Raw genomic sequence first — 130,494 nt, 5'->3', positions numbered from 1 at the left:
CATTTATTTGTTTGGCGGCTTTACCAAATATTTGAAAACCAACATAGGCAGCGGTTAGCAACTCTGTCGGAAAAAAAGCCATTATTCAATGTTAGATATCAAATTTTTGCTGAAGAAGTTCACATGATGGATTCGGGTGAAGGAACATCATCTAGATCTGCTCTAATTCTCGAGAACATATAAAGGGGTAGGAGTGGCGAAAAAAGTTCTAAAGATAGCGTGGCAGGTTTAAGTCAAGAAATGGAAAAGACAAAGCATCTTTAAAAAGAATTTGAAGTGATGGAGTTGTGGTGAAACTGGTCACTTGATAAAGAACTGTAAATCAACAACGAATAATGCAAATGATGTTACCGAGGAGATGCATGATGCTCTATTACTATCCATGGAAAGCCCTGTTGATTATTGGGTTATGGACTTAGGAGCTTCGTTTAATATCACGGGTAATCGTGATATATTCGATAATTACTTTGCTGGATATTACGAAAAAATTTTCCTGGCTGATGGAAAACATTTGAAAATAGTTGGTATGGGTGATGTCCGGATAAAGAAGGTCAAAATGTGAACTTGGTGATGGTTCTTGGAAAGTAAATAAATGAGTCATGATTGCTGTTCGTAGAAAGAAAACTGAAACATTGTTTATGATTTCCAGTTGCAAAGATACTCTAGCAGATGTGGATGTTGGAGCTAATTCAAGTCTATGACATCATATACATAGCGCATGCAGTAAGAGTTCTGAGCATATTTATGAGCAATCCAGGTAAACAACATTGTGAAGCAGTTAATCTAACATGAATTTAGTAATGTGCATATTTAATATTTAATAAATTATAATCAAAATTATGTATATTTACAATAAAAATTACTATTTTTCATGAGTAATCCAAATTAAATATTTGTATCACAAAATTGATCAATGAGATCGTCTCACATGAGTTTTATGATATAAATATATATCATGCAAAGGTATTGATCCATGCGCCGACCTAAGTCTACGATAACGGGTTATTTTCCTAAGATAGCCAGAAGTTGATGACATTTTTTTGAAGTTTTTATCTTAAATCTATAAATATAACTTAAATACATTTATATATTTCCTAAAGTATCCAAAACTGCTCAAGTAAAATGACATAAACATCTTTAAAAAAAAAATTCAGATAATGAGAGAGTCATACATCTACTTGGATACAAAGAACTCCCTATATCATGCAAAGGTATCAACACATACATATGCATTGCAGATTTGGGCTTCAAAGAAACTTTTGTTTACAAAGTTATGCAAACAAATTAAACTTCATTCTTCAAAAAAGCAACTTATTTAAAGTTCGATTCAGGCTCGAGCCTGTTTATAGTACGCTAATATTCCTTGTATAGTTACGAGTTACGAAATTTATTTCGAAGTAAAATATATAAATATGCAACAAAATTTTTTTCCAAAAAAGAAATACTTGTTTAATCAGCATACTACATACCTAGTTGGGGAATGTAGACATTCCTCATTGATTACATTACACCAAAAAAATTGTAAGGATATGGATGGAACCTAGTACATTTAATGCAATAACTAAAATTGTGAGTTTTTTTTTCTTTTTTACATATTTAATATATTTTTGGGATTCTATAAACATAAGTCATCCTTCACCGCTTGGTTAAACCAAGGAAACTCAGTTCTTTTCTATAATTTTCTTGAAAGACTTAATTCTATTTTGTGCTTTAATCCAAGCTGAAAAATGAGTAAAGGCCATGCTCTTCATCTGGCATTTGGGGTTTTTGGTATGTTTAATAATTAGTTTTAAATTTGTAATATTCAAAATTTTAGATTGCATGCCTTTATTATTTTTTCTCTTGATCAAATCCATCTACTTGTAATCATGGTTAGCCGGAACGGCCATCGAGGTGGCGTGATCCACTGGAGTGATCATTTCGGCCGTTCCGTGACTGTTCCTGCGTATCATGAGTTTATATCACTTCCTTTCGAAGCTTGTAATCTTTGTTTGTAAAAATATAAAAAAATTTCTTTGATTTTCTTGAAACATTTCTTCTTTTGTTGACTTGAAAATTGAAGTTTTTTCAACTTTATTTTTTTTTTTATAAAAAATAAATAGTGGTCAATATATTTTATGTTTCCCTTTCTAGTGTGCATGCATGCATTGCCATATATTGAATCCATTTCTTGATCACTTAAGTTATATTTATATATTTTTTTGGCATTTTAATTTATTTGATTTGATTAATTTTTATCTTGCGTCGAAACTAATTAATTTGCAGGAAATGCTGCTGGTTTGTTTTTGTTCCTGTCGCCAGCGTAAGAATTACATATAAAATATAAATGATTTTTTTATATTTAATTAAGAATATATTATAGAAATAATAATTTCTTGAAAATTTGAACTTGTGCATGCATGCAACTTATTTGAAGGATCACATTCAAGAGGATCATTGCAAGAAGATCGACTGAACAATTCTCAGGCATACCATATGTCATGGCCTTGCTTAACTGCTTGCTCGCAGCTTGGTAAATTTTCTTCTAACCAAAATAATAATACTTACTTTTTTTTTTTTATCATTGACGTATTCAAAAATTTAATCGATGAAATAGCGATAAAACGTGAATATTTTTTGGGAGATTTGTCCATTTGGCTCCAATCCCCTTTTTCCGCTCTTGATTACACGACAATATCGCATGCAGGACGACGGACAGACCGAGGAGTAATTAATCGCCCCTGACCTAAAAAATATTGTTTTTTTTAAAAAAATAATTTTCCTAAATATGAGATTTCACATTATATAAATTTCCGAGTTTTAGCTTCATCGTTATATATCTATTTCCTGATTCTACTACTAAATTTTGACAAATTGGTAGGTCGCCTTCTCTACTTGATTGATTAACTTACTCAAACGTGCTTGTCACGACTAAAATATATGATATGTCAATTATCACCAACTATAGTTTCATGATGATAAAACAACAACATTTAATTCTTTTTATATACTAAAACGAGCTTGTCACGACACTTGCGCAATCAAATACACGGGTCTGTCAATGTATAAGACACTTTATCAGAAGATGTAACTGATATTGAGGATATCGAGAAAACAATAATTACTTATACCGAGAGAATGACAAAAACAATAACCGTCTCTACATAGAAAGTATCAAAACTTGGTGTGTGGGTTGTTACATTATTTAAAATATATGATGTCAATTACCAGTACCGACTGTAGTTTCTGGTAAAACAAAAAAAAATAGTTAATCATTTTTATATTATAAAACAAGATTGTCACGACACTTTCAAGATCAAATATACCGGTCTATCGATGTATAAGGCATGTGTGAACATCAAATATCCGTATATGAAGATGTAATTGATAATTAGGATATTTATGATAAAACAACAAACATTCCATCCTTGAACAACATAACATATCTATACGTATGGCGAAACTACGCGCACATACTACTAAGATGTGTTGCCACACATGCATGCAGGTATGGTCTCCCTATGATATCAAAAGACAACCTTTTGGTGACCATAATAAATGGAACTGGTGCCATAATTGAGACAATTTATGTGCTGATTTTCCTCATATTTGCTCCCAAGAAGGAGAGGGCCAAGATTTGTGGGCTCTTCGCATGTGTTCTTGTTGTGTTCTCCGTCGTCGCCTCGACCTCGGTTCTTGCCTTCCCACATGACTGGAGGGTTAGGAAGCTGCTATGTGGCTTTGCTGCCTCGGTGTTCTCCATTGTCATGTATGCCTCTCCTTTGTCCGTCATGGTAAGATCGATCGATCGTCGAAATCGACATTAGTTAATGATTAGAAGGATTTGTCGAGTTCAAAATTACTTTTTATTTCTTTAATCTGCTCTATATATGTGCAAAAATATTTCTAAATTTATGAATTGGTAATATAAAATTTTTGGAATCATTAATTTGTGCAGAGGATGGTGGTACATACCAAGAGTGTGGAGTATATGCCTTTCTTCTTATCACTCTTTGTCTTCCTATGCGGTTCTTCTTGGTTTGTTTATGGCCTCATTGGAAAGGACCCTTTTCTTTTTGTGAGTTTAATTTATTTATTTATCATATGATCAAATATTATTATTATTTTTATACTCATTAAATCTAATGATTGTACATTTATATATGCAGGTGCCTAATGGATTTGGTTGTGCATTAGGTACAATGCAACTCATGTTATATGCCATTTTCCGTAAAAACGGACGTCGCCGGCGCGTCACAGAACCTAGCACTGATGGATCCTTGGACATACCTAGCATGGATGGATCCGTCGAAATGGAAATGGACGACAAACCTTATCAATCTGTGTGATCGACGACTGTAATTTCGTTGGGTGTTTGTGTGTCTGAAAACCTGGTTCTGTTTTTATTTTCTTTGTCTGGTTTTCTGTTTTCTATGTCATCCTTAATATCTTTAGTTTCATAGATCATGCGCGATAAAAAAAAAAAAAAAAAATANCTTCTTCTGATTTAATTAATAGTATTCTTCGAGAACATTTGTATTTATTTATAAAAGATTTAATTTTTAATCGTATTCAATATTATTTTTTTTAATTTTTGTTAAAAATAATAAAATAAAGACTAAAATGATTAATCAGGATAATCGCTATCCAACCAGGTCCAAACCCATTTTCGTCGGGTTTTTTTTGCCTCAAAGCTTCTCACATAATATGGTAAAAGGTTAATGAAAATTTAAAATTTTGGTCATATATATATATATATATATATGTATGTAATTTTGGCGTTATCAAATTTATATATTAGTCTTATATCTTTCAATTTTTGACATTTTTATTTTTATTTTTTCATTGGAAACACCGATATAGTGATAACACTACACACATCAACGTCACATATGTGATATATCAACATCATGTCATAAAAAAATGATTAAAATTACCAAATAAAAATAAAAAAAATAGCAGATTAAAACTAAAATTTGACAATTTTAAAAGTCAAAATTGTAAATAAACAAACCTACAAGACCTAAAATGTAATTTTTTCCACCTTAAATTTGGACATGGGAATTTCTCGATCAAGAATCCATGCAATCTAATCAATCGATATTAATAAAGAGTGAGTATCATGTGAGACCGTCTCATGGATCTTAATTTGTGGAACGGGTCAACCCTACAGATTTTCACAATAAAAAGTAATACTCTTAGCATAAAAAGTAATACTTTTTCATGAATGACCCAAATAAGAGACCCGTCTCACAAATACGACATGTGAGACCGTCTCACAAGAGACCTATTCTTGATTTATCTATTTCAAATTATTTTCGAATAAAAAAAAGGTGTGAGAAATAACTCATAGGTCAGTTTCTTCTTAATAATGTGGCCAAAAATTAACCTTGATATTTTTTTTGTTACTCGACACATGCGTTAATGCGTGTGCTTGGTCCGCTAGTATGTATCATAGGCAGATATTATTTTTATACCCATAAAAAACCAAGAAATCGAACGGTCGTCGATATAGGGTGCACCATATTGATATAGGCCGCATTACACATGATCCTAACTCAAAACAATATAATTATTTATAATATAGTGGAGATAATTAAATATCTTCTTTAGAACCACACAATGTAAGTGGCTGAGGGCCCTGCCTCTGTAGATACCTTTTAACGGCCGTTATCCATTTTGTCCCTTTTGTGTGTCATAATAACGGTCCTCCGTCAGTGGCAGTAAAGTATCGTACCTTCCATTCTATCTTAAATAAAATATTATAGTTTCTTTACAAAAATTGAGTTAAAGATTTAACGGAAAGATATTTTGTGAGATAATTTATTTTTTATGGATGATTGCGTTCTAAATATAAGAGAAGTCTCATAAAATTGATTCATAAGACCGTCTTACGAGAATTTTAATGAAAATTTAAATATCATCACTTAAATATAAAATTATATATCGCGTATGCATCTAAAAAAAGAAATTAAATATTCAAATTTGAAGTACTACAACGGATTCCAAGTTTTTTTTTATTATTGATATACGAGTATTAGTAAAATAAGAATGAATTTCAAATCTCGAATCTAAATTTTCTATATGATGCACTTTGAGAAATTGATTTGAAATAAATGAATTTTGATTATAGTTTTATTGTTTAAAATAAAATAATAGATAAAATTTTAAATTCACACATTACTTATTTACATATTAGTAATACAAAGTAGAATGAATTTCAAATTACATAATTATTGAGTAAACTTGAAATTAATCATGATTAATATAAAATACTATTTAAACATGTAATATGTGAATTTGAAGTTTGTAATTTTACTTATCTAAATAACAAAAAATACAAGTGAAATATATTTATTTGAAATACATCAATCTAAACACAATTTCAGATGGTTATCAATTGTACAAAATATGAATAAGAAGAGATGTAATGGTCAAGGGTATGTACATATGCATGCATGACTGACTTCGAAAGCACATAATATTATTATCATATATACATGTGATAAATATTGTTTGAGGCATCTTGTAGTAGAACCACTCGTTGTGTGCGTCTTTTATCATACGGTTTCAGAAATTTTTATTTATGATATCGGTCAACTCTGCTCATATTTATAACAATAAGTAATACTTTTGTCATAAAAATAATATTTTTTCATGGATGACTCAAACAAGAGATTCGTCTCAAAAAATTGACTAGTGAGACCGTCCCACAAAAGTTTTTTTGTGTAAAAAAATAAATAATACGAAAGTTCAATTATAGCTTTTATTTCTTTTTTTAAAAAAATGATACCTCATGGATGGGCTCACTAGGGTTAAGCTTTTATTCCTATAAATACTATGTTTTGGTATCTAATTTATTCGTTCACTATATTATTTTTCAGCAGCACCCTAAACTGCTCTCCACTATATACTCAGTCTCTGACTTGAGCGTCAGAGGGGCTACGCTGAGACACCCTCCTAGCCCCTTTGCTAGAATCGGACCTTAAATTTTCAGTGGATATCAAAAAAAGTTAAATATATTCATTAAACTGGATCAGATGAAATTACATCATAAATAAAAAGAAGGCGACGATATCATGATTTCCAAACCACGCATAAAACCAAATTTCATAACCTAAGTATGAGCAGTTTGATTCTTTGATCGACAAACAAAAGAATTGTTGGTCCCACTTACGGTAATTTGAGATAATAAAACCCGAAAATAAAGAATAAACTGGACACCGAGATTTACGTGGAAAACCCCTAAAAATTATTAGGGTCAAAACCACGGGCAAGATGAAAAGAATTTTCACTATAATATTTTGTGGTGTACAACTCACTCACTGTGTTTCCAAAGAGATCACACACTCTCTTAATACAGGAGAACAAACACCTCACAAATATTATAGAATGCTATAAGATGAGAGAAAACTCGAAGAAGGGATGATTTCAGAATGAAGGGGTGAGCTTTATTTATAGAGCCTCCTGTCAGTGTGAATACGCATTTTTTGACAGTGAATACGCGAACGTGCCGCAGGAAATTTCGTGGAAATATGAATACGCGTTTTTTGACAGTGAATACGCGTTAAAAAACGCGTATTCATATTTCCACGAAATTTCCTGCGGCACGTTTTTTTTCTTTCTCAAAGTATGCAATTCATATTTGCCAACTTTGGCCCCACATATTAACTTCTTTTGTCGACATTTCTCCCACTTGTAGATTTGATTGAGAATCAAACACATCTTCACACATCCTTTCAATCTTGTCATTACCTGCTGCTTACGTTTTCTCTAGGCCACTTGAGGATCTACACCACTCAAACTTATCAGTGTTCAATGGCTTGGTCAGAAAATCAGCTATGTTATCTTTTGTATGAATCTTCTGCATATCCACGCTTCCTTCTTCTACTACTTCCCGCACAAAGTGAAATTGTACTCCAATGTGTTTCGTCCTGGAATGAAAGGCTGGATTCCTTGCGATGTACAAGGCACTCTGACTGTCACAAAACAAAGGAACATTCTCTTGTTTGTGTTCGATCTCCTCCAATAACCTTTTAATCCATATTGCCTCCTTGCAACCTTGAGTAGCTGCCATGTATTCTGCCTCTGTTGTAGATAACGCCACAACTGTCTGCAGTTTTGAAACCCAGCTTACTGCTCCTCCTGCAAGTGTAAACACATAACCAGTAGTAGATTTCCTCTTATCAGGATCACCAGCATAATCTGAATCGACATAGCCCCTGAGTGTAAAATCCGATCCTCCATAACATAATGCAGCATTCGAGGTACCCTTAATGTATCTAAGGATCCTCTTAACAGTGCTCCAATGCTCTCGTCCAGGATTCGCCATATACCGACTAACTGCTCCCACTGCTTGAGCAATGTCCTGTCTTGTACAGATCATGGCGAACATCAAACTTCCCACTGCTGATGCATATGGTACTCGAGACATCTCAATCCTCTCTGCTTCACTGCTAGGACACATCTCGGAGGATAACTTGAAGTTAACAGGAAGAGGGGTCGAAATTGGCTTACTATCTTGCATGTTGAAGCGTTGCAAGACTTTCTTCAAATAATTTTTCTGGGAAAGCCAAATCTTTCTGTTACTTCTGTCTCGGTGAACTTGCATCCCTAGAATCTTGTTTGCTGGTCCCAAGTCCTTCATATCAAATTCCCTAGCCAACTGTGCCTTCAATCCTTGGACCTGATCTTTGTTGGGGCCTGCTACCAACATGTCGTCCACATACAACAGCAAAATGATATAATCATCACCAGACCTCTTGAAATACGTACAAGGGTCTGCACTCAGTCTGTTGTATCCAAGGCTCATGATATAGGAATCAAATCTCTTGTACCAACACCTCGGCGCCTGTTTGAGACCGTACAGAGATTTGTTCAACCTGCAAACCAAGTTCTCTTTGCCTTTTTCCGCAAAACCTTCTGGCTGGAGCATATAAATTTCTTCTTCAAGATCTCCATGAAGAAATGCTGTTTTCACATCTAGCTGTTCTAGATGTAGGTCAAACACCGCACACAATGCTAGAACTACTCTGACTGTTGTAAGTCGAACCACAGGAGAAAATATCTCATTGAAGTCAATGCCTTCTTTCTGAGCATACCCTTTTACCACCAATCTAGCACGATACCGCTCCACTTGGTTATTGTCATCACGCTTGATCTTATAGACCCATTTGTTTCCAATGTCTTTCCTCCCTCGTGGTAGTGTAACAAGATCCCAAGTTTGATTCCTGTCTAATGCTTCCAATTCTTCTTGCATTGCTATCATCCACAAGGATACATCCGAGATTTGAGTAGCCTCGTGGAAACTCGATGGCTCACCATCCTCTGATAATAGACAATATGCAATGTTACTTTCAGTGACATAATCTGAAAGCCAACCTGGTGGTCTTCTGTCTCGAGTTGACTGCCTCACATTGGAAACTTCAGACTCAACATGTTCTTGTTCTTCGTGCTCTGGTACTGCTATACAAGAAACTTGACCTTTGTCTGTCTTATTTTCCACCTGAAATACAATAGTTTCTGAATTCGGTGTGCCTTTGTCTCCCTTTACTTTATCTTCCTCGAAGATAACATCCCTGCTGATGACAAGCTTGTGAACAGTAGGATCCCACAAGCGAAACCCCTTTACTCCATCAGCATAACCCAAAAAGATACATTTTCTTGATTTTGAATCCAGCTTCGATCTTTCTTGCTCATTGTACAGAACGTACACAGGACTTCCAAATGTATGCAAATGAGAATAATCTGTCGGCTTCCCAGTCCACATCTCCATCGGAGTCTTCAGATCAATCGCCACTGAAGGAGAACGATTGATAATATAACAAGCGGTTCTGACTGCTTACGCCCAAAATGACTTGTCCAGACCCGCAGTCCTTAACATAGCTCTTTTTCTGTCCAACAAGGTTCTGTTCATCTGCTCTACCACTCCATTCTGTTGAGGTGTGTAAGCCGTCGTGAATTGTCTTTTGATGCCCTCATGTTGACAAAATGCATCAAACTCGTCACTGGTATATTCTCCTCCATTGTCAGTCCTCAAACACTTGATTTTCTTTTCTGAATCAAGTTCAACCCACATTTTGAAATCTTTGAAGATCTAGAAAGCATCTGATTTCTTCTTGATTGGATACACCCAACATCTCCTAGAGAAATCATCAATGAACGAGACAAAGTATCTCGCTCCTCCTAGGGATACAACCGGTGCTTGCCAAACATCCGAATGAATCAGCTCGAATATGCTTTTGCTCTTGGCAGTAGAAGTGCCAAACTTTAATCTGTGTTGTTTACTGATAACACAATGCTCACAAAAAGGTAATCGCACTTTTGTAAGTCCCGGCAGCAGCTTCCGTTCTGAGAGAATTTTCAACCCCAGTTCTGACATATACCCGAGCTTTCTATGCCATAACACTGTTAATTCTTCTCCTGAACCATTTGATGTAACATCTAGTTCTGCCTCTTTGTGTGTTTCTCCCAAAAGTACATACAGATTTGCAGCAACCTTTTCCGCCTTCATAACCACAAGCGCGCCTTTCACAATTTTCATGATCCCGTTCTCGATACGAGTTTTGCACCCGATGTTATCCAATTGCCTCAAGGACAAAAGATTTTTCGTCAGTCCCTTCACATATCGTACCTCCTGTATGGTGTGAATGGTGCCATCAAACATTTTAATTTTGATAGTACCGACCCCAGCAATTTCCAAGGCATGATCATTTCCCATGAATACAGATCCTCCTGAGACTGGTTCATAATGATCAAACAATGCTCTCCGAAACGTCATGTGCCACGTCGCTCCTGAATCCATAATCCATGTGTCATAAAATTTGTGTCTGTCTTCTGCAACAGTTGCTGCTTCGCTGAATAATATTTCACCACTGCCTGAAGTACTTGCCACATTTCCTTGAGAACTTTTGTCGATACTCGTACACTCTTTCTTGAAGTGCCCTTTACCGTCACATTTAAAGCAGTAAATATTTTTCTTCTTACTTCTCGACTTTGATCTACCTCGTCTTTGGCTCCCACTGGAGTCACGTTCCATAAATCTTCCTCTTATCATCGGTAAAGATTTTGCCTGCTTCGAGCTTACCAACCTATCTTCCTTGTTCTTGCGTCGGCTTTCTTCTCCGAGAACCGCAGATAAGACATCGTCGAATCTTAGAAAACCCATAAGAATATTGTTGGTTATGTTGATGATAAGTTGATCATATGAATCTGGTAAACTTTGAAGTAGAAGCTTCGCACGTTCATTTTCCCCTATTTTATGCCCCATGGAAGTGAGTTGGGCAAATAGAGTATTTAGTGTGTTGATATGGTCGGTCATCGATGGGAAATCCGCCATCCGAAAAGTATAAAGCCTTTTCTTTAGGAAAATCATGTTGTGTAGCGACTTGACCTCGTACATATTTTTTAGAGTATCCCAGATAACTTTTGCTATTTTTATCTCAAAGATACTTGACAGTACTTCGTCTGCTATAGCCAAGTGCAGATTGGAAACAGCGTTGTCATTCATCTCATTTCACTTTCCATCATCTGTAATCTCCACCGGTCTATCTCCAATAGCCGCCAAGCAATTCTCCTTTCTTAAAACTGCTTGTATCTTTATTTTTCACAGCATAAAATTGCTACCGTTGAACTTTGCTATCTCGTACCTTCCCGTCATTATGTCAACAACAATTTTAGTAGACTGAACAAAATAATCCCGAATTAAATAAAAATCTCAAAAAATCTTTTCTGATGTGGAAGATCAGTCTAGGCTGCAATCACAGAGCATACTCAGAATTTTAAGAAATTTTAAACCAAAGCTCTGATACCACTTGTTGGTCCCACTTGCGGTAATTTGAGATAATAAAACCCGAAAATAAAGAATAAACTGGACACCGAGATTTACGTGGAAAACCCCTAAAAATTATTAGGGTAAAAACCACGGGCAAGATGAAAAGAATTTTCACTATAATATTTTGTGGTGTACAACTCACTCACTGTGTTTCCAAAAAGAACACACACTCTCTTAATACAGGAGAACAAACACTTCACAAATATTATAGAACTAAGCACTCAAATTCTTATAAGATGAGAGAAAACTCGAAGAAGAGATGATTTCAGAATGAAGGAATGAAGCTCTATTTATAGAACTTCCTGTCAGTGTGAAAACGCGTTAAAAACGCGTTCCGTCTGAACGCATCCTACCGCGTATAAAACGCGTTCCTTTCTATCTGAGTCAAAAATGAAAACCTTTGTTGACTCGTCCATTTAATGCTCATATTGCCGACATTTCTCCCATTAAAAAAACGTGCTGCAAGAAATTTCATGGAAATATGAATACGCGTTTTTAACGCATATTCACACTGACAGGAGGCTCTATAAATAGAGCTCCCCCCTTCATTCTGAAATAATCCCTTCTTCGACTTTTCTCTCATCTTATAGCATTCTATAATATTTGTGAGGTGTTTGTTCTCCTGTATTAAGAGAGTGTGTGATCTCTTTGGAAACACAGTGAGCGAGTTGTACACCACAAAATATTAAAGTGGAAATTCTTTTCATCTTGCCCATGGTTTTTACCCTAATAATTTTTAGGGGTTTTTCACGTAAATCTCGGTGTCCAGTTTATTCTTTATTTTCGAATTTTATTATCTCAAATTCTACAAGTGGGACCAACAAGAATAAGAGTGAATTCAACCAAGAAATTAAATGGATTTGCAATATCTCAATCCAGAATACCCTCGAATAATTTGACAACGATTTATCTGCTTAAATTCTATAATTTTTTTTTTAGTTTTCAATTGGTGTGACTATCGAGCAAAAGTTATTGAAACTCCTTCCCAATATGTTGTATATATAGAATATACAATTTTTATGAGACCGAGGGTCTGGCCCAATGGTCTCACCGAAATTCTCCATGTATTGACTCAAGTTCGAGTCTTCCCCACCTCCTAGATTAGGATTAGGATAAAAAAAAATAATATACAATTTTTATAGGTTTTTACTAAAAATAAAAATTTTCATCAAGAAATTGTATAGCTAAAATTTATCTCATAATAATTTTATAATATTTTTAAAAATGAATGAATATTTTTATCTATACACCGAAAATAATATTATCTACATAACATATACACTACGATTTATCTCATAATAATTTTCCAATTTATATTTTTTAAAAAAATGAATGAATATTTTTATCCACACACTCAAAAATATCAAAATAATTTGTGGCCAAAGAGAGAATGAGTTCTTATTAATAATACATACATGCATCACACCATTCAAATAATCAATCCGTGGAGCAATATAATTGGCTGATAAAATAAAAATTATACATATTAATTTAAAATTCTAATTTTAATTTGGCAAAAACTTGTGTGAGACGGTCTCATGGATCGTATTTTGTAAGACGGATCACTTATTTGGGTCATCCATGGAAAAGTATTACTTTTTATGCTAAGAGTATTGCTTTTTATTGTGAATATTAGTAGGGTTGACCCGTCTCACAGATAAAGATTCGTAAGACTGTCTCACAAGAGACCTACTCTTTTAATAAAATTTGTTTAAATAAAAAACATAAAAAGTTTTATCATTTAAATTATATAAAATTTCATGTCAACCCAAGACTACCAAAGATTTTCTTTCAACGTTGGTCGAAAATTAAAATTTAAGCACATATATATCAGAACTAAAGTCGTTGAGTATAGACATAAATATTTCCTGAGTTCATAATATAGCCAACTTATTTAATTTTCCTTCTAACATCATATATGGCATAGATGATCCGAGATAAACTCGACTCGACCTTAATTTGGAGAAACTTCATTATTTTAGACATGTTTGATTAATTTTGATCGATCGGAATCTAATGAATAAAATATTAAATCTGACTAAATTAAATATTAATTTTTTTCGAGACCTCATCAAAAATTGGGGCTAAGAAAAACACTCATATCACCTCGTTTTAGATCTGACCCTATGCCAAGCATTGAGAGCAAAATTTACAAGTTAGATCTAAGGGTGTTTGGAATATTTCTATCATCTTTAAGTTTTGGTCATTGTCAAAATAAACATCATCTAACTGTTTTATGATCTAACCACTATTTTTTCTATATAACAGGTTCTTCAGACCGCTGGATCAAATAAGGCATTTCAAACTGTTCATGATTTCAATTCGTTATATCAAGAAGTCCCTCGAATGACGAAAAAAAACTATCTAATTCGGACATGATTTTTTGGGGTAATGGAAAACAAAGGTATTGAAGTTGAAAAAGCACAAGGAACATTAATGAGCATTTAATGACATGAAAATAACATGTTTATTCTATAGGAAAACAATACATATGATTGTTGCAAAGCGAATCCGACTGTTGAAGCTTTTCACCTATATATATGTAGATCATTCAAAGTGAAGATTACCGAAATTCTGAACAATCAAAATATTCACATGTAGTTGCATGTTTTCGCATCACTTAGACTAATACTATTTTAATGAGCAGGTCTGTGTTGTGAACTGAACACCTCAGCCCATGGAAGATGATGATGATAGCAACGAGTACTGACGCTCGTCGCCACAAGTATGAATTGTTCCACTTTTAAACATTTTTCTTACATTGAGAACAATGCATGTTTTAAGCTTGGGGTGTATTATTTTAATTCATGATACTTGAATTCCTGTAATCGATAAGTCTAGTTTGTGCAAAAAAAAAATTATTCAGTGTCTAGCATGTCAAGTGTTTGGAAGAAGAATCAGTGGGCCAATGATGATTTTTTTTTTTACCAAAGTGATTGAGTCATGGTGCATGTGTACAATTCTTAACAGTTCACAATCATTTATGCAATTTTGTCATGATCATCGATACATCTGATAAGGAGAGAACATCTATTGCATGCTAGGTATTACTGAATAGAGGACACAAATTTGAGACTTTTTGTGATTGCTATCTGATATTGAAATAAATGTTACAAGCACAAAAATGATCTAGGCATTCATTGAGTTTCTTTAGGCGTCTTTACATTCTTAAAAAATATAATTTGAAGTCCTTTGAGCCTAACAAAAAAGATATGTGTATTCTGTAATTTGTTTTAAAATAGACATATCATTATATCTTTTGAACCAAATATTTAACCAAAAGCCCTTGTGATCTGTGTACGTAGAGACTTGTTTCCATGGGTGATAATGTGAAACTTGAGTTAAAAATTCTATCTTTCAATGAGGTGAAATAGCAGCATGAATCTATCACTATGTTGGGTTGGGTTTGGTTGGGTAGACGAGTCTAACGATTCATACCACACACATAAATTGTTAAGTAACGGGTACACACATCAAACTTGAAAACCTCATACACGTAATATTTGAGACCATGATGATTACTTTATTCAACTGCTTGAGTTGTTTGATTCCCTAGGATAATATTAAATGTAATTTTTAAATTTTGCTCGGGACTAGCAAACTTTAAGTTTGTGGAGATTTGATAAGTGTAAGTTTTGCACTTAAATTATCCAAGGAAGTGGCATGGAAGTTTGCTAATATCGAGCAGATTTACGTGTTTTGGTAGTTGTTTGTGTCGTTTGAAAGAATCAAGCATGAGCACATAACGTGCCGAGGAAGTACGGGACAGAAGTGGGCGCACACCAATGCGCAGCCTGCGTGGGTTGATCATTCCTGGGAAGAACCTCGTGCGTGGCCACGCGCAAGCAAAAGAAAAAAAGAAATAGCGCTAGGCGTGAGGCCTTAAGCAAGCCCGTGCACCGGCGCACTTGCCCAGTAGATTAATAAACCAGAAGCATGCGCGCAGCTGCACACCCGCACACGCAAGAAGGGCCCAAAACAGAAGCGGGCGAGCGCAAGGCGGTGCAACCGCGCGCCCAATAGACACACAAAAAAACAAAGAAGTGTGTGCGTCGTCGCGAGGAAGTTCGCGCACCCGCGCGTGACGCAAACCTTTACGGCCTTTTTCATGGGCTCTCAGAACTTGGACAAATATATAAATATTGAAACCTTGGCGGAAAAAGAGAGGAGAGCCGTAGACACAAGCAAAAAAAGACAGAGAGCGAGAAATGAGAAGAACAGAGGGCGAATACGAAGAACGCATCTACCAGAGACAGAGTCGCAAACTTTGATTCAATCTTATCTTTCTCCTATTATTTCTTAAGCGATTAGTGATGTTGAAAAACATAATTTTTTTTTATTGTTTTTCTTTCATGAACTAATTTATTTAATCTAGAGGACGACGTAGTTTAGTCGAATATATATTTATGAATTGTTGATTTATATATGTGAATTTCATCTTGGTTTATTTATATTTATGGATTTTATTAATTTCAATTACTTAATCACTAATTGGAGTGTCATATTCGAGATCTACACTCGGGATAGGAGATTTGAATAGAACCATAGGAAAACATATAGCTGATGTTTGTAGAGTTCGGAAGGGCTATAATTCCATCGAACCCTTTAAAAGAATTATTGTAATATTGAAATTATTTAATGTTTGCATTTTAATAGGGATATTGAAATTGATATTAGATAATTAATTATTATGTGTCACTTGGGAAATGGAGGATGAATATTTGAGAATTCTTGGGTAGTAAACGGATTGAATTTATGAATAAAAATGTCAATGATAATTTAATATAGTGAATACCAAGTAATCGCACCTTTAGATTCTTATTCTAAATGATTTTAAATCGTTTGTGTGCTTGAATTAGTTATGTTTATAATTAATCATAACATTCAATTAAAGTTTTTAAATAAAGTCTGACTATTATAAATGTGGTAATTAATACATTATTAAATTGCACTCCCTGTGGGAACGATATTTGTCCTTAACCGAGCACTAAAACTTGACACCGTACACTTACAGTTAGCAAAATAGTGCAACATTTATCCTAATTAGACACATTCTTTTCATCAACCCCTTGATCAATAATATCATAATTCAAGTCTGATTGCACCCATCGGATCACAGTAAGAGCGTCTAATAGTATCGCCACATGATCCCCTAGGTATCACTGATAGTGCCCGCAACAACCTTAAGTTATGGTTAACGTACAATACAATCCCTTCAACTCATATATCCCGATCGAATCAACGACCATTGATATATCGAGAGTTGCATATGAATCCGATAACGATGTGACATATCTTTGAGTAATAATTGTGATATGATATGTGCAATTGAGGAAACATGTTTTCAAAATGCACATGTCTTACTCTGGCCAGAAATTCATTGCATTATTAAATCACAGATCACATATGATATCTTCACTCATAGGCAAACTGTGGGGCCTTTAGCTCCTAAACGTTATTACAATGCAATTTGATTATGGTTAATTAATTACAGCGGAAAACGAGTTTAAAATTTCTTTACAATGAGCCCAAAATATGCTATTTGAATACTAAAAATAGTATTTCATCTCACATAATAAAACATGCCCACACATAATCGAAACAACTCATACAACAACAAATCATATCCTCGGGACATACCCCTGTATATAGATACACAACATATATACTGGGAAAGACCACGAAACCTCAACTCAAACTGTGACTCCCTCCAGAAGTACCATCTCCGGTCTCCTGATATCCTGGAGTACCTGTCATTGTCCACATACAAAGACAACAACAGCCCCATTTGGGGTGAGCAAAGCTCAGTCTGAAGCAACCACAATATATACCACAGATATCTAAACAATGATATATGATATGCAATGCATGTATGTCGTGGAGGTATCAGGTCAAATGCCCATCCACTGAGCACATGTCAGAATCAATCGAATCGCTATCAAATCAATGCTCGAGCTGGCACACCGGCCTCAATCAGGGATAATCATATGATAACGTCGACAAAGCGCCATCAAATCCCAAATCTCAATCAAATCATCGGGGCCACTAATGTCTATGCTTTAAGGGTCATGTAATACCAAACATAGCATCGTGTTCACAAACCCCAGAATCAAATCAAATCATATCAGGGTATCCAAGGATCATAGCTCAACGTGCATGTCATGTATGCCACATAAACTCAACAAATAAGGCATATAGACATGTATTCTCAATCCAATCAATCAAACATATATCATATAATACAGATACATGTCGTATGTTACCCGGTCGCAACATACCTCAATTCTTCGTTCCAGTCGATGTAGCTTGAAGATATCAGTATAATAATCTATCTCAAATCGAAGACCTCGTGTCAACGATCCCAGAACTGAAGTCGGTTCGTCGATTGGATAAACCGATAAGTCGCACGATCGAAAAAAAAATCGAAACCCTTATCTCCTCTCCTCTCTCACATTTTTCTCTCTGTGAATTCCTCTGAAACTCAGTTTCAAATTTATCACTTCTTTTTTTTTATTTTAAATATTATATTATATTATATTAATAAAATAATATAATATATACTATTTAATATTTTAACGTCGGTACATCTCTTTGGACCAGTCAAACAATCCAATTTTTCAAAACTCAAAACATGAAACTTCTCTATCTTTGAATTTTCTACGTTATATCCAAATTTCAAATCATTTGGACTTCATATGAAAAAGATATGACATTAATTATCATTTTGCCCTTAAAATGAATTCATTATTTTTCAACTTATTTACGAAAATGTCATCAAAATAAATTGAATATTTTTCAACTTATTTACCAAAATGTCATCAAAGCTATTTTATTCTCGGGGTCTCACACAAACGGTGAGTCACCGACTACAATGCAATTGTTTCTGCGTATTTCGAAATTACAATCAACCTCACCACTTGATGACCCTCAATGGAGTCAGTAAACGAGTCAAAGTTCATGCTAGTACATAGAGCCTCTAAATTGTCCCGGGTCAAAGGACTAATGATGTACAACTGCATACTATTCCACTCGATAAATGATAACCACTTGGACATTCCGAGGGAGGGTTGATCAGTGAATCATCAAATGATAACTCATCTGTATGAATGTACATCTCCATGTACTTAACAATGAAACATGTCGTTTACATCACATATGTTAGTCTCAAGCTCAAACAACATATATTATAATTTTAGACGGCTGATTCGACTAAAAATCTATTTAAAATATATGGTATATTTTTTAATCAGTTTCATGATCTTATGTTGAGAAACATATCTCATGATACTTATTATATATCTAAGAATTTTATCTATAGGTCTTATATGTGTACGTGAATAAAATAAATCTCATAATCAGATAAAATCGTGAAATATTATCAAAGGGTGACAACTCAACCCAAGTTAAAGATCGATTTTTTTGAAGAGGGATTCTAACCTGTGGTCTTGTCAAATCAAGAGGTCATTAATTTGCCCACTAGACCAATACAACAAGCAAACCCACCACCAAAACCAAAGAACTCAACACAAAATGAGAGAAATAGATGAGCTCAACTCAAATAGAATCGAAAATTAGAGAACTGAAAGCATAACTCTCATGGAAGAGAAGAACCAGAGAGAAGGAAAAAGTAAAGGTACCAGTCTCATGGAAGAGAAGAACCAGAGAGACAACGAAACACTTCCGATCGCCTACGTATTTTATTAAGGACGTGCAGTCGTAGTTCCGATCTCCTGTGTCAAAAGTTTACTTCCTTTTGACTTTGAATTTTTCTATTGTCCAGTTGATCAAAACGAACCCTCCCATTTTCAGACGAGGTTCACACCTTTTTGTCTGAGAATTTTTGTGTCAGGGTCTAACTGGGTTCTTCTCAATTTTGTGTTGTCGGGGTGATTTATAGTGATCGATTGGGAGTGTTTTGATTTTTCAAATAATGGTGCCACAAGGGTCTCCGTCTCCGCTTGGTGGGGCGCAGCAAGTTCAGCCGAATTCTGGGTTTTTGGGTGGAATGCCTTCACAGAACGCATCTCCATCTTTGGTGTCATCCCGCAATCAGTTCAATGGCATGAACATGCTAGGGAATGTTTCAGCTTTGCTCCACCAGTCATTTGGAAACGGGATTCCAACTTCAGGGCTTCAGCGGGGGATTATGGAAAGTAGGGCGGAATCAGATCCTCTCTCTAGTGTTGGAAATGGGATGGGTTTTAATCCGCCTTCCTCATCTTCGTCTATCACAACATCCGGTCAAGTTCAAGGGCCACAGCAATTTCCCAACTCTTCTGGCAGTCAGATGTTGACAGACCAGCTACAACTTGAATCGCAGAATTTCCAACAGAATCAACACCAGTTCTCTGCCCCCGGAAACCCTCAACAGCAATTTCAAGCAATTGGAGCTCCTGGTATTGGACCTGTTAAGCTAGAACCACAGGTGACTAACGACCAAGCACCGCAGCAGCTTCAACCTCTGCAGAATCTTGCTATGGTAAAATTGGAGCCACAACAACTGCAAATTACAAGAAGCTTGGCTCCAGTCAAAATGGAACCCCAGCAGCTAGATCCATCTTTGTTTTTACAGCAGCAGCAGCTCCTTCTGTCAAGGCAGTCCTCTCAGGCTGCAGCAGCGGCTCAGATGTTGCAACAACAGAGGCTTATGCAACTTCAACATCAGCAACTCTTGAAGGCTATGCCTCAACAAAGATCCCCACTTCAAGCACAGTTTCAACCTCAGAATTTACCTCTCAGGTCTCCTATTAAATCCGTTTATGAGCCAGGAATGTGTGCCCGAAGACTGACACATTATATGTATCAGCAACAACATAGACCTGAAGTAAGATGCCATTGTCCAATCAGTTGCTTAGTTTTCATTTACAAGATTGGTGGAAGCCATTTGTTCATAGATACCTCAGGGTGGTAATAATTGGATGTTGTATAATTATTCTTATTATCATTATTATTATTTTGTAGGACAACAATATAGAATTTTGGAGGAAATTTGTCACTGAATATTTTGCACCAAATGCCAAGAAAAAATGGTGTGTTTCGATGTATGGAAGTGGCCGTCAGACCACTGGAGTTTTCCCTCAGGTCTGTTGGATTACGAGAAATTATGCATCGACTTCTCTCACTTCATCTTTGGTCTAGTTTTTTCCGTTATTGTACTTTGAAGATTACTCTTCGGTCCTATTTAACCATTTTTTTTAAAGTCAGAAGCTTTACTTTGCGCATGAACACAATAGTAAATCTATGTTGGGCTTATTTTGTACCTTTTGGAGTTGATACCAGTTTTCATACTCGATAATTAATTATTTGATGTCGCCATGTTAATATGTGCAGGATGTTTGGCACTGTGAAATTTGCAATCGCAAGCCTGGGCGAGGATTTGGTACGTGTTAACTATGTTTTCACTCTTTGTCGGTAACTTTTCTGGTGTTAAGTTCTTTATAGGGTTATCATGAGTTGATAGGCGCTTGCTTTGATGTACTTTTTAGAACATCCACATCACAATGTCAAACACCAACTGCAACATGTGTATTTATATGTAAAGTAAAAAGAATTAAGGAAGAGAGGAAACTAACTATGTATGTAACAAGCTACTTAGCATCTAAGGGTAGTTTTATGCATGTTACCCCAGAAGTGTTCGTGGAAGGAAGAGTTGAATAAATAGAAGGTTAGGTGAGGAATGTCTTTGTCTCCGTCTGACCATAGTTTTTATGCATGTCAGAGGCAACTGCTGAAGTTTTGCCTAGGCTGTTCAAAATAAAATATGAAAGTGGTACTTTAGAAGAACTACTCTATGTTGACATGCCTCGAGAATATCAGAATTCATCTGGGCAAATTGTTCTGGACTATGCAAAAGCAATACAAGAGAGTGTCTTTGAGCAACTCCGTGTTGTTCGTGATGGCCAGCTTCGAATAGTGTTCACCTCTGACCTCAAGGTTACCCTATTGACTAGCAGTTTTCTTTTTTTTCATGTCTTGACTTATGAAGTTGTTTAATGTTGTGTTCTTTTACCTGTTCAGATATGCTCTTGGGAATTCTGTGCTCGGCGCCATGAAGAGCTAATTCCTAGAAGATTGATGATTCCTCAGGTTAAGAGCTCAATCAAGCCTCAGATTTACCTTTGTAATTCTTTTGGTTGAGTGAAGTGGTGTATCATGAGCTGGCATAAATATTTGGATCTTTTTACATATCTCGCTTCAATGATCCACCCTGCAGGTTAGCCAAATTGGTGCTGCTGCCCAAAAATACCAGGCTGCTGCCCAGAATACATCATCCTGTGGCTCTGTTTCTGAGCTGCAAAATAACTGCAACATGTGAGTCTAAGTTACTAGTTATGTGCATGATTCTTGTTCTATACATCATTCAATGGCTCTGTCTGAGCTACAAAATAACTGTAACATGTGAGTCTAAGTTACTATTGATGTGCATTATTCCTGCTCTATACCAATCGACTGTTGGCTAGGTGGTTTGTAATTTGCATAACCTTTTGTGGTGTTTATCTTCGAGATCTCAATCTCCACACTCCACACTTGTTAAAAATTTTGGATGGCAAATTTCTTCTTGTATTGCTGACTGTCAGGAATTGTTCGTTTTTACCTCATTGTTGTGATGTTTCTCATTCGGGTCATGAATTTTATGTTAACTTCGTGAAGATTTGTGCTTGCCAGAGGCCCAAAACATTATCTGAATTTTTTTTTTCGCTGTGATTGGATACAGAACTTGGATAAAGGTGGTTAAGGAGGATATCATTGATCTTGGAAAACCAATATCCATTTAGCCGACCCCGCAACTAGCGGAAATGCACTTTGACGATGATTATGATGTGATTGGATACAAAATTTTCACTGCCAAATGCCAATATACATTAAAATCAAAATTTATCATCATTTTTGTTGAGGGAATGTGGCAAAGAAGGAAATATGTGCTTGGGTGTAGTTTTTGCAGTAGATGGAAAAGTTAGCAATAGCAGTATGAAGTAATGTCTTTAGCAAATAACAGAAAATGAACTCAAATATTTCAACAAAAAGGAATCCCTCTGTTTATTTGTGTTTCAGTTTAGTTATGGCTATGAAATTCTGCACAAGATGCCTCTCAATCTTAAAGTAGATATGCATCATGTTAATCTGTATCGTTATTTGATAATCTTCCATTTTTCTCTACAAAGAGATTGACAAAACGAGACTATCTGAAAAATTATTTAATGACAAGTTAGCATTCAACTCCATGTATTAATTTTTGATGCACTGAGCCAATTTATTTTTACTAGTACTTTCCATGTCTCATATAGAGAGTTTTTTTTATATAAATTCCGTTAAATTTATCTCTTGGAGCTGCACTAGCCTTTCTCTGTGCATGTAAAGAAAATGTGGATGCCAGTGAAAATTGATGTTTAAGTGCATTTTTCCTATTCTGGACTTAATGCCACGGGGAGGATTTACTGCCTTTTTTCTAGGGGCATGCTACTTAACGTTCTTGTGATCGCTAACCTGCAGTTTTTCATTCTTCAGGCTTGTTGCTTCAGCTCGTCAGATGGCAAAGGCCTTGGAAGTTCCACTGGTAAATGATTTGGGATATACAAAAAGATACGTGCGATGCTTACAGGTAATGATCTTGGAATTTCGAGAGATGGAACAATCACTGAATCTGTAGTCTTTCTACTTCAGTACTTAGCGTTTAGGAATTTTATTTTGTGTCGACATAGATTTTGACTCAATTTGATGGAATAGGCTACTGGCGGAGTGGAAGATGTGGAGTTAAGACAAAAAGTCCTTTTGGTCTGTTTAAATTTTGAGCAAAAAATATGCTTTTGAATACTGGATTTGCATGAATAAGTTGCTGGAAGTAAAATTGGGATGGATGTTTACTCATGTCGCAACCAGAAATTAATTATCCGAGGCATTGTGGATTCTTGATTTATTATCATGTTTTGTACCAATGATCACGAGTAACTAAGACTACAAGTTTAATGTTTGAATTAGTGGAGGATTTTGATTAATATTTCTCTGTTAGCATCCCAAATGCCATTAGTTGCTTTAGTTAGTGGACGCTAATTTGCCTTGTATTTTTATTGTTACCATGGCAGATATCAGAAGTAGTGAATAGCATGAAAGATCTGATTGACTATAGTCGGGAAACTGGCACTGGTCCTATGGGTAAGCCTGAAGTCTCTCTTGATTCTTTCGCATTTGTTGTTCCATACGGAAGGCAATGGGAAGAGGACTCTAAAGCTCTATGGATTGCATGAACAAATGCTTTTCATAACTTTGCATCATCTTGTCGACAAGAGAATAATTTTAGTATCGAAAACAAGTTTGTCATTTGTTTCATTTTATCTCTTCTTGTGTACCTGTATAGAAGTGATGAGATTCATTTTTAGCTGTGCTATTTAGCAAGTCTGATTGTATATATGGTTGCTGATCTACTGTTTTTTTCTACCTTTTATCCTCTTTTGGCTCATATCATGTTTAAGGATGTCATTGCTATTGCATTAACAGCGTTTTTGCTGTTTATTTTTTTCATCTAGTTGGTATTTTATGACGATAATGGAATTCCGTGTGGTCATCCACGTATCTCTCCCAATTCTTAAAACAATCAGCAATTTATTTTGTCTTACCATTTGTGCCTTTCATTAATTTATTAACTATTTCCTTTTTGCAGAGATTTTGAGCAAGTTTCCTCGGAGGACAAATCCTTCGCCTGGGTTTCAAGGTCAGCCTCCACAACAAGAGGGTCACCCACAGCAGCAGCAGCAGACAGCAACCGCTGCTAGCAATTGCATACCAAGTGTTAGTAACCCTCTGAATTCTGAGCCAGTAACTTCCTCTGCTAGTACCATTGTTGGGCTTCTTCATCAAAACTCAATGAACTCTAGACAACAAAACCCCATACCTAGTGCGAACAGCCTCTATGGAAGTAACAGTATCCAGATGCCATCTCCGGGTTCTACAAGCAACATTCCACTTCCGCAACTCACTACTTTCCAATCCTCCACACCATACTCGTCAAACAATCCTCAGCAAACTTCACAAGCTAGTCTATCAGGCGCCCATGTGAACTCGATTAATTCATCAAATAATCCGATGCAACAACCTGCTGTTTCTGGTAATGCGGGTGCTAATGAATCACAATGCTCAGTCCAGAAAATTATAAATGACATGAGGATGTCCTCTCAGTTTGGTGGGGGTAGTATGATGGGCATGGGGACGATGGGTAGTGACGTGAAAAATGTTAATGGAATGTTAAATACCAACAATACTGGTCTGAATGGCAGCAACGTTTTGGTAGGAAATGGAGTGGCCAACTGTAACCCAAATGTAGGTGGTTTAGGATTTGGAAACATCAGCAACGGACTTGGCCAATCTGCCATGGCCAACGGGATTCGAGCAGTGCTGGGAAACAACTCTTTGTCCATGAACGGGAGAGTGGGCATGGGGATGACACGTCAACAGAGCATGAGTCAGCATCATCAACAAGATTTGGGGAACCAACTGCTTGGTGGTCTTGGGACTGCTAATGGTTTTAATAACCTTCAATTTGATTAGAAGGGATCTCCCTGAGAAGTCTTGTGCTATTCTTGTCGCCCCTCGAAGGATAAGCTGTCTGGCACCATAAATTCTCATTCCCTTTCATCGGGTTGATGAATCTGGAGTGCATAACCGAAAAGGATAAACAGTTTACTGGCTTTCATCCCCTTCCTGCAGTACTGATTCCAGAGAAACAAAAACACAAAGTCTCTTACTTATGTTATCCTAATGTCCCTGAATTTGTTCTAACTTGAATTTGACTGATTGGTGGCAGCTCTTCTCCCTCTCTGCACTCATTGTTAAAGTGGGATACAACCAAAGAGATGGCTAATGGTAATTCGCTTTGTACGCTCTTTGTTTCATTATGAATTTGTAACATGTTTTGTGTGCCAACCTCTCCCACTGGCTCCCCCCCTTCCCCGCTTCAATTTTCTAGAATATGTGAGTATGTATAGTTTGGATTGCCTTGAAAGCTGAGTTTATTGAAGTTGTTTCCAGAATTCAGCAGAAATGAGTTTACTGTCATTTGATTTCTTTAATTCATCTCTTGTTAGTGAACTGAATACCTTTCCACATGGTTCTTAAAATTTTTTGATTACCTTGTGAACTGTATGTGTTGTTTTTGTTGCTGCTGTCTGAGGAAGAAATAATTGATATTTTAGTGGTAACTAAATGGAATTGGAACCGTATGAATCCTGGTCGAGCTGTTTAATTCCCTTTATCGATTTTCTTGATTTTTTTTTCCTCAAATTTCTTATGTAAATTTGCATACAAAAATATCGAATTAATCAAGTTTTGACACTGTTTTCCCCATAATTTTCTTGATGAATAAATTATTAATGATCAAATATAATAGATAAATTTACTTCAATTTCTTAATCTAACTATATGAATTCATTTGTTAGTTATATAGCTAGATATTTGATTGTATATCTAATTATACAAATAAATTTATTTTTCTGATGAGTTGAAAATAAATGCTATGTTACAGTTATATTGCCACTGGTTAGATATTAGTATAAATTATAACCAAGTGTTAGATTATTCAATTATCAAAAGAAGGTAAATTATTCATGGAAAATTTTATTTAATTTTATTCGAATTTTAAATATTTCATGTTGTCTTTGAATTGATAGATTTGAAATGATGATTTTTAAATTCTTTGACTTATTTAGATAGACAATATAAAGATATGTTAAATCTATTTTATATCAAGTTAATAATTTTTGGTAAAAATTTGTGTGAGACGGTCTCACGAGTCGTATTTTGTGAGACAGATATCTTATTTGGGTCATCTATGAAAAAATATGATTTTTTATGTTAAGAATATTATTTTTTATTGTGAATATCGGTAGGGTTGATCCGTTTCACAAACAAAGATTCGTGAGATCGTCTCACAAGAGATCTACTCATAATTTTTTTGCTAAAAAAATTTAAGTAGTTTTGAAAGTAATTTTGGTGGATTTCAAATACATATGATATATGTATTTTTTCGAATTTTTTTCACATCAAATCGCTTATTTCAAAGTAAATTCATCAATCCAAGTCGAACCTTAATCAAACTTATTCATTAATTTCAATATAAGTATATAATATATGCTAATCTAAAATCAATTTTATTACGATTTGTAATTTATCTATAAATTGTTGTTTTTGTAAATCAAGGATATTTTGGGCAAAAAATAATAAAGGTTTATCGTTTTGGTTTTTCTTGCATGAAAATTGTAGAAGAATACAATAACTTGTGCAACTTTTTGGGAAGTCTAACAATGATAACTGGATAAGGAGGCTTGCAAAATTCATCCTTTTATATCATATTCCCCTGCTATAACCTTAAAACTTGGAAGAGCGAGAAATCAAATCATGGGCAGAGGAAATTCAAGAGCTAGATCTAGGTAATTTATGTTTGGAGTTCTTGAAATTTAGCCACGATTGTCGGAGGACGGACTTAGAGTTTCTGCTCTAGGTTGCTTATAAAATACAGACAAAATATTAAGATAATCAAAATTGGATCAATGTCATAGATAGGAAGAAAAAAAGAAAGTGGGGATAGGAGAGGTTTCGAAATTTTGTGTCATATGGGATAAAAAGAAAGTTGTGGAAGAAGTGATTAAACCACATAAAGACTTGTCCACCATTGAGATACATGTTTTTCTCAACTATTTTTGGGGATCATTTAGTTATATATTCAGTTTCTTAGAAATTAGTATATACTTGAAAAAATTTACATTTTAATTTTTTCGGACTCTGGTTGTCACATGTCTAATTGTACTAAGGAGGTATCGGTATAATCCCTCCTTCGATCAAAACAATTTTTATATGGTTGTTAAAAAAAAAAGGTTTTTTTTATTAATAATTTTAAAAATAATGTGTTTGTTGGCGTTTTGTTCAAAGACTTTTAATGACTTTTTTTAAATAATAGACTTTTGTGGAGTTGATGGATTTTTATTGACTTTTATGGAATTTCATAGAATTGTAAAACAAATTTCATAGACTCTTATAAACTTTTCAAGATTTTTGTAGACTTTTTCATAGAATTATGTGAATTTTGAAGTTTATAATTGTGATTTATTTTTTATTAATTTTTTTAAAATAATTATTGGACATAGATAACCTCTTCAATTTTAAATTATTATTTTTATTTATGAATGTAAATGAATTTTACTTACTTAAAAGTTAAATCAATTTAATTTGTGAAAAACGACAAATGAACTATCCAATTTATTGAAATCAAAATTTCAATTCTTTATGTCAATTCAACATATTAATGAACAATATTTTTATAAGTTCATAATAAAATTTTATTAAAAAAACACTCAAAATAATGAGTAGCCTTTTATAAAAAAAATCTAATCATTACTGACAATTTGATCAACATTGTTCTACATTCCATTGGCTATGGTATCCCTCCATGCATTAGCATTTGCTCGTTGTTGTTTTTGAGTATTAAATAACTGATCAAAATCGTCACCTTCATAAACTTGTGCTGATGAAGAAAATTGAGCTTCATTATATAGTTCAATTTGAAATTCATTAAATTGACACTTTTTTCAAAGAAAATTGTGTAATATAGCACATGCCAATACAAGCCCTGNGAAAATAATTAAAAATAAAATGTCATATAATAATTAATAAAAAAATGAAATTTTAATTATGTTTTTAAAAAGTAGAAAAAAAAAAGAAAAATAAATAGATGAGAAAAGAATGAAAGTTCGTATTGAGTATGTGAATTTAGAAGATTTCTCAATTAAATGTACATACAAATCTTTAGGTTGAATCAAAGACTTTTNTACTAAGTCTTGAAAAGCGTGAAATCATTTTTTGAATAAATTAAATAAAAATAAAATAGAAGTCCAATAAGTTTTCTTAATATAATTGAGACCAATGGTAGCATTTTTTTAAAATAAATTTTACTAATATACTCTTATTAAATAAGTCTTAGAAAATGATAAACTANGTTGAATACCACTAAACTTTTATGGAGTATATAAAAGTCTAGTTTGAATACCTCTAGACTTTTAAACTCTATAAAAGTCATTAAAAATCTATAACCAATACACCCCCTTAATATGTATGAAAAAACAAATAAACAAACAAGACTAAGACTATAATTTTAATAATTTATGTTTCTAGCATTTATCTACACACACATATATCAATTCAAAAACAATTTGATACTTTATATCAAATAAAATCTTACATCGCACACACAATAAGAAGTGTCACATGAAAGAGGAGAATAATTCAGAACATACATTATCATCATGATTCGTGAATATATAATATCATATATTATAAAAAGGGTAAACATACAAAATAAAAATAAACTGTCAAAAAGATTGAATCCCTCCACTCCTCAAAACGAGTAATCCTTTAAATCAGCTTTTGAATCACCAAGTTCCAAATCAGCCATGCATTCTTCAGCAGTCAAGGGGGGGAGTTGCCTGGTTTTTCGTCTTAGGTTGTGTTTGTGCCAGTCGCTTTTGAAGTGTTCCCTGTACTCGTCGGCACTACCCACGAGCGTGTTGCACGTGCTGCATCTTTGTTGTTTTTCCTCTCCCTCGGACTTCCCATCTTTCGCAGAGAGAGTTTGCTTCTGCAGCTTCTCACTCAGCTGAACAACAGGCCCAGCAGAATCCTTCTGCGTGCTTGATGATTCGTCTTCAAGATCATCGAACCGATCAACCGAGGTATCAGTATCTACGTGAACATTGACGGCAAGAATGTCCAGTCTTCCTTGTAGATTCCTCATTAAGTTATCGCAGTCACGAAAAAGACTTGGCTCCAATTCACAAATCTATCTCACAATTTGAATCCAATGGAAAACATTTAGAAAGTGTCTAAACTATATCTCATGAATCGAAATAGTAACCACCAATTTTCAATTGTAAGGCTAAAAAGCAATGATGAAAATTTTATAGCCAAAAAAGACAACATTAGTGCCATAGAATGTAATCAATTAACAGTCGTGGCCTTGAAAGCCGAGTCTTTTTTATAGGTTGATGTATCTGGAAGTAAATACCACTTCATTTTGTAAAAAGAGAACAAGTTTATTAAGTGTGAAATTTGAGGGTACATTACAGGCTTAAAGCTATCATAGAAACTGAGAGTAACTAAAGATCTCAGACTTACAACAGAGAGCTGACTTCCAGATTCATCTCTTGAAACAACCGTGGAATTCCAACCATTGATCTTTTCCAAGAGACTGGATACATTCTGATCAGGCACAGTTAATCGGAGTCTCATTGGAGATCGTTTTATGGGAAAGTGTTTCTGAAGGTCTCGAATGACTTCTAAAGCCTGTCAATTGTTCAAACCTTTGTCAGTGAGAGTTAAACCATGGCAATTGTACATTTCTTAAATTGTACAAAACCATTAAGACATAAATAGAGGCAAACTAAGGTAAGTAAGAAAGAATGATAACTGAATATAAAAGTAAGCAAAAAGGGTATGCAAATGGTTCTCAAATATCATTATACGAGAGAAGCTGGAGGTAACTGAGAAATTGGCAGGCCAGTAAACAATATGCTCAATTCAAGTATCCCAAGAGATGCTAAACAATATGCTCAATTCAAGAATACAAATGGTTCTCACATATCATCATAAGAGAGCGGGTGGAGGTAATTGAGAAATTGGCAAGCCAATAAACAATATGCTCAATTCAAGTATCTCAAGAAATTTGTGAGCCAGGAGATGCTAATTTAGCAAAAAATTACACAATATATGACCAATAGTAGGAGAAATAATTCAAATGTAACAAACCTGTTTCTTTGAGCTACTGTTTGGATCAACAGCAAAATGTATTTCATGCATGAGCCGCTCAATCATGCTTATAGTATAAGGTCGTCGAGTTTCAGGATTAAAAGTCTTCTGCATTACTAAAGTCGCAATATCCCTAAATTGACTTGATAATTTTGAATCCCTCTCCTTTCCTGCGACTTGCAACTCTCCTTTCTCCAAAATCTGCAGTAGTAAAATATACGCACTTTCAATGAATCCAATAGAAAATCCCAATCATGTTATGAGGAGAAATAGTTCATGCAGCATCCAAATTCAAGTGCATTTGCATAGGAAACTGACAGAGATTAATGTAAAGCAGAAATAATACCATGCAATCTTTAAGCCGTTGCAGAAGTAGCCAAAACCCAAAGACCATCCCACACCCAACCAACCCGAGGTCAGAGCAAAAGATAATTGACACGTAAACTGATCGGCTTAGAACATCCATTAGTAGTACCACTAAAACACATTACTGAGCTTAGAACACCGTGCAGATGCAGTAAGACATGACAAGATAAGAGAAGAAAGAGTCCACGTGAAAACAAAAATTTATAATTGACTCACCTCCAAACATATTTTGGTCTGATCATCTGTACCAAATGCAGCAGTTAGATCTTTTGTCTTAGCAAGAACACCCTTTGAAACATTGGAATAGACTGTATGGGATTGCAACACTTCATCAACATCTTTCTCTCTGCGAAATACATTACCAATATCAAGACCACACTTCAAAATCTCAACGAAACCTAATGAAACAAAGTCTATCAAAAATATCAATAAACAAGCATCGGTTACTACATAAACTCAGTGCAAAAAAGAAATTATAGTCCACAATAGTAGCAGCTCGAACAATCACGTATCCTGTTGGGATGGAAACATCTGAAAATGTAAAATTTAACCCCAAATGTACACTAAATCGATCCATTTCACCATCCAGCCCAATTCTCAAGGATACACCAGGTTAAAAATGTTTTTAAGAAAAAAACGACAATTCCAGCACAAATACATGAACAATCCCAAACTCATAACCAAAAGATCATAATTTCTTCAATTAGCAGTAAAATTCATGATGAAAACGTTCGCGGAACATAATTATACGAACACACATATGGACACATACACGCCAGAACGCCAAGACAGGGCTTTATTCTTATAGCAAGCAATCTCAAAACGATTGCCGTGTTTCCTGAGGCGGACGACCGCTACGTTCGTGAGCCTCTTCTGGCCTATCGGCTGCACCAGGCTCCTCGACATCTTCACCCGTCTGCTGCAGCGGTGGCGTACGGCGGCGAAGTTTTCTGTTTTATGGGACAAACCCCGCTATGGCGTCATTCATGGACTTTTATCGGACTCGGATTGGGCCAACAATGAATGGGCTTTTTCAGATTTGATGGCTGAAAAGGAAAAAAATAAAATAAAATAAATTATGTATTTACACATTATAAAAAAAAACAAAAAAATTGGTTTTAAAATTTTTTTTAATAAAAAACAAAAGGTTTAAAAATAGAATTAATCAGATTATTACAGTGCTGGACATTTACAATAATTTAGTGACACTTGTAAGCAGGAATGTTCAAATTTCGGATAAAACCGAAATAATCGAAAATTCAAATCGAAAAAATCGAACATTGAATCGAACCAAAATAATTAATCATGATGGAGTATATCTGCTGTAAAATGATGTGTGTGTATATATATATAAATGATTAGAAATTATAATATTTTATAGAATTTAAAGCCAAACTCTCAATCAAATAATTCAATTAATGTCTCGTCATATACATCAAACGATAGAGTAGGTCTCTTGTGAGACGGTCTCACGAATCTTTATCTGTGAAACGGGTCCTCTACCGATATTCACAATAAAAAGTAATACTCTTAGCATAAAAAGTAATACTCTTAGCATAAAAAGTAATATTTTTTCATAGATGATCAAATAAGAGTTCTGTCTCATAAAATACGACCCGTGAGACCGTCTCACACAAGTTTTTATCCAAACGATAACATAAAATGGTTGTCAAATTATATATCTTTTTAAAAAAAATTGGTGGTAAAAATAAAATAAAATAGGTTTTATAATTTTGGAAAAGCAAATCTATTTTTTGGCTTTATTTTTGCTTATACAATTTACCTCTGCGCCGAGAAATCGTAAATTCTCTGAACCTCGGCGGCATGAGTTCCACAAACGACGAGCCCGAAACTAACGAAGAAGAAAACGCCAATACCAGTACTGATGCAAAGGCCTTCTTCGATGTCTATGGCCCAGAGGTAATTTCCTGTTTCTTTGAAATTGTTATACTGGTTTTTCGCCCCAATAGATGTGGTGGACTTATTGCTATTGTTATTTATTTTCCTCTGATTTTGCATCAAACATCGATGTATTTGTTCAAAGATATTGCCACATTCCCCCCTTTTTGTGGGCCTTTGGCTTCTGTTGTTGTAGTTTATTTGTGGCGTAAGAAGTGAAAGTGGTGTGAAAAATGTGCTGAAAATGGAGTTAAAGAGGAGATTTTGTCGCATGGTTCAGTGTCTCTATGGCTAGATGGAAACTATAAGGATCTTTTAACGCAATGAATTTGGTAGATAGCTTATGTTTCCCGGTCAGAGGTATGGGGAGATTTTGTTTTTAATAGCTTTAGTATAATCGGGGGCTATGATATAACACCATTTAATCATGTTTGTCGGAATCCCTTTGATCATTTGAATTTTAGCTGCACGTGTGAGCCATTGGGGTTTACTTTGTTGTTAGATGATTCATGATTTGCTTTAGCTTTTGTAGTTTCTTTGAGTGATTTAAGTGGGACAGTGTATATAATTTGGCTGGCTGAGATGCAGGCCAGAGCGGACGTTGTTTTCAAGCATCCTGAAGCAAATACAACCTTAAATCTACTTGTATGTCCTGATTTCCTGACTTGAGATTTAAATTTCTATTTAGTTTGTTTCAAGGTCTTGAACTTTGATGGCGCGTATGTTGCAGGATGTCCAAGGACTTGTCAACTGGGTGCTTGGTGAAGGCTTCATGCCATCATGGGTTTTTATTAAAGTAAAGGACATACTTTCGACACCCGTATTCGCTTGTTAGGTTGTTTATTACATATACATGCTCATATATCGGCATCTTGTATGACCATGATGAGAAGTGGGGATTTGAAGTTGAATATCTCATTCCTTTTTGACTTTTATGTCTCGTGGTTTTGATGGCTATTGTGCATTCCGCATTTGTGTTATTGTTGGGTTTGGAGAATAAAATAACCTAATTACTCGATACAATGTACTTTAGCACACTGTTCTGATTTAGGAATTCAAAAACTAGATATTTGAATTTTTATTATACTGCTGAATCAACCCTCCACCATCTACTAATGGGTTCTCTCTTTCACTCAAATTTCTATCCTCTGCATGTTTGAGCTTACCTTTGAACTAGTCTCTTCTGGTTTTGGGGTAACTTGTTTTCGTCTGGAAACTGTTCCTATTCCTTTTATTTCTATCTTATCATTTTTATTCTCTATCTTATCATTTTTATTCTTTCTATCCTTCGAACTATTATGTAGTTTTCTATGGATGAATTTGATTTGAGATTTTTTCACTGAGTTATTACCCTTTTGATGTGCAGAACAAGCCCCTAATTTCAAAGGTGGTTATGCTTTATGTGCCTGGCCTTGATGCTGCATTGTACTTATCTCAGTCCAAAATACTAAAAAGTTTTAAACAAAATTGTGGCATTCCTAGGGCAGTTTTAGCGCTCAGGTTAGTAGTTATTATACTAAGTTTATGCAAACACCGAACTGCCGAAGTCAAATTATTTTGTCTGCTATTCTAACAATTCTGTTTCCCTGTTTTGTTCTGTGCTAGCTGTGTATCAGATGGAATGCAGACTATTGATGCTCTTCTTACATGCAAAGTGAAAAGAAAAAGGGATGAAGCTGAAGTTGTTCGAAAGAAAGTAGCCCAAACATCTAATCAAGGTTCGGTTTTGCATCCCGAAGCATCACTACTGCGAAGGTTTTATCTAGATTTTACGAAGAAACTCTGAGTTTATACGATTTTGCCATTAACCGTTTTTTTTTTAATTTTCTAGTTTATGATTAAACCAACATTTTATTTGTGCTTTTACTACAAAATGGCTTTATGAGACTTGCCTAAAAAAGTATTTGGTTACTTGTTGTACAACATTATATATTAGATGAACGAGTCAGTTTCATCTGGTTTTGATCGCAAATTTGTCATGGCTGTAGTCTTTACTGAAGATTTTTTTTTAATACATCTAGCAGGAACTTGTTCTCTATTGGAGAAATTGTCTCCTGCCGACTTAACAAAAAATTTGCCATTCCCTTTGACATACTATACTCTTACAGTAAAGCAATTGGAAGATAATGGGTACTGTTCCAATAATCCTGGTAATGCCTTGTATAAGTGTTTGATTTTCCATTATTTTATTCTTTTTGCATTGTTCAGTTTACTTGGCTTAGAATAATGTAGTTTTGTATGATCTTTGGCTAATGCAGAATTTCCTCCAACTTTGCCTGCTCCATCCGGTACCACACCACATAAAATTTTAGCGCTAGACTGTGAGATGGTATGTCTTTATGTAGTCTCGTAGTTTGAATGTGTATTTTTAATACTAAAATCTTACCACCAGGAGCTATTGCTTATTACAGTAGTTATTTTATTTTTTATTTTTGAATGTATTCCAGCTGTTGTTTATTTGATATGTTCAGGAAGAGTTTTAATTCAGTGAAGTGCAAGTGCACAAGCGCACTAAAAGGAATTTAATTTGCCCATCTCAATAGTCAATACTGGTTCAATCTCTAGGATAAATCTCTAGGATAGGTCGTTTTAGGTATCTCTAACAGGTTGGATTCTCAACTCCAAAAATAAGAGGAAAGAATGTGTTTGGCCTAAAACTTTTTGGGACCATTTAATTCGGCCCGAATACAAAAGAATTGGATCTCTGATAATTAGTCCGTAAAAGCCCAGCAGTGTTCAAATAATTTGAATTAATATAGAAGCGGAAAATCAGTTTTTATGGAAAAATCGTGGCCCATGTAGTGGCAGAAGTGGAGAAGCTATCCAGAACTGAACAAAGTGGGAATCAGCAGAGACTGACAACACACACAACTCAACACATCAAACTCAGAAAATGCTCCAGCAGCAATTCTACAAATTTTAGTCAGTCTAGTTCAAGTATTTTGATCTTTTTATTTAAGATTCTAGCACTTTTAATCTATTTTAATTCTAATTTCCAATAAAATAATTATATTTTCTATGTTTTGTGAATTCTTTGTGATTTGTGAATACATAATTATGACATAAGGTGATTAAAACTAATAATCAAATTAGGGATTCATAGTCGCTTTGTGTTTAGAAGTTCGATTTTTTACCCTTTTACTCAATTTGGTGCATTTTGCACCTGACATGCTCGCAACGTCCGGAAATGTGTGCAAACAGAATGCATTCATGAACGCTAGATTTTTTACGTGCTGGATTTTCACTGGTCTTGCATTAAGGCAGTTCCGCGCACTTAATATTTTTCCATGTTTTTTACATTATCATGTGTTTAATTATTGCTTTAAGCATACATAATTACATATGATTTATTTTCTTATTAAAGATATAGTCTCAGCTAAAAAAAATCGACCTAGTATCCTTTTTACCAGTAGTCTTGATTTGGAAACTTTTATTTTAATGCCCCCTTTAGTTCTATTAATTAATGGTGCATTTGTTGATACAAACTTTGGTTATCAGTGCATTACATGTGAGGGTTTTGAGCTCACAAGAGTGACTCTGGTGGATGTTGCAGGACAGGTATGATCTCTGTCTGCATTGTTTCAATATTCTATCATTCGTCAGTCTGTGTGCTTTTAATGTCGATGACAACTTGTGGTACTCAGTGTAAAGAAAAACACGTGTATGCAAATTTGGTCAAATGCCATTTCCTTTGACTACGAATGCCCTTCTTTTAAAAAGAAATTCTGGGGGGCTATATGTTGATACTTGATATAAAATGGGAAATCTGTGGAAATAGCTATTCTTAGTTTCATAAATGGAGATTGAAATTTGTAGAGATTGAGCTGATTTGTAGTTACATTTTAGGCTTCTACCTCAATACGATAATTGTTCTGTACTATAATATTGTTCAAGTATGGAGAAAATATGTACTTCTTGATGATTGCAATATGAAAGCATCTGGAAAACATTTTTTTGGGTAATGTTTTAACATAGTGGGCATTACACCCTGTTAAGCGGTTTATATCATCAGTGGCATGATGATTACTGCTGAGTGCATATAGTATTTGAGTTTAGACATGAGTTTTGATGTTTATATTCAGTGTAATACACCTTCAAATTATAGGAATAGATCAATTCCCTCGAAGATTAATTGCATGTGTTTTTTTTTGTTTCATCGATCACTTGTCATGATCTGGTTGTGATTTTCTTGAGATGACATTATGGCTAATTTTCTCAAATCTTTGCAGGTATTGTTAGATAAATTTGTTAAACCAGCAAACGCTATCACTGATTACAACACAAGGTACTTCCTCAATTTGAAGTTCAATGGTTAAATAAACTTGAACACCAAGTCGAACTTAATTTGAGCTTAGCCGAGAGTTGAGCTGCAACAATTTCTTACTCTCTTTGAATGAGTGTGATCATTTTGATCTTTTGTTAAAAAATACTGATTAGAAACTTTGGTTCTTATTTGAAATTGTTAAATATGTCATTTAAAAAGATGATAGGATAATGTAGCCTTTTGAGAAGATCCAGGACATTTCATGGGATATCAAGTATGCTGTGTTTTGTTCTTTGAACATTGCTTGGTCATGAGTCACTTGGTGGAGTGGTATAACGAGACGACAAGTGGGAGGCATGCTGTTATTATCATGTCGTTTGCCTTAAAATTTTCATATATCTTAGTTTTTGTTGAGAAACCGGGCTGAACCTACTGTCAAGGTTTATTGCAAAGCATCTATACTCTTGTAATTTTGGATGTTACAGGTACAGTGGAATCACACCTGAGACGTTGAGTAATGTGACCACGATGCTTAAAGATGTCCAGGTTCAGTTAGAACCCTTGTGCTTTTACTTACCATTCTTATTATTACAAACTAAAAACTATGGAATTTGACTCGTCAGATACTTTTTCTAAAATTGACAAATGCTTCATTTTTCAGGAAGAATTTCTTCAACTGGTTCGCAAAGAGACCATCCTTGTTGGACATTCATTAGAAAATGATTTGTTAGCATTGAAGATTCGACATGACTTGGTGATTGATACGGCTATCTTATATGGGCACCCGCGTGGTCGTTCTTATAAACCAGCTTTACGTGTGTTAGCCAGGAGATTCCTTTCCAAAGAAATACAGGATTCAGCCAAAGGGCATGATAGTGTTGAAGATGCAAGATCTGCGTTGGAGCTTGCATTGCTAAAAATTATGCATGGTATATTTAAATACTCATATTAAGTTCAACTTGTTATTACTTTGTGCATTGAGGCATATGCTGAACGTAATATTTTGGACACAGGGCCTGGGTTTGGCTTACCTTCAACATTTTTAAAGAAAAAACTCCTGACTGTGTTGAGCGAATCTGGCAAAACCTCATCTTTGATCGATAGTGTATCTATAGTGAAGCGATATGCCTCAGAGGCATCTCACTCAATTCCAGTCACTTCTGATGATGAAGCTCTGTTGAAAGCCAAAAAAGAGGTAAATCTTGAATACTTGTTTCAATTCTTACAAGAAGTTGAGGTGTAAGATAGGACACGAGCCAGCTCCATTGATCATCTTCCTGACTAATTTTCTGGTTATTCTCAGATAAAAAACAACAAGGTGCATTTTATTTGGACCCAATTCACAGAATTGTTTTCTTATTTCAAGAAACAAGCGGAAGATGACAAGCACCTAAACACAAAGCTAGCAGAGATGATATCATTGGTTACATGTAGCAAATCCACAAGTCAGAAAAGCATCATGTACGAAGTCACCTCAGAACTGAAAGATATTCTTAGTCGGATTGATAACCGAGTCAGCAGCTTATATGCCAGTCTACCTTGCAACACTATGCTAGTTATCTGTACCGGCCATGGAGATACCGTAATGGTACAAAAGTAAGTTGTCACACGTAACTTATATCCAGCATTGAATTTCATAGAAACATCATCTAAGGTCTTATGCAAGTATAATATTACTCGAGGGTTCCCACAAGCCGAGTTGAGCTCGACTTGATTAGCTGTACCACCACAGTAGTGTTGTATTCAAGTTTGATCGAGTTGTCCAGTGATGCACTCGAACTCCCACATGCTCGTCAAAGTTGTTTTGAGCATGAAAAAGTAGAAACGACTGATCTTTATTACAAATCTTTTTATAGAATCAGTTGTCAGCATATAAGTATTTTACTCCAAAAACAAATGTATAGAGCTAAGTTTGCATAAATTTTTTGAAGATTAAGGAAGATTTTGGAGCAAAGGGAGACAGCAGTTTGCCGAGAGAAGATAGTGAAAGTGCTTGAAGAGCTGCAAGCCCAAGCTGAAGTTGGCTTATGTTTTGTTAGTATTAAACATTAAATTTTTTTAATATAATCTCAAATATATTAGGATTTTTTTTTAAAAATGTTTTAATGTTTATGTCCTTCTAGAATAATATTTTGTTCCTTATGTTCTCTCTATGGTTCCAAGAAAGATAAGTGAAAATAGAACTGCTGTATTTTGTGCTATATTTCATGTCACCCAAATATGTATATATATATATATACACACATATTATTGCTAATTAGAAAATACTTTTCCAAGTTAAGAATATGTATGATCGACATTTAAACTATATAGCTAATTTTGTGCATTAGAATTTCATAATTTTTCTTTTCTAATTATGAAAATAGTTTCTAATCCATTTTTTATAAAGCATTTTTATAAAATTTGTTTTCACATGACTTTTTTTGTGTAATATTCATAGGACCAAATATGTACGTTCAGTTGCTCAATAACAATACTTTCACCAACTTGCAACTTATGTGAATTGAATGTATACACCAACTTTTTAAATATTTGTCATTTAATCCATGTATATATTATATAACTTAAATATTTTAAATCGTAAAATAATCAGTTGATCTAGGATCGATATTCACTCTAAACAAACGATAAAAACTTTCACTGAAAACAAATTGAAAGTAAATATAATCATTATTAAACAAAATTTTTTATGAAATTGTCTCAGATTCAATATCAAAAAAAAATTATTATTTTATATTTTGAAAATAGATCTGATCGATCGTTCCAATGATAAATGTTACAAGTATCAATGCATTGAGTACAATATTCTAGAAGCAATTTCTTTTGCATATATGTATATGTAATATATATATATATATATGTGTGTGTATGTGTGTGTGTGTGTGTGTGTGTCTCTCTCTTCTTTCTCAACAATTCTTCGCTTTTTTTACTTAAATTATTATTATTTGTTATTAATATTATCATACACTTGCATAAGAAGGCTCTACAGACATTACGCATATTTACATTTGCAGTTGATCACATCAGGTACGTGAACGTGTGCCCAATTCAGATCCGCTGATCTTTCTCTCGATCAGGTTTGCTATCTGGGTTTGGTTCTTTACTGTATTTTGTTGATGGGTTTTTGGAATCGTGCATCACCGATTTGAGATTTTGTGTCCCAGTTTCTTGAATATTGACTAAATTATGGATTCCTCTTCCGGGGCACCGCAAGAATTTGATTATTTGTTTAAGCTGCTGTTGATCGGTGATTCTGGGGTTGGGAAAAGCAGTCTTTTGCTTAGCTTTACTTCTGATACTTTCGAAGATCTCTCTCCTACAATAGGTAAATTTAATATTTATTTTTCTCCCATACATGCGTGTATCTTTGTTTGTTCGTAGGTCAATTTTGGAGTCGACTTTGTTTGCTTTTGGGTTGTGCGAGGGATTATGCCGAAGACTTGTGGAAATTTTGGTTCATGCATTTTGTGAATGATCAGGACAAATTCTGTTTCTTTTTCTATCTTAAGTTTAAGTTGTTGGATTGTGTGTGTTTCCAAATATGAGCGCTGTATTATATATCATTATCATATAATCAGAATATAAGATGACTGCCATATTATGATAGCACAGGTTTGACTGAAGTTTTATGGAAGGTGCGTTACTGATTTTTGTTTCGAAGTGTTGATGGTTTAATTCTATTTTCAACATTTTTTAGTTATGAGAAGTATTCAGTCTTAAATGACTATTGGTCTCTCGAGGATGTGGCTTATAGGATGGTGTTGACAGAAAAAAAAGTTTCTGGCAGTTTGTTTTTGTCTTAAACCTCCATCAAGAAAAGTAATCACAACCAGTATGGGTTGGTTTTGTGTCCCAGTTTTTGATAGAAGATAAATTTTAATATGAAGCCACTTAGTCTGGTCATACTCATCTTACTGAGTCTGTTTATCTTGAACTTTTCTGCTAATATGGATTCTCTGGTTTGCTAATGCAATTCATAGTTTACCTTGCATTTTTTGTGTTTGCGCTGTATTTCCTCTAATATGCCGAGGTTATTTACTCATCCTTCCCACTCTTTGATGCCTAATTTGAGTTAGGGAACATTGAATTAATAACAGACTCAATCTAAGTAGAGAAGCTTTGTCGTTTAATAGTTCTCATGAACGATTTTTGTTTTAACATTCTCATCATTTTAAATCAAGGTCAATAGCTTCATAATTGAATAAATTCACATTTATAAAAGTTATCTGAACGAGAATAACCTTCAATTTTTATTCTTAAGAATCATGTGTATGTTGGTGTAGTAGATGTTGACCAATGATTATAATTATAAAATTTATTGTTTCTTGTCAACCGGTCGTTAGTAGTTTGTATTTGGCATTTTTTATTTGCTTTGTTGGTTGACTACAGGAGTGGATTTCAAGGTGAAGCATGTTACAGTTGGAGGGAAAAAGTTGAAGCTTGCAATTTGGGACACTGGTAAGAGCTGTCATGACTTGCTGTATTATCTTTTGAAGATTGGCTAAAGAAGTTTCCTTTTTTGCATCAATCGAGGCTGCATAGAAGCTTGTTTTGTACAGTCAATTGCCCATGTGGTTATAATGAACTTATTACCTTAGGATTTTTGTTTGCACCTTTATGGGATGTTTTGGACATGTAATATATACCGCTTTTCTTGAGTCGTTCAACATGTAAATTATTTGTGTAATCTGACACTTCTCGTTTTGCAGCTGGGCAGGAAAGATTTAGAACTTTGACTAGTTCATATTACAGAGGAGCACAAGGAATAATCATGGGTAAGCGCTCTTATGTATTTTTACTTCCTTTTCTTGAATGTTAATTTTGTAAGAAAATACCCAAAATAATAAGATAAATAGAATTGAGGTCAGAAATTATTGTTGCTGTTGTTTGATGCTAGAATTGTAGCTCTGTGTGATGGCCCTCGCGATTTGATGGTTGCTGGCTGGATAGAATAAGGGCGCTTCAGCATATTTAGCTTGTATTTTTGAGTGTCTACTGGTTGGATGATACAGTATTATAGAACATTACAGAGAGAGTTTTGTAGTTGTCAGTTGTATCATAAATCTGTCGTTCAAATTAAAATGTAATATGGGTACGTTGTGGAATGTTGATACCTTATGTTATTCACGCTCATGCACTCTCATCACAAAGAATGGTAACGCGAAACACCTTTGGCGATTGTGTAAAACAAGAACATGTCAACCTCTTTTCATACATATTAACACGTTATGATCTTTTTCTTGGTGAACCTGATTATAGGTCTTGCTAATTTAAGAGCGAACATATTTGTAGTGATCACGAAATTAACCAATTTACGTGAATGTGCTGTTTAATGCTTCAATTATCATCAGTTGAACCATCTTTCAATCACTTGATTTCAGTGAATCGTGAACTTTATCATGTGTTAGTGAGAATGATTCTATCCACTTACCTATTTCCAAGCCCTTGTTCTTCTACCTCTGAACATCTTATTCATGAGCTTTAGCTTTTAAAATATGTTTCACTTTTTGTAATGGAAGAGAGCGGTTCTTCACCTAGAAGTCTCTTTTTATATGTAAAAAAGTAGCTTGCATGATCATTAATTTCCTAGTGGAATCCGTCATGGTCTTATCCTGAGTATTCTAACTTAAGTTGTGGGGTCATGTGCCGTATTTTATCAAAATAATTATTTTGGCATGGGGGTGCAACTACCCTACATTGCCTCCACTGTACCTTCTTTCCAAGTACAGAAATATTACTTCAAATAGATTCTGTTAATCTCTTTATTTTATTTAAATTATGATGCGTTCAAGAAACTAACAAGTTATTTTGTTGTAGTTTATGATGTAACCAGGCGAGAAACCTTTACTAATTTGTCTGATATTTGGGCGAAAGAAATTGACCTCTACTCCACAAATCAAGATTGCATTAAAATGCTAGTTGGAAATAAAGTTGATAAGGTATGTTCTCATCTTTTAGAAAACTTGTTCTATTTCTGTGTTTTAGAATTTTTTGGCCGTAACGTTTCTCTCTAATGTTTGCAAGTTTCCTTGACTGTGAGCATACCCTCGTTGTTGTGCTGTTGTTTTTCAGCAAAATACATTTAACATGCCATCTCTTTTGTAGGAAAGTGAAAGGGTGGTCAGCAAAAAAGAAGGAATTGACTTCGCAAGGGAGTATGGATGCCTCTTCATCGAGTGCAGTGCCAAAACTCGAGTCAACGTGGAGCAATGTTTTGAGGAACTTGTCTTGAAGGTTAGTGTTATTTCATTCATGGTTAGTAAATAAAGAGCAGCAAGTCATTTATTTTCATTGAGTTGAGTCATACAATTGCAAGATATGCAACCGCTCATAACGATGCTGGTACTATGAACAATTGATCTACACCTACTTCTACGAATGTTGCTTGGGAGACAGCTATGCTGTGTGTGATTGTCTATGTAGTATATCAATCGAAATATAGCGTTTGAGATCAACAATGGCTTTTGGTGTACTCGATTCGAGGTCACTATTAAGTTGAGTCTGATGACACGAAACTTTGCACCACAACATCTATGCCACGAACCTACATAATTTCGCCCATACCTGTTAATTTGTTTCAAAAATATGTCATGCATTCTTAAACCAGCCATATTTTGCTACGAATATCATATTCTTCTGAAATTATTTCTATACACAGATATTGGAGACACCGAGTCTATTGGCAGAAGGTTCAGCTGTTGTGAAAAGAAACATCTTCAAACAGAAACCTCCAGAATCCAGCGCATCCACCAGCAGTTGTTGCTGAATCTACTGTGCCTTCTTCTATATAGTTTTCAGATACTTTGTTTCACTTTGTCACTTCCCAGTAGTTTGTGTGATCAATCTTTGGCTTAACTGCTCGATGTTTGTCTAACCCAACATGTTTCACATCAATTTCATTTACGTTCTTTCATATATTGCATGGCATCGTCGAAAGAATCGTTTTCGGTTACGACCCGTCCCATCGGATTTGTTTGTGCTATCTTGTTTACGTTATATGTGGAGTGATTGAACTTGTGCAAACACGAAGTGTTCTCCAATGAGTTCTTCTGCGTTTGACTGGAGTGCATCGTTATGGTATGGAAGAAAGACTTGATAATCAATTTATATTTATATTGTATATGTAAATAAAGATGCTCGTACATTTATGTAATATTAGTTATTTTTAGTTACGTGTATATATCAAATCTAATCAATTGCAAATCAAGAAGATTAGTATGTCTATGATTATATAATTTGTTTGTATTTATAAATTATAAAAAATTATTCTATATGATAACTATTAAAGCATAAGAGTTTTTTTAGAAATTTCTGGTAATTTTAAGGAGTAAAGGACATGATACATTGACATGACTAAAAGTTGGATGATGGAGAAAAAGCAAATTACTATATAAGCTAAAAAAATCAAAGGATATATTTTTCATTATGTTGGTCGTTTTGACATAATTTTTTTTTTTTTAGTAAAAATACATTTTCTTATACTAAACTTGTGATTTGTCTACCACCCCACTTGTGAGGGGGTGATATAAATTTCTTGAATATGTTTCTTGTTAGACGGTCTCACGAATCTTTATATGTGAGACGGATCAACCCTACCAATATTTACAATAAAAAGTAATACTCTTAGCATAAAAAATAATAATTTTTCATGGATGACCCAAATAAGAGATACTCTTAGCATAAAAAGTAATATTTTTTCATTGATGATCTAAATAAGAGATCCGTCTCATAAAATATGACCTGCGAGACCATCTCACACAAGTTTTTGTCAAACTTCTTTGTAATATCTGAGGTCGATCTCAAGGTATTATGAAACAACTTCGTCCTCGTATCATTAAAAAAATTTATGATTTGTCACACTTTAATTTTATTATATATTAATAAGTATCTTAAATTTTTATTTGTTTAAAAAATCTTTAAAATTTTGAATACTATATATATTTATATATAAAAAAAGAAGGGTAAAAAGGAAGAAATGTTGGGCTGTCATTTCCAATAAAAAAAAAAAAAAGGGCGTTTGTAAAGGGAAATGTATGTATTAATAAATAGCACGCACAAATGATCAGCGCCACAAAGTGAGTTAAAATACTGTTTTCTCCCGCTTAAAAAAGCTTCCACCAACTTTATTTACGACTGGAAAGTTGCCTCAATCTCATGGGAGGCCAGCCCAACAATGAATTCCAACCTAAAGTTCAATCAAAATTAACAACATTAAATTTATGTGTTGAAGTGTTAAAGATCTTTAAAGATGGAGCGTATATGAGATTTATTTAATTTTTTTAATGTATTTTTAAAAAATCACATGCCTACTTCTTCTATCTTCACACAGACGCACATTCTTGGTTTCCCACTTTTTGTTTTCTTTTTTGTTGTTAAATCATACTTTGGTTTCTTGGGATCATTTATTTTTCATATTCTCGAAGATTTTGATAATTGGAGTTAGTTAATAAGCAGGGGGTTGAAGATGGTTAAAGAAACTGAGTTTTATGATGTTTTTGGAGTTAGTCCTGCTGCTTCAGAGGACGAAATTCGCAAAGCTTACTATCTTAAGGTCTGATCTTTTTCTTGGATTTGAAGCCATTTTTGTTTTTTTTTCTGAAGTAATACCAATCTTTCTATGATGCAATAAAAAAGATAAGTATGATCTGTTGGAGCTTGATGTATTGTCTCTTTTACCAGTTTCTTCTGTTATTTTGAACTCTATTTTATTTTTCTAGCCTTCCCTATCATCCTATGTGTCTGATGTTAAAATGGAATATGGCTCCTTTTTTTTCTTTATTCTGAAAAATGTAAGTTTCATACTATGAAATATGTTCGAAATTTTAGGTTTCTTGATCAGTTAATCATTTTTCTAATTTGTTTTTGAGTGGTGCAGGCAAGGCAAGTTCACCCTGATAAAAATCCTGATGATCCTCAAGCAGCTGAAAGATTTCAGGCAATTTTCTTCTGCTTCTGATTTTTTTGTTTTCTTGATTGATTTGATCTGACACTAGTCAAGAACATCAGATTAATCCATCACTCTAATGTCTCTGATGAAATGAAACTGTGTTCATTTTTTTTATGCTTTATTCAAGGGATTAGATCACTTTCTTGATTTAAATTATATATTTTTCTTTTTTTTTTTAATGGTCTAAATCTGTGCGATAAATCAAACAAAAGGAAAGTGAAATTTGCACATAATTTTACCTCAAGTTATCACCATGTATCCACTCATGACAAGCAACTCTTGGCTTCATTATCAGGTACTCGGAGAAGCATATCAAGTTTTAAGTGATCCGGTGCAAAGAGATGCATACGATCGGAATGGAAAGAACTGCATCTCTAAGTAAGTCTTTTTCACATTTCTGAAGTTCATAAGTTTATCAAAATAATTATATTTAGTCGTTCTCATCTGATTTGGGATAAGTTCATTCGATATCTCTAACTTTATAGGGAGACGATGCTGGATCCCACTACTGTTTTTGCTCTTCTTTTTGGAAGTGAACTTTTTGAAGATTATATAGGACATCTAGCTGTGGCATCAATGGCTTCTGCTGAGTTATCTCATGATAATGACAATTCTGACAAAGTTCATGACAAGCTCAAGGTACGAACACGGGTGTGTCTGTATGCATGTGTAGATTTGTGTGTGTACTATGTTGTCTATTTGCAATCTTTGAGTACAGATTGAGTCACTGTCAGAATGTGGCTTCTGGTGTAACAGCAAATGTTCAAAATAGATGTTGGGCCACAGTAATTGTTCCCACTAAACTTTAATGTTACCTTTTAGCACAGTAATCGAAATGCCGAATGTGACCATGGGCTATAACTTATAATACCATGGTAGATCCTCGATCCTATAATTTAAGCAACACCATTGTTCAGCACATTCACATAGGCCATAGAGGTACTGTGTCGACTAGATGATCATATCTACGCGTCTCATCCTTTAATTGATCATGAAATGTTGCAGAAGATTTGAGTTATTTTTATCATAAAATATATAATTTTAACATGTATCACCGATATGAATCAAGGCTGTGCAAAGAGAAAGAGAAGAAAAGTTGGCCAGAAAACTCAAAGATTTTCTTCACCAGTACGTGTGGGGTGACAAACAAAGCTTCTTAAGACATGCTGAATGTGAAGCAGAAAGACTTTCATCTTCAGGTCAGTTAAGTTCTACCCGAAGTTCTACTTCTCCAGAGGCAGAACCGAAAAAATTCATCTCTATAAAAATAAAAATGATTTCAAATTAAACTCGAAATATATATTACGTCATTCTCTTGCCTTCTGTGTTCCTGATAAACAATAGCCTTCGGAGCTGAAATCTTGAATACAATTGGATACATCTACACAAGACAGGCAGCACAGCAGCTGGGGAAAAAGGCTTTATACCTTGGAGTTCCATTTGTGGCCGAATGGGTTCGCAATAAAGGTCACATCTGGAAGTCACAATTCACAGCAGCAAAAGGTATTCGTTCATTTTTCTCAAAAGCTACTTGTGTAAGATCAGGTTCCAACTTGTAACTGTTAAAGTGAGTCCGGATTCGGATTTTGCTCATTCAAAACAATCGATTAACAGCCAACCACTCTATCAATGGTGTTACAATTTTGGTACATGAACTAGATATCTAGCACATGTTATACTGACCAAGTCTTAAGAGCAAGTTCATGGACATGTACAATTCGATTGAAACTTGTATGATTCAGTATGTGTACTACTCAGGCGCGTTTCAGTTGCTTCAACTACAAGAAGATATCAGAAGACAATTCAAAACGGAGGGCAGTGCTGAAGAAAACAATGTCGAATCGCATTTAAGACTAAACAAAGATACAGTGATGAATTCTCTATGGAAATTGAATGTGGTCGACATTGAGATAACTCTATTACATGTCTGCCAAATGGTTAGATTACTTTCTTTTCTTTACTTTTTTTGAAGTTTCTTACAAATTCAAAGTTGGTTTATTGAATTTAAACCGTATCTATCTATACAGTCTACCATTTTCTTGAATTTTTTGACTTGGGATTTCCAGGTTCTGCAAGAAAGCAATGTCAGGAAGGAAGAGCTCAAGATGAGAGCTGTGGCTTTGAAAATTTTGGGAAAGGTTTTTCAGGTGACTTGTACTTTAAACAATTTTACCCCTCATAGTATCTTCGGTTGTCATTCTAATCTATTTGCCAATATGTTTCGTTTCTAATTCCATCCGTTCTCGTGCAAGTGATGTAGATCACATTCATCTTGTGGACCACTCTTTTCAAGAATACAAATTTTGCGTTACTATCAGTGTAAATCGAGAAGAATAAATGTGTTTGTTTTCAGAGCCAAAAGGCACAAAATGGCGGGGCTTCAAGGAAGAAGATTGCTTCAGCAGAGGCAGATGAAAGAAGTTCTAATAGTAGCGACGAAGAAGATTCGCCACGAATTCTAAATTATCGAACTCCTTTACTCACGCAGGTACAATGGTCGAAACATGGCTACAGATGTATTACTCGTAGAATTTCATGAATGCAACTCATGTTGTATTGTCCCACGAGTTTTCAGAATAGCACCAACCCTTCGCAGGTGGATCTAACAGGGCAATCCAGACCAAATTTCACTATTCTAACTAAAAATTCAGAAGTTCTGTTCATTATCTTGAGATATTTAAGTTAGTCTTGCCCATGTTTTTAACAAGTTTTTTAAGGCGTTGGAATTTTTGAATTGCCCGACTTCATACGGTTGTTTCTTCTGCTGTGACAGGGCATTGGCAGACTCTTTAGATGTCTCTGTAACCCAGCATTTGACGTAGACGATGAAGAAATTGTGTATAGAGGAAGATGAGAGAGTGAACTATCCATGTGTGATGGAGATTTAGAGATTGTACTAAATTCAAACATGTCTGAAATAGGGCATTGTATTTACTGTACTGAACTTTTGAAGAAAAACCGAAGGAACCATGATCTTGTATGTGTTTGTAAACAAACTGTGCAGTTTTTAACACCCGATGTCGATCTACTACAATACTGAACTAACTGATGTTCTATTGTTATCTGGTAAGTGGCATCTATAAGACCAGAACTCAACTGTAATTAATGCTCGATGGCTCGACTGAGAAATAAGGGAAAAATTTCATATCCAAATGTAGGAGTTTTCTGAAACACAGCAACGACTATTAAAAAATTACAAGATAAAACACTTAATTTTTTAGGAAGCAGCAATTGTTTTCAGATGAACATGTTGCTTCCGTCTGAGAGAGTCGTCCTAAACAGTACACAACATCGAGCCAACAGCATTTTGTTGCCTGATGAACTGATACTTTTTGACCATGTACAGACACGACTAAGTATAGAGCATACAGTCTTTCCTGTTATTACTTACCGTAATGAGGTATAAATTGCTGTCTGTGGCGGTGTATACGATTGTTCTCCCAGATGAAGACCGACCTGGTAGCAACCATCATTACTTGCTATAATGTGGTATGAATTGCTCTGTCAAGCGGTGGATATTATTGTTATCGCCCTCAAGAAGCCGTAAGACCTGCAGTCATTACCATGATGAGATGTGTGAAGGTCGTATGGCAGATTAAAATAACTTGAAAAAACAACGAACAAGTGAAAAAAATACTGACATGTTCACATGAATGGACATGTACAGATGAGCTATCTATCTATCTACACACACGTGTGTGTGTGAAATTTTCGAAAATTTCAAAATTCAAAACCTACCCAACCCCCACCAAAATGCCCAACGTATCCTCCATGAGAATACTGGGTCCACATATTGTGATGGAAGGCGGAAATTCCTAGAGTTCAGTGGACAGATCGATACAATTATGATTTTGAAAGAGGGCTGGGTCAAATCTCATGGAAGGTAGAATAAATTAACCTGTAGTTGAATAAGGTGCATAAAGATGCTAAGAGAGCAAGAACATAGAATTCGATACTTTTAAAACAGCAATTGCTCAAATGCTACTGGTGTTAAAACGACTCAGGTTTCAATAAACACTACCGTTTGCCAAATAAAACTTTTATGGTTTGGCAAATGTAAAATAATAATATTGAAAGCATAGAAAAACCACCTCTGCCATTGACGGTCGCATCTCGGGGTCAGTTTGGAGGCATAAAAATGCTGTTCTAGCCATGTGATACAGCTGATGAGTGTTATAAGATTCTCCAAGACGAGGATCAGCTAGCTCATGTAATGCAAGCTTCTCAATCAGGGATAATGCCTGAAGACATGGACGATAATTTTTCTTTAAAAAAAAACTTCCAAAATAGGAAGAGAGGTTTAGCACAGAGGGACTTTCCGTAGAAAACAACTACTACTTCCCAGAAAAAGATGATGAAACTTTTCTGGAAGGAGTTGAGAAAAATCTGTGTTATCAAGCATTTTGATTTTTTGAAGTAATTATCACCCTTTCACATAAGTGAAAAAATTACGGAAATGTTCCTCTAACTAGATAACAATACGTCATATCAAGGATATCATAATCTTAATGATCTTAAATCCGATTTGAGAACAAATATATTAATTGATCGATAACAAAACAAACACATAGCCAAAAACCATACCCATTGTCTAAGAGATGGTTGATAATCCTCTCTAGTTGAGTCCACGGCCTTGCGCCCAGATATTAATTGTATCAGAACAATGCCAAACGCATAAACATCAGTTCGTACTGAAACAATGCCATTCTCTGCATACTCAGGCGCAAGATATCTACAGAAGACCAATAAATCTCAACCCCGATTTATTAAAAGACGTATTCAACGCATCAACTAAATGGCATATACTTACCCTAGAGTGCCTAAAATTCTAGTCTGTATATCATCGACGTTTGTCGTCCACTTTGCAAGGCCAAAATCCGCAAGCTGTGTATGGATTAAAAATAAGGAAAGCCATTAAAGCTCAACAGATTTGAACATCCAAACTCAAAACTATGTTCGATTTTCATCAAGGAAAAATTGTATAGCCAAGAAAAACATAATAGCCAAGCATCATCGATCTTATGCTGAAGAAGAAAACAAAGTTTTGGTTATTTCGATCGTATATATATGAAAGTGTACCTGATTTAAATCCCTTTTTAATAACAGGGTGTTTGATAGTAAAATTCATGATAAACTAGCAAGAAACTACCTGGTGTAATTTCGAAAAACAATAGTATACAACAGAGTGAAAAAAATTTGGATGACTAAAACTTACGTGCCATTATAAAGGCCAAATCATATAGATTAATGCAACTGGGAAATATATAGGATTCAAGAAAATACCATGGGAACAAAATCATGTGTTATCAATATATTGCTTGGCCGCACGTCCCGATGAATAATGGGACTTCCTCGACACTCTTCATGGAGGAAACGCAACCCTGTCGCGGTTCCAATGGCAATGGCATGTCTTCGATGCCATTCAAGAATTTGATTAGGATTATCTGTCAATATTGATAACATCACCATATATCCAAAGAAGATTATATCTACATATGAACAAATTGAGAGACAGAAGCCACCAACAGAACTTAAGAGACGTGATTTTGTATCAAATACACTTCTCACTTTTCTTAATAAAACAGTTGGCATCAGAATTTCAAAAATTACAATATTTACTTACCAAACAAATGCCAGTCAAGTGAATTATTGCAGATGTACTCATACACCAAGATGTTGAGGTTTTCCTTGCAACAATAACCAAGAAGCATCACTATGTTTTTGTGGCGTGCAAAGTTTAAGACATACACTTCAGAATGAAATTCCGAAAATCCTTGTGTACTAGCTTCCTTTCGAACCTTTGCAGCAATTTGCTGCCCATCCTTAAGCTCACCTTTATATACACGACCATACCCACCTTCTCCTAGTAAATTATCCGACGAAAAATTGTTTGTGGCAAGCTGAATTTCGGAATAACTATATTTTTTTGAGTCCAGCTCAGTCTTCATTCCACAACCAATGCAGAGAGCAGGCACGTCAGAGGATCTCTGTCGAGTGGGTTTTCTTCGTTGCTTTTGTATCATCAGTGGAGAAACCTTATATTTCACATCCACCTTAGCATGGTTACCTGCGAAAAATCATTCATTTTGTTTACAATCCTCGCCTCTTTATATAAGTAAAATATATTGAGATATATGGTAAAAAAACCTTTCCTGATATCATATTGACTATAATTTATTATTTGATTTCTAACCAACAAAATTCTCATGTCTTAAGCCACAAAATCACAAGCGAGCAAGTGATATGAGAAAATTCAATATTTGGACAAAGATATTCCTGGACAAAACATCAAGACGTGAGAAAAGGACATCCATTTTTTAATGAAAAATGAAATTTATTAAAAAAATATTAAATATATAATTGAAGGATAACACATCCTTCATACTAATCTGTAGCAAATCTAAATGTATCTCTTAGGTTTTCTTTGGATAGATACTAACCTATCTTTATTTGTATTTTACATTTTGTATTTTAAATTCTTAGGATTAGGTTGTTTTATCTCCTGAAATATATATATATATAGTTAATTTACTCGATGACAACAGAGCTCGGTGAGAATTTCCTCCTATATCGCACTGCTAAAGAAATTTGGAATGCGCTATTCATCCACTGACAACACATCAGAGTTATTTGCCATCGAATGCAGCCGGCAAGAGCTGCGTCAAGGGGACTCCTAAGTTATAGAGTACTTCACTGCCCTTACCCCCCTATGGCAGCAATGGATCTCTTCGAAGTTTATGAGTGGGAGTGTCCAATTTATGCGGGTCGCTTTCGTGATATTGTTGATAAGAAATGGATCTTCAAGTTCTTATCGGGCCTTAACACTGCACTTGATGATGTACGTGGCAGGATTCTGGGAGCTAAGAAGTTGCCTACCCTTCGAGCAGTGTTTTCCGACACCCATCATGAGGAGAGTCGACGGAAAACTATGTTGGGACCATCCACACCACCCCCCTCTACTGATGCATTCGCGTTCGCTGCCCAACATCACATGTCCACTCACGGCGACAATTCTAGTGGTGTGTGTCATTCCCAGCTACTACCCCACCAATGGCCAGTTCAACACTGTCGCCCATGGTGTCCAAAGTGCCACAAGCCCACACATACGCTTGAAACTTGTTGAAAGATCCATGGAAAACCTGCTGATTGGAAGCCAGCACGTAACAGGCATGCTAATACAGCCGTTTCTGAGACTCAAACTCCACCTTCCGAACAGCAGCCATTCGCGAAGGAACAACTAGAGGCCCTTCAGAAATTGTTTGGCCAGCAAACTCTCACACCTGCCCCATCACTTACTGGCACTGGTAACATGGCTCATGCAGGTATTTTCTCATTTTCGACTCCACAACATGTTTTTCCTACTCTTTGATAGTCGATTCAGGTGCTTCCGACCACATGACTGGGAGCCTGAACTTGTTTACTACTTTTCGGCCTTGTCATGCCAATGGGACACTTTCTCAAGTCATTGGTTCTGGTTCTTTTCAGTTAACTAAGGATATTTGTCTTCATTCGGTCTTATTTGTGACTGCTCTTACTTGTAATCTGCTGTCAGTAAGTAAACTAAATTGTGATCTCGTCTGCAAAACTAATTTCTTTGTTAATTCTTGTGTTTTCCAGGATTTGGCATCGGAGAAAACGATTGGCAGTCCTGATCGTTCTGCAGGCTTGTACATTCTCAAGATTAGTGTTCTAAATGGCGGTCGAGGCAGCCGCCTAAGCGTAGACGGCCCTCGATCGCACCGCCTATGCATGAGGCGGGTGTTTTAGGCGGCCCAAGCTATACGGCGTTGGGGAGGTGGGTCGAGGCAGGTCGAGGCGGCGAGCAGGCGGGCAATGCGGGAAGTCAAAAATTTTAAATTGTAGTCAACAATTTTAAAAACTTAGTCAAAGTCAACAAATTTTAAATATCGAAACCCTAGCACACCTAACTTTCTTTATTTTATTTTTGGTTTTCACTCTCAACTCTCAACCACCACACACAGCCCGCCGCCGCCGCCGCCGCAGTCAGAATATTTAGGTTAGGCATTGCATATTTATTATTTATCATACTTTTGGTATAATATGCAATGCCTAACTTAAATATTCTGTTTAGTCTACTACTTGTTCTAATGATGGATAATTGATTGAAACTTTGAAATTTAAACTTAGTTTTTTGGTAAAAGTAATTATATTACTTTGTTAACATAATAGCATTAATATGATGATGAATCTTTATTAATTGCACATTATCTAGATGATATTATATTGTATGAAGCTTCTTTGTGTTTAAACATTATTTAATTGCATATTTTACATAAAAAATGATGACTATTTATGATTATATTGCATGATTATCTATAAAAAATTACTTAAAAAATTCAACCGCCTAGGCGGCCGAGGCGTTAGGCGGTCACCGACCGCCCCGCCACCGCCTCCCGCCATTTACAACCTTGCTCAAGATGGATGCTTCCTTACTCAAGACTTATGCATAACCATCAACATATCCCACCATTTCTGCCGTCAATTCAAATAATGTTAGGGATGTTTTATTGTGGCATTATCGTTTAGGTCACCCGAACTCGTTGTACCTTAATAAGTTGTTTTCTTTCTTATTAAATAAAAGTTTTCTTTCTTTCCAGTGTGATGTTTGTCAGTTCTCTAAACATACTGATGCATCTTTCACGCCAAATCGTCATGTACATTCAACGTCTTTCTCTCTTATACACATCGATATTAGGGATCCCTCTAACTTACCAAATCTTGGGGGCACTCATTAGTTTATCTTATTCGTCATGATCACACACGCTTGTTTTGGCCTTCCTCGTGAAAGAAAAATCTGAAAGTGATCAAATTTTCAAATATTTCCATAGCATGATTAAAACACAATTTACTACCCATATTCGGATGTTACGCACTGATAGAGCTCGTGATTATTTTAATTCTGTTTTGGGGGGTTACCAGCAGACAGACGGTATAATTCATCAAAGCTCGTGTGTTGACACCCCCACATCAAAATGGGGTCTCTGAGTGTAAAAATATAAATCTTCTTGAGGTTGAAAGTGCAACTATCTTTTGCAACTTAGACACCTAACTTGCTATTGTACCACCTAATGTGAACACATACCCAGTAGTACTTTTTTTGCGATCCAGGTCACCAACCTTGCTTTGTAGGACTTGCTACCATCTTGTTTTTTTAATCGGTACACCCACTTGTTATGCAACGCCTTTTTGTCATGCGGAAGTTATGTCAACTCCCACGTCTAGTTGGATAACAGTGAATCTAACTCATCTTTCATGGCTAACTCCCACTTGGTTGAATCATCATTTTGCATTGTCTCTTCATAGATCTTCGGTTTACTTTTGTGTAAGTAAAACATAGTGAAGTGCAAAGGAGTATCACTCAAGTGGTCTAATTGTTCTCGAAGATCTCCTAAGTTCAATCACCGGAGCTTGTGGGTCATCATCTTGTGCAGTTGCTTCTTCATCTTCATGGTTACTGTTTTTCGATTCATTCACAGGAATATCTGTCAATGGCACTTCATCAGTCTTCTTGACTTCAGGACATTCATCTCCAACTCCAATGCTTGACTTGTCCACGTACAATACTTGTTCATTGAAGATTACATCTCTACTTTGAAAGATCTTCCGATTTTGGCCATCCCAGAAATGATAACCAAACTCATTATCTCCATAACCAATAACAAAACATTTCTTTGATTTCGGATCAAGTTTTGTTCTACTCTCTGAATCAATATGAATATAAGATAAACATTCAAACAGTTTAAAGAAAGAAATGTTTATTTATTTGCCGCTCCATACTTCTTTGGGTATTTTGCATTCAAGTGGTACCGATGGTCCTCTGTTGAACAGAACATCATCCCATAATGATTTGGGAAATCCAGAGCGCAACCTCATGCTCCTAGCGCGTTCATTCAAGGTTCTGTTCATCCTTTCAGCTATACCATTCTATTGAGGTGTACCAGGAATTACTCTCTCCATTTGATCTCGTTCTGTCCACAGTATTTCTTGAACTTATCATCTTCATATTCACCGTCATTATCAGACCACAAACACTTCAACTTCAAGTTGGTCACATTCTCAACCATGACTTTATACTTTTTAAATGTCTCATAAACATCGGATTTATTTTTCAGAAAATAAACCCAAATTTTCCTGCTCGAATCGTCGATAAATGTGACGAGTATCTTGAGCCTCTTAGGGATGTCACAGGAGATAGCTCTTGTATGTCAGCATGCACCAGCTCCAACTTTGCTGCTTTGGGTTCTCTACCACCATTTGAAAAGCTAATATTTTTCTTCTTTAAAAAATACAGCTTTCACATAGTTTGTGTTCAACAGTTTTTAATTCCGGTAGCTTTCCATTTGAAATCAGCATCTTCATTCCCTTATCACTCATATGTCCAAGTGTACAATGCCATAGACTTAAGTTAGCTCCGGCATCCACAACTGCTAATGTATATCTGCAACTGGAAGTCATATAAAGTGTACTAGTTTTCTTTCCTCGAGCAACAACCATGGCGCCATTGTTTATTTTCCAAGAACCATCACCAAAGGTCACATTAGGGCTTTCGTCATCGAGTTACCCAACTGAGATCAGTGTCAATTTTGGTACATGTCTTACTTTGTTGGATTTCCTGCGCCGTCGGTTAGAACTCTTTTTTCCACTTCTACCACTGCCTCTATTCTAAATATTTAGAGCAGATCTCGATGATGTTCTTTTACCCGGATCCATCCTGCAAACTTCTACAGCAATAATTTGATCTCTGACATCATTGAATTGTAGCTTTCTATTGCCAACAGAATTGCTAACCGCTATCCGCATCGGTTCCCAAACATTTGGTAAAGACGCCAAAAAAATAAGTGCACAAATCTCATCATCAAAATTAATTTCGACCGATGTTAACTGAAAACCAATTGTGTTGTGTGTTTAGCCACCAAAGCACCTTCTCCCATGTTCAAGTTGAATAACTTTTTCATGAGATGTACTTTGTTATGGCTTCTCAATCCATCATCTTCAGTCATCGCTTCTCTAGCCTTAGCAAAAAATCTTAAAAAATATTTTCTGACGTAGAAGATCAGACAAAGTTACAACAACAGAGCATACTAAGAATTCTAGAAATTTTACTACAAGGTTCAGATACCAGTTATAGTTTACCCCAAAGCGATGACGATCATGGCGGTAGTAAAATACCAAAATTGCGGAATAAAATAATCAACAAGAATACAAAGATTTACATGGTTCACCCAATATAGGCTCGGAGCTACTACAAATCTTTAATATAGATACAAATTTTACAAGTGTATACAACAAAACACTCAATATTTCAAACTCCATGCATGAGTATAATCGATAAAATAATTTCTCTAACTAACACAAGAGAACCTATCAGCACTCAAGAAAAAACAATTATTTTTTCTTTTGCTCTCTATTTTACGATGCTTTGAAAAGCTTCGTTGGGATATTTGAAACTGAAGCGAAGGAGCTCTATTTTTATAGAGCTCCTTGTGCATGTGATTCCATCGAATGCAGCTGTCACACCTAACATGCATGCCACCAACCACAATGTTAGGTGAGAAATGAAATACAGCTATCTAACAATCATTTCACCTAGTAACAAGTACCATGTCTAAAATTATTCTTTCCATCACAAACACAACATGAGCTTGAGATTTTGTCTCTTTCACGGTTCCTTTAATTAGGTCCACATATTTTGGAGTTTGTTTTGTATAGGATGGTAATAAGATAAATCAGTCCAAGATCATTACTTTTGAAAGATCCAAGTTTCCTAGGGATGAAAGAGATGCAAGTCTCAAGCATGGACAACACAATGACCATTGTTTTACAAAGTGACAAGTAATCTTCCTCTACAAAAGAGGAAACAAGCGAACAAACTGACATGTCAATAGCTACACTGATTCATTTACTTTCAGAGCCACGAAGCATAACTAGGATGTCCACGGGTTGAAGGTAAAAGATTGTAAAGCTGAGAAATTAAGTAGGCAGCACAAGGACTGAAACGGGAAGAAGTTACTAAAATTTCAGTATATCAACACAAATAACCTTTCTAACCTGGTTCCTCTTGCTTGTGATTTGGCCCAATATCTTCCAATGATGAAAAGCTGTGATTTCTAGAGTTTGACCCAAAAGAAGACAAGAAACTACTCTTGGCCATATCATAGCTTGTTTCTAGAGAATAAACAGATGCTGGGTAACTCTCAGAAATTTCGGACTGCTCGGGCTCATTCTCTTGCACAGGTGGTAGTGGGACAGGCTTGGATAGTGTGTAGAACTTTTCTTCACTGTACTCAGTTTCCTTATTCGTATAACTATGTCTTAACACCTCCAACGACAAGTTATCAAGGACTAGTGCAACCTTGCAAGATATGTGTTTAAGATAGAACCTTGTTTCCTTTCTTAGGGACCTGCAAATGTAGATTATCAGTTCAACCAGTGAAAATAAGGTAGAAACTAAAGAAGCTTGATGCATATACTGAAATTTTACACATTCATGAGTCAATATAGGAAACCCATTCATATTAACATGCAGTGGAAGCATGCTTCTTGAACAATTTTATCCTTAAAGAACCATACAATTACTTTTCTTCAAACAAATAGATTTATGTCCAAAAAATCCTAACCTTATACTAAAGCCAGTACATGATGGAAGGACAAAGATACATGCCAATGAAAACTTACAGTGTGTATAAATATTATTTTCATCAATTCTGGTCCTGGTCTTCTTCTTCTTTTTTTTAATGAATATCATCCATTACAATAAGGTAAAAAGAGCTTTTTACAAGTACACTAGACATCCCAAAGAGATAGCAAATATCGAACTAATAGAAGCAACGACACAATTGCCAACTACACGGGGTATACCCCGGTGCTGGAAACAAGTAAAGATGATCATATCAACGCACATCATAAATAATAATAATACAATCAATGGCCTATATCCAGATTACTTGGCGAACATCGAAGAGTAAGGATCTTGATTTTCCTAATGATATATGTGATATATGTCAAGCAATCAAAGAGGAATAAGAATTAAATCAGGGAAGGTAACTAATAACAGTTAAATTAGTTGGGCACAGGAGCGGTTGATCGAGTCCAAACCTGTCACTAACTGAAGATCAACTTGTGGTCATTGGATGGGTTTATACCAGCAAGAGGGCCTGTATATATAAGCTGAGGAGTTGGTGGAAAAAGGATGATCTGATCACACCCAAAACCAGAGAGCAAGAAGCGAGAAAAATTCCCTCAATATTCAAGAGTTTCTTTGTAATTCATAGGAGAGAAAAAATGAATTCGAGATGTTGATTTGTTTTGAAATTGCTCTGTTGTAAACTGATTAATTATAATGAGAGTATCTCCCGTGGATGTAGATCACTTTCTTTGATCGAACCGCATAAAATCTCGTGTTACTTGCTTATGTTTCGTGCATGTTTCCTGTTCTTGATTATCCAAACTGCAAATAAGAATTGACTGATTATAATTCTGGTGAAACATGTTGCTTGATCTTGGTTTTAAATCGGGTGGATTCAAGTTAGATATTCTTACAACTGGCATCAGATCCAGGTTCTTGGCTATCAAAGAACTCGATATGTGTTCAATAGAACGCTTTGATGGAACTGGAAACTTTTCTCATTGGCGTAGAAAAATGCATGCCGTTCTCGTCCAACAGAAGGTGGCTAGAGCCCTAGTCGGTGAGAAGAAACTATCAGAAACCTCAACGCAGATCAGAAGGCGGACATTATGTACACGGAATTCAGTACTCTCATCCTACACCTGAGTGACACGGTACTCCGGGTAGTATCCTCAGAGAAGACAACCGATGGAATTTGGGCAAAACTTGAGTCTATATACATGACAAAATCGGTGCAAGAAATGATCTATCTAAGAGGTAAATTTTTTGGTTTCAAAATGACCTATTCAAAATCCATCGGTGAAAATCTTGATGAGTATGATAAACACATTCCTGGCTTGGAAAACATTGGAATTGAAATTGAGGATGAGGATAAGGCCACCATTATTCTAAATTCAATGCCAAGTACATATTCCGTATTTGTTGATACAATGAAGTGTGCGAAGGAGAATTTGGTCTTTGATGAAATTCGAAAGGCATTGAAGGCAAAGGAGTCACAGAAACAAATGGAAATAAAAAATAAGGGTGACAATTTGCATATTAAGGGTAGATCAGAAAAGGAGTATCACAACAAGAAAAGGGAAATCTAGTCCCAAAACAAAGAAACTGAAATGTTTCTTATGCCATAAACAAGGTCATTTCAGAAAAGATTGCCCAGAACGATTCAGACAGGGTGACAAGAATAAGGATAAGGGAGAAGCATCGGTTGCACATGATGGCTATTAAAATGCTGAAGTCTTGTGTGTTGCAGAACTCAAGGCTGATCAAGGCTGGATCCTTGACAGTGGATGTTCTTTCCACATGTCACCAAATAAGAATTGGTTCCTATCTTTTCAAGAAATTGATGGAGGTCATGTCATCCTTGGCAACAACAAGACATGCAAGGTTCAAGGATTAGGCTCCATAAAACTTGTTATGCATGATGGAACCGAAACCATTCTAAAGGAAGTAAGATATGTCCCAGAATTAAAGAGAAATATGATCCTCTTTGGGTACACTTGACAAACTGGGCTACACATTCAAGGCTGAAAATGGCAGATGGACAGTCTTCAAGGCAGATTGGCTGTGATAAAAGGAGTTAGAACAAATGCTCTCTATAATATGAGTGGTGGAACTCTCATTGGGTCTGCAAGTACAATTGAGAAACATGACACAGACGCGATGTTGTGGCACTTGAGACTTGCTCACATCAGTGACAAAGGGCCGCAAGAAGTTCATAAACAGGGTCTACTTGGAATTAAATCCTTAAATCAAGTAGATTTCTGTGAAGACTGCATAAAAGGTAAATAAAATTGAGTAATGTTCAATAAAGGAATCCGTGTATCCACTGCTCCTCTGGAATATGTTAATTCGAACCTTTGGGAACCATCAAAGGTCCCATCAAATGGAGGAGCAAGATATTTCATGTCTATTATCGATGACCACTTGCAGTCAGGATCACATGCAGCCACTCCCAATTTAAATTTCTAGCTATTTGTCAATGTAAATTGAAAAGGAACAGTTTTTGTGATGACTATAGTAGAGTAGCGCCAATTCTCCTTTCCTCGTTTTACATGTTGACATGTCTAGGCAAATATTTTATTTTCTCTCATCTTCATCAAATAAAAATAGAAAACATAAAATGAATGAGTTTCTAAAGAACACTCGCTCTTTAATCCTCCACAAGATTGACGCTTGACTGATAAACCAAATGAAGTTAACAAATATTAAAAATATAATGCTACCTATCAAGAATAACCCATGTTGCATTGGAAGTAGCAACTTCTTGTATGGAAACCTTCCTCATTGGATTTCCAGCAGTGATTTTGACTTCAATGTCCACCTGTAATAGACGAATATGTGAGAACCGACTCTAAAGATATAGAACCAAATACAAAATATATACACTCTTCTCGCTATATTTCCTTATGACATGTAATTTTGTGTTGGAGATAATATTCTCAGCGCTACCGCCATTTCCCGAGACTGAATAAAGGAATGCTTTTAAATTTTAGAAACAGATCTATGATCTGGCTGTTTTCATATACTCTAAGCGTGAAAATTATATGTTTCAATAAACAATAAAACAAAGTCTACAAGCGCGTTATTTACCCCTTCGCCTTCACATTCTTCAGCGCTATACTGGAGCATGCCTACATACAAATCAACCTTTTTTGATACTTCTTCTTCCATTGCACGTATATGTGATGTGCCAAGGAAGTTATCAGGGGCTACTTGCATTTGGTAACCCACTGTGAAAAAATGGTAAATAATAAATGAAGAATCATAACATTAACATTGACATCAAATCAATTCCATTCTGTACAAAGTAATCAAACTAAATACATATAAACATGATTTACCTCTTCATTCACCAAAGTTATATGAACTAATTATATTTGATAGATTGTATCAAAAGGTAATGAATTGCTTAAACAAAGCGACAGGAAAACATCATATATAGGCATGTTCACTAAAAGGGATAATCTAATAAAGCGTTGAATAGAAATTACTTCAAATGACAGTAACATTTAGTAGTTTGATTGAATATTGCATGACATTTAACAAATCATCCCCAAAGTGTAAGCGCCATATAGCATATGCCTCTTTCTCAGTGGCTGAATGAGTATAAAACACATCATCTCCCATAGGTGAAAAAGAATAACAATGAAAACCACTTGCATCATGACTAGCAATAGGCAACACCACCAATATATCAAACAATTAGGATAAAAAATCTATAAAACTAAAAAATCCAACCTTAAAAACCACATAGAAAGATCTGAAAACTAGTAATTCAATATGCAGATCATCTAAAACACTTGAAATCAAGAAGCACAAGACTTACTGGGATGCAAGACTTTGTGCAACACTCCAAGAACCGTAATCGTAACGCCTGAACGTATAATTCCACCGTACATCCGAATGTTATGAATAGTATGCCTAAACTCATCCTTATTTCTATCTCTGGTAGCATCATATATGATCAGAACACGAGATGGCGTCAGAGGATTATCCCTCCTCCTATGATTGTCGCTACTATTAATACCCTCCATTGGCATGTAATTTTTTAAGAAAATCAGAATCCCACAAAACAAAAGTGTTCCTAAACGCAATGCACCTACTCAAATAGTCCAGATTGCTGCAGCACACGACACAAGTCGTCAAAATTGAAAAGTTTATTGAGAAGGAAATCTGGGAAATAAAATCCCTCACAATAAATAAACACCCCTTTTACTCCAATCCACCACTGTTTGTCTCGATATGCTTGGTTGTGTTTCTTGAGGAGAAAAAGAATATTTGGCGCATATTTTCAGGATCATTCTGGTATATTCGAAAGCCTGGATGTGGGACAGTTAAGTCATCCAGTAAAGAGTGATTAAAAAACGATGATCGCAAAGCCATTGAAGACATGATCAAAGAATCCATTTCGGGGTTTCTTGATCGTTTGACGGCCAACATATGTAACCTTGCGTGCCTCCGAAATCATGCAAGTACAACATTGCCGTGTGGCCCCTCAACTTTCAGAGTAATCTCAATTTAATCCTTTAAGTTTTTTTAACTTATTATAAATTGAGTAGGTCTTTTGTGAGACGGTCTCACGAATTTTTATCTGTGAGACGAGTCAACTCTATCGATATTCACAGTAAAAAGTAATACTCTTAGCTTAAAAAGTAATATTTTTTCATGGATGACTCAAATAAGAGATTCGACCCACGAAATTGATCCGTGAGATCGTCTCACAAGAGTTTTTGTGTTATAAATTTTAATATTATTGCAAAACTATTAAATTTATCTATCCTTATATTATATAATAATTTTATATAAATAATCTACCTGATATCTTAGTATGATTATTTTATAAATAACAATAAAAAATTATCTCACTAAACAAATATTTTTCAAATTTCAATATCATTCTCGTACGTACTTGATTTTAAAAAACGCAATATTTAAAAATATATTTAATTTTACATAGATTGTCTTAAATTTTTTTTAGATATTTCACATTGGTAATCAATTCAATTTATACTATTATTTTAATATTATTAAAAAAAATTAATTTTTAAAAACAACAACGCAATCTTTCTATTGGATATAAAAAATATCATATATATCAGAAGAATATTAGACAAAACCTTCAATAGATATCAAACAAGACTACGTGAATCAAACCAAAACATTGAACAATCTTGAAGAAGTATATTATGAGCATTCCAGCCCACCAAGTCTGCACAGAATTCTGACACGAGTGGAAAGCATATTTTCTCTAAAAATAAATGAAATCATCTTGCTTCGAAGGTTGCATATGCTAAACCATCTACAAAGAGTTCATTTCACACCTTGATAGGTGTATGAGTTGGTGGATTAAGTGAGAGTCCGATCAATGATGAGAAGTTTGATTCTTTCTACTAACAGTTTCTCACACGAGACTGTCTTACAGAATTTTCCGAATTTGGTTTATATGGGCAAGGTGTTTTGTAGGCTACTTGTTAGCTTGGGGTTTACCTAGTGTGTACTGAAGAGTAACGACTGCGAGTTCCATCGTCATAAAAAAGAGTTCATTACCTAATAAAATATGAGAGAGATGGATTAGAAATTTTAGGAGAATGGATCGAATTATGATGTTACCAAAAATTTAACGTACCTTGTGTTCGATCTGGTAAGCCAAATACTGTACTCCTTGTTGAATTGAGTTGGTCAAGTTCCCTGGTCGGGTATGGGCCGAGCAGAACTTCAGTGTGGATCTGCATGGACGAACAAACATTAGAGGGTGCCAAAAGTATTTCTGGCATAGCTCCTCCGATGCTTAAATCAGTCAAGAGAACAAACTTAAGTGTGAGAGAATAATAGTGCTAGTGTAGTATATGTATATGTAAAATTATATAGCATACCTGATATTTGTATATTGGGAGGGGCCAGATACCTTGTATAGAAAAAACTCTAGTAAGCCAAGTTCCCTAAAATACAAGATTTGTTCTCATATTATATTATCTTTGATAATTTATGAATTTGAATGTTAAATCCCGACTTCTTCGGGATTCTTTCTTTATTTAAGAAGATTTATTCAAGATTTTTATATGGATAAGACATTATTCACTGTCATATTTATTTGAGTTTGGGTCGATGTACTTTCAGTTAGGTTATTCGAAAAACGTTGTCAGGAGGTCTGCTCAGTAAACTCTGCTAGGAGGTTGGCTCGTTAAACTCTGCTAAGAGCTCGGATGCTAGGTATTTCCATCTTGCGAGACCTTTTCTCGAGTAGAGAATAGCCTAGACTATGTGCAAGGTCTTAGGCTCTTTAGTTTACTAGCATCAGTTATGAATCTTACATTTATGTAGATGGGCTCGGGTCTGGATTAGTTCGGGCCGGATTGGCTACATTGAAGGTATCATCTGTTTTATATTTAAGAGATTTATCTATATTTATCGTAGTTTTAGCATGGGCTCGGCTCGACTCTCCATGATTATGCTCGGCTATGGTTGTGCTCTTCCTCATAATTCTTTACTTATCATAGAATATTTATTCAAGAATTTTATATGGATAAGAATTTATTTATTGCCATATTTGTTTGAATTCGGGCCGGTGTACTTTCAGTTCGACTATTCGACTAACCATGCCAGGAGTTCGGCTCGATAAACTGTGCTAAGACTCGGATGCTCAGGCAATCCATCTTGTGAGACTTTTTTCCAAGTAGAGAATAGCCTAGACTTTATGCAAGGTCTTAGGCTATTTGGTTTACTTACATCATTTATGAGCCTTACAATTTTGTAGATGGGCTAAGGTCTGGAATAGTTCGGGTCGAACCGGGTCGGGTTGGCTACATTGAAGGTATCATGTGTTTTATGTTTAAGAGACTTTATCTATATTTATCGCAGTATTCACATGGGTTCGGCTCGGCTATCCATGATTATGCTCCATGGCTCAGTACTTCCATGGATCTGCTCTTCCCATGGTGCGGCTTTTCTTCTCTTACCATGATGTTGCTCTTCTACTCTTCCATGATGCAACTCGTCTACCCTTCCCATGATACGGCTCTTCCATGGTTGTCACTGATATGCATAGGAAAGCAGGGTTTTGCTTGGAGAAAGATCATATCTAATTGTAGGGACATCAAATTCTAATTATGATATGATTTAATTCCCTAGTTGGGTGATCCGATTTGTTGATAAACAACAAAATAATCGAATCCGATTCAAGATAAAATGGGAAGCAATGATATTACATCACGTGGTCTCATTGACATGAGAACAAAATATTGTACGTCTAATGGGTCATTCAAATACCTTTTATCCAAGTGTCCCATGATATATTTTTATCATGCTCTTCAAAACTTTTTTCCCCGCATATTTATCTAGACGACTATTTTGTCCAATTAGGCACCAAAATATCAAACCATTCTGAAATAAAGTTTCCAAAAAAACAAAGCATGCATAAATCCAAAATTCCGAAAATGAAAGAATCTGCTATGCTCATCACGATTATTGTGTCGGTATAAGAATTGCATTTAATGAGAATGTTGGTGGCTGGCGCAGACTTCTTTGAATGGACAGACAAAGAGTTGTAATAGTCAAATTTTGCGAAAGAACACTGACATGAAGGTCTCTAAATAGAGCTCCCCCTTCATTTTGAAATCATCCCTTCTTCGAGTTTTCTCTCATCTTATAAGCATTTGAGTGCTTAGTTCTATAATATCTGTGAGGTGTTTTGTTCTCCTGTATTAAGAGAGTGTGTTCTCTTTGGAAACACAGTGAGTGAGTTGTACACCACAAAATATTATAGTGGAAATTCTTTTCATCTTACCCGTGATTTTTACCCTAATAATTTTTAGGGGTTTTCCACGTAAATCTCGGTGTCCAATTTATTCTTTATTTTCGGGTTTTATTATCTCAAATTACCGCAAGTGGGACCAAAAAGTGGTATCAGAGCCTTGGTTTAAAATTTTTTAAAATTCTGAGTATACTCTGTGGTTGCAGCCTAGACTGATCTTCCACATCAGAAAAGATTTTTTGAGATTTTTTATTTAAGGCGGGATTAATTTTGTCCAGTCTACTAAATTGTTGTAGACATAATGGCGGGAAGGTACGAGATAGCAAAGTTCAATGGAAGCAATTTTATGCTGTGGAAAATAAAGATACAAGCAGTTTTAATAAAAGAGAATTGTTTGGCGGCTATTGGAGATAGACCGGTGGAGATTACAGATGATGGAAAGTGGAATGAGATGAATGACAACGTTGTTGCCAATCTACACTTGGCTATAGCAGACGAAGTTTTGTCAAGTATCTCTGAGATAAAAACAGCCAAAGTTATCTGGGATACTCTGACAAAGATGTACGAGGTCAAGTCCCTACACAACATGATTTTCCTAAAGAGAAGGCTTTATACTCTTCGGATGGCGGAATCCTCATCGATGACCGACCATATCAACACACTAAATACTCTATTTGCCCAACTCACTTCCATGGGGCATAAAATAGGGGAAAATGAACGTGCGGAGCTTCTACTTCAAAGTCTACCAGATTCATATGATCAACTTATCATCAACATTACCAACAATATTCTTATGGGCTTTCTAAGATTCGATGATGTCTTAACTGTGGTTCTCGGTGAAGAAAGCCGGCGCAAGAATAAGGAAGATAGGTTGGTAACATCGAAGCAGGCAGAGGCTTTACCGATGATAAGAGGAAGATTTATGGGCCGTGACTCCAGTGGGAGTCAAAGACGAGGTAGATCAAAGTCAAGAAGTAAGAAAAAAAATATTTACTGTTTCAAATATAGAGGTAAAGGGCACTTCAAGAAAGAGTGTACGAGTATTGACAAAAGTTCTCAAAGAAATGTGGCCAGTACTTCAGGCGGCGGTGAAATATTATTCAGCGAAGCAGCAACTGTTACAGAAGGCAGACACAAATTTTGTGATACATGGATTATGGATTCAGGAGCGATGTGGCACATGACGTCTCGGAGAGAATGGTTTGATCATTATGAACCAGTCTCAGGAGGATCTGTATTCATGGGAAATGATCATGCCTTGGAAATCGCTGGGGTTGGTACTATCAAAATTAAAATATTTGATGGCACCATTCGCACCATACAGGAGGTACGACATGTGAAAGTACTGACGAAAAATATTTTGTCCTTGGGGCAATTGGATGACATCAGGTGCAACACTCGTATCGAGAATGGGATCATGAAAATTGTGAAAGGCGCGCTTGTGGTTATGAAGGCGGAAAAGGTTGCTGCAAATCTCTATGTACTTTTGGGAGAAACACACAAAGAGGAAGAACTAGCTGTTGCATCAATTGGTTCAGGAGAAGAATTAACAGTGTTATGGCATAGAAAGCTCGGGAATATGTCAGAACGGGGATTGAAAATTCTCTCAGAACGGAAGCTGTTGCCGGGACTTACAAAAATGTCACTACCCTTTTGTGAGCATTGTGTTACCAGTAAACAACACAGATTAAAGTTTAGCACTTCTACTGCCAGGAGCAAAAGCATATTAGAGCTGATTCATTCGGTTGTTTGGCAAGCACCGGTTGTATCCCTAGGAGGAGAGAGATACTTTGTCTCGTTCATTGATGATTTCTCTAAGAGATGTTGGGTGTATCCAATCAAGAAAAATTCAGATGCTTTCCAGATCTTCATAGATTTCAAAGCGCGGGTTGAACTTGATTCAGAAAAGAAAATCAAGTGTTTGAGGACTGACAATGGAGGAGAATATACCAGTGACGAGTTTGATGCATTTTGTCAACATGAGGGCATCAAAAGACAGTTTATGACGGCTTACACACCTCAACAAAATGGAGTGGCAGAGCGGATGAACAGAACCTTGTTGGACAGAACAAGAGCTATGTTGAGGACTGCAGGTTTAGAAAAGTCATTTTGGGCAGAAGCAGTCAAAACCGCTTGTTATATTATCAATCGTTCTCCTTCAGTGGCGATTGATCTGAAGACTCCGATGGAGATGTGGACTGGGAAGCCGATAGATTATTCTCATTTGCATACATTTGGAAGTCCGGTATACATTCTGTATAATGAACAAGAAAGATCGAAGTTGGATTCAAATCCAGAAAATGTATCTTCTTGGGTTATGCTGATGGAGTAAAGGGGTTTCGCTTGTGGGATCCTACTCTTCACAAGCTTGTCATCAGCAGGGATGTTATCTTCGAGGAAGATAAAATAAAGGGAGACAAAGGGACACTGAATTCAGAAACTACTATATTTCAGGTGGAAAATAGGACGGATGAAAGTCAAAATTCTTGTGAAGCAGTACCAGAGCACGAAGAACAAGAACATGTTGAGTCTGAAGTTTCCAATGTGAGGCATTCAACTCGAGACAGAAGACCACCATGTTGGCTTTCAGATTATGTCACTGAAAGTAACATTGCATATTGTCTACTATCAGATGATGGTGAGCCATCGAGTTTCCACGAAGCTACTCAAAGCTCGGATGTATCCTTGTGGATGATTGCAATGCAAGAAGAATTGGAAGCATTAGACATGAATCAAACTTGGGATCTTGTTACACTACCACGAGGAAGGAAAGCCATTGGAAACAGATGGGTCTATAAGATCAAGCGTGATGGCAATAACCAAGTGGAGCTGTATCGTGCTAGATTGGTCGTAAAAGGGTATGCTCAGAAAGAAGGCATTGACTTCAATTAGATATTTTCTCTTGTGGTTCGGCTTACAACAGTCAGAGTGGTGCTGACATTGTGTGCGGTGTTTGACCTACATCTAGAACAGTTAGATGTGAAAACGGCGTTTCTTCATGGAGATCTTGAAGAAGAAATCTATATGCTCCAGCCAGAAGGTTTTGCGGAAAAAGGCAAAGAGAACTTGGTTTGCAGGTTGAACAAATCTCTGTACGGTCTCAAACAGGCGCCGAGGTGTTGGTACAAGAGATTTGATTCCTATATCATGAGCTTTAGATACAACAGACTGAGTGCAGACCCTTGTACGTATTTCAAGAGGTCTGGTGATGATTATATCATTTTGTTGTTATATGTGGACGATATGTTGGTAGCAAGCCCCAACAAAGATCAGGTCCAATGATTGAAGGCACAGTTGGCTTGAGAATTTGATATGAAAGACTTGGGACCAGCAAACAAGATTCTAGGGATGCAAGTTCACTGAGACAGAAGTAATAGAAAGATTTGGCTTTCCCAGAAAAATTATTTGAAGAAAGTCTTGCAACGCTTCAACATGCAAGATAGTAAGCCAATTTCGACCCCTCTTCCTGTTAACTTCAAGTTATCCTCCGAAATGTGTCCTAGGAGTGAAGCAGAGAGGATTGAGATGTCTCGAGTACCATATGCATCAACAGTGGGAAGTTTGATGTTCGCTTTGATCTGTACAAAACCGGACATTGCTCATGCAGTGGGAGTAGTTAGTCGGTATATGACGAATCCTGGACGAGAGCATTGGAGCACTGTTAAGAGGATTCTTAGATACATTAAGGGTACCTCGAATGCTGCATTATGTTATGGAGGATCAGATTTTACACTCAGGGGCTATGTCGATTCAGATTATGCAGGTGATCCTGATAAGAGGAAATCTACTACTGATTATGTGTTTACACTTGCAGGAGGAGCAGTAAGTTGGGTTTCAAAACTGCAGACAGTTGTGGCGTTATCTACAACGGAGGCAGAATATATGGCAGCTACTCAAGCTTGCAAGGAGGCAATATGGATTAAAAGGTTATTGGAGGAGATCGGGCACAAACAAAAGAATGTTCTTTTGTTTTGTGACAGTCAGAGTGCCTTGCACATTGCAAGGAATCCAGTCTTTCATTCCAGGACGAAACACATTGGAGTTCAATTTCACTTTGTGCGAAAAGTAGTAGAGGAAGGTAGCGTGGATATGCAGAAGATCCATACGAAAGATAACATAGCTGATTTTCTGACCAAGCCAGTGAACACTGATAAGTTTGAGTTGTGTAGATTCTCAAGTGGCCTAGCGGAAACGTAAGCAGCAGGGAATGACAAGATTGAAAGGATGTGTGGAGATGTGTTTGATTCTCAATCAAATCTTCAAGTGCGAGAAATGTCGGTATAAGAATTGCATTTAATGTGAATGTTGGTGGCTGGTGCAGACTTCTTTGAATGGACAGACAAAGAGTTGTAATTGTCAAATTTGGCGAAAGTTTGAATACGTGTTTTTAACGCGTATTCACACTGACAGGAAGCTCTATAAATAGAGCTCCCCCCTTCATTTTGAAATCATCCCTTCTTCGAGTTTTCTCTCATCTTATAAGCATTTGAGTGCTTAGTTCTATAATATTTGTGAGTTGTTTTGTTCTCCTGTATTAAGAGAGTGTGTTCTCTTTGAAAACACAATGAGTGAGTTGTACACCACAAAATATTATAGTGGAAATTCTTTTCATCTTACCCGTGGTTTTTACCCTAATAATTTTTAGGGGTTTTCCACGTAAATCTCGGTGTCCAGTTTATTCTTTATTTTCGGGTTTTATTATCTCAAATTACCGCAAGTGAGACCAACATATTGTTGATCACAAAGTTCTTAAAACACCAAACACTAATTTTCAAGCGGAAACAACAGTTTTGTCGGAATATAAGGTTTCAATAATGACAAAACTGAGATAAGTAAATGGTCCTATATCACATTAGCAAGCATCAAGAAAGTAAAGAAACAGTGGCTAACATCCACTTAATATTATTGAAAATACAGACAAGTGTCGTTGTAGAACAAGAATCGTCCAAAAAAGTACAAGTTTCTGTATCCAGGACGTTCTTTAATTAGGTTAGAGAATCTAAGTAACTCATGTGTATTCAAGAAAATCATCAACACGATTATGTCAAGTAATGATCTATATCTTGGCCAAATAGCTACCAGTAGTTCTTCACTTCCAACTTTGTCAACTAGTTGATCTGGTTGAACCATCATAAATAAATTGCAACATCAGAGCTTGATGATAAAAGAATATGGAACGGGGGGATTCGTAGTTGAGGAATTGTATCAGAAGAAATATTGGTTTCAACCACAACTGCAGGTTGTCAATCTACATATTGTGTGTTCGCATGCAATGTCCTGTTTCATTTGTCCTGTCAAGTGCTCTAAATGGGCACTTTCTCCCTCAAGAAGGCGCAGAACCTGGACAAAGGAAAATCTTTGAAATGCTGACAGAGAGCCGAGAACTGGTGCTATATACGAAAAAATCAAATATTTTTAGCAAGTTGTAATGCAGTAGTTTCTCACATTTAAGATTGTTCTTGGGGAAGAAAGTAACATACCTTGATTTTCCAGGTATAGACTAGACAAGACTATTTACAAAGAATTATAATTCAATTGAGAAAGTTTTGGGAAGATAATGTACTCAATGAATCATATTTCACCTCTCCCATGGATGGGCGTGTCTCGGGTTCGGTTTGAATACATAAGCATGCAGCATTAGCCATGTTGTACAGTTCATAAATGCTATATGAGTCCCCAAGTCGAGGGTCAACAAGCTCGTCTAGTGCAAGCATCTGGATCAGTGGCAGTGCCTGAAACAATGAAAAACGCGAGCAGCAAAAATAGATAAATATGAACTCATCAATTTTACCATAGGAATTAAATTCGAGGAAAATTTTCTTTATTTGAAACTTGTTTGGAAAAATGGGCAACAGCCGAAAAAATTGCCACACTTACCCACTGTAAGAGGGACTGATTATTGTTACTTCTCGATAAATCCGCTGTTTCACACCTTAGTCCTGTTATTAACTGTATCAAAACAATGCCAAATGCATAAACATCAGTTTTAATGGAAAAGGTTCCATTCTCTGCAAACTCCGGTGCATGATAACTGCAAAAGAGAAAAGAACTTGAGATTAATTTACTAGATAACAATCAAGGGGCGCTGATATCCATGGAAATGCAGCTATATTTTTCATTATGAGATAGGAACCAATACTCACGCAATAGAGGTGGCGTGGGTGGTTGTCGATTTGTTAACCTTGCTTGTTATCGAGTTTGTGAGGCCACAGTTTCCTAGCTGTACATGAATTAGAATGAACACAATTCTAATTAAACATGAAGAAACCTCGAAATAATATTCAAGCAATGAAATCATGTCCTTTAATAGCGCTTAATGTCATGAAATATAATAGCCTTTTAAATCCGTTATATCATAGAAGCAGAGATCCAAGTAGCTATGGAGATGATGACATTCAAGAAAATCGGACACAAAAAAAACGGGGAGAAATGTATAACGTAAAGATTGAAATTATCTATGACTATGCTTGATCAAGTTGAGAATGTCTTAGACCATAAAAAATTTCAAAAAAAAAAACACAATTGAAAGCCACAGTATAGAGGAAAGAATGATTTACCAATGGATCAAAGTCATGTGTGAGCAATACATTGCAAGGCCTCAAGTAACCATGAATTATAGGACTTCCCCGACACTCTTCATGTAGAAAACGCAGACCTTTAGCGATTCCAATGGAAATAGAATGTCTTCGGTGCCAGTCAAGGACAGGTTCTGTTTTATCTGCATCATAATACCACTGAATAATGAAACAAGGGAGTACAAGATAGGTTCGTTCTAAGAATAGAAGGGAATCAACTTAGTTCATTTCCACATACAGCAAATTTGCTCACCAAGTAAATGCCGCTCAAGTGATTTGTTGCAGACAAATTCGTAGACCAAGATGTTAAAGTCTTCATTGTTACAATAACCAAGAAACATCTGGATGTTTTTGTGGCATGCAAACCTCAGGAATTCTGGGATCCCTTGTGTATTTGATTCCTTTTGCACCTTTGCACTAATAAGCTGACCATTCTCGAGCTGACCCTTGTATACAACTCCATACCCCTCTTCGTCCAGTAGATTATCAGGTGAGAAATTATCTGTTGCTGTATTTATCTCAGAATAGCTATATCTCATAGAAACCGATTCCATTTCCAATCCACTAGACGTACCAAGAACAGGCGCAGATTGGTCATATTTAATTAGTAATTCAGTATTGCCACCTGTGGAAAGTAATTAATACTGTCATAAAGATGCATGGTGCTAAGATCAGGACCATTATTGCAGTTCCATACCCACCTTTCATTGCATTTTCAGATGAACAATCAACTGTAACAATCTCTATCTCAATATCAACATAATCCATCGAATTTTGAAAACTCTCCATCTTCTTATCGTTACTAAGACAAGGGGTTTCAGAATAACTTGTCAGACTTAGCTGTTCTAGCATCACCGGGGAAGAATCATAGTATTCATTTTTCATTTTAGCATCAACACCTGCGGAATTCAGGACAGCTCCTAGTTATGATATTTTAGTCATAATGGCGAAAACAAGTTTATAAACTGCAGATAGAATAAATAGAGAGCTCAAGCACCTCATTTTGTACTCTCAAGGTGTTTCAACGAGAAAGAGTATGAACCATAACACCAACCAACATGTTTGACAAGAACTGGAACTAACAATTCTTTAGGCAAGGAGACATGACACTACATTTTACTCAGTTACCCCCCATGGACCGAAAGAAAGAGCATGAAAAAACCCAAGCAATTTAGTTAAATTGTCTCCTCGTGACTAGGACAAATTTCAATAGTGATATTATAGAAAGTTCACTGATGGATTCCATACTGTGATTAAGCTTAGAGCAGAGATGAAACAAAAAACTTAGATCAGACAAAATTAAAGCAAGGCACCAAGATTGCGAATGTAAAATCCAAATTGTTCAGTGTATAGTAACCTTTCCAACCTAATTTTTCTTTCGGAGAATTTGAGCCAAATTCTTCTTGCATGGAAAAGTCAGGTTCCTTGGAGTTACAAGATAGCGATGTCACCAAGATACTCTTCTGAATCTCAGTATCTTCCATAGAGTTCATAATTTCAGGGCCAGCAGAAGAAATGACGGACCTCTCATTGTTCTCAATATCTTCAGTTGGCGACACCAAAACAGGCTTGGATAGTGAATACACCAGTTTATATTTCGGAACACCATTGGCACTGTCAGAACAATAGGGCCTCATAACATCCAAGATCGAATTTTCAAGAACCAGTGCAACCTTGCAAGGCACGCGTTTAAGGTAATACCTCAGTTCCTTTCTTAGGTGCCTGTCATAGCAAATTATCAGCTATCCATTGAAATAATTTCAGAGTACGTGTTTCAGGAAGTACCTAAAAACGTGCCAAACTAAATGTTTGTCATCAAATTAATTGGAAATCCAGTATCAAAATCAAGCTATCTACTGACCAAGTTAATAAATAATCAAAATTTAGGGAAACAGATTGAGAGAAGAAAATGTGAAGCTTGTTTTATTGCACGAAGTAAAGGTAAAGGAACTCCCAACATCAGTTCTTTTCTTTAGCGGTTGAAACATAACAATGTGAATGCAACAGGAATTCTGGTATTGTAAAAAGAAATTAGAAATTTACGGACATCACAAATTTGAGGTTAAAGTTGACTAGATTACCCAGGATATTCAAAGGAGTGAAAGCATAATTTCCAGAAATGCTCTGAATTAGAAAATCACAAAAGTTAAAAGATGTGACTGATAGAAGGGGGATGCCTTTTTCAATGTTGGGGAGGTTAAAGATCGTATCTGTGCACTCAATGCAACTTTGTTAAAATAGTGAGCATATTTTTAAATTACCAATATATGGAGCGTAAAGTACTTATTATGCTCAGGCGAAAAAGATCAACCGAGAATATGTGAGCGCGAAAATGACAATGGGAAAAAAAACAAACTTATCTGTTATTCTATTTTTGTCACTAAAAAGCAACAAAAAGTTCTGAGTAAATAAAAGATCTATATGAAATTGCATCTCATGGTTGGTGAAAAGTAAATTTTTGAGAGATGTGATATATTTGAAATGTAAAAGAAAATGTAATATAAGTATATAACACTATGCACACGGTAGTTCACAAGTTCCGCACACATTCTTTCAGGATAAAATCCTGCATGAGCAAGTAACCTCCATGTATTAAAAATTTCATTTGAAAGATAGTAAGTCTCTCATCCACTCGAAATAAAATATGCAGACATCATTGGCGGCTCTATTCAATTACTTGCGTTAAAAAATTATTTGTATTACCAATTCCATCATTCTGGAGGCACCCATATGAACTTCATGAATCATAGATTCACAGCTAGTTTCTTATCTCATACAACCTAGTCGATTTATCATTTGGTTGAGCCACATGGGAAAGGAGAAATTTCATCAAGAAAGACATTAAATTGCGATAAAGATTTCTCTCACTTCATTATCAAACTTCAACATGTTGGTTCAGAGCCGAACAGTTGTTATTGACCTGCATTGCTTATGAATAGTGAAATGCAATTGAATTCAGCATAAGAACTCTTATATTAGAATTAAGGCGTTCGTAGTTAATCTTCAACTTAAATCTAACGACTAACAAGTGTACTATTTTCAATAGAAAGAAAGGTATGGTAGCAAGATAAAGCATTACTAATTCCATTAATCGGTTTTGAATCTCATTTTCAACCATTTATATCCTCGATCAATCTTCATTCCCAGAGTGTACAGAAGCTTTATGAAGAGTTGTATACTGATTGGACTAAAAGAAATAAGATTAACACAATACTCATGAAGGAGAACACTGAACTGAAGTCTGTGGTTGCAAAACTTGAAGTTATCTTAAGCAAAAAGGACTTCGAACTTGGCAAGACCAAGGATGAGCTTCAAAAGGCGACTGAATCACTAACCAAGTTCAATTTGAGCACATCTAAGCTTGAATCCATACTTTTGATGGGAAGATATGACAAGAAAGTCTTAGGTTTCAAAGACAGTGTGTTTAAAATACCAAGCCTCTTTTTGTACCTAGAAAATTGGAGAAAAAAGTAAAAGGAAAACAAAATTTTATATTCCATTATATTTTCGTTTCGGATGACAGAAGGAACTGTACAGACTATATTGATACGGTTGGCTATTGTCAGAAACAAACAAAGCACCTGCACATATAAATATATGCTCATTGATATATCCAATTCCACTGTTGTATCTAAGATCAAAATGAATAACAAAAAAAGAAATCTATGGAAATAAAAGAATTAATAAATTACAGCCACATCGAATAAATAGCAAATAATCAAATAAGCCTGATGAGAATGAAAGAGTTGAATCAGATCTTACCAATCAAGTACAACCCAGGTTGCATTTGAAGCAGTGACTTCTTGTAAGACAACTTTCTCCACCGGAGCTCCAACAGCAATTTTGACTTCAATACTTATCTAAATAAAAAATACATTAGTGTTGATGCAATGTAAAAATACATCCATTCTACCCTTTTGATTTTTTGACATAAAACCAAATTTAAAGTAATATGCTATAAGTTTATGCATATTGATTTGTCATCAGGTATCAATTGTACAAATGGGAAATCTAATGCCCAAGAAACTAGAAAAACTGAAAAGACGGTGCTCGTTCCAAAACAGGGAACTCAGTCTACACTACATTGTTCAGAGCGAGGCCATTTTTAAATTCATTAAGTTCCCAAAAGTCCAAGTAAATTAACCCTACAGGGATCATATTTTGTCAATAGAATTATAACCTTGGAAAATTTCAAGGGCTGTTAGACCATTTTATTTTGGATTTGCCAAAAATTCACCAACTACTCAAAGGCCGCTGCCTGGCTAAATTTTGTCCAGCAGAAAGTCGTTTAATATTTCCATATCAATTAGCTGATATTAAATGGCACCTTGAAATTAATAAACATCTATAAAAATGACTTTATTTGAGTTTGGAATACAAAAATGTCACAAGTTAACTTCAACATAAAATTGCATCTGAGGTTTCTTTAGATGACAAAATAGAAATATTCAGCATAACAAATTTAGGGTTCTTCAATTTTGCAACAAAGATACATGATGGTTCTAATTACCCCATTGCCTTGACATTCATCAGCGCTATGCTGGAGCATGCTTACATATGCGCCAAGCTTCCTTGAGGAATCTTCCTTGATTACACGTGCATGTGTTCCAAACAAAGAGTCGGGACCTATTTTCATATGAAAGCCCACTGTGCAGATATAATAGTTAATAATGAAGACTGAATAACATATTTAAGCATGAAAAATGAAAGAAAGGTTGAAGTAAATGAAATAAATACTCCAATAGAAATCATGTCCAATTTCCCTCAACCATATTGTTCAACTTTTTTTAAATGTCCTTCTTAAGCAGTATATTCTCCAGTATGTAATCTGTGATAGACAAACTGACATAGGCTAGATAAAGAAAAAAAGGCTAATTTCCAATTTCCACAGCAGTATATGAATATCCAATTACATAACAAAAATGTCCAAAATCTTCATAGTGTCTCTATTCTATTCAGTTTTATCATTTTAGAATTTGAAGGCCTTGGACATAAGGGAATGTATCAGTATATACCCTTCACAAAAAATTCACCCTCTCAAGATCATTTTCGGTTAGAAAAATAAATTATCCAATCCAAGTCAAAGTACTCATAAACATCACATCAACTATCAAAGTTATATCCAAACATCTCAAAACTATGTTCAAACATTTTTTTAAAAAAAATCAAGTTGGGTTGGATTCAAAGCCAACCAAATCACACTACCTAAGAAATTTTCTATTGAAAAATGTAGATCAATAAACAAGTCCCTAGGCAAAAAAAAAAAGAAAAAAGGAATTAGATATGGTAGCATAATGTCCTCTAAAAAATCTGAGAAAATATGGAAAAGCTACTGGACAACTTTTAATAACTGGAAACAAGCAGTTGATGGTCTGCTTGGGAGGCCTTTCTATTAATTGCAATTCAAGTTTAGAAAGCAGGTTTCAAGAAACAAAAATCAATATTGTGTTTGGTAAGAAATTTTCGAACGTTGATGAGAGATTCTGTAATTTCAGAGTATGTTTGGTTTGGTTTTTTAACGTGGGTAAGATATATTCAAAGTCAAAAATTTGTTCAAAAATATCAGGAACCAGGTAGTGATGTGAGAAAGAGCATTTTGTACCGTGGAGAAAAGTTGATTCTGAAAGTTGGTGAAAACAAACACCTAGTGCCTACTCCTTGCCAAATGAACACGGATACATTTCCTATTTTGTGAGGAAATTGTAAAATGTAAAGCCACTCAGGAGTCAAACCTCTGTTAAAATTTAACTAAGTTTTCCACAGTGCCAGACAATACATGGTCAATAGAAAAATGACAGATCAAAAGCAAGTATAATTCACAGTGGTAGGAATAAACTAGTGAAAGTAAGATAAGCATTAAGCACGAGGCATTTTCAAGATTTTCAAACACATTCTATCCATTACACAATTTTGTCAAACCATCAAGGTTACCACATTTTCCAAATGCTAACTCTTAAACTAACTACAATAAAAGCTAATTTTTCATCAATCAAGTTGCTGTTACTTGTCTACTTCTGTAAAAAAATCAATTCGAGCAAACTGTTGCCATTTTATAAGGCAGCATACTATTGATAAATCATGATTCAGATCATATCCCAAAAATGTGCTTTTCACATTAATAGTTGCAGCATTCTTAAATTACATATACTTACTAGGGTGAAGTACTTTATGTAACACTCCAAGCACGGTAATAGTATCCCCTTCTTGAATCATGCCATCCTGCTTCCTTATATTGGTAATAGTGTCTCTGAACACCTGACTTGTTTGATTTTTAGTCGCATCGTACGCAATCACAACGCGCCCTGGCATGAGAGGAGTGCTCCTATTAATGAAGCTACTCCTTTCAACGGATGATGCCATCTAAATTACAATCAAAGGAATTAGAGTCCTGAAAACACTTTACTACTTTACTTGAGTTCAATGCATCCCTCAACTGATTTCTTAAATGAACTTCAAGAAATCTGTAAGATTGCACCGACTCTGATTTAATCTTTCTGACTACTCATTTCTTGGACTCAAAGTACCCTCTGAAATAAACAAAAACAGGGATCCAAGAAACGGGCAAGATTGAAAACCCTGTCCCTATAATTCTTGGACTGAATTTTTTTCCCAACTTTACAGCTCACTCATTTCGTTTTTAGTCGATCCTCCCGACTCCTCGTTCGTGCTTCAGGGAGGGAATATTTCTGGGGCATTGAATTGGGTGTTTTTGTAACAAAAAAAAGAAAGCATCCATGGAAGAGCAACAATGTAGATGATTACAAAGCAGATGAAAATAAGTTAGATAACATCAAAGAATCCATTTTTTGGAAACCTTGTGCAAGGTACCAGATACGGATTGCCTAGATTTCTCCGATGACAGGGGCATGCCTTCTTGTTTTGCCCACTTCTAAACTTTGCTTTTGCTTTGCTGTGGATTGGATATGTCCGAAGAATCCAAGGATCCAATCATTGCTCAAAACTTGTCTGTTGAAATGATTCACCGGGAAAACCGTTGCAAACATGGCTGCATGCAAGATGAACTTAGACATGTTTCCGCCACGAACTCGTCAAATAGACTACAAGCCATCGTCATGTATTAATCGAGAGATTTCATTCTAAAACACAATCAAAATCTTCGATAATTATCAAATTTTACAAGCAAAATTCGACTCATTTCTACTCTAAAAGATAATAAATTTGTTATAAAAAAATAAAATCTTTTCATCGACGGATTAAAAAATAAAAGATTTGTCTCATATAATTTATCTATGATACGATCTCGTAAAAAATTTTGTAATCGCATAAATATCAACATCAGACGGGACCGTCACCAATCATGATATCATCGTGTGAGATATTAATTTTCAAATAACACTAAGTATATTAAAATTTTAAATATATATATATATGTGTATACATATATAAATAGGCTTATAATATAAAAAAATTATGTTGTAATATGAATGGTTGAAAAGTTTATTTTAACATAAGGCTCCACCAATTAAGAAAAATACTCATACATATAACATAATGGTACAAAAAAAAAATTATAAGATACAAAATTTGTAGAAGTGTACAATACAAAATAATGATATTAAATACACTTTGATTTGATCTATATAATTAAGCTCCCAAGATGTGATCCTTATGGTTTTGTTTGGCTCTTGTTCAGACCACACCCGAATGCCTTTCTAACGATGTTAGCGATTTTTTCTATCATCAATGTAGAGACATGCTTTCTTGGTTTGGGAATCACACTTGCTATCTTCGAATGCATTTTCTCGATATGTGGTTTATATATATCTGCTTGGAAGTCCCGATAGTCAGAACGTAAAATTGCTCGATCCTAGTGTCGTAATTTATCGTATGATTCAGAAGTCGACCTGCAACTTTTGATACAGTTGAAATGACGGGTTTTATCAGAACTTTTATAATGAATGGAATCGAGTTAATTTGGGAGGGAAAGAACAAAAATGTGAAGATTTGTGATTGATTTTGGTATGAAAAAATGGAATTGAAGGGGTATTTTATATGTATGTGATTTGTGTAAAGTCAACTAGTCTACTCAACGCGGCCACTGTGTGTGTATTTCAGTTCTCAAATGATACATAGTAAAATTTACCAGGTCTTTAGAGATTGTTTATGTTGACCAAAAGTTTTCCCATTAATACCAAATTAAAAGTTTGTGCAATTATATATTTTTTTTAAAAAAATTATATAATTAATTTATGAAAGAGAAATTAAAAACGAAAAGTCCCTAGAATAATTAAGGATTTTTTGAATTATTTCTGTAATTTACTTTTAATATTTGAACTTGTTCGGGAGCAATAATTGTCCTTACCGAATGAGCAACAAAATTAAACATAACGTTTGAAATGTTGTAAAATTTAAATGATTGAACTGCTAATTTTTTTTATGGAATATATGATAATTATTAATTAATGGTTTTTAAAGACAAAAACTTGTGTGAGACGGTCTCACGGGTCGTATTTTGTGAGTCGGATCTCTTATTTTGGTCATCCATGAAAAAGTATTACTTTTTATGCTAAGAGTATTATTTTTTATAGTGAATATCGGTAGGGTTGACTCGTCTCACATATAAAGATTCGTGAGACTGTCTCACAAGAGACCTACTCGTTTTTAAATTAATAAATAATATAATTTTAATAATTCAACTTGATTTAATTTTTTGAATCAATATCAAATTTTATTTATGCCTTAACAGTACCTCAAGGCTCAAAGGCGTGTGTTTAATTGTTAAACTTAAACACACGCTTATGATATATGCATATAAAAATAATTTATTTGTTCTTAAACTTGACCTACATCATAATCATATAATGATATGCTGATGACAACTGCTAACGAAAACGAATCAAGGCTCGAGCCGAATGAAAATTTTTTTATTTGTATTTGAAATTATCGAATTCGAGCCGAATTCAAATAAGTTCGAACTTTTTTTTAGTTGAACTCAAGCTCAAATTATTTTGTTTCATAGTTCGCGATATGTTCACGTTCTTTAATGTTTAGTTAATATAATATAATTATATATTGAATAAATATATTTCAAACTTTTAGAGTTTTTTATTTTTTGAGTAATAGCTTGAATAACTCGATAACATGTTAAAGTATTTCAATCCAAGCTCGATCTCGAGCTTTTATTCCTACCGAATAACTCGATAACATGTTAAAGTATTTCACAAAATCATTCAAAACAGGAAAATTCCACCGAAATCACAATCGATTTTATCGTTTTATAAAACTTTATTGAATTTATTTTAATATTTTGCGCATACACATCGTTTGTGTAACGATTATTAGTTATATATCAAGCGAGAGGGGGACACACGCACGCACATACACACACATATATAACTCAAAACTATAATAAATTTTATAATTTATCAAATTGTACATTACGAAATAATGGTATTAAAAACACTTTGATATTACCCATAAGCTCCCTAGTTGTGATCCTCATGGTTTTGTTTGGCTCTTATTGAGACCACACCCGAAAGTCTTTTTGACGATTTTAACGATTTTTTCTATCATCATCGTGCTGACATGCTTCCTTGGTTTTGGAATCACACTTGCTCTCCCCGAAAACATTTTCTCAATATGTGGCCTGGCTTCTATGTATATGCTTAGAAGTCCCGACAGTCAGAACGTAACGCTGCTTGTCGATCTCAGAGCTGTAAATTATTGAATGATTCAGAAGTCAACCTACAGCTTTTAATATAGTAGAAACGCCTTATTTTTTAAAATCTGAATGTGTATATCGTGTGTGTGGTGTGCGTTTTTTTTTTAATCTCGAATCGATTTAATTTGGATGGTAAGTACAAAATTATGAAGATTCGTGATCAATTTTGGTATGAAAAATGGAATTGAAATTTGAGGGGTATTTATACGTATTCGAGTTGTGCAAAGTCAACTAGTTTACTCAACGCGGACACATATAGATTGTTTTTGTTTATACGTGTTGACCAAAAGTTTTCCCATCAATACCAGAAGTTTATGCAATTATGAATTTGTAAAGGAAAATTAAAAAAAATCATGTTGGGAGCTTGCAATAATTTCTCTCTCGAAATCGAATTGTGACGTTTAGACTGATGTGCGATATAAAATATTATATATTTTAAATTTTGTATTACGATAGAACATCATGTTACCTTTCAGTGTACACTAGATAAACATCTGAGCTTGCAAAACCACTCTAACCAAGTAAATCGCATCCTACAAACTCTATGCGATAAGCTCATCTGATTGGGTCAGAAATCGAAGCCATGAACATTAAAAGCTTAAATGTCCCAAGTATAGCATAATAATTTGTTGGTAGGGGATTTTAATTATCGATATGGTCGAAATAACAAATAAGAGTTTTCTCAGATCAAACTTTTTCTATCTAGAATTTTAATCCAATTTACATGACATTTTACACTAATATTAAATAAACCAAAATAAATTTTAATTAATTTTTTTGGGTTAAATTTTAATGCATAGTATTTATTATTTTTATTATTAATAATTTTAATAGTTTTTAACAATTCGAAGACACAAAATTTTGGTTAAATTTGGTGTATACGCTGACCCGTACGTTCAAAAAAATAATATTAAAATATAAAAAAGAAATATTTCATTTATGGGTTTTGTAAAAGTCCGAGTTACGCGTAATTTAAATTTATTATTGGAGTTATAAATTTAACCAAGACTAAGTCGATGCCTTAAAATAGGTTATTTGAACTTAGTTGAAATAGTCCAAAATATATTTTTAAAAAATAAAATAGGCAAATATTCGAGTAAAATAAATTTGATTTGTTTTTATTTGAATGAATTGGTTGTGATATTTTGGAAAAAATAAGGAATTGGTCATGTAACTTGGCTTGATAGTTGTGATTTCGGTGTTTTATCTAGCTAAAATATCAGTTTTGGTCTGATTTTTCTTCCCTTGTAATTTTGGTCTTTTTTATTTGAATATTGACGTGACGACACCGGATATTGGTATCGTTAACATGTAGTAGAAGAAACAAAGTTATTTGTTTGAGACTATAAGTGTAAATGAACCGAATATGACCCAATATGAAAAATATTTTTGTAAATATTTCTAGCTCGAGATCAAGTTTCCTCGAAATATTTGAATATGTTAGCAAATTACTAGAAAATAAAAGTTTGAAAGAAAATAAATGTATTTGCAAGTTCAATTTCATAAGCTTGAACCCATTAAGTATTTTAACATTTTACTACAATTTTTTTTTACTTAATCGATATGTTTGAATTGAAAGATTTGGATTTAAAATCATTATAGTTCTGTTTGGACAACTAGTTATAACATGTTTTTATAGAAGGGTTTTTTACAAAAATTTTATAAAATATTTAAAAAATTATTCTAACAGTAAATATGTGTTTGGACAAATATTCTATAAAAATATTTTAACATTTCAATAGCAATGTGTTTTGAATTTCATCATTATCTTCCGTTCTAAAAACATCTAAAAATACATCGCAATTGTACTTCAAAAAATTATAATTTGAGAACAATTATTTTTTTATAAAAAAAATTCAAAGAGGTTTTACAAAAATTTTCTTCATACGCATTAAATTTTTTTACTTATAAAACACTAAAAACACTTTTGAAAGTACTCGTCCAAACGAACCCTAAGTATACATAAATAAATTTGAACTCCATCACAATTACTCAAAATAATTAATTGAGACTTAAAATTCATTGTCGAGTGCATTTAGTCAAACAAACATATTCATATATCTAAATACAACTTTTGGTATTCAAGCAAGTGGAGCAAGGTTAAAAATTTGTGTATATTTTTTCATATAGTTTCATCGGTAAATGCAATTTACATATACCTAGCATGTTTGTCTTATGTATTCGTGACAGTGTATGTGTCTCGTTGACTAATACAAGATAATAATTTTGTTGGAGTTCGGCTAAATATCGTGTGTTCTTTCCCCCACAACTCGACAAGTTAGGGACAACTCATATTGAACAATAAAATAAACACAAAAGATCTTATGAAACGGTCGCACATGTCAGTTTGTGATAAACATATCTTATTTGTCTCTTCCCATTAAAATGTATTATTTTTATACAAAAAATATTACTTTTCATTATAGATATGGATCGAATCAACTCATATAACGTATAAAGATTTGTGAGACATTAAAGCACCCACAATGAGGGTGTTAACACCCATTTAACACCCTCTTTCATTGTGAGTGGGTGTTATCTCTCAAATTTTTTTATTTTTTTTAGTGCATGCGCCAGACACCCATCACGCGCCACAAAATGCGTGGGACAGCCGCCCTAGGCGGGCCCCATGTGTTATGGTTTTAAATTTTTTAAGCGGGCCTCACATGTTTTGAAATTAATTTTTTTTAACTTTTCTATTTTAAGACGGGCTCCACGTGTTATGGTTTTAAATTTTTTTTAAGCGGACCCCATATGTTTTGAAATTAATTTTTTTAACTTTTCTATTTTTTAACGGTTTGTTTTTTTTTAAATAATTTTTGATTTTCATACCGTTGTAAATTTTTTTTTTAAAAAAATATTTTATTAAATTCGAATTAAATTATAAAAAATCCAAAAAAATTGTAACGGCTAGTTTCAATTCTCTTCTATAAATACCCACAAATGTTTACACATATGTTCATTTCAACTCACTACACTCTCCAATTCTTCTCTCTAATATTCTCCCATCTATTTTTTTTAAGTTCCAAAAATCTTATTTTCTATCCAAAATGGATGAAAATAATAAAGTTTTTTTTACAAACAACCCACAAGAATATCCATCTTCCCAACATCACGAATTTCACCAAATTATCAATACCCACATCCATTTCCAAATATGACATTTCCTCCCCAAAATCTTCAAAATTTCCAAGGTTTTGGAAATTCTATGAATCATCCGAATTATGCCCCTCGAGGTCCATATCAACCGATTCCAGCCGAATATTGGCAAAACATGAGTCATCCGTATTTCACGTCGCCAGTTGTTTATGGATATAGTACCCCGCACACAAATGTTATGCCTTTCACATCTCCAATGTCGAATGAACCTGCAACTCCGACTTTTGTCCCGGAGACGCAACTTTTCGATCGTGAATCTCCAATTGAGGTGGTCAATTTAGAAAAAGAGGTTTCAAATACTGAGGGTTCAAGGAAGCGTTCAAGTTGGACAAAGATTGAAGACGAGGTTTTAGCGAGAAGTTTTGTTATCAACGATGATCCAATAATCGGCAATGATCAAAAGGCAGATGCTTTTTGGGGACGTGTTGCAAGCTACTACAATGAGAATCGTCCCTCAGGTTCAAACACCAGAAGTGCAAATGTTATACGGTCACATTGACACAATACAATCCAAAAAAAGGTATATTGATTCAACGTAAATTATAATAGTGTTTACAGTTCATATCGAAGTGGTCACATTTACGAAGATATATTGAGGTTTGCGTACGAAAAATATCGATCCGAAAACAATGGTGTTGCATTCAATCTCGAGCATGTGTGGAGAATTTTCAAAGACCGTCCAATGTTTACTCCACAGTCCGCTGATCACTATGTGGCCACAAAGAAGACAAAGACTTCAGAGTTGGGAGCAAGCAACTCCTCCTCCAACCAAGAGGTAAGCATAGACCTGGATGATGAAGATACTCGTCCAATGGGACAAAAGGCAGCAAAAAGAAAGGGAGAAGATAGAGTCAAATCGACCATAGAAGATCTGACATTAAACTACAGTAATATTTTCGCAAAGTTAACCGAGTACACAAGCGTGAAGAAGTCCGAAGTCGATCTGAAACAAAAACAACTCGAAGTAGAGGAGATTAAGGCAAAAGCTGCCTTGTCCAGATCTGAAGCTAAGAATCGACGCTTGAAATTGAAGGAGTACGAAATCTTGAACAAAGACACCTCGCAGATGACAGAGGAAAAGTTTATNTGTTCCAAAGTAGCCGTTGCATAAAATAAAATTATTTTATTAAAAAGTAAGATTGTTTTAAAAATTAGAATAATGATTTAAATAATGTAAATTATATTTAAAACATATTTATTTAATAAGAAAAAATTTTAAGATGATTGAGTGGATTGTAGGACCCATAAATAATGAGTTTGAATGTTAAAAGGAATGTGAATAAAAGATATATGTTGTTATAATCAGTATGTTGCAATGGACCCCGTGCTTTTTGATGAGTTGGTGGGTGTTATAACACACACCCATTGTGGATGCTCTTATCCAAAAGACCTATTTTAAAAAAAAAATTATACGATTATTTTAATATTTTAATATAAAAATATATATTTTTTCAATATTTCTTTCTTCATCAAGACAACCAAATAGAGTCCAAATGAGTGTTGTGAATCTTGCCGGCCAAAATGTTTCAGTTGGGCTTATTTCGAGGCCCAAATGAGCTTCCAACATATTGTACATGCATATGATCCAATGTGTCGAACCACATACTCACAAATATTAGGACTACATGTTCTTTATCAGTCGAATGTCGATAGACTAGAATGACAATGTGTTTAGATGTATTTTTTCTAAAAATAAATCACATGCCCATAGGGATGAGCAAAATATAGGTTTACTTGAAAAACCGACCAAATCGAATTAGTTCAAAATTTTTAATTCAATTCATTTGAAGTTTTTTTTAAAAAAAAAAAAAAATCGGTTCGGCTTCGGTTTTGGATAAAAATCAATTAAACCGATGAAACCTATATTCGGTAACCAAAAAGATTTTTTATTGGTCCAATTTGTTCGGTTTCAATAGTGAAAATTGATTGGAAAAAACATCGGTCGATTTTTTTAGATAAATTTGATTTGGTTAGTTTTAACTAATTGCTCACCCAATCCCAAATATGTATGACACTTATTCTAGTTGAGACTCTCATGTGAGACGATTTCTCGAATTTAGGTCGATACGATTCATATTTGTAGTGTCAACACGATGCATATTTGTAGTGAAAATTAATATTTATTTATGAGTTGGTTGGAGATTCGTCTCGCAAAATTTAATATGTGAAACGATATCGTATGAATTTTTATTATCATATTTATACAAGTAAATGGTTAGAATTGTATTAAAGGTGTATCAATATATCACTTAAATATTTTAAATTATACATACCTTTTAGATTTTTTAAAGTATAGATATGTAAAGTAACTTTTTTTCCGATGTATCATTTTTTCTAAACATGTGTTTTATAATTATTTTAACATAAATTCGAAGGAGATAAAATTATGTCAACATAATTTTACTTGGTAAAAAATAATTAGTACATTAAAATTATAATTTTATTTTAAACCTGATTACATTTTCAACAGATAAATTAGCGCAATATTATAAATTCGTATGAAAGTGATATAATCTCAATTAGATTATGACAAAAACTCATATGAACTCGTTTCAATGATCAATTTTATCAAATAAATATTCAACTCGATACGATTTATAAAAAATGTTATTTTTTTATGTTAAAATATTATTTTTCACTACCAATACATATGATATCAATATTGTCACATACACATTCGCAGCGAGATGTACGATGATTACCTAACAACTAACACATTCGGGACGGGTTCTGGGTTTAGCCTGACCCACCGGACCCGTACATATNCCAATAGAAATATTCATAAAAAATAATATTTCTGAGCAATTAATAAAAAGAAAATGAAGCAGCAATAAAAGATTGTATGTAGGGACTTGCATTCTCTTGGAAGACTTGTCTGCCTTTTATAGATATCTTAAAGGGTATTTTCGAAATCTTTGAATAGCATTTGTCGTTGTCATGCTTGCATCATTTTGACATTATATTTTTTTTAAAAACGCGAATTTTACAATCAATATACAAAATTTACAATTACAATTCAATAATAATTATGTGTCTAAATTGTATATTCCTTCTTCATCGAGTAAATCTTCAAGGTTAATATCTTCCTCTGAGAAATGGAAGATTTCTTATGTCTTCTGGTCTTCTAATTTTTCCAAGAATCTATTGTACATTCTAGTATAAAAATAAAAAACTTTGGGAGCATCTGTATAGAAATCTCGAAAATGATCAATGCATGGAGATGAGCTCATTATGTAGATTTTGTAAATCTGGTTCATAAAATATAATCTGTAGTCTTCATTTCTCTTTTCGATGAATTTAGGCTTGAAGATTAATGTCTGTAATCTCTGGTGTTTTATTTGTTTTTGGATTGTAGCTCTGCAAATGGTTGGATGATGGACTTCGGGTTCCATTTTTTGTTTTCTCCATTTATAAAAGGGCTGGACCCAAATTCTGCGAACTGCTGGTTCTAAATCTGTTCTAATCCATAAAGGGCATGTTGATCTTATTTCTAGTTTCACTTCATTATTGCCGGTATCACAGAGATATTGGATTTCACTTTTAAGGGCAACACTGTTGAGATTGTCTATGTCATCTTTATCTATAATAATGATTTCTGAAACTAATCTTAAATCTAATAAGGAATTTATATTTATTCTTTCTTCCTTATTATTTAACTGAAAGAAAAAATTTATGAAGGATGAAAAGTATATTTGAGTAGAAAAGATGTAGAATTGAAGTTGACAAGAACAATTGTCTATGTCTGAAGTTTTTTTTGACAATCAATTTTATGTTTTACATATTCATTTATTCCTTTTTAAAGGAATAATTTTTATGACATCGGGTTTTAAGAAAAGAATTTCTTGGATCATTTGGAATTTTTGGTAGAAATTTTCTTTGACTTTTGAGAAAATAATGTCATTTATTTTGGTAGGTAAAGCTTAACTCCGTAAGTGGTCTATAGAAAAATCTTGTTGGGCTCAGTTTTTTACTGTAATTAAATAGATTAGGTATGTCTAATAGACTGAGTTTGTCTATTTCAAAATCTTGAATTTTTTTAAGAAGATCCAAGTTAATAAAGTTTGCCTTAAGGGCTGCTTCTGTTTCTTGTAATTTTTTAGGCAATTCCTTAATTTTATCAGACATTAATAATTTCAAATCATTTAGTCTTTTAAAAAATTTTATCATCGTCTCGCAATGGTTACAAAATTGAATATCAGTTCTTAAATCTTTTTTAGGAATTTCATAAAAACTCTTTTTTGGAAAGTTATTTTAATTGGCTATTCGTTTTACTATAACTCTTTTGGATATTTATTTCTTTTTTGACTGGATAATCAATAAAGTAATTTGGACCAATATAAGAGTTGGTTGATTCTAGAGCTTCAAGAAGGGTTTTAAAACTTTTAGAAAAAGAATTTTGTTCATTTTTAATTACTTTAACCACTCGGGTCCAATGATTGTAGATTCCTATTACATTCCTTTGGTAAACAACATAATATAATAAGTTTTATGAATTGGCTTCATGTGTTGATTGGGAAGAAAGATTTATTCGACTGAAATAATAGAGAAGGCATTGAAGACTATGACTTTTTGATTGAAATCATTTGGTTGGACGTTACATATTGAATTTAATAAAGTTTTTTGGGATTTTTCGGGATGAAAAGGTCTTGAAGTCTTGAAACATTTTTGTGAGTTTTGTGGATAAATAGGGAGATTGATATCTCCAAAAGAAATTAATTATGTGGGGGATTTCTGTTGGGAATAATTAACATTGCTTGATGATGACATTTTCCTGCATTGATCAAATAAATTTGTTAGATTTCTTTCATAATCCCTTTTATATCTGTAAGTTTCTATTCTTTTTAGAGAAATATCATTTTTAAGATTTTTTAGATGAAATTTTTTTCCTTGGATTAGTATATTAATACTATTTTAACACATAGAATATGTTTTTATTAAATTGAGATTTCTTGTACGGGATTTTTCTAAGATTTCAAATTCTAATTTTTTGTAATTAAATTTAAAAGATATAGAATTATTATTTACTTTATATGGATTAATTAATCCTATAAAAGGTGTTCTTAGAATTACAGTATGATGTATATCATTAACTAGAACGAATGTAGTTTTAATAAAAACTCTATTGTTTAATATTGATGCTTCTGTTTTTGAATTGATATTTAATTTAGAATTGTTAGCAGCCGAAAGGTTTTCATTGGTTTTTTCTTGAAATTTTTTAGGTATTATCCTTGATTTTATACAATTTAAATCAGCACGGGTATCAAAAAAAGCTATTGTATTAATTTTAAAATTTTCTGAAAATACTATATTTATTTTTAGTATGTATTTTATAGAGGCTATTTCTCTTAATACAAAAAAAAAGTCTTCTGGAATTTTCTCAAGGTTTTGGATGTTTTTAATTTCATTATATTCAGATTATTCGGAATTTTCAATATCAATATTATCTAATATTCCTTTGATTATTTCACAATATTGTTTTTGTTTTTCTTTTTAATTCTTTTAGTTTTATTTCTTTTATATCTTTTTGTAAATCTTAGATTTTTATCTCTTTATTTTTTATTTTCTTTCTTTTTTCTAAAATATTGGTTAGGTCGTAATTATTTTTAGAAGTATAGTCAAGTAGTATATTTTATTTTTGTTTTTTCTTCTTTATTTTCTTTGAGAGATTTTAAAATTTTATGAAGATATTCTTTTTGAATATTGGGATCATTTATGTTTTTTAGAATATCAAGAAGAAATTGTTGATCTTTTGTAAGAATATTAATTTGTTTTTCAGATTGATTACTAGATATAATTAATTCATCTATTTGTAAAGATTCATTTTCATCTTTGGATTTAGAATAAAATTTTTCAAATTTTGAATCATGAGACTTAAAGAATCAATTAAAATATTAGAAATTTTATTTAATATTTCTTCATTTAATTCTAATTCATTTAACCTTTTATTCAATCTACAATAATTAGCAGTATGTCGACATTTATAACATTCAATATCTTTAAAGGATTTTTAAGATATTGTTTGAAAATTTTAGTTTCTTATAAAATTCTTCTTTTCATTTCGAATTGTTCTTATTGTATCTAAAAAATTTTCTATATGGTTTTTCATAAGATTCACTACAGTTTCCTATGCATTTAAAAAGAGAAGGTTTATTAGGATTTATATCGAATTCTGGACAGAAAGTTCATAATTCTTGTTTTGTTCTTTTCATTTCTCATTTTAAATGTTTTTGTAATTTTAGATTTTGAAATATTTTTAAACCTTCTTGTTGAGTTAGACTAATTAATTGACCAAAAGTAAATTCATTATAAGGAATTATTTGTTTTCCACGTGATTTCCTGATTTTATTTATAACCTTTTTCTCCTAAAAGAGTTGGTAATCCTGCTATGAATTTTTTTTTCGAAAATGGTTGATTAGAATCTTCCCTCAGCGTGACTCTGGTTAGAAAAGTATTTTTATACCATTGAAAATCACTTTTTACATTTAAGATTTGATAATAATTCAGCATTTTTATCTTTTAAATATGAAATATCACCTATAAAGTGTAAAGAGATTGTTAGGATTAAAGTAGATACAACATCTTGTTGGGGATTTTCATCTTCATCTAAAATTGGTATCCTATCTTCATAAGTTTTTATAGAATTTAGAATATCTTCTTGTTGTTGATTTGTAAGATAATAGTCCCACCAACGCTTAATTTGACCCGAAAAACCAGCTATAAAGAGTTTGGCTATGATTCTATCTTGTGTATTTGTTTGAGTTTTATAGGCATTCGCTGCCAAGTCATTTGTTGCAAATAAAAATATTATATTCTGTCATTCCATATATGTTCCAATCATAAATGGAAGAAGCATTAAAATGAGATTGTGTTATGGGTTTTATTATTCCTAAATATGGAGTAAGAATAATTTGTAACTTTTGTGAAGATTGATTCAAATCTATTTTATTGATTTTATTTGTAGCATTTTGGAATTGTTCTAAGCTTCACTAATATCTGAATCATGATTTAAAGTATTTATTCTAAGATTAGAGGTTGGTATTTCAGGAGCAGTTTGATTTATGGGTTTATTTGAACTACTAGTTGTTGTTACCATTTTACTTAATTTATCTTGTATTATTTTTATAAATTCAGAATTCTTCTCTTTAATATTTTTAACACTATTTTCAGTTATTTAATATGGTTTAAAAATTGGGTTTTTGAGTTTACTATATGTATTCGAGGTTTATATTTTATTTGTGGGTTGTTTTTGTATTTGTTTTTCTATCATATTTAATTGTTTTCTATGATATTTATACTTGTATTTGTGAAATTATTTTTGTTATGATGTTTTTTTATATTAATTTTATCAGTATCTCATGAATTTTTTTTTTATAAGAATTGCTTCAATTTGTTGATTTTGTACCAGTATTTTAATTCCTTGTAAAGGAGGATGATTAGATTGAATTTTTCTAGAATCAGTAACGGTTTCCCATTCTGGTTATTTATTTATCATTGTAATAGGATTTACAAAGTTTGAAAATGGATAGTCTACGGAATTTTGAGAGAAGTATATTTCAAACCAATCGAAGAATAAAATGTGAATTTTATATTTATTTATAAATTCATAGAAATTTTCTTGAATATATTTTCTGGTATCCATAAATTTTTCAAAAAACCATAATCTATTTTCTTTATTATGAACATCATAAAAATCCTTATGTAGAAAGTTTTTATCTACTTGGAATTCTTTTTCTATAACATTTAGTTCATTAATTATATTTCTTGTTATTGAGGAAAAAATTGGACTAGTTGGATCTTGTTCTGATTCAAATTGTTGTTCTGGAATATTTAATTGTCTTCCTATCTTATTTTTGGTATATATATGTCTAGGTATTTCTAGAGATGTCAATGGGGCGGGTATGGCTAAACCCAAGACCCGTCCCACGAAGAAAACTTGGACCCATTACCCGCCCCACCCCGGGTAAATATTCTTCGGACCCCCCCACCTCGAAAACGAAATGGGGCCGAGTAGACCCGCGAGACCCGTGAGATCCGAATTTTTTTTTAAATGAAAACAATAATCTTCTTATCACATGACTGAATTATGAAACAAACAATCCTCTAAATACAACACAATAGAAAACTAATACTTAATAATAACAAACAAATTATTTTCACGACATAATGAATCACATAAAAAAAAAGAGTTACTAGCTCTCCAATAAAAAAGTCTTGACATCCTCAAAAATAAGTCATAACAGAACTTAAACAGATCAATGTAAAATCAGCGAGTAAGCAATCTTTCAGACACATTATCCAGGATCATCTTCCTCTTCATCAAGAATGGTGGGACAAGTTGGTAAATTACTTGAAGAATTATTTACAAAATTAAAGAGAGAAAGTACATTGAAAAGATAAAACTGTAATTTAAAACCGTAAAAAAAATGTAATTTAAAGAGAGAAAGTATAGTAACAAAATTAAAATGAAAGTACAATGACAAAATAAAAATGTGATTTATTTACCTTCCACGTCACCTCACAACCATCTTCGCGAGCACATCAATTTATATCCACATATATGGGGCGGGTATGGGTTGGGTATTATAGGACCCATGACCCGCCCCATACCCAGACGGGTCTCAAAAATTGGATCCGAGACCCACCCCATAACCCATTTAGTATGCCCAAACCCGCCCAGATGGGGTGGATCCATTGCGGGTCTGGGTAAAACCCGGACCCATTGACATCCCTAGGTATTTTCGATGATAATTTACATTTCTTATTATAGATTTGAGTATATCTGAAATAGAATATCTAGGTTGGGTTTTATAAGGAGAGTTTATTTGTGATATTCTTCCTATCTATATTATTATATTATATTATTAAGTGTGAGATCTTTTGAGTAACTACTTTAGATGATACCAAAATTTTAATTCTATAATTACCCTTCTTATCCTACTAAAACCTCCTCAAATCACTCTATATTTTACATTTAAAAAAATCTAAACAAAACTTCTCTTTTAAATCGAACAACCCTTCTAAATTGAAAATAATTTTGTTTTAATTGTTTAGTGTTATTTGATCAAATTAAAAATAATAATAACACGGATGTATTGGATCTGAAGGAGAATCTATTGTATCTGAAGGAGAAGAATCATCAGATCTACTATTATGACTACTCTTATCCTCGTACATCATCTTCTTCACTTAATTCGATCGCATCCGTTAAATTCATGTGAAGTGACATCATGGCGACTTCCGCCGTTGGATCAACCGCCGATCGTCTCTCCGAGCTCCGGATCCACGGCGACGATGATTGGACCACCGCAGCACCGTCCGGTCTCCGAGAAAATCTCTCACTCCTCTCGGCTCAACAGGTCCTCTTTATTCCCGAAGATTTGTGTTCGAATCGATACTTTCATGTGTCCATAAGTGAATGTAATTGAATTGTGATTTGTGAGTGACTGTGATCTAGGAATTTATATATTCTGGCTGGAAACTCTTTATATCTAATGGAACATAGTTTATTTCTGTGTTGTACACGTTTCTGTATAGGCAGAGATGGTTAAGATATTTGAAGTTTAATTAATTTCACAATGTAACTGAGTTGTACATTTGGCATTGGATCTAATCTGAGATATGGATGCGCTTATGCGGATTTATAGGTTGAGCTGGCCAAGATTTTGCTGGAAAATGGACAGAGTCACTTTTTCGAGCATTGGTCCAACCCTGGGGTCGATGATGACCAGAAGCGTGCATTTTTTGATCAAGTAATTTTATGTTTATTTTGTTTCTTTGAGTTTTGATGGGAATTCTCATGTCGTTCTTGTTGAATTTCGCATAGATATGGCTTGTTTATTGTTAAATGCATTGGTCTGATTGATATTTATAGTGGTAGTCGTAGGTCTTGTTTCTCATGATCTTGTTCTTTATTCTTGCTCTATAACGGGATCAGAGTATGAGATTTTATATGTAGTCCTCAGCAGGTCAAAAATTGGTTCTTGATTGAAACATATGTCAATTTGAATGTGTGCAGCCATTCCTCTGGATATATTGCCGAAGAATTTTAGCTTATCATATTTTAACATAAAATGATGGCTGAATATCATAATGGGCTGTCTTGGATTTTGTGTTCAGTTAAATTTTCTCGTTGATTTTATTTTCGGCTTATAGACCAGAACAGGAGGTTTAAAAGGAGAAAGAGTAAACAATCTTTTATGTTTATGTGAAAAATTTCCATTTTATATCTCTTTTGTTTCCCAGCATTCTGTTTGGAATGAGATGCTTTTCCCTGTCCGTGTTAATGTAAATGTCATTCCATAGAATCACGTAATTTGAGGTGTTATTTACTATTCTCATTATTTTTCCCAGGTCACTCGACTTAATTCTAGTTATCCTGGGGGCTTGACATCATATATTAAAACTGCTAGGGAACTTTTGGCAGATTCAAAAGCTGGGAAGAACCCATATGACGGGTTTACACCTTCTGTAAGTGATCTCTGTGAGTTTATGATATGCTGCAAAGTTTGTATTTGCACATGCTTCTTCTATGCCTTTAGAATTTAATAATACCATAATTTTGTGCCAAAAGTTTTGATTTTTATTAGCTCAAATATCTTTCTGTAAATGAGCTTCTAGAATTTGTATAGATGGTTTTATCCCTCTTTATTTTAGCCGATTGTCTACTTTGGTCAAATAACATAATCTATCAATTATTTGTGAGAATGGGCTTTGTACCTCCTTTCTATCGGCTCCCGTTTTAAATCTTCATCTAGGAATTTCCACTTTCGTAATGTTTGAAACCAGCATTTTAGTTAATTTTGCTACCATCATGTGACAGGTGCCATCTGGAGAAGTTTTGACTTTTGGTGATGATACTTTTGTTCAATATGAAGAGGCTGGCGTGCAGGAAGCTAGGAAGGCTGCATTTGTCCTTGTTGCTGGAGGTCTTGGAGAACGTCTTGGATACAACGGCATAAAGGTTATACTTCATAATTTGTTGAATTATTTCTTTTTAGGTATTCACTTGTGTGATCTATATGTAAAGTCTAACATGACATGGATATTTTTTGAAATATATGTTTATGATGCCATTTTAGTTGACAATTAATAAAATAATTTTTGTGCTAGTTCTTTTGACAGTATTGTCTTGTCTTTTCCAGGTGGCGCTGCCTTCTGAATCTACAACAGGAACATGTTTCTTACAGCATTACATCGAGTATATACTGGCCTTACAAGATGCTAGCTGCAGGCTGACCCGAGGTTTGTTTATCAATTTGTTTTGGACAAGTTTGGATTGTTCATAAATCTTAGGCAGCAGAGACTTTTACTAGTGAAGCTGTATGTTTACTTGTGCTAGACCTCCAGCACTCTTTGCATCATTTGTTTATTTTTCTAGAACTAGTGAAATTTTTCAGAAATTGCTCCTTGTACATGGAAAAATATTTTTTGATGAATATATATTGTTGTCATCTTTCACATTTGAGTTTAGGTCATAAATTCTGTTCTGGGAATTGATCTTACTAGGTGAACACTATTTATCCGCCAGTTGTAGAGTTATAATTCACAATTTCCTTTGTCCAATATAGTGTTCAGCTTATCTGAGTGACATTCCAATTCTCAGAATACATGCATGCCAATTTTCGTGTGTATAAATATTTCTGCCTCTAATATACTCCATAGTGTTGACTTCAATACAAGCCTGTTACAACCACATATTTCTATCGATTTACCAACAGCAACACAAGAAACTAAGAGATAAGCTGAAATTTGATGGCATATAATGGAAATGTGTAGATCCCAGAGATTGACCTGACCTCTGTGCAAAGAGATTTTCTCTCTTTTACCCTAGTCTAAGCTAGTAATCTCATTCAAACAAAATAACAGTATGCTCGACTCTAACCAACTCCACACTCTTATAGTTTCTTTTGCCCCTTCCCCAAGACGTTAATTCTAAACTAGATAATAACTTCGGCCCAAATTATTATGGCCAAATGTACCTAAGTCCCTAACAAAACCGCATTATAGGCAACATAATGAATCAGTGAGTTAAGCTAGTAATGTTGCTGGATGGAACAGAGTAATTTTTATAATTTGCATGTATTAGCCAGTTGTCTCATATATTTTTATCGATTAATGACAGGTGAAGGACCGACAGAGATTCCTCTGGCCATTATGACATCAGATGATACTCATTTACGCACCGTAAATCTCTTAGAGTCAAATTCTTATTTTGGGATGAAACCGGCACAAATAAAATTACTTAAGCAGGTAATCACCTCATATTGTCTGCCCTGTTCAGCGGTATGCCCAAAACGTGCTGAAATAACCAAAATTTTCCCTTGACCACTTCTAGGAAAAAGTTGCCTGCTTAGATGATAATGATGCCAGGCTAGCTGTGGATCCTCAAAATAAATACAAAATCCAGGTGTGGCTCTGTGTCCAATTCTTTTTCACTCAAGGATTGGATAGGTCAGCTCACAATGAAGAAGTAAATGTCAATAAAAAATATATATACCTTTTGAGATTCTTTGTTCCAAAATTTTCAGACAAAACCCCATGGTCATGGTGATGTTCATTCACTTCTTTACTCAAGTGGACTCCTTAAAGAATGGTATGTTTAGCCCATGGATTTAGCTTTATCAATGGCACGTTGTATGCAAAAGGACAAGTTAACCGTACTCTTCTAAATGTTTTCTCTTTTCTGAAAATTGGCTTTATTTTGTGAGACTTACTGCGTGCTCTTTGTATCAGGCATGATTCCGGTCGCAAATGGGTTTTGTTTTTCCAAGATACTAATGGTCTTCTATTCAAGGTTTTGTCGAAAGGCAGTGATCTGATGTGTCTATGTTATAAGTGGTTAGTGCTTTTGGCTCTGAAGCAAACACCTTATTCTTTCACTGTTCTGTTTTACAGGCAATTCCAGCTGCATTGGGTGTTAGTGCCACCAATGAGTACCACGTTAATTCTCTTGCAGTTCCTCGAAAAGCTAAAGAAGCTATTGGAGGCATTACAAGGCTCACTCATCAAGATGGTATATTTGTTAATAACATATTGATGTATGCCTCTTGGGAGGGTGGATAGCTTGTATAATTTTGTTTGACTTTGCCAAGGGAGGACGATGATTATCAATGTGGAATACAATCAACTTGATCCATTGCTGCGTGGTAGTGGGCATCCTGAGGGAGATGTCAACTCTGAAACAGGCTATTCCCCCTTCCCAGGAAACATAAATCAAGTATGTATTTTATTTTTATTTTCATTTTTTGAATTTCCGATGGTTTTTTGTTTCTTGAACTCGTCCTGCATGGATAATGCCAAAGTTCTTTTGACATTCTGGGCCTCTTTGTTAGACGGGTTTTTATCCAGTAATAGGCCATTTTGAGGCATTCATTTTCAAAGAAATCAACTGAATTTTATTCCATCGTCATTTGTTTCTTCATGTTCGAAGTGTTTTTAGAAATACTGCACTTCCTTTTAAGTAAGTTAGACCTGACTTGGCAGTTTATGAGATGCAGTTGATTTTTGAAATTGGCCCTTACATGGAGGAGCTTTCAAAAACAGGGGGTGCCATAAAGGAGTTCGTTAACCCCAAGTAAGCTTTCTTCTTTTCTTTGGATAACAAACTACAGTTGTGATGGAATGGTACTTCACAAGATCAGCTTATACCGCAGGACCGCTCTGACTCTGTTATTCATAAAATAATTGGAAACAAGAAAAAAAACACCTCTATATTTCTTTTTCGATGGATTAATAAGATAAATTTAATGATGACTGTAAGATTCCTAATACAATTTTATAATGACCGATTCTTGATCCCTGTAACTTCAGATACAAAGATTCTACCAAAACTGCATTCAAATCCTCTACTCGACTTGAATGTATGATGCAAGATTATCCCAAGACGCTTCCACCTTCAGCTAGAGTTGGATTTACTGTAAGTAGAGGCTATGGCTTCTCAATCTTTGAATTCGAGTTAAATTCTCCTTCTCAACTACATATCATTATGTTTTGTTAATAGTTCCATGTGTAAACTATTAATGTTTTGTTGTGTTACCATACAGATGATGGAGAGTTGGTTTGCTTATGCGCCTGTGAAGAACAATCCTGAAGATGCTGCTAAGGTATGACACTATTTGATTGTTAATAAGCATTATTGTGCCTACATCCACGGCCATTAAGACTGTCCTGCATGAGGACTCCAACTGAATAATACCCTCCTTGACTTTATTCATATGCCTTCATGTGCCATCAGAACTACTGTGTTGCCACCAATGCAGCTAGTGGGGTGGCACCAAGCCACCAAACCTCCAATCTCTCGAAGGAATTCATCCCCATGCATGGACCGGTGACAATTTTTTGAACCGGATAAGTAGTAATTTTAAAATAGTTTAGGTCTTTTTTTCCCCTCGGCGTGAACTATATTTAACAAAAACATAAACTACATTTTTCTTTTCGACGCTTTGCATGATCAAATGTCAGAGTGTGATTTTTGTTTCATATAGAAGTTATTGCTAAGAAGCCTAAAATTTGCTGCTCCAAACTATTTTGCCCGTGGCTGTCACGCACGAATATGGACTGGCTTTACTCGTCCCTATGGTTTTCCTTCCTGATGACACTTGAAGAGTTATGGAATAGAAAATTGAGGTTCTCATACATGTTTTTTTTTGCACTAAGCTATAAAACACCATCCGATGATATTTTCTCAGTGGATTCTATTCTTATATTTGGTATTGATTGACATTGCTCACAGTTGATGGAACTCTGGCTGTAACAATTTTAGTTGTCATGCTATTGAAGGCTTGTATTTTTTTGTTCAATATGTTATAAAAGTTATCTAGTCACTGACAAAAAATTGTGGAAAACTTGTATGTGATTCTGCATGGTTGCATAATCGGATGATATTATACTGTTTTACAATCAGACTTAACTTCATTATTTTCTTTTTCCTTTCTTCTTTTAAATTTTAATTTTTTCTTAAAAAAAATCATTGGAAGTTTTGTTTGATAATGTCTCTTTTATCATCTCTCTAATGTTTTGCAAATCTTTTAAAGGTACCTAAAGGCAACCCATACCATAGTGCTACTTCTGGAGAGATGGCCATATATAGGGCAAACAGCCTTATTTTGAGAAAGGTATGTAGTTCTATTAAAGACTTGACTAAGTTGAAAAATCACGTGGAGCATTATCGTTACACAAACAGTAATCCCAAACCAGTTGAGGTTGGCAACGTCAAACTTGCTCATCCCATCTTAACTTTCAGCCCTAAATCCAAAATTTATTTTATGTCATGAGAATGTTGAACCCTGATTCTACATTTTTTTTTTTTTGAAAAACCCTGATTCTACTTTTGGTTAGTGATTAGTTATGTAATTTGTGAATTGTGAGGTAAACTAAACTCTGAGGAAAAGAAGACCGTGATATCAAATACGAATCGAACATTGATTGCTGCAGACACAACATGAAAATCCTAAGAATTAGATTCTTTCATGCAATCAAACTCCAAGAAACCTATGCATGAATTAGATTGGAAAGAGTGAGATTTTAATCTCACGCCTCTTTGTTTCCTTGAATCCAACTTTTTTTCCTTATCATGTAAATCCTAGCATGTCATAATTGTCTTACACGTGACAAGATTTCGTCCCGAAGTAGAGATCTCTCTTTTCCAATGTGCTTTCACCTCATGCGAAAGTCCTGTTTAGTACCTTCAATACAAATAGGATTGGGCTTCCTCTCCTTCCCCACATCCATGCTTCTAACAGTCGAAGTTGGTTGAACATATTCAAACCATCTTTAACATCTTAGTGTTGTTATCTTCATGTTGTTCCTACAAAAATCGTTTTAGTGCCTATGTGGAAATGAGAGATTTCATAAAATAATACACTGTTTAGACATAAAGTGAAAAATCCTGTTGATTTTGCACAGGCTGGTGTTAAGGTTGATGATCCCATTCGCCATGTATTCAACGGACAGGAGGTGGAAGTATGGCCTCGTATTGTGTGGAAGCCTAAATGGGGGCTCACATTTTCAAGTATTAGAAGCAAAATCAGTGGGAATTGCTCCATCTCACAAAAATCCACTATGGTCATAAACGGGCAAAATATTTACCTCGAAGATCTCTGCTTAGACGGTGCTCTTGTTATACTTGCCGTTGACAGCGCAGAGGTAAGGGAAGAAATTAGAAACGCTCGATCAATCAGTAAAATCCTAATCAACCATATTTCATACGTTTTATTGATTTTGCTAGAATATGACAAATCTTGCCTCAAAAGAACTTTTCTATGTAATGAAATATGAGAGGAAAGTGATTTTTAGATGGATTTTCGATATTTGAGTGATTAGATTATCTCACTTCTGAATTCTTATTGCAATAAAAAATAAACCACAACTATAGATTCAAACACGTTATGCACGACGATTTAACTGTGCCAATGTCATTGTTGTTGTTTATGCGAGTGAACCAGGTTAAAGTAGGGGGGTCCGTCAACAACTCGGGGTGGATCCTGGATGATGTTGATTACAAAGATACTTCATTACCCGAAGAAGTGAGGATCAGAGGTTTCAAAGTAAACAGAGCTGAGACTTTGGAAAAAACATACAATGAAGCAGGAAAGTTCGTGTTGAAACCATGAAGTCTTTGTATATTTAGCCCTCAATTCTTTCATTTCAAATGACGATTATTTGTTATTCTTTGTAATAGAAGCGATTAACATATAATTTTTTGAACTGAAGATTTGGAAATTATGGGAGGGAGTTTTGATCTGAATTGCGGTTCAACTCATTTTATGCTTCAAAATTAACTATTTTTTTGGTGTTACTTTATATAGTAGGAGCTAAAATAAAATTTCACAAAGTACTTGCTTGTATTGCAAAAGAATTTAATTAGATTAACATGTTCCAGCTTTTGGAAAAAAGAGGAATCAAAAGGGTGCGATGATACCGATAAAAGTCGGAATTCATTTAAACAAACAATTTAAATGAGTCGGGTTGAAATTTTATCACCATATTTAAAAATGAGCCTACACAAGATTTCCAATGCGAGTTGTGAGTCCAAGTCGGCCGGGGTACGGCAGACTCTCGGCTGAGGTAGGGTTCGCGGGTTGAGACGACAAAAAAAATTGTGAATTTTATCTATGTTATTGTTAGAATGGAAATGTGACACAATCACATTGAGGACGGTAAACTGTGACCATTGTCAGTAAATAGATTTTAATGAGCAAAACATATTTGTCCTTGATAAGAATGTTGTTACTGCTTGATTTTGTGCTTTATACTAAATAATCGAACATGTGATTATAAGTAATTTTGTTTGAGTTCTCTCGTCTTATATGTATTTCCATAGATGAAAATCGATATAAAATATGATACTAAGATATCATATTTAAGTACTAATTGTTTCACATTAGTATAAAATTAAGATTTTGAGTATAAAATTGAAAAATATATTAATATCAAAGTGTTTAGCCCAAATCTTGAAAGATCCCAATTATAAGAAGCCTGCAGAATGTGGAGAGGCTAAATGGACGAACCCAATAAAGTGTCAGTTGAAAACCACGATTTACTTTTGTAATGAAAGTTGTATTGCTTTAATAATGTAAAAGTGTGAAATCAAGAATTACAAATTTTATTGGATTTGTTTAGAAATATTTATTTATGAATGATAAATTCAATTAATTGTACGGATTTTTTAATATATATTTTTTAATTTTTTGGTAAGTTGATTAATCTAACTGGGTCGGGGATTTTCTAGCCCAACTCACCTTAATGCATCACAAACATAAAACATGGTATGCTCGATTGTTAATTGAATATAAAATTACTTAGTTTAAAATATTTATTTAAATATATAATTTTAAATTCAAAAAAAGGCATAAGTAATTTTATAATTAAATATAGTGGTAAAATTAGGATTTTTTTAAAACAGTATAAGATGAAATAAAATCTCTAAATCGCTTTTTTTTTTCTTTGTTTGCAAAAATTTTAAATACTTTTCAAGATTAAAATCCAACTATCACAATTTTTTTGGGAGAATTACAACTCAGGTCACTTATATTTACAATTCTGATATTTTATGTTTTCAACTTTCAATTTTGGTAATTTTATTACTTTTCATCCAAAATATTGACGGAATATTACACATCAAACGTCATGTCTGCAGCAATTATAATTACGAAAATAACTTAAATATTGTTCAAATTTTAAAAAATCATCACAAAAACTCTTGTGAGAACGCATTAATTTTGTGAGACAAATCTCTTACTCGTCTTGATCTATAAAAATTATTTCGTCTAACAAATATAGATATGTAAAACTTTCTATTTTTAATTAACTTTGAACAAACTAAAATTAATTAATTTCCTCATTAGATTTTTAATCAATAAATTTTCCTCATGTGCTAATGCGATTTTGAATGCCCCTAATTAGGAATATGGTACGAGAATCTCGATGAACAAAAGCGTACCGTACACGTCCCACAATCTCACTCGCTTCTTTGCTCCAATCCTGCAGTACCAAAAATAAAACTAAAGTCGCATTTATTTTACTTAATCTCGAAGAGTCGCATTATGTAAAATCAGTTGAAACCGGAGGACAACGTACTGCAGAGAGCTGCTACAAATGCTTTTCTTCTCCTGTCCTTTTGGCAGGCAAACATAGCAAATGACACGCACACTGTTTGTTGTACTGTAAATTCACACAGTTCACGCAGTGTTCTGCAATTTTTTCAGCATACCCCTTTGATCATGCAATTCCATTGAGTAACTCGTGTAGATAAATTCACCCACATTTACGCATGTTAGTTGTATTAGTAGTTTTTGGTTTGCTTACTTTCTTTTACTGGTTTAGTGGCTTGTAATTCAGGCAAAGAGTTGGAGATTCGGAGAAAAATATGATGTTTTCTTTGATTCTTTCCATTTTTCTGAACCAAGGAAACATTTAATTTCATGATAGCTCCGTTTACAAGCTCATCAGTATCATTACACGACCAGATTAGCTCAACATCACTTACTCCCATGTCAAAACTCGCCAAGGCTGTAGCTTTTTTCCTTCTCTTGTTCTCCCTCTTGTTTTTCGTGAAACACTTGCCTACTTATCCTTTAACCACCCCAAACGAAAAGGGCCACCTTTCTTTCTTCAATCCCAATACCGCCGCCGCAAGCCCTTTTGCTCGGCCGCCTCCGCGGTGGGCGAAGGTGGTTGTGGAGAGAACAGGGATCATTGATGAAATGGGTTTTATGACTGATGACTTTGTTGTGGGAGAATTCGACGAAGGGCTTATACAGAGTATGGTGGATGATAGGAATGTTGGTGCTGAGATTGATGGAAGGGAGAGTAATGTGACAAGAATCGCGAGAGATGAGAAATTTGTGGTTTGTGATGAGAGTATGAGTGATTACATTCCTTGCTTGGACAGTTTGGGGGCGATTTCTGGGTTTGTTTCAGTGGAGAGAGGTGACAAGAGTGAGAGGCATTGCCCGGAGATTGGGATGGGATTGGAATGTTTGGTGCCTAGGCCTAAACATTACAAGATTCACATCCCTTGGCCGAAAAGCCGGGATGAGGTACAATTTATTGATCTTATTATGATGTCGTTGTGGTTGTTGTGGTCTTCGTTCGAGTTTGGTTTTGTTCTTTTGGTTAGATTTGTGAATTAGGTATAATAATATCTCCTCATTCTATTTATCACCAGCTAAATGATTTGTTCTTTAACATTTTGAGCATGTAAATTTAGGCTTTTGACGTATACCAAGAGTGTAGATCATGGATGCTTCTTGTTTACATGTAGTAGGTATAAGCACTTGGCTTCTTTGATAGACAATATAAGATGGATCATTTGCCATTTACCAAAAATTATGGCTAATGATGATAATGCAATCCAAATCTCTTCAACCATACAACGAAATTGGTTTTTGTGAACTCCTATGAAGTATATGGACACAAAATCTGTGTGAATTCTAACCTGTCTTGTTGAATTGCTATGATAAACTGGAACACGAGTCCTCTTATGCAAATTTATTTATTCATCTCGAAAGACCAAAACATATATATTTCTTTTTTGAGCCATCCCTTGCAGCCTTATGTTTGATTGAACAGCACAAACTTACACTGAAAAACAGCCTCTGCCTAGTTGAAAATCCTACCTCCTTACCGTTTTACCATAACATTTTTCTCAACAAAAAGAAAACAAGAAAAGATACCAAGTGAATCCTCCAAGGAATCTAGTTTCTTGCACGAATCACCATCTATCAGCACCCTGAATAAAATCCAGTGGCTAATAGTCGTAGCCTATGGGTAAAATTAGCTTAGGAATTGTAAATTAATTTAATACTTGTGATATTTATTATGGGATCACCTGAAAACTCATCAGCGTTAGCAATGAGAATGGTTTTAATCTTATTCTTTTATTTCCAAATTTAGAAAATCATGAATAGGTTCTAAAACGTTACAACAGGTGTGGTTTGATAATGTACCCAATGCACGCCCGGCAGAAGAGAAAGTAGGACAGAATTGGATATCAAGAAAAGATGATAAGCTTATATTTCCACGGGTGGAAGCTCAAGTGCAGTACTTAAATCACATTTCCAAGGTTTGTTTCCCTCAGAAATCTGTCTGGATTTTATGTTTTACTTGATTCTTTCTAATCTTTTTGAGTAAATGTATTTAGATGGTTCCTGAAATTGCATTTGGCCTACGTACTCGGGTTGTTTTAGATATCGGATGCGGGGTTACGAGTTTTGGTGCATCCTTAATGGAGCAGAACGTAACAACGCTGTCAGTTTCTCCAAAAGATTTCTGTGGAAACCAGATTCAAGTTGCATTGGAAAGAGGTGTGCCTGCTATGGTAGCAGCATTCGGAACCCACCGTTTGCCTTATCCAAGCCAAGCATTTGAATTAATACATTGTTCTGAGTGTAATATTAATTGGACCCGTGATGGTATGCTATCTTTCAGTTTGTATCAGTTCGCACTTCCATATCTGAATATTTTTTGAGTTCACAATTCTGATGCCATTTTAGGCTAGTGGATAAATTAGTTTAGTTTTGCAACATTGCTTTTTCTTTCTCCTGTAATGAAGAGAATGAAGAAGAGAGTGCCCCTTTTTCTTATTCCTGATACCCTTTTCTGAAAAGCCTTTGCATTGTTCTTTTATTTATCATCAAACTTCATTTCTATGTATTAATTGTGATTTTTATTCTTTTCGTGCTGCGTTTGAAGACGGAATCTTACTTCTCGAAGCAAACAGGATGCTTAGAGCCGGAGGATACTTTGTCTGGGCAGCACAACCCTCTAACAATTATGAAGGCAACCTAATACATCAATGGGAAGGTAACCAGTCTTGAAACCAACAAACAGATTTTATTTATGCAAATACAGATCGGGTGGGAGTAACTTTAAAATATTCATCATCATTTTTCTATTTATCATGCATTTCCTTCCAAAAATCAAGACACTACTGCTTTTATAATTATTCACTCGGACAAATGATAAACTTTTTTCCCTTTTCTTCATCTTTTCTTTCTAGGCATGGCGGACCTTACTAGTCGCCTTTGTTGGGAACTGATGAAGAAGGAAGAATATATTGCTATTTGGCAGAAGCCTATGAACAACAGCTGCTATGTGACTCGTGACTCCAAAATACAACCTTCGTTATGTGGGATCGATGACGATCCCGATGATATTTGGTATTTATTCTATTCTATCCTTTATCTCGATGAATTTTGTGTTCTTTTGTAACTGATGGATTTCCAATCTATAGCAAAATCTTCGAACCTACTAGAAATACGATGAACCTGGGTAGTTCACTGGTCTTTTAAATAGATATGAATATTATTTTGTATTCAAAATTATGGAACTTGAATTGAGCTCAACGTGTTCAGATATATTTTTTAGCAAAATTTAAGATTGAATTCTGAGCCTAAATTATTTTACTAGATAATGCATGAGAATTAATATTTTTACTAATCTCTTATAAATATATTTATTTATAAGTAAACGAACTCGCATATATATTGGAGCCATGATTCGAGCCTTACTTAGAAGTGCTCAATAGTTAAGCTCAAATGAAATGAATCGAGCTCGGATTCAAATTCCTAATCAAGCCAAACTTGTGCCCAAATAGTTGATATTTTGAAATTTGACCTGGCTAAAAATGTTGATTAGAATTGAATTTAAACACATAATTCTTACCATGCACTATTTTATTTCTTTTAATTGATTGCCTCTTCTGATAAGAAAAAGCACGTTTGTTCCACCTTGCAGGTATGTTAAAAGTAAGGCGTGCATCACCCGTTTGCCTGAAAACGGTTATGGAACGAACGTTACGAGCTGGCCTGCACGTCTGCACTTTCCACAGGACAGGCTTCATAGCATAAAAATGGATGCCGATACGTCTAGAAAAGAACTCTACAAAGCAAATTCAAAATATTGGAATGAGATCGTGAGGGGCTATGTCGTGGCGTTTCACATAGACAAAATGAACCTGCGTAATGTAATGGACATGAAAGCCGGATATGGAGGGTACGTAAAAGCAAATTGTGTATTTTTTATCCCTTCAAACAAACTTATTTCAACAGGTGATTTTTTCTCCCATGTCAGGTTTGCAGCAGCTCTACTAGATTTCAACGTAAATTGTTGGGTTATGAATGTCGTTCCCGTCAGTGGTTCGAATACGCTGCCTGTAATACACGACCGTGGCCTTATAGGAGTAATGCACGATTGGTATGCGCCAGAATGTACACACCTTCTCATGGGTCGAGTATTTTTCACGAAAATAACTTGGTTGTTGAACTTTGCAGGTGTGAGCCATTTGACACTTATCCTAGAACTTATGATCTTTTAAATGCAGCAGGCCTGTTCTCTGTTGAACAGAAAAGGTACATTTTCAAGCTAATACTCTTCCTCTGAGCTGTATACGATCTTGTGATCGTTATGAAAGAATCGTCGTTTGGCTGTACAGATGTAATATATCGAGTATCATGTTGGAGATGGATCGCATCCTAAGACCGGATGGGCGCGTTTACATACGCGACACGAGTGTCGTAATCGATGAGCTTCAGGAAATAGCAAAAGCAATGAGATGGGTGACATTTGTGTTTGATTCTGGGGAGGGCCCTCATTCAAACCAGAAGCTTTTAACTTGTGAGAAGCGTTTGTAAAATATGTATGAATTGTTGTCGCAGATAAGAATCATTCCCTGTTTTATATGGTAACATCATAAACATATTGTTTTTTTAATCTATTTAAATTTAAATTAATAAATATTATTTTATTTATATTATTATCTATACTATCTATACTATATTATTAAGTTTGAAACTCCTAGAGTAACTAACTTCTGATGTCATAGTCTGTTTTAATAATTGTATATATTTGATGTGATCCGGGTGAAATGAACGAGCCGGATCGAATCCTCCGCCGGATCTACTATCAAAATAATGAAGAAAAATGAGAACAAGACGCCTGGATCAAAAGCTTGTTTCCCGAACAATGATATAGGGATCTGCAACCAAGAGAGTAACCACATGAATGGGCGTCGGAGGGGTGTCTGGCGTGACCACTCCGATGCTTAAGTCAGTGAGGAACTCAAGCAAGAAAACCAATGTAACCCAGTGAGGGTTGCGTGATTGGTGTGGGAGATGTGGAGTAAATGAGTAGTAAATGAGAGTATTTAATGTGTCAATAGGTGGTAAATTCAAAGATAGAACATGTTATTTATATTAGAGGATGTAATGATGATCTCGTTCTTTGTGCTGATCATTAATTATAGTAGGGCGGCTGATTATACCTTTTTGTTCTGACATGTCAAATATCATACTAGTCACATCCAGCCCACTTGATTTTTGTCAACCACTTGCATTGGTGTCAGAGATAGGTCGGCTGCACATACTCTACTTTATCGGCGCAATTAAATGCAGCACTCATATCGAAATGGCCTGGGTAAAATGCCTTTCAGAGAACCGCCTGAGGGCCCGGGCATCCAATGGCACGGGAAGGCGATGCTCCAGGTATTCAATGGCTCGGCCTGTTGACTGGCCTCTTCACAAATTCTTCAAACCGTACTTTCAACGTCTCGGGCGGCTTAAGATCCGGTTTTCCAATCGGGTCGTCGTCTTATTGGCCCTGGAATAGTCTACCCTCCTGACCCGGGCACTTATCCATGGCCCGGCTCCATGGCCCGGGACATTCCGGGGTATCATCACTCCCTCCTTAAATAGTCGGGCTAGAATCATACTCGTTGTCCCGATTAGTCTTGTGTGTCCGGTCAGAAAAATACTGTGTCGTTTTGTCTTCCCGAGGTGATAAGGATGATGTCACATTACTAGTGCTGACATAAGCCCTATGATTTATATCTTGTCAGAAAAACTCTTCGATTTCGGAAGGAAATCATTGTGACGCCTCGAATGCCGCGCCTGTCTTTTCAAATATCCCGCGCAATTTCCTATGCCAATCTGATCCATCCGATTCATTCTAGATCAACGGCGTAGATTAAATCCTTCCCCTATATATAGTAGGTCACTAGTTTTCTGAAAATCATTTGCAAATTCAAACTATCAACGAAGCCCTGCCAAATTTTTATCTCAAGCTTTCCAACGTGCAAATCCTACCACCGGCGATCTCTGTTATCAGCCCTCCACCACCGTTTCTACTTCGTAAGTGTCTCTTCACTCTTTTTTATCCCTTTCTCATCATGTCCGACTCTACATTTTCCACTTCTGGTAAAAACGTTAGGGGTCAGTCAGAAGATAATTCCCTGACCCCTTCTGAAACCTTCGTTCACATCCCCATAGCTATCCCTATCCCTTGTTCCCGACTTGCTTTTCAACAACCACCCAAAATCTCTTCCTCCCGACCTACTATTACCCAGGGCAGAGGGAAAAAAAAGGTTACAGGGCCTTTATGGTTTTCCACTGTGACTTCCAACCTCCGGCCCGGGGCTTCTGATGAAATTAGGTCCCTGGGAGCAATCCCTTCCACTTATAAAATATTGATTCCCAAGCCTAGCGACCACCCGGACACACCTCCCCCGGGCTTCCAAACTTTCTTCGTAGAACAGCTCAAGAGTGGGCTTTGTTTCCCAATTCATCACTTTTTCGAAGGAATTGCCCGGTTCTTTGGGCTCCCGATCAGTCACCTCCACCCTAATGCCTTCCGAATTATGGCAGCCACCTTCATTCTATTCCGTATGAAAAATTTACTAATTATCTCCGATCTTCCATTTCTTTTATTCTTGTCGTTTTAATGAAGGGGTCTTTTCTTTCATAGCCCGTATGAAATACCGTTTTCTGACAGACATCCCTTCCTCTCTGAAGGGATGGAAGAACAAATTTTTCTTTTTACAACTCCCAAGTCTCCCCGCATGTGCCACGGGTTTTATATCTTCTCTTCCCGAGCAACCTAAGCTCCCCGGAGGCTACAAATTCCTTCCCCCTTTCACCTAGGCTTGGGATGCTATAGAGGGCCAATCCTTCCTGTCCTCGGTGTTGATTGGGGGAATAATCTGGTATACTATGGGATCGGAACCCGGCCTGAAGACCTCATGGACCAGCTGATAGATGAATTTAGCCAGGCTGGGTCACAGGCCGGTAAATTATTTCCCTTCTAGCTTTAGAATTTTTCCCCTTTTGTTTTATTTCTAACTTTTATTTTTTACACAGCTGAGGAAGAAATGATTAAGGCAAGTCTTCTAGAAGCGGCTGCCAAGAAAAAGGTCGAGCAGAAGAAGGCCCGGGCAGAGAAAAGATCCCTGGAGGCCCAAGAGCAAGAAGAACGCCGAGCTCGGGCGGAGGCTGAGGCTAAAACCCGAGAGGAGGCTACTTCTCTGCATACTGAGGAGGATCCGGCGTCTCTTAACCATCGCAAGAGGAAGGCTGTGACGGAGCCGGTCCTTGAGGTAGTGACCGTGGAAGAAGAGGAAGAAACTGAAGCCACTATCCAACATCACCCTCCTCCCGGCTCATCCACTGGTCCTACATCCCAAGGCAGGGTGCCTTTGGACTTACCAAATATTTTTGGTGAGGATGTGAGCTCGAACCTGACCAAGATGGTGCGAGGGCTTCTTCGCCCAGAGGTGATAGAGCACCTCAAGGGACTTCACCCCAATCAGAAGTTGTACGAGGGGGTTGCTCGGTCCTTTTCTATAAGTTTCCCCAACTTGTATTATTTATGTTATTACGCAACAAGGTTTAATTCTTCTTTTGATTGCAGGGCTTGCAGATGCTCATATCTGCTTATGAGCAGATGGCTGGGGCAGCCAGAAAGGCAAATCAACAAGCTTCCTCGGCCCGAGAGATGCATGAAAAAGTTCTGGAGGAACTGGGCCGAGTAAAGGAGCTTCATGAGCATGTTTTAGCTCGGGAGAAGGCCGGCTGGAAACAACAAGTAGATTTGGCCCAAACAGAACTGGCCGAGGCTAAGAAGACTTTTGATGCCAGATCAGTAGCTGCCCAGCTAGAGGTGCAGGCGGCCAGGGCAGAAGCGGAGTCTTCCCGCGTCCGTGCTGAGGAGGCACAGGCTGCTGTAGATCTTTTGAAGAATGACCAGGAAAAACAAATGGCTCAATTCTTGAAGTCCCGGGAATTCAAGAAGATGGTGGCTGACAAAGCCTTCCATTATTTTGAACAGGGCTTCAACAAATGCCTGGAGCAGTTCCAGGAAGCAGGCCTTGTTCCTTCTGACCGAGAGGACTTTCCGGATTTAGAGAAAGCTGCTGCATCCCTCCTTGATGATGAGGAAGAAGAGGAGGAGCAAGATCCTGAATAGACTAGGAGCCTTCTCTCTCTTTTTTTTATATTCTCGGGGTTCCGGGCACCTTGTAAAAAATTTTTCCAGTGTTAATGAAAATATTCTGCTCTACCTTCTTTTCACTTGATAACTGTTTAAAATATTTTCCAAGTAATATAAAACTTTGCTTGAAATGCCCTTGTAGATCTCAATCAACTTTCATCAAACACATTTAAGTCGGGGCGTGATCCTTTAGGTTTAATAAACAACTGATCTTGATAAATAATCAGGGTGCGAGTCCCTGCATTAGGATATAACGGGGTGCGGGTCCCTGGACTTAGGAGATAACTGGGGTACGGGTCAACGGGCCAGGGTACGGGTCCCTAGACTTAGGAGATAACCGGGGTACAGGTCCCCGGGCTAGGGTACGGGTCCCCGGGCCAAGGTACGGGTCCCTGGACTCAAGAGATAACTGGGGTACGGGTCCCTGGACTTAGTAGATAATCGGGGTACAGGTCCCCGGGCCATGGTACGGGTCCCTGGCCTTAGGAGATAATCGGGGTACATGTCCCCGGACCAGGGTACGAGTCCCTGGACTTAGTAGACTTTGTTTTGAATAATTTCTTTATTGAATGGACAAATAACAAATACAATCCTTTTAAGCATAATATTTATTCAAATGAAAAGCGTTCCATGGCCTTTTAAGAGTGTGCCCTTGAAAATCTTCTAAATAATAAGCTGCTCCCGAGCTAACTCTCTGAACCACTTTGAAAGGTCCCTCCCACCGTGCTTCCAATTTCCCCACATCACCTACCGACTTCACTTTTTTCATGACTAGGTCTCCAACTTGGAAATCTCGTGATCGAACATGCTTGTTGTAGGATTTCATTACCCGGCTTCTATATGCTTCCATTCGAATGGCTGCCCGATCTCTTTTCTCTTCGACCAAATCAAGCTCCTTCAACCCATCCCAAGTCAGTGTTCCTAAGTTCACTGACATTGATGCGCTCTCCCACCACAGTCTGGCGTCCCCTGTCAGTAGAAATGTGGCACACCTGACCTGTCTGCATCCTGCAGCTCCATAAACGCAAAGATCACCTCGATAGACTTAATCCATCCTTCCGCTATCATCGAGTCAGTAGTCCCCGAGAACTCCTTTGGTTCCATTCTCTTGAACCTCTCATAAACTACCTCTGGTTTGGGCCTCGCCCCTGTATCAACTCCAGCATTGATCCTCGCAAACTGTGCGAAGAGCTGAGTCATACCTGCAAGCATCTGTGCCTGCATCTCTGGCGGTGGGCGAGGAGGAGTGACCATATCCTCATCCCGAGCCTCTCTATTCTCACCACCTGACCCACGGGTAACCATACGTCTAGGAGACATATTGTTCCAATATTTACCCAACACGTAAACCCAACATGCATGAACATAATATCTATATCATAAGAAGCATGTAATTCGAGCTTAAAACATGTACATGCTGAAATCATGACTTGAAGCATACTACACAAAAGAATTTAAAACGTTAAAACTTACAGACTTGAGGTATGACTTCGTGAGCTTCTCACAACTGGCAGTAGATATTACCCTTTACAAAAACACAGCTCTGATACCAACTGTAACATACCGTGTTTTTAAACTACTTTAAAATTTACGGAAAAATAAAAGTTTTCTTAAATAAATAATAAACTTTCAAATTGCGATAAAAATAATCTGCTCGTCTAAAATATTTGAAATAAAACAACTACAATCAAAGTTTGCAAAAGAACTTGTTTAAACATCATAAAGTAATCCCGTGAAAATCAGAGTATTTGACATGTGCATAAAAATTTCTTAAAACATAAGCGGTCCTCGGGTTTAGCCACCGCGCAGTCCGAGCCAACTCACCAATCCCCACCTCTCGTCTCCTCGTACTCGTTCTCACCTGCGTCGATCAAGTTTAGTAAGTCTAAAGACTCAACACGTATAAACTGGGCATAACGAGTAATACATAATAAAACCACATGCAATTTTTAAGTAGAACGTACATACTTGAAACTTGAACTTACCAACATCAACAAAGACGTGCCATCATCATAAAACTTTTCGTAAACAAACTTGCATCATACATACTTGAATATACATAACTTCATCATTTTTTGTAGAGATATGTTCAAAAGCAAGTGACATGTAACATAATGCGCCTGATCAGACTAAACCACAGTACTGGGCTGGCAGAGATGTCCACTACCACATACATAAAATCCTCGGTCATACTTTACCGGGTGGATTGGTCCCTGGTCATAATTTACCGCTTTCCAATCCAGATCAAACCCGGTCATACTTTACCGGGGTAAGGAGGTCATCGGCCACGTTCACCGACTTCCAAACCCATTCATAATTGGTCACAAGACATTTAGCATACCTCAAAAACATAAAATATTTTTCTTTGTACGTCGAACATGCTTAAAAATGTTGAGGGCTTCAAGAACACATCAAGAACGCATTTTAATAAAATCACAGTTTGAGCAGTCCCACAAAAACGATCATAACTCACTCATTTCTTATCCAAAAATTTCGAATTTACTGTCAAATCAAAGGTATCAAAACGTTCTACGTTTTATATGTTGAAAGGTTTTCCAGAAAATCCACCGAAAAGTCGCAGTATTTAAAATAACAAAAGGTGACGGATTTTATGACACAGAAATTTCACAACTTGAGCAGTCCCACGAAAATGATCATAACTCACTCGTTTCTTGTCCAAAAATTACGAATTTACTGTCAAATCAAAGGTATCAAAAAATCCTACGTTTTAATGTAAAAGTTTTCAAGAAAATTGGCTGAAAATTCCAAACATGGCCCGAGTCTGATCATTGTTGCTCGGATAAGATTCTATCCGAGGGGAGGTTTGTCATATCTCCACAGGTAAGACCGCTTCAGAACCGTAAACTAAGCTGTAAGGAGTTTCCCGAGTAGCTGTTTTAGGTGTAGTTCGATATGCCCACAATATACTCGGTAATTCTTCAACCTAGTCTTTGCCCTTCCCATGAAGTCGGGCTTTCAGTGCTTGTACATTAATTCTATTGGTCACCTCAGTCTGGTCATTGGCTTGGGGGTAGGCTATTGAAGTGAAGGATTGAATTATCTTCACTTCTTGGCACCAAGATGTAATTTTCTTCCCCTGGAATTGTCTTCCGTTGTCTGAAATCAATCTTCTCGGTATGCCGAATCTGCAAACAATATTTTTTCAGAGAAATTTCATGACCTCTTCTTCAGTAATTTTAGCTAATGGCTCGGCATCTACCCATTTAGAGAAATAATCCACAGCCACAAGAAGGAATTTTTTCTGTGCCTGGGCTATGGGAAGGGTCCCACGATGTCCAACCCCCACTGATCAAACGGACACGATATTGAGATAGGTTGCATGTTAGTAGCTGGGCGATGATGAAAATTAGAATGGTGTTGGCAACCTTTGCATTTCTGAACAAGTTGGGCAGCATCTTGATTCATTTGGGGCCACCAAAATCCGGCCAACATAGCTTTCCTTGACAGAGCGGTCCCTCCGAGATGTTCACCACATCACCCTTCGTGTATTTCTCGGAGGACATATTCGACTTCATTCTCTGGTAAGCACTTGAGTAAAGGGCCATGATATGATCGCTTGTACAAAACATTATTTAAAAAGACGAACCTGGGTACTTGTTTCTTGATTTTCCAAGCTTGGGTTTTATCCCCAGGGAGCTTATCATGGACTATATATTCAATTAGAGGAGTCATCCATGAATTCCTTTGAATTGGAGGTACTTCTTCATCAACAGAAAGCACAAGCCGGGTGAAACAGAGGACTTCCCGAGTGCTTATGTCTGACATAGAGGCAGCTAATTTGGCCAAGGTATCAGCCTCTCCATTCTCTTCTCTAGGGATCTACTCAATGCTCCAATCGATAAGAGATGCTGCCCGGGCTGTGATGAGCCTTAGATATTTGAGCATTTTTTCACTTTTGGCCTCGTATGTTCCTTTGATTTGTTGCTCGTTGAGAATCAGAATAGATAATGACCCGGGAAGCACCAACTTCCCGGGCGGTCTGTAATCCTGCCAGAACGGCTTCATATTCAACTTCATTATTGGTGACCCTGGAGTCGATTCTTAGAGCCAACTTGATCTTCTCTCCGGATAGAGCAATCAAAACCACCCCCACTCTACATCCTGATAAATTAGATGCACCATCAACAAAAATTCTCCACACTTCCTCTTCATCCGGTTGAATAATCTCTATTAAGAAATCTGTCAATGCCTGGGCTTTGATAGCAACTCGAGGTTTATATTCAATGTCATATTCCCCGAGCTCAACTGTCCACTTAACCATTCTGCCCGATACTTCGGCATGTGTCATGATTCTCCCGAGTGGGGAGTTAGTGAGGACCACGATTGGATGAGAGAAGAAATATGGTCTCAGCTTCCGGGCAGTTACCACCAGGGCTAGGGCTATTTTCTCTGTTTCACTGTAATTCAACTCGGCTCTTCGGAGGGCATGACTAACATAATATACTGGTTTTGATCAGCTCTTTCTTATTTGACAAGCACCGAACTAACAGCATACTCAGTAGTAGATAAATAGATCCATAATTTCTCCTTGGGCTCTGGTTTTACCAAAACAGGCAACTCGGCCAAATGCTTCTTCAAGTCTTGAAAAGATTGCTCACATTTGTCATCCCAGCCGAATTTTTGCGCTTTTCTTAGAACTTGGAAAAATGGATAACTTCGATGAGCAGATCGTGAATTGAAGCGTGACAGGGTTGCAGTTCTCCAGGTCAGTTTTTGTACATCCCGAACAGATTGAGGGGAAGGCATGTCCATTATTGCTTTGATTTTTTCGAGGTTGACTTCAATTCCCCTATCAGTCACCAAGAACCCCAAAAGTTTCCCGCTTCTTACCCGTTCTCCCGGTCAGTTTTTGTACATCCCGAACAGATTGAGGGGAAGGCATGTCTATTATTGCTTTGATTTTTTTGGTGTTGGCTTCAATCCCCCTATCAGTCACCAAGAAACCCAAAAATTTTCCGCTTCTTATCCCAAATACACACTTAGCCGGGTTGAGCTTTATTCCATATTGTTTCAAGGTGGTGAATGTCTCAGCCAGATCATCAATGAAGCAGGAGACTTCCCGAGTCTTGATCAGAATGTCGTCCACGTATATTTCAATGTTCCGACCTATCTGCTTTTGGAAGACATGATTCATCAAGCGTTGATACGTGGCCCCAGTATTCTTCAATCCAAAGGGCATAACAACGTAACAGAAGGTGTCCCCGGAAGTGATAAAACTTGCTTTATCTTGATCTTCAAGGGCCAAGGGGATTTGGTGGTACCCCTGATAAGCATCATGGAAGCTTAATAACTCGCATCCGGAGGTTGAATCCACCAGCTGATCAATCCCGAGGAGTGGATAACAGTCTTTGGGGCAGGCTTTATTCAGGTCCCTGAATCGACGCACATTCTCCACTTTCCCGTGGCCTTTGGAACGAGGACCACATTTGAGAGCCAAGTAGGAAATTGGACTTTTCTGATGTAGCCGGCCCGCAATAGTTCTCCCACCTGCTCTTCAATTACTTTATCTTTTTCAGGGCCGAAGTGTTTCTTCTTCTGTTTCACAGGCCGAGATCTCGGGAGGATATTTAATTTATGCTCAGCCACTTGGGGTGAGACCCCGGCTAGTTACTGTTGAGACCAAGCAAAAACACTACCATTAGCTTTTAAACAGTTCAAGAGATTTACCTGGGTGGACGCGTTGATGTCTCGGGCCACCCTGATGTGTTTTCCGGGCTCAATCTCTACTGCCTCTTGTTCTTCTTCTGCAACGAAATGTACTTCCCTTCCCTTGGCCACCTCATCTGCTTGACTTTCCTTTCTCCTCCCTTCTCGCCTTCTTCTGATATACTCGGACAGTCTCCCCATAGCACTTCCGGGAAGAAGGTTAGTCTCCCTTGACTTCTCCGACTCGTCCTCGTATTGGAAATTTAATTTTTTTGTAATAAGTGGAAGCAACAGCTCTCATCTCATTCATAGCGGGCCTCCCCAAGATGATGTTGTATGACGACTGGGCGTCCACCATAGTAAAGACTGTCATCACAATTTTCCTCAAGTCCCCGGTTCCCAGGGTCAGTGGCAGGGTGATTTCCCCCTCAAGGTACACGGCATGTCTAGCAAAACCAACCAGGGCAGTCTCAACCGCCTCTAACTGATATTCGTACAAATCCATTTGGACCAATGCCTCTTTAAAGATGACATTGACAGAGCTGTCATTGTCAACAAATACTCTTAATACATCATAATTAGCCACTCGGGCTTGGATAACAAGAGCATCATTATGGGGTAGACTGACTCCCCTGAGGTCTTATGGGCCAAAGCTTATAACTGGCTCGTTTCTCCCACTCCCATCAACCTCCAAGCACTCCCTTCTGCTTCTTTCCTTTCGATCCCGGTTGGAATCACCATTTGTGGATCCTCCCGAAATCATTTTTATTACTCCTCGGCTCGGGGAAGGGTCTTTCTTCTCTGTTTGTCTACTCTTTTCTTCCCTGGAACTCGCTTCCTCCCTCCTGCTTCCACCCGAGATAGCTGTCGATTTGCAGGGAGTATCATGTCCAGGACGTCGAGACAACCAAGGTGGATGTCTAAACTTGTCTTGAGGAGGATGAGATGCTAGCATAGGACGTCTATTGGATTCCTTCCTTAGAGTTCGACATTCATTCGTGTTGTGAGAACACTCTTTGTGAAGGGTCCAGAACCCTTTCTTTTCTGGTCTTGGTGTCTGTGCCATCGAACTTGGAGACGGGGCTATGTCTGAGCTGCATTCCTTAATTTCTCAATCCCGGGCAATTCTCAAGGGTACATGAGATAAATGTCCCGACCATTTTTCTTGTGGGCTCTTTCCTCAAGTCTGACAACCCGGTCTCCTCTGGTTCTTTTCAAGGCTTCTCTTTTTTGATTTTGCGCTTCCTCCATGTTGATGTATTTCTCTGCCTGAGACAAGCGATCTTCGAAGTTCCCGGGCAGTTTCTTGGTCAGGGATCGGAAAAAATCTCCCTCCCATAATCCTTGCATAATAGCTGTGACTTTCGTCTCTGAAACACATGTGGGACCCTCCAGAGCTACTCGATTAAATCGCTTGATGTAAGCTCTCAGAGTTTCGTCTTGGCCCTGCCTTACTTCAAAAAGGTGAAAGGCAGTTTTTTTGTATTTCTTGCTGCTGCTGAATTGATGCAAGAATACCTTTTGAAAGTCCTCAAAACAATTAATGCTCTGCGGTGCCAGCCCTTCGAACCATCTTTGTGCAGAGTCGACCAGGGTAGTTAAAAACACTTTACACTTGATCTGGTCTCCATAGCAATGCAACATGGCCATATTTTCAAAGCGAGCAAGATTATCCTCGGGGTCAGAACTCTCATCATAGTCCTTAATTTTGGCTGATTTGAAGTGCCCGGGAAGTGATTCTCGGACAATGATATCGGAGAATGGGCAACCCTTGACAACTTGAGCACTGCTTCTAGAACCAACTTGCCCCTCCAACACTCTAACCTTCTTCCTTAACTCCTCCAACTCCTCTACCACAGTAGGAGACTTAGATCCTGCACTTGACTCCCTCTCCTCCTCTCTTTTCTCTTCCCTCTGCTCCTCTCGCGTGTGCTTCGGTTCTTGCTCTGGTCGGATAGAATGATTAGCAAGGGGTCTCTTTGCCAAGGTTGCCTCCACGGCATCAGATACAATTTTAGCCAAATCCTCAGGTGTTAAGTTAATAGTAGGCTGGGGGCCAGTAAGTGGTGGGCCACCTGCACCAAAAAGATGTGTGTTATTCTCTTCATGGACCCGAGAAGTGTCTTGGTTCGTCCTTCTGGTATAAGCCATATCAACGGCTTAGAACTCTATTTCCCACAGACGGTGCCAATGATGTGATCCGGGTGAAATGAACGAGTCAGGTCGAATGCTCCGCCGGATCTACTATCAAAATAATGAAAGAAAATGAGAACAAGACGCCTGGATCAAAAGCTTGTTTCCTGGACAATGATATAGGGATCTGAAACCAAGAGAGTAACCACGTGAATGGGCGCCGGAGGGGTGTCCGGCGTGACCACTCCGATGCTTAAGTCAGTGAGGAACTCAAGCAAGAAAACCAATGTACCCGGTGAGGGCTGTGTGATTGGTGTGGGAGATGGGGAGTAAATGAGAGTATTTAATGTGTCAATAGGTAGTAAATGCAAATATAGAACCTGGTATTTATAGTAGAGGATGTAACGATGACCTCGTTCTTTGTGCTGATCATTAATTATAGTAGGACGGCTTATTATACCCTTTTGTTCTGACATGTCAAATCTCATACTAGTCACATCCAGCCCACCTGATTTTTGTCAACCATTTGCATTGGTGTCAGAGATAGGTCGGTTGCACACACTCTACTTTATCGGCGCAATTAAATGTAGAACTCATATCGAAATGGCCTGGGTAAAATGCCTTTCGGAGAACCGCCTGAGGGCCCGGGCATCCAATGGCTCGGGAAGGAGATGTTCCGGGTATTCAATGGCTCGGCCTTTTGACTGGCCTCTTCACAAATTCTTCAAACCGTACTTTCAACATCTCGGGCGGCTTAAGATCCGATTTTCCAATCGGGTCGTCGTCTTATTGGCCCGAGAATAGTCTACCCTCCTGACCCGGACACTTATCCATGGCCCGGGACATTCCGGGGTATCAATATTAATAAAGTATTAAGATTTTAATGCAAGCCATATGTAGTTCAGTGGATAAAGTTTTTGTTTTTTATGCATTAAGTTGTAGGTTCAATTCCTATTTGGGTCTTTTTTATTTCTTTCTTTTTTTATTTATTTTTTTTAATTCATATATCAAAATTGTATATGTTCTCTCACTATTTTTTATAATTATATTTTGATCCTCATTTAAATTTAAACTAAGTGAATTATCAAAAAATATTGTCGATGCACTAGTTATTATTAAATGTAAGACTTTTAGAATAACTATTTTAGAGAACATCGAAATATTTAATTATTATTTTCGGAACTTAGGGAAATAATAAATAAATTATTTTTTTTTGGGGAACAAATTTAAATTGTTTGCCATTTATACATATATAAGAACAAAAAAAGTGCACGTTTATAAAACATATTGAATATGTTATTTGAATATTATTTAATTTAATAATTATCAAAGTTAACTTTATATTTTATATAAATGTAATAGTTTTTATTTCATAATGATTTATTTAAAATATTAATAATTACAACATTTTTAATCAAAATAAAAAAGTTAAAAATTCAAGAATTTGGATGAATTGATCAAAGTTATGGTGACTTATGAAAAATAATATTTTATAAGTTATCATATATTATTGGAAATAAGCTTTGAGGGTATTGTGTAAAATCAATTAAAACTTGACGAAATTGACTGAAAACTATTTAGTAAAAAAGGTAGATTTTTAATTAAATACTAACGTCCTTGTTTTGAATATATAATATTTTTATGTTAATTAATTTTCATATTATTTTCAAGATTGACTTGATAAATTAAATATTCAACAGTTTATATTAAGATAAAAAAAAATATTTAGTAATTTAAAAATATAAAAGGTAGAAAAATATGATAAAAATAATGGATAAATAATGTGATATTATTGCATATAAGTTTGAGGGGTTAAAAAAATGAGGATTTGAGGGTATTTATGTAAAATAAATTAAAGATTCACAAAACTAATTGAAAATTAGTTAGTAAAGAGGATATATTTTCAATGATTATAAGACTCTGATGAGATGGTCTCACTGATCAATTTTGTGAGACGTATATTATACTTAGTTCACTTATGAAAAAATATTATTTTCATGCTCATATTTACAATAAAATAATAATATTTTTGACATGAAATACAATATTTTTTCATGAATGAGCTAAATAGGAAATATGTCACACAAAATTAACTCATGAGAACATCTCAGATGGGTTTTTGTGTTTGAAAATTTAGATAATTGAATTACCATCATTTCTATAATTTAAATGTTTTGGTGTAAGTAAGTTTGAGTTTTTTTTATAAGGGTAAATTGTAAATAAATCCCTAACACCCAACTCATATTTATTTTAACTCCCTACACCTAAAAACATTTGCTTAAACTCCCTAAAAGTTTAAAAAAGACAGAAATACCCCTTATTCCATATTTTATTTTAATTGATCCTGCGCTTTCCGAAAATGGTATCAGAGCCTTATGTTAATTTATTTCAAACACATTATTTATTATTATAAAGAAACGAAATGTTTGAGGAGGAGAATTTCGAAAATTATGAATCCGAACTTAGGTTCGAGAAAAATAACTTACAAGGATTATTCCAATATTTTGGAATATGCACAAGAACATCTAACTATTGTTAGATATCCAGAGCAGAAAGGGAATCCTCAGCACCCTCAGGTAAACTTATGATTCAATCTAATAAGTTTATGGAAATTGTACCAGATTCTTCTAAGCTCTCTTTAGATCTTAGAGAAATTCAGAAAACGGTACAAAACTATGGCAATATGTTATATTTTGTACCGCAACGAGTTGAAAAAATCCTTGAAAACCAGGAAGAAATTCTTGGAATATTAAAGGATATTCAAACAAGAATTCAAAAACTAGAACAACAAACCAGTTCTAGTAAAAGAACTTCAGGAGGTTGGTTACCACCATCATTTGGTACTGAATCTTTGTTACATCAACAAGGGAAAGCCAGAGTGGTGTCGAAACCATTAATTGAAGAAGAAAAGATGATCAATCTAATTAAGTCTGTCTCAGAAAAGAAATTAATCTGATGACAACTTTAGAAAGAATTGGTCTGGAGGATCTACAAGAACTTGCAGAATCTTTCGCAAATCTCAAAGTTGTAGATCTAAAGATGAACACAGCAGGAGGTGCAACACCTGCTATAACTTGGTCATCTTCTCAGGAACCACCAAGAGAAAGTATGAGATCTCAGAATATAAATATGAGAGAATCTCAAACTGATTTCCATACTGGTGGCGGATCACACCCAGCGGGAACAAGAACAAGGAGAAATCAAATTCCCTTGCACCAAACACTCTATGGAAAAACTGTTTTAGATCCTATACATCCTTACGGGGTTATGCTTAACCTTGATGTATTAGATTTCAAAAACAGAGAAGAACTCATAGACGATTGGACATCTGCTATGAGAATCGCAGCAGGAACACTTGATCTCAATAGAGAAAGATTCATTAAACTCTTGGAAATGAGTCTTATGGGATCAGTGAAAATTGCGTGGGACATGACTTCGGTGGAAACCAAAGAGTCAGTCCTAGCCGGAGAATCTCTAAGCGAGATAGCCGTAAGAATGGCTACCCTTTTTAAAGCTCAATTTATAGGGGTAGATTATTTTAACAGTCAAGATACAGAGAAGAGGAAGAAATATACTCAAGCTCTGTATAGTCTTGAATTACATGACATCTGTTTAGTAGATGAATACATTATGTTATTCACTAAACATAGATGGAATTCAGGAGTCGAAGAAGACATAGCTATGCAGCTTTTCTTCGCAAAAATGCCAAGTTCCTGGAGAGAAATGCTCATAAGAGAATATGTACATGGAAATCCAGATACATTGGCACGAAGAGCTTCTTTTCTTAAAGGAAAATTGGCATAATGGTGACAATTGGCAGCATTACAAAAGAATTACAAACGATTAAGGGGTATTAATAAACGTACTCCTTTGTGTGTAAGGAAAATGATCTTCCAACAATTATTGGAAGTAAATCACAAAATCATAAAAGGAAAATTTTCAGGACTCATGCTTATGCTAGAAGTGGAAGAAGTTCTTGGAAACCAAGAACAGTATGGTCTAGACAAAAAGTCAGATCTTATAAATCTGGACAAAGAAGCGGACCATCAAGGAGTAGGACATCCTCCCAAGCATCGAGTACATCTTGAAGCACAGGAAGAACACCTATAAAGAAAACTTTCAGAAGAGCTCATACATGAGCTAATGAAAGTTTTCAGGCCTCTAATTGCTGGACATGTGGAGCAAGAGGACATATCTCAACTATCTGTCCAGAAAATGAAAAAAGAGGTATTAAACGTTTCGATCCAACTCCGGATATTGAAGAAGCAGTTTATTACCAAGATCTTATTCAGGTATACAGATTTGAGGACATTGCCTCAGATGAGAGTATATATGAAGAAGAAGATGTCCTAAGTCAGGGAAAATCAGATGGAACTGAATCGGAATCTGACTGAAGGCGAGGTGTTTCGACACGAAACACATGAGGATCTGTCTGGTTTTTTTAGCCAGACAACAATATCTCATAACATGGTCCAAATGATCATGAAAGAAAATCCTAGTCTACAGAGATATCAATGATTCTCTGCAGGACAGGTATAAAAGTTCTTAGGAAATCTTGGCCTAAGAAACAGAAAGCATCATCTGATCTATAAAGTTTCTAGAAGGGAAATGGCAATCACAATGGAACTTACTGGAAATAGAATGAAGATGCAGTTAATTCCTTCTGAAGAAATTAAGGAGAAATTACAAAAACTCAAGATCGAAGTAGCAAGGACTATGTCCTGGATTCATATTGGAGCAATCCAAATTATAATAAAAGCTACTTTCAAAGAAGGTATAGATTCACCCATTGATATTGCTATATGCGATAAAATAATGGGGAACCTTCAAGATTCAGTGCTGGGAACTATCTCAGGAAATCTCTGTGCAGGAAAGATTGTGGAAGTTATTTATCCAAGGATAGCCTACAACTTGGCAGATCGAGATTTCAGTCGAGCATTGACATTACATCAAAACTTCAAGGAAAAAAGGCTGATGAAGGAAGGTAATAGACCATATTCTATTACTTATCAGATTTCATATGCTCTATCTAATACACATCATTCAGAATTGTTTATTAGAAATGAGTTCATTGAAATACCTGAGATATTTGGAAAAGTTGCTCAGGCAATTTATCCAGAACGAATTGAGTGTCCAGTAATACAGGAAACAGACATCCAAATACAAGACAAACCGATTCTACAAAGGAATCAAAGTCTTAGATTGGAATCCAAAAGACTATCTTTTCAAGGAGATAGGATTACAAGTTACAGATGGGAAAAAACCCATGTCCAAGAAACCCAACAAGAGCTAAAAAGTTTTTCAACAATAGGAAAGCCTAGATGCCCAGAAGGGTGGAAGGAGGTCGAAATAGTATTTGATATTACTAAACAAAGGAATCAATTTCCTTGTAATACCATCTACTATTTAGAACAACCTATGATAGGAACTTATCAAGGAATAATCCAAGTTGGAGAATTGGAAGTTCATATCACATTAATTCCAGGAAAAGAGCCAGATCAATTGGTTCTTGGACTAGAGTTTCTCGAGGAACATAAACCTTGGAAACGTCTAGAGTATGGAATGGAGTTTATGACAGAAGATAAGATGTAGAAAATCCAATGACCACAAGTCCATTCTCCATATACATTCCAGTATGAATGTTATATGAACAATATAAGGCATAATATTTTGCTGCTTATATTGATTCAGGGGCTGGAATCTGTACAGCAAAACGAAGAGTTTTTTCAAATAATTTGGATGAAGAATTACCAAAGATTGCTGTAAGAGATTTTTCCAGAAGAATCTTAATCTTATGTAAAAGGGAGTAAGATGACTGAAATCATGATTGGCGGTGCTGGGCAAACACCTTGGTACAAGGTAAAGACACCACCAATTTTTTTTCATGATATAGGAGCGGATATTTTGTTAGGAAACAATTTCCTACAAATGTTCAAATCCTATACTCAAGAAAATGAGTCTAGAAGATTATTGTTTACAACTCCTTGTAACCACAAAATTATAGTCAAGAGACTAAGAGAGGCATTTTACAGAAAATTGTCAATCCAGTTTCGCAGCAAGCGTGGTGATTCAGGACAACTTCTGAACCCAAAAATGAAAGATTACAGACGGTTTGGAGAAACAATGCTCCAGTTGATAGCAGATAAAACACTCCAACCAGAAAAAATAGAATACCTTAAGATAACTCTGAATAAAAATGAAGTAGAGTTTGAATCTAAGGTATCCTTAGAAGATGTCAAGAAAATGATCAAAGAAAAATTACAATGAAGATCCTTTGGCATGGTGGGACAGAAATCAACTCAAAGCTTGCCTTAAAATTAAGGAAGGCAAAGAGTATGAATTTGTCTGTTGCAAGCCTATCCCAATGAATATCATTGATCAAAAGGATATGCAGATTATAATCAAGGAACATTTGGACCTTGGTTTAATTAAAGCAGGAATGTCACCATATAGTAGTCCAGGTTTTCTGGTAAGAAATCATGGTGAGATAAAACGAGGAAAATCGAGATTAGTTATTAATTATCAAGAAATTAATAAGATTCTGGAGTTTGATGGGTATTTTCTAACTAGTAGAGAACATCTAATAAGTTGCATACGCAATGCCAAGATATTCTCTAAGTTCGATTGTAAGTCCGGATTTTATCAGATTCGGATGCAGGAAGAAAGCAAGAAATTCACAGCTTTCTCCACACCTCAGGGGCATTATATTTGGGAAGTATTACCAATGGGATTGGCTAATTCACCCCAGATATTTCAAAGAAAGATGGATAATCTTTTGAAAGATTATTTTAAATTTATGTTTGTTTATATTGACGATGTTTTAATAGCATCTAAAGATATGAAGAAACATGTTAAACATCTGGAGATTTTCTCCAATGTTTGTAAAAAAGAAGGACTGGTTTTATCTGAAAAGAAAGCAGTCATTGCTATAAGAAAGATTGAATTCCTTGGAATTGAAATCGATGAGTCAGGAATTATTCTGCAAGAACACATAGTAGAAAAAGTGCAGAATTTTCCAAAAAGTCTCAAAGACAAGAAACAACTTCAAAGTTTCTTAAGAGTTGTTAATTTTGCTGGGATGTTTATCAAGAACCTAGCAAAACACAGGAAATTGTTTAGTCCATTATTGAAAAAAGATGCTAGATTTATATGGACGAATGAACACACAAAGGAACTATGCCAATTAAAGGAAATTTGTAAGAATCTTCCAAAAATGGCTATTCCTCAAGATGAGGATGATCTGGTATTATACACAGATGCCAGTGATCATTGGTGGGTAGCAGTTCTTACTAAGCTCACACCCAATGGAGAACAACCATGTAGGTATTGTAGTGGTTTATTCTCAGATGCAGAAGCCATAAGATGGCACATCAACGAAAATGAATTTTATGCAGTAAAAAGGGCTTTTGAAAAATGACCATTATTCTTACTCGTAAAGAAATTCACTTTGAAAGTTGATAATACACAGGTAAAAGCTTTCTTAAGGAATAAAATTGAATCTAAACCTGAGAAGGCCAGATTATTACGATGACAAGCATTATGTCAAAATTATATTTTTGATATTGTGATAATTAAATCTCACGAGAATATTCTTGCAGATTTTTTAACAAGAGATGGACATCATTGACATTGATGCTATTATCAAGATGCAGAGGCATTTAAGGGAACACCTTGAAATACTTCAAACCGAGTTTAACAAGTTGGCCGTAAACGCAGAGGTTGCGGGAAGGCTACAACAAGCTGATAAGAGAATTGTCTCTGATCGAATTACAGGATGTTTGCAGGCATATACTCAGTTATGGTCTGTAATGCAAAGACCTATCCTCCAAGGCTTTGAGAAACCATTGGTTTCCCAAATGGAGAGTTTTCGAGTACAGGACTCTATACCTGGAGCAGGGAATTCAAATACCCCTAGCACAAGTGTTAAGACGAGATCATCTTTTGATGAGTCGTCTAAAACAAAAATTGAAACTCCAGATTTTAATCTCGAGTCTTCAAGTCAACCCTCCACCTCGGGGAATGAAGAGGGAGAGATCAACCTTAGGCCTCTTACTGACAAAGGCAAAACTAAGGTTGGTACTAATGAAGCTACAATTTCTCCATTCCAGGTTTACCAACAAAATTGGGAGAAATTGAAAACAAAGATTGGCATTAACTCAGCTACCAATAGGGTTGATGTTTCAGGGAAATATCCTAGGATATGGATGAAACCTAATTCATATCCCAAGGAGGTCAAAACCTGTTATGAATTCGGGGCTCTTGCCTCAGTTTATACCACATCACCTAGCTTTCCAAAAATTTCAGGACTACCGAAATGGATTCAGGAAGCTGTTCATGAGACTTGGGCGAATAATGATTATTTGTCCAGAGGAGATGTTTTGGAGCTATATTTTTTTAGTGCAGCACCATAACCAGCAGGGAAAGGCTCTCACGAAGCTTTTCATTTCATCAAATTAAGGAGGCCAGATACGAATATTCAGAATTCATCAAGGACCCTCCGACAGAAGAAAACCCACTGGTTGCTTCAATTACTGAAGACGAAATGTCTACACGAAGAGCTTGGGGTCTATGGGTCTGTCTAACCGAGATGTACAAAGTCAAGTTTCCGTTCAAATTTTATAATCATTCGATGAACGGATCATTCCTGTTAAATACCATGACAGGAAAAACAAGAAGTTTTGCAGAAGATTTATTCGAGAAGAAAAGAAATCTTTTGTGCAATAGCAAGCTACCGGCCAGTAAAGAAACTCGCCGAAAGTTCTGTAATATGGCAGATATAGGAAGATGGTTAGAAAACATCGGTCCTGAATACCAGAATCAGAAAGAACCGGAATTCGGTAAAAGTTTCAAACCGAGATTTGATCGGAAACATTTTACCGAAGCAAAAACAAGTGGGGAAGGACCACATTCACATTTTCCTCGATGATACAAAAAGCCTAAGATTTCTCGACAAAATTAAAAGAGACATGTGACCAAACCCACTAACAAAAGGAGGACCACCATGTAAGTGGGGAAAACAAGACCACCAATAATCGGTGAAAAAAGACACAAGAACCACTAATAATGATGGGTAAAAGACGAAAGAACATGGGATACTTTATTTAAAAAAAGAATCCAATAAAGAAAACAAGAAAACTGGACCCAAACATGATACTATAAGGGTAAATGGAACCAGTTAAACACATCAGAATCAAAACTTAAAGATGTACCGTGTATATCTGAAAGTTTTAAAAAGAAGAATTAAGTATAAGAGAAGTGAGGCTGCAGCTCTCAGATCAATTATCAGAATGTACAAAGAAAAAGAAGAAGAGATTACAGCTGATATCTTCCAGACTCATATCTACTGGTACCTGAGAGAGATAAAAGAAGACGAAAAGTTAATTTCTAGATTAATAATCTAGAAAATGACATTTCAAGAAAGTAGGATCGCTCAACCACTAAATGGTCCATATGCAAGCTGTAAGGCTTATCAAGATTTGAAGTCCGAGTTTCAAATTCGAAGAAGCCTTCTATAAATAAGGAAGGAAGAAAGAAGTGATGATCATCGAACATTTTCCTCATTTCTTTCAAAACCAATTGTAATATTTCTCTTTCTAGTTTATGTGTTTTTTAAGTTCAGCTACTATAAGTAGCTAAACAAGTTTCTCCTCCTCTACAGGAGGGTTCGATGTAATAATAATATGTTTGTGTTTGAATAAAGAGATCTTTGCTCTCAGCCCCTCTCATGTATTATTTTCAAAATTTTATCTTTTATTATACACCCTAAGGTAGGAAACGAATCAGGGTTGTGCTAAGTACTGCTGAAAGAATCTGCGTCTGTAACCATCGGTTGCGATCGTGTGGTTGAACTGTGAGGAGCAGTTCGTAAAATACGGTAGATATAACCCGGTGGTACTCCGGTCAAAGAGGTAAAAGATTTAATTTATTTTACAGAAGTATGATGGGCTTTTATGTTTAAAAGAAAAATCAATTACTAAAATAAAAGGATAAGGATATTCTTGGAAATTTTAAAATATTGGGAAGCTAAAACAAAGAATTGAAGGGATAGGGA

General features: G+C 35.4%; 11 protein-coding genes across 14 annotated transcripts; 8 read left to right on the top strand and 3 right to left on the bottom strand.

Annotated features, from left to right (window-relative positions):
• The first annotated feature begins 1,651 nt into the window (after positions 1–1,651).
• Positions 1,652–4,465, top strand: LOC140975156 (bidirectional sugar transporter SWEET1-like). The gene is made up of 6 exons (XM_073438711.1): positions 1,652–1,770; positions 2,266–2,302; positions 2,417–2,512; positions 3,488–3,773; positions 3,938–4,057; positions 4,149–4,465. Exons 1-6 carry the CDS (start codon positions 1,728–1,730, stop codon positions 4,326–4,328), a joined length of 762 nt encoding a protein of 253 aa, XP_073294812.1. The 5' UTR covers positions 1,652–1,727; the 3' UTR covers positions 4,329–4,465.
• A 14,808-nt stretch (positions 4,466–19,273) lies between these two features.
• On the top strand, positions 19,274–25,891 carry LOC140975148 (transcriptional corepressor SEUSS). Its single transcript, XM_073438704.1, has 9 exons — positions 19,274–20,636; positions 20,774–20,893; positions 21,143–21,191; positions 21,531–21,745; positions 21,830–21,898; positions 22,026–22,123; positions 23,318–23,411; positions 23,893–23,962; positions 24,468–25,891. Exons 1-9 carry the CDS (start codon positions 19,743–19,745, stop codon positions 25,349–25,351), a joined length of 2,493 nt encoding a protein of 830 aa, XP_073294805.1. The 5' UTR covers positions 19,274–19,742; the 3' UTR covers positions 25,352–25,891.
• Positions 25,892–28,988: 3,097 nt separating this feature from the next.
• On the bottom strand, positions 28,989–31,987 carry LOC140975147 (uncharacterized). The gene is made up of 5 exons (XM_073438702.1): positions 31,734–31,987; positions 31,178–31,307; positions 30,596–30,796; positions 29,966–30,133; positions 28,989–29,630 (listed from the first exon to the last, which is right to left on the bottom strand). Exons 1-5 carry the CDS (start codon positions 31,865–31,867, stop codon positions 29,190–29,192), a joined length of 1,074 nt encoding a protein of 357 aa, XP_073294803.1. The 5' UTR covers positions 31,868–31,987; the 3' UTR covers positions 28,989–29,189.
• A 741-nt stretch (positions 31,988–32,728) lies between these two features.
• LOC140975146 (small RNA degrading nuclease 5) lies at positions 32,729–39,325 on the top strand. Of its 2 annotated transcripts, none has more exons than XM_073438701.1 (14): positions 32,729–32,881; positions 33,449–33,505; positions 33,591–33,656; positions 34,227–34,360; positions 34,466–34,578; positions 34,885–35,010; positions 35,119–35,189; positions 36,359–36,418; positions 37,090–37,145; positions 37,610–37,670; positions 37,786–38,053; positions 38,138–38,319; positions 38,428–38,720; positions 39,056–39,325. In XM_073438701.1, the coding sequence occupies exons 1-14, from the start codon at positions 32,786–32,788 to the stop codon at positions 39,174–39,176; spliced, it is 1,704 nt and encodes a 567-aa protein (XP_073294802.1). In that variant the 5' UTR covers positions 32,729–32,785; the 3' UTR covers positions 39,177–39,325. The 2 variants fall into 2 exon arrangements, with proteins under 2 accessions (XP_073294802.1, XP_073294801.1); XM_073438700.1 differs by having other exon boundaries at positions 34,882–35,010.
• Positions 39,326–40,037: 712 nt separating this feature from the next.
• On the top strand, positions 40,038–44,039 carry LOC140975145 (ras-related protein RABC1). Its single transcript, XM_073438699.1, has 7 exons — positions 40,038–40,201; positions 40,289–40,449; positions 41,514–41,582; positions 41,834–41,899; positions 42,942–43,063; positions 43,230–43,358; positions 43,783–44,039. Exons 2-7 carry the CDS (start codon positions 40,311–40,313, stop codon positions 43,888–43,890), a joined length of 633 nt encoding a protein of 210 aa, XP_073294800.1. The 5' UTR covers positions 40,038–40,201; positions 40,289–40,310; the 3' UTR covers positions 43,891–44,039.
• Positions 44,040–45,154: 1,115 nt separating this feature from the next.
• LOC140975144 (chaperone protein dnaJ 10) lies at positions 45,155–49,105 on the top strand. Its single transcript, XM_073438698.1, has 10 exons — positions 45,155–45,675; positions 46,000–46,059; positions 46,367–46,449; positions 46,557–46,710; positions 47,141–47,270; positions 47,416–47,574; positions 47,830–48,008; positions 48,138–48,218; positions 48,425–48,559; positions 48,845–49,105. The coding sequence occupies exons 1-10, from the start codon at positions 45,589–45,591 to the stop codon at positions 48,923–48,925; spliced, it is 1,149 nt and encodes a 382-aa protein (XP_073294799.1). The 5' UTR covers positions 45,155–45,588; the 3' UTR covers positions 48,926–49,105.
• A 61-nt stretch (positions 49,106–49,166) lies between these two features.
• LOC140975143 (serine/threonine-protein kinase CDG1-like) lies at positions 49,167–63,202 on the bottom strand. Its single transcript, XM_073438697.1, has 10 exons — positions 62,544–63,202; positions 61,808–61,947; positions 61,441–61,538; positions 58,141–58,493; positions 51,695–52,138; positions 51,355–51,515; positions 50,882–50,955; positions 50,656–50,803; positions 50,163–50,312; positions 49,167–49,621 (listed from the first exon to the last, which is right to left on the bottom strand). The coding sequence occupies exons 1-10, from the start codon at positions 62,755–62,757 to the stop codon at positions 49,544–49,546; spliced, it is 1,860 nt and encodes a 619-aa protein (XP_073294798.1). The 5' UTR covers positions 62,758–63,202; the 3' UTR covers positions 49,167–49,543.
• An 8,136-nt stretch (positions 63,203–71,338) lies between these two features.
• On the bottom strand, positions 71,339–80,181 carry LOC140975142 (proline-rich receptor-like protein kinase PERK12). Of its 3 annotated transcripts, none has more exons than XM_073438693.1 (12): positions 79,857–80,181; positions 79,195–79,402; positions 77,553–77,689; positions 76,805–76,902; positions 74,400–74,764; positions 73,744–73,941; positions 73,296–73,667; positions 73,025–73,185; positions 72,611–72,687; positions 72,345–72,498; positions 72,050–72,199; positions 71,339–71,807 (listed from the first exon to the last, which is right to left on the bottom strand). In XM_073438693.1, the coding sequence occupies exons 1-12, from the start codon at positions 79,908–79,910 to the stop codon at positions 71,691–71,693; spliced, it is 2,091 nt and encodes a 696-aa protein (XP_073294794.1). In that variant the 5' UTR covers positions 79,911–80,181; the 3' UTR covers positions 71,339–71,690. The 3 variants fall into 3 exon arrangements, with proteins under 3 accessions (XP_073294794.1, XP_073294795.1, XP_073294797.1); XM_073438694.1 differs by having other exon boundaries at positions 74,409–74,764; positions 79,857–80,179; XM_073438696.1 differs by lacking the exon at positions 79,857–80,181 and having other exon boundaries at positions 76,805–76,897; positions 79,195–79,335.
• Positions 80,182–85,998: 5,817 nt separating this feature from the next.
• On the top strand, positions 85,999–86,994 carry LOC140975857 (glutathione S-transferase T3-like). Its single transcript, XM_073439785.1, has 2 exons — positions 85,999–86,372; positions 86,442–86,994. Exons 1-2 carry the CDS (start codon positions 85,999–86,001, stop codon positions 86,992–86,994), a joined length of 927 nt encoding a protein of 308 aa, XP_073295886.1.
• An 8,050-nt stretch (positions 86,995–95,044) lies between these two features.
• LOC140975141 (UDP-sugar pyrophosphorylase-like) lies at positions 95,045–102,657 on the top strand. The gene is made up of 17 exons (XM_073438692.1): positions 95,045–95,239; positions 95,528–95,632; positions 96,234–96,350; positions 96,703–96,843; positions 97,025–97,124; positions 98,005–98,132; positions 98,218–98,289; positions 98,411–98,475; positions 98,616–98,676; positions 98,778–98,895; positions 98,975–99,099; positions 99,380–99,456; positions 99,693–99,798; positions 99,926–99,985; positions 100,916–100,996; positions 101,787–102,026; positions 102,326–102,657. Exons 1-17 carry the CDS (start codon positions 95,111–95,113, stop codon positions 102,491–102,493), a joined length of 1,893 nt encoding a protein of 630 aa, XP_073294793.1. The 5' UTR covers positions 95,045–95,110; the 3' UTR covers positions 102,494–102,657.
• A 1,838-nt stretch (positions 102,658–104,495) lies between these two features.
• On the top strand, positions 104,496–109,129 carry LOC140975140 (probable methyltransferase PMT12). The gene is made up of 9 exons (XM_073438691.1): positions 104,496–105,421; positions 106,312–106,446; positions 106,525–106,795; positions 107,076–107,186; positions 107,383–107,542; positions 108,120–108,377; positions 108,456–108,578; positions 108,656–108,733; positions 108,817–109,129. Exons 1-9 carry the CDS (start codon positions 104,804–104,806, stop codon positions 109,013–109,015), a joined length of 1,953 nt encoding a protein of 650 aa, XP_073294792.1. The 5' UTR covers positions 104,496–104,803; the 3' UTR covers positions 109,016–109,129.
• Positions 109,130–130,494: the final 21,365 nt, after the last annotated feature.

This window comes from Primulina huaijiensis, chromosome 4, assembly GCF_012295235.1.
Source record: "Primulina huaijiensis isolate GDHJ02 chromosome 4, ASM1229523v2, whole genome shotgun sequence".
Classification (NCBI taxonomy): domain Eukaryota; kingdom Viridiplantae; phylum Streptophyta; class Magnoliopsida; order Lamiales; family Gesneriaceae; genus Primulina; species Primulina huaijiensis.
This window is presented reverse-complemented; position numbering and strand designations above follow the sequence as displayed.

Coding starts and splice junctions, on each gene's coding strand:
- LOC140975156 (XM_073438711.1), top strand. CDS start 1,728: ATGAGTAAAGGCCATGCTCTTCATCTGGCATTTGGGGTTTTTG. Junction 1,771..2,265: donor TCTGGCATTTGGGGTTTTTG/GTATGTTTAATA, acceptor ATTAATTTGCAG/GAAATGCTGCTGGTTTGTTT. Junction 3,774..3,937: donor CCTCTCCTTTGTCCGTCATG/GTAAGATCGATC, acceptor TAATTTGTGCAG/AGGATGGTGGTACATACCAA.
- LOC140975148 (XM_073438704.1), top strand. CDS start 19,743: ATGGTGCCACAAGGGTCTCCGTCTCCGCTTGGTGGGGCGCAGCAAGTT. Junction 23,412..23,892: donor GATACGTGCGATGCTTACAG/GTAATGATCTTG, acceptor TTACCATGGCAG/ATATCAGAAGTAGTGAATAG. Junction 23,963..24,467: donor AACTGGCACTGGTCCTATGG/GTAAGCCTGAAG, acceptor TCCTTTTTGCAG/AGATTTTGAGCAAGTTTCCT.
- LOC140975147 (XM_073438702.1), bottom strand. CDS start 31,867: ATGTCGAGGAGCCTGGTGCAGCCGATAGGCCAGAAGAGGCTCACGAAC. Junction 31,308..31,733: donor CTGTCTTGGCGTTCTGGCGT/GTATGTGTCCAT, acceptor TGTATTTCGCAG/AGAGAAAGATGTTGATGAAG. Junction 30,797..31,177: donor AGACCAAAATATGTTTGGAG/GTGAGTCAATTA, acceptor TTACTACTGCAG/ATTTTGGAGAAAGGAGAGTT.
- LOC140975146 (XM_073438700.1), top strand. CDS start 32,786: ATGAGTTCCACAAACGACGAGCCCGAAACTAACGAAGAAGAAAACGCC. Junction 38,054..38,137: donor ATTGCTAAAAATTATGCATG/GTATATTTAAAT, acceptor TTTTGGACACAG/GGCCTGGGTTTGGCTTACCT. Junction 38,721..39,055: donor GATACCGTAATGGTACAAAA/GTAAGTTGTCAC, acceptor AATTTTTTGAAG/ATTAAGGAAGATTTTGGAGC.
- LOC140975145 (XM_073438699.1), top strand. CDS start 40,311: ATGGATTCCTCTTCCGGGGCACCGCAAGAATTTGATTATTTGTTTAAG. Junction 40,450..41,513: donor AGATCTCTCTCCTACAATAG/GTAAATTTAATA, acceptor GGTTGACTACAG/GAGTGGATTTCAAGGTGAAG. Junction 43,359..43,782: donor TTGAGGAACTTGTCTTGAAG/GTTAGTGTTATT, acceptor TTCTATACACAG/ATATTGGAGACACCGAGTCT.
- LOC140975144 (XM_073438698.1), top strand. CDS start 45,589: ATGGTTAAAGAAACTGAGTTTTATGATGTTTTTGGAGTTAGTCCTGCT. Junction 48,219..48,424: donor TTTTGGGAAAGGTTTTTCAG/GTGACTTGTACT, acceptor GTTTGTTTTCAG/AGCCAAAAGGCACAAAATGG. Junction 48,560..48,844: donor GAACTCCTTTACTCACGCAG/GTACAATGGTCG, acceptor CTGCTGTGACAG/GGCATTGGCAGACTCTTTAG.
- LOC140975143 (XM_073438697.1), bottom strand. CDS start 62,757: ATGCCAATGGAGGGTATTAATAGTAGCGACAATCATAGGAGGAGGGAT. Junction 61,948..62,543: donor GCACAAAGTCTTGCATCCCA/GTAAGTCTTGTG, acceptor ATTTTTTCACAG/TGGGTTACCAAATGCAAGTA. Junction 49,622..50,162: donor TGCGACCGTCAATGGCAGAG/GTGGTTTTTCTA, acceptor TAATGACTGCAG/GTCTTACGGCTTCTTGAGGG.
- LOC140975142 (XM_073438693.1), bottom strand. CDS start 79,910: ATGCCCCTGTCATCGGAGAAATCTAGGCAATCCGTATCTGGTACCTTG. Junction 73,942..74,399: donor AGAAAAATTAGGTTGGAAAG/GTTACTATACAC, acceptor TGAATTCCGCAG/GTGTTGATGCTAAAATGAAA. Junction 73,668..73,743: donor ATCTGAAAATGCAATGAAAG/GTGGGTATGGAA, acceptor TACTTTCCACAG/GTGGCAATACTGAATTACTA.
- LOC140975141 (XM_073438692.1), top strand. CDS start 95,111: ATGGCGACTTCCGCCGTTGGATCAACCGCCGATCGTCTCTCCGAGCTC. Junction 95,240..95,527: donor CACTCCTCTCGGCTCAACAG/GTCCTCTTTATT, acceptor GCGGATTTATAG/GTTGAGCTGGCCAAGATTTT. Junction 95,633..96,233: donor AGCGTGCATTTTTTGATCAA/GTAATTTTATGT, acceptor TATTTTTCCCAG/GTCACTCGACTTAATTCTAG.
- LOC140975140 (XM_073438691.1), top strand. CDS start 104,804: ATGATAGCTCCGTTTACAAGCTCATCAGTATCATTACACGACCAGATT. Junction 105,422..106,311: donor GGCCGAAAAGCCGGGATGAG/GTACAATTTATT, acceptor ACGTTACAACAG/GTGTGGTTTGATAATGTACC. Junction 106,796..107,075: donor TATTAATTGGACCCGTGATG/GTATGCTATCTT, acceptor CTGCGTTTGAAG/ACGGAATCTTACTTCTCGAA.